Source organism: Centroberyx gerrardi, chromosome 17 (genome assembly GCF_048128805.1).
Source record: "Centroberyx gerrardi isolate f3 chromosome 17, fCenGer3.hap1.cur.20231027, whole genome shotgun sequence".
Classification (NCBI taxonomy): domain Eukaryota; kingdom Metazoa; phylum Chordata; class Actinopteri; order Beryciformes; family Berycidae; genus Centroberyx; species Centroberyx gerrardi.
In genome coordinates this window covers 24,861,367-25,005,545 of record NC_136013.1, presented here as the reverse complement: position 1 = coordinate 25,005,545, position 144,179 = coordinate 24,861,367, and the positions used below count along the sequence as shown (strand labels likewise).

General features: G+C 41.6%; 3 protein-coding genes across 3 annotated transcripts; all 3 read right to left on the bottom strand.

The window, feature by feature from the left end:
* Positions 1-3,695: 3,695 nt before the first annotated feature.
* gsc (goosecoid) lies at positions 3,696-7,088 on the bottom strand. Its single transcript, XM_071917397.1, has 3 exons — positions 6,779-7,088; positions 5,361-5,620; positions 3,696-3,845 (listed from the first exon to the last, which is right to left on the bottom strand). Exons 1-3 carry the CDS (start codon positions 7,086-7,088, stop codon positions 3,696-3,698), a joined length of 720 nt encoding a protein of 239 aa, XP_071773498.1.
* Positions 7,089-68,004: 60,916 nt separating this feature from the next.
* Positions 68,005-87,484, bottom strand: dicer1 (dicer 1, ribonuclease type III). Its single transcript, XM_071917393.2, has 27 exons — positions 87,371-87,484; positions 87,110-87,272; positions 86,669-86,799; positions 86,271-86,405; positions 85,059-85,219; positions 84,657-84,825; positions 83,838-84,310; positions 83,024-83,156; positions 82,406-82,648; positions 82,097-82,251; positions 81,566-81,698; positions 81,220-81,295; positions 80,920-81,059; positions 80,397-80,576; positions 80,055-80,268; positions 79,494-79,647; positions 78,476-78,658; positions 77,461-77,566; positions 76,670-76,845; positions 75,503-76,268; positions 74,057-74,209; positions 72,357-72,995; positions 71,347-71,602; positions 69,957-70,225; positions 69,169-69,331; positions 68,886-68,961; positions 68,005-68,277 (listed from the first exon to the last, which is right to left on the bottom strand). Exons 1-27 carry the CDS (start codon positions 87,482-87,484, stop codon positions 68,112-68,114), a joined length of 5,727 nt encoding a protein of 1,908 aa, XP_071773494.1. The 3' UTR covers positions 68,005-68,111.
* Positions 87,485-96,763: 9,279 nt separating this feature from the next.
* On the bottom strand, positions 96,764-134,453 carry clmna (calmin a). The gene is made up of 13 exons (XM_071917392.2): positions 134,024-134,453; positions 114,792-114,853; positions 112,293-112,388; positions 111,325-111,408; positions 111,141-111,233; positions 109,580-109,776; positions 108,184-108,377; positions 107,266-107,348; positions 104,937-107,078; positions 103,653-103,831; positions 103,032-103,122; positions 102,844-102,899; positions 96,764-99,263 (listed from the first exon to the last, which is right to left on the bottom strand). The coding sequence occupies exons 1-13, from the start codon at positions 134,106-134,108 to the stop codon at positions 99,140-99,142; spliced, it is 3,486 nt and encodes a 1,161-aa protein (XP_071773493.2). The 5' UTR covers positions 134,109-134,453; the 3' UTR covers positions 96,764-99,139.
* Positions 134,454-144,179: the final 9,726 nt, after the last annotated feature.

The window sequence follows — 144,179 nt, the reverse complement described above, 5'->3', positions numbered from 1 at the left end:
TTTTATTTTCTGATTTCCAAACGGTAATAAAAGGTGTGATGGGCCTGTAGCATTGCTTTGTGCGTCATGAGAGCCCTAAAAAACTATTGTAATCCTATAATACATTTTACAGGATAGGCTGCTATACGAATATTACACCACAAGGTCACTATAAACTCACTATTGAGCACCACAGTCACACTACAAATTCCTAGACGAAAACTGTAGGAATATTATAGCAATAATGCCATAAAGTACCATAAGGTCACTATAAAGTCACTATTGAGAACCACAGACACACTATTAGTTCCTATAGGAGTATTATAGGAATATTACAGGGATACTGTAATGATACCATAGGAGATAAAAAAAAACCATCAAGTATAATAACGTCACTATAAATCTACAATTGAGTACCCCAGACACACTATAAGCCCCTATAGGAATACTGTAGGAATATTATAGGTTGGTGTGGTTACATCTTTGGTCCTTTGGTCAAAAATGCTCGCTGGATTAAAAACTGTCACACGTCTATAGTAAAATTAATACTGCAGCTATAGGAAACATTCAAGACTGTTGAATTAAACCTTGAAAAGAAAAAGAAGACCCTCCTTTTGTATCCTAATACAGAGGCTAGTATTTTTAGAATGTGCAACAAAATTAGAATTGCTATTCCCCTCTTAAAAGAACATTTGGCTCGGTTATAGGTTCCATACAGTTTTCACAATTTTGTATTAAACATATGGTTCTAATATGGCAAAAACCGTCCTGATTGGAAGGATTTCAGTCATTCTTTAGGGAGGGGACCCAATCAGGACCGAGTCCAGTTGTGAGGCGTTCAAAAATCTTGAAAATGCGATAACTTTACATTTAACCTCTCAAACAATTGTACATCTTTGATCATACAGTACTGTGCAAAAGTCTTTTGCACCCTAGATTTTTAATATAAATTTTGTCTTAGATGTTCATTTGTTTTCTGCATTAGTGTGTCAGCAGACTGCTCTTTATAGTACATTTTTGGATATTTAGAAACTTTTCATTTCATTATTTTTGAAAGCACTTTCACTTTAAGGAAAATTTGAATTCTTGCAATAGTTCCCCTTTAAATGCAGCAAATACAAGCAACATGTTTAACAATCTTTGTTGGAATTTGGAAAAAGTTTCATTTCCAAACCAGCTCTTCAGCCTCGATGAACCATAAATTCCATGTTAATAGCTCAGCCTATAGAGCGGCCTGATATGACAGGAGCCATACTGCGTTCTGGTTTCTTTTATAGCCGTATAAAAATCACCACTTCTGAAATAGCGTGTTTGTTGTGTCCACTCCTGGTTAGCTGTGTGGGCTGTGGAGGCCGGCCTGCAGTCAGCTCTCATTAGAATGAACCAGAGATCACAGAGCCGCTGTCATGCTGTGATATTAAAACAGCATTTGTCATTAAGTGCAAATGGATCAGAGAGTAATTACATTGCCTCAACTTATTTATAAGTTATTGCATCCGTCATCAGTCACATCCCATGATGGATCCAAGTTTACCCACTGTTTTATTTGCAGAAAAGACTTTATCGCCTGTTTATTTAGGCTGATAGAAATCGTTATCATGTCAATTCATAGGGTAAGACCAATATATCCTGTTGCTGATATTGTCCTTTTATTAAATATCAGATATCAGCCATGTCTATGTCTCCACCTCTGATATGATGGAGGTTCCTCCTGACCACAGCTACAAAAAAAGAGACTGGAAAACCTGACATGACGTTTGATTTTCTGTACTCATTTTATTTGTACATTCAATTGTTCGATAATGCTTTTTGTGAATTAATTCTTCATTTAAAGGCAGTAATGTATCCAGAGTTTCTCTACCATTGAATAGGTGTGGTGGGTGACTCTGCCTTAAAGAGCTGCTGATACTAAAAGAGTTTCATTAGTCTGGTTTCAGTGGAGAGTTTTAGTGTCCCATGACGGTCTAAATGCTGTTTCAGAGGCTTTTCCACCATGACAATTGAAAGTTACTGAATATTGGCACAAAATATCGGCCGTAGGCAATGCAAAAATATCATTATCAGCTTTCAAAAACTCATATCAGTCAATTGTTCATTATAGTGAGCAGTATCAACTGATGTTATAATAGGATACAGTCTTTTATGGAACACAAATGGCTAAATTAATGCCTTTTTGAAAGTATAATCAATTGTTATTTGTATTATTTGCCTTATGTAAGTCATAGTTTGCCTCCTTTTTATTTACCACTACATCGCTGGATATAAGCCAGGCTTTTTCATATTGTCCGAACCTGGGGAAATTATCATCATTTTAAATCAATGTTAGTGAAACCATTCTCAGTATATGATAATTCCCAGTTTCCACATATTTAATTTGAGATTACAGGCTGTAACAGAGGCAAATCTGTTGTATTTACTCCCTACTTACTTGACTATAAAGGATTTTATATATTGGAATATACTACTGTAAAGTATAATAGCTAGTAAGCAGACTGAGAGCATAAACAGGCCCAGTGGTTATGGATGATTCCAGTGGTGGTGGAAAAATATCAGGCACAATAGGTTTAATAGGCAGAGAAATCATCCTAAAAACAGTGGAAAGAATTAAGGACAATAAAGTGTGTGTTCCAGATCCTCCTATTAAAAACTATATTGGCATTTCACACAGGGATTTTAAGGTATTTTTAAGGGGTAAATTAAGGGTTTTGTAGTGAAGCCTGCAGATCAGAAAATAACGCTAATGAAGAGAAAATAAATCCTGGTGAGCCTAATATTTAAAAATGATCACTGACAGATTTAGACTAATGACTAATGTCTAATATGCAATTATCAAATGGTGAATTCAAAACTTGAAGTGAAATAAATATTTTAGGCTAATGATTTTTATCTTTGTTCTGATGCAAAGTCCTCTTGTATTTAAATTATTTGTCATAATGCCTTTTGCAAAATCGTAGGCCTACGTAATTTATCAGATTTTATTTTATTATATATTTTTAAAATAGTATTTTTAATAGTCCATCTTATATTGTTTGATTCAGCCACTCAGAAAACGACGGAATCTATTTTTCCCATCTCACACCCTCAATTCTCAGATTTTTAATCCCGTTGACTCCAAATAACAATAAAGCTTTATATTACATCTCTCCATAGCAAGAAAATTAATGAAATCAAATCAGACAGTGTTGATGTTTCATTTATGTTTTTAATGTATATTCATTGTTCTTTTAAGTAGGTTTTCTTAAATTGCAAAATAAAATAAAAAATACCGGCATATTCCCCGTGATAATGTGAACAGCCTATAAATGTTTTTTTTTTTTTTTTACTGAATTCAGCTCATATAGGCTTATTATATTTTCCCTGTGGCTGCTGGAGCGCAACGAATAGTCGACACCATTATAGGATGGAGAAAAAAATATATATATACCAGAATTACAACATTTAATATCCATAAAAATGTCACATAACATCGCGATATATTCAGACATATCCATAAAATCCACCGGGCGTCACATCCACCTGGCGTGCGTAACATTTTAAAAAAAGAAAAATTAAATTAAATATAAATAGCGGACACATAATCAATTAATAAAATGTTAATATTTACTGTACAACTGTGCAACATGGCAACACGGTTTCATCACACCAGCATGTCGTCGAGTCCACGTGACTTTCGAGTTTTGACTGGCGGAGGGTTTTGTTGTTGTTTTTTGTGAGTATCAGCTGTCCGAGTCCACCTCGCTTTTACTCTCCTCGGTTTTCTCCGCGGACGCTTTCGTCGATTTGTTCCATTTCTGCGAGTTTTCCGACTCCTCCGACGAGGAGCGCTTCTGCCGCCTCCACTTCGCGCGTCTGTTTTTGAACCACACCTACACATGCGAGGATGAAAAGCACAGTTTTAATATCGATGTCTAGAGATGTATTTGGGTTTTTTTTTTATAACAAGGTGATAGGTAGAAATGAGTAGATCCTAATCGAATTTATTGCTGTTTCTTCTATACTGGAAAGAGGAATCTCCACCAATTTTGATGCTATTCTTGGATCAAATATCAGATTTTTTACCATTAGAGATTAACTGTAGAAATAAATAATCATATTATATTTTATATAATGTATATTTTTCAAGAATTTTGGTACTACTCATTATTTTCTTACTTTGAAAATCTCTCTAGAGGTGATCAATAATACTTTGATGCATGCACATGTGTATGTAGACTACGTGTGTGTGTGTGTGTGTGTGTGTGTGTGTGTGTGTGTGTGTGTGTGTGTGTGTAATCTTTTTTCTAAGGAAAACAAACCCTACCTTACATATTTCCTAAGCTTTTATGTATGTACACCACAAATCATGGGAATATATATATATTTGATTTCCGTTATAGCCTACATTTCCTGTGTGTGTGTTTGTGTGTGTGTGCGTATAAGAGGAGGGGTGGTAGGGATGGGGGACATGAGGATACGAGGTGTACTATAATGTTTGTATGTTTATTCATTGGTGCTGCTTGTTGGACACTTAAGAAAAGATGTAAATAAGAATGTGTTTCTTGGGCTGGAATAATCTGTGAATAGGTGTGAAATAGTGTGTGCGTATGGAGTCTAATGTTATATGGTGAGTTTTGGTGCGTCATTTTTTATCCAGCTGGTGTTTACGTCTAGTTTTAGTTAAAACCAGTTAAAGTCTAGTTTTGCCAGCTAGCAGTTAATTCGCATAGGAAGAAGTTGAACTACAGCAAAGCTTCCCTCAAGGTAAATATAGTTATGTTAATTAGTTATTACTACGTATTAAAAGCAGTTCAAACAGGTTACATCTGCAATGTCGTAAAAAACAAAATCACCCTAACTCTAACCCTAACAAAATCACGACTGCAAAAATAACAGAAATAGTAGGTTATTTTATTTTAAAGTGAAATTATAGTGACTGTTTATAAAGAGGGGAGCTTGAAAGGAGGTTGAATTAAGAGGAGCAGCAATAAAAAAAATACTAAAAATAATGATGAAAGGATAAAAAAATAGAATTCCCTTCTTTTCTTAAAGACAAAAATGGCAGTTGCAATACTAAACTACAAAAAATATTATGCAAATTTTAATTTTGTTTGAATTACCAACAAGCTGTAGTCACTGCATTAGTTTAATTACTGTGGAGCTGAAAGTATGGATAGAGTCCAGTTTGGGAAATAATAATAACAATAATAATAATAATGATAATAATAATAATAATAATGTCACCCACCATGACTTAAGCATGCTTCTTTTCCTGCCTTATAAAAACAGACATATCAGAATACTAGTTTTAGCCTGATTTGGAACCAAGAAATTAGAAATTTGTCAAATTAATCGATAGAAACAGGAAGAAAGTATAATATCTAATAAGTCAAACCGGCTCTGACCTCGACCTTCTCCTCCCGGAGATGGACCTTGCGGGCCAGCTGCTCCCGGGTCCCGACGTCCGGGTACTTGGTCTCCTGGAAGAGGCCCTCCAGAGCCTCCAGCTGCTCGTCCGTGAAGATGGTCCGGTGTCTCCGCTTCCTGCGGCAGTGCAGCTGGTTGAGGAGCTGCAGCTCGGTCCGGGACAGGCTGCCCATGTTCATGTAGGACATCATCTGGTGGGGGACCGGGGAGATCAGCACCGAGCCCGGGCTGTCGTAGCCTGCAGAGACGGAGGGGGTAGAAACATCAGATATGGGTGAGTTCAAGTTTTTGGAGAAAGTTTTCGCTGTGTAGACTTTAATTCATGCGTAAAACAGCAAAATGGAAAGTTTGGGATTGCCTTTCAAGAGTTTAGCTCACGCGTAAAAACAGCAAATTGGAAACGTTGAAACAATCTTTCTATGTATATGCAGATTTTAGTTCGTGCGTAAAACGGCAAAACTTTGGGATTGTCTTTCAAGATTTTAGTTCATGCGTAAAACAGCAAATTGGGCATTTTGGAACAAGCTTTCACTGTGTTTACAGCCTACATGCAGATTTTAGTCAATGCGTAAAACGGCAAATTGGAAACGCTGGAACAATCTTTCACATGCAGATTTTAGTTCATGCGTAAAACAACAATTTGGACATAAAAGAGAAGATTGACTATATTGTCCCTGCAGGGAAGTTTGTCTTGGATATTTGAAGCCACAGCTGCACCAAGGACATAAAACCAGTCAACATTAGGATAAAAACATCATCATACGCCTAGTATCAGATATGACGGCGATGATGGTTTTTAAGTGTTTGGAACGGGTTTTCACTGCGTCTAGACATGCAGATTTGAGTTCATGCGTAAAAGGACGAATTGGAAATATGATCAAAAATGAGATAGTTGTTTTCTTTTTATCCCTGCAGGGAAATTTGAAGAAGAACCAAGGACATGAAACCAGTCAGCATCAGAGAGAAACATCATATGTCAAGCACCATGCGCCATGGGTTAAAAAATACAATATGTACCAATATTTAGCCTTTAGATGACACATTATACACACATTAAGGGGGTAAATAAAGCCTGGTTTCATTACAGAGTGTCTGCAAAGTCCATCAAGTTAAATTAGAGACTTTTTAAAGCCTTGCTAATGCCACTTAGAATTGAATATAAGTCAAATTTAGCAACTGAAATAAATAGGAGAATGAAAACAGCTTTGGACCCATGTGACGGGCCATTTTAAGACTGAATTTTAAGACTTTAACTGTTTTATTTAGCTGTGTTCAAGAGCTTTTAAGGCCTTGACTTCATGTAATATAATTCAAGACGTTTCAATAGTTTTCCAGGACCAGCAGACACGCTGTAAAAAACTCTCCAGAGATGCCGAGGGAGTTGTGGCTGTCCTACCTGCCGGGATGCAGGGGCACTGCTGCGGGCTGAGGCTGGGCACCGAGCCGCAGCACGGCGGCCCTCCGGGGCCCTGGACGTGCAGCTGTCCGTAGTAGTAGCCGTTATATCCTATCCGGGTCCCGTTCACCGACTGAACCCCGGCGGGAGAGGGCCCGGTTGTGGCCGAGTACAGTCCGTTGTAGTCGGTGTAGAGAGAGTCCGTGAGGCCGGACAGCACCACCGGGCCGCTCCGGTGCAGCAGCAGCGGCTCCTTGCAGCTCGGCCGGCCGGACAGGATGCTGTCTATGCTGAACATCCCGGCGGGCATCACCCCGGTGCGGCGGCGGATAAAGAGGGGAAACGGCTTTGGGGGGGAAAAAATGCTCGGTAAAAAAAAGTCCTAAAAGTCGGAGAAGCAGCGTGACAGATTTCCAGCTCTGTGGAAAGTTTCCTAAAAGTGCGTCATGGCGCTGGTGGGGTGTGTGTGTGTGTGTGTGTGTGTGTGTGTGTTTTTTTTTTTGGTTCGTCCTGCGCGGCTCGTCCCGAGGCTGCAGACTGGGTTTTAATGGGACCAGCGGAGAGAGCCGGGCTGCTTTTATACGCTGCTGACGTCACGGCGGAGTGGGCTGCTCTGGGATCAGCGCTGCAGCGGCGTGAATGGCACCGATCTGTGTATTGAGAATTAATTCAATTAAGATAATCCGTACTGTTTGCAGACTTTGGGAAGCCGTTGCTGGGTCAGAGAGGCTCTTCCTTACACAGTAATCAGATTAATTTGCTTGTCAGCGAAGGGATTATAATTTAAGGAATACATTTACAGCATCTTTTACCTGTGAGTATAGATAGGGCCCGTTTCTATCATCTATCTATCATCAATTCATATATGTAACCTACACACCTATAAAGTTACACAAAAAAATATTATTATAGGTTATTTATCCACCAATTCATAGATTACAGGCAATTTTGAACATTAAAGGTTAAAGGAAAAAAGTTATTAGGCTATATGTTATTTTTTATCAGTTCATATACAGTATAGACCTAGAGAATGACAGCCAAAACATGTTTTATTATAGCTTTTTTGTTTGTTTATCAATTCATTTACAACCTATAGACCAAGGGTTAGAGGAAAAAAGGCCATTATTAGTAATTTATCCATTACAACTATCCTGTATGCAACTTTGTGCCTATAGGATAATAGGAAAAAGCTATACAGGTTATTTATTGATCAATACATGTACAACCTATAGACCAATAGGCTTAGAGTAAAAAAAGTTATTATTATAGGTGATTTATGTACAAAATCATAACCTACAGGCAACTTTAGACCTATATAGCTGCAGGAATGAGTTAGTATTCTAGGTTATTTATTGCCGATAGTGTTACTGGAAAAAAGTTATTATTTTAGGTGATTTAGCTCTGAAATCATAATCTTCAGGCAACCTTTAGGTGTATATTATTATTATTACTAATTTCTCTGTTTATATAGAAGACCTATAGGCCTGTAGAGTTACTGGAAACAGTTATTATTATGGGTTATTAATACATATGAGGAAAAAAAGATGTGTCTGTGGGCGTAAAAGAGATAAAGATGCTGTAAAACTCCAATCAAGACCTCTTAATCTCTGTTTTTCTCTGTCGCACTCACCTTTTCCTACACGGAAAAATTAATATTACACATATTTCCGTGTCAGACAGGAGGGGCCGAGCGTTATCTCGCAGCTCTTCTTCTTATCCAACCGACCGCTCGGTTCTCCGCGGGGAGCAGATCAGGCGCGTCCCCCCCACCCCCACCCCCCGGCGGCAGCTCCCTCTCCGCGGGGTCCGAACCGCTGAACATTTGCCCCCCCGACTGGGATAAGATAACGGGCCATTATCGCCTCCATTCAGCCCGGAAAAAGAAAACTTATTGCAATTTACACCGCTAATCAGCCGGGGTGAGTGGAGGGGAAATGGTGCTGCTGGCTGTGGAGGAACGTGGATTCCCAGTTCAGACCTTAATGGGGACTCGCTGATTGCATTTAGCGCTGAATGGGTCTTAACACATGCTTATGTCAGGTTGACAGATAACAGTTTGTGATTTGAAAATGTGTCATTTAGATAGAAATGGGTAATGATTACCCCTATACAGACAAAGGCTACAGGTATTAATAGGTGGCGAGCTGGCAACACATTTTATTGTCCTCTAATGCATTAAAACAAATTATTTAAATCATTTCTAAAGGGGATTCCGCTCTGTGTATTGCTGTTTAAGCATCTAAAATATAATTTGTGTAATATTTTTAGTCCTGCAACAAGACCAGCCTGCTATATTGAATTCAAAGGTAAAACTGTGATTTACATCGGATTTCAGAATTAAACAAAATTCTTACTTTTAGTTCAGAATTATCAACATGACAGCAAATATTTTAGGAAACAATGGTTATTCCAATAGCAAACAATGTTTTAGGCCTGGACTAATTATTTTATATTTTCATGGCCAGCTGATAAAATGGATAAAATATTTTTTTTTTAAAGGGGAAACTAAGCCTGAAAAAGTGTTGTAGGTTTTGTTTAATGTTTTACTTTTAAAATGGAGCCATATCCAATTCACTGATACAAACACTGAGAAAAATATAATCCACTATCATTCTTGCAATCCTGTATTTTCCATGCATGTTGTCTTATGGCCTATCCGTGGAAAAATATTTACCACTTACCTATTCTATTACCCGATCTAAATTCCAGCTTAAATTATTTGCAGGCGGACATAATGTGAATTTTACACTGTTATTTATTTGTGCGTAATAGAATACGGAAAGATCAGCCAATATTGGGAGTTTTTCTGTGTTTATATGCATGCTTCATGCTTTAGTACTCATTACATGCATGAATCTGATAGAAACTGGACTGCTGCCTTTTGATGTGGAAACATCTCCTCCTTGCTGAAAAGCCTTTCTGTAATACAGTCACAGGCGGCGGAGAGAGGGAGGGGAGAAAAAAAGTGTCATATGCTGTTATTATTTTCACATTTTTTTCTATATTTCTACCTCCAAGTGGCAGTGAAAGGACAGAGTCAAAAGGATTGCTAAAACGAAACGTCCATTTGAAATTAAAAGCCGTGGAAGCGCCGTGAAGGCAGCACTTAGGCTACGTATAGTTGAATAGAAGCGTCAATCAGGCCGCAGATGGAGGTCCAGGACTCACAAAGCTACAATAGCTGCTGCATCTTTATATATATCAGAGCCCTGATCTGTAAAACCTGGTTAAATACAGCAAATAAAACATGGAGACTTGGTAATGCATCCTCCGAGAAAGGATAAATACATGGTGACGGCTCTCCAGGCTTTCACTGGGGAGGAATGATGTCCTTTTATATTGTCGCCTACTGGAAGAGAAAGTAGCATCAGCATAGTTTAAATGCCATCGGGAAAAAACACACAGACAGACAGATAGACATATAGACATAGGCAGAGATAGATAGATAGATAGGTCGATAGATAGATAGATAGATAATTTTGGGTAGGCCTGTAGACTACATGAAGGGTTCAATTTGTAGGCTATATGGAATATTTATTGCCTATTTTACATTTTTTGAGGTAGCGAGGTAGCTAGCTCAGTAGCTCGATAGCTAGCTAGCTTGATAGATAGATATTTGCTCATGAAATTTTGGATATATTCACATGAAGGGTTGAATTTCTAGAGAAAAAATGTATATGCTAGCGTATTAGGCTACGTTTTTTAACCCAGCTAGCAAGGTAGCTAGTTCGATAGGTAGCTCGATAGATAGGCTAGATAGATAGATAGATAGATAGATAGATAGATAGATAGATATTCACATGAAATGTTAACTTAAAAATATGGGCTATTAGGCTTTTTTTTAACCCATCATATAACTAAGTAGATACATATGCATACATAGGACATGTGAAATACACTATCAAAGACACATTCAAATGTCAGAGATATCAAATCAGTGGTAGGCTACACATAGGCTACTATTTGCATTCAATAATCCAATTAAGCTTGTCTATCTCTTTGTAGGTAGCCTAACCCGCAAAGTGAAACTGGTGAGCAGTGCGGGGGGAAAATAAAGACTGGCACTTCTCAACCATTTCCTCTCAGCAGTCAGAGTCCAGTTTCCCCAGTTAAATAAACAGAGGCAGCCGTCACTCCTGTACACTGGGCCTGATAACCAGCTAATCCCCTCACCGCTGGATGTGGACTGTGGGTGTGTGTGTGTGTGTGTGTGTGTGTGTGTGTGTGTGTGTGTGTGTGGGTGGGTGGGGGGGGGGGGGGGGGGGGGGGATTGTGTGGAAATGTCTGGGGGAGGAGGGGAGGGGTAGTGAACTGAAGATGGTTGTCTATTGTCCCACATGTAGATCTGATAGTGTGTATCAGTGTAGCCTATACATGTGTGTGAGAAGGGATGTAGCGGAGGGCAAAACCACAAAAACCCTTTTATTTATTATATTATTCATTTATTATGGAATTTACCACTTTTTTTAGGCTGACATGGATTATTTTATGAGGTAAATTCCTAGTTCACATCATAGTAAATAGCATCAAACTGATGTCAATTATATGCCGATCGTCTTTTAAGGGAGAAAGATCATCAATTAATACTTTTTTTCTGAAATATAAAATCTTTATAAGCAGATTTATAGAATACATGATATTAAGTAGGATCAAACCGATGTAAGTTATGAGAAAAGGAGCTTTTAAAGTGAAGAAAGCATAAATTGATCAACTGATTTTTGATGGTATTGGTGGTTGTTAGGGTTATGCAGGTCAGAGTTGACCTTTTTATTTATCACTATCACTGGGTGTGAGTTGTGTGTGTGTGTGTGTGTGTGTGTGTGTGTATTTGAAGTCTAGTCAAAGTGTGTCTGCATGTGTGTGTGTGTGTGCGCGCGCAAGTGAGTGCTAGACGCATATACAGAGCTATACAGGCTGGTGCGGTGCCAGACTGGCCTGTGTGTGTGTGTGTGTGTGGGTGTGTGTGTGTTTACTTCCTGTGTATTTGAAAGGAGACACACAGAGAGCTCGATTAAGAGACCTCTTTCAATCCCATCTATCATTTCAAACGCACACACATGTACACACACCACACACATACACACACACATTGCAGAAATCCATATTTATTGTACATGTCAGAGCTGTCATGTGGAGGCTGCAGCAGCGCTTTACACTGGTGCCTTTTGTTGGATCGGGCCGGGGCTGCGTTCAATGTCCGCGATGAAACCCATGTGTTGCTGAGAGCCGTTGCAACAGTTCAAGGACGCTCCCCCCCCCCCCCACCCCCCCCCCCCCCCCCCCCCCCCCCCCCCCCCCCCCCCCCCCCCCCCCCCCCCCCCCCTCCCCCGACCATCCCCACCACCACCGCCACCCCATGAAAAACGTCTGGTTCTCAAACAAAACCACAAAGTGCCTGTAACCCGACCACAAATTTAATATCTGCCTAACACATCAAACGGCATGAGTCACAAAATGTAGTTTTTGTTCTCCTTTGCGCAAAAAGGCCTCTCTCTGCCTACTGGAAAATAACTGGCAGTGATGAATGACGCTTCCCCCGATTCATAACATGCCTCTCCTACCGAGACAGAGGGGATCGACAATGTGGAAGAGATCGCCGAGACAAAGTCTGAATCAATCGCATGATTTGTGCTCTTTTAAAGCTACGCCGGGCCGGAGTTTTTTATGTCACAATCCTGCCATCTTATCGGCCAAAATCACAAAGTGGGGCTGCAACAGAGACGAGCGTCCCATCCCCGCTAATTGAGATGTTGTAGATTCTCCCGGGGTGGATGGAAGTATACATCTGCCTTCAACTCTGGCAACCCGGGTTCAATTCACAACTCATGCGAAGACGTTTTCTACTGCGAGTGAAGCCTTTGTTTTTAGCAAAAGTGGTTCTTATTTAAGCACGGTCAAAACCTTAACCCTAACCTGGACCAAATTACTTTAGTTTCCTATCCTTAACCAAAGTTGTATACTTGCTAACTCTTTACCGTTAGCTAACTTTTTTATGTGACAAACAAGTGAAACTGGCGTGTCCGATTCATGCTTCAATTTGTGGTGGAGGAACGTAATCTTTACATAATTTGTGTCCACAACATGTAATCTACGCTTCAGAGTTTGTGCTCATTTCACAAAAATTTATGAGGGATTTCCTTTTTATGTGACAAACAAGTGAAAATGGCGTGTCCCGATTCGTGCTACAGTCACACAATTAAATTTGCAGTGGAGGAACGTAATCTTCGTATAATTTGTGTCCACTACATGTAATGTACGTTTCAGAGTTTGTGCTCATTTCACAAAATATTATGAGACTGGGATTTCAAACAGTTACCTCTTGCTGCCATTTGGAGCTGCCAACGTGCTATATATAATATATATATATATATATAATATATATATACTGTATATATAATGGCTTGCCACATATCAATACCTTAAAATGTGCTTATTTTTCAAGCACACACCCTCTAGCAGTTCACCATACTTGAGTCCTTAAAATCGACACATCTGAAATTCATAAATCCATCTGGCACTGTGTTTATATATCACTTCTGCTAATATATGGTGGGATCTTCAAAGGAAAGAATCATATTTTGGGTCCAGAATATCATACAAAGTGCAAGTATTTGTTTTCCATAAAATCAAACTCAAAAATCTCATCTACGATACAAGGACGGAGTCATCAAGCCCTTCTGTCCAGAACCACAATGGAAACAAGTGTTTTGCAGTAACTGACACTTTCTTATGCTATCCTCTTGGGTCAAACAAACATTGTATTTTTTCTTTTAGTTGATCCCATATTTTTCTATTTCCCAAATCAAAATCAGGGTTTGACCCCTAATACACCTACATCATCCACTCTACCAGTTGGATGGAGGCAAAGTATGTCTTGGTATGAGAATGCCTCGAACGAAACCAAGATATGTAGATATGCGTAACCCACAAAAGATAGCACATACTCCAAAAACAAAACAGTTTACTCCGTTTTCCAACATTTCTGTCAATGAAATTCAATTTAGAAGGATTTAAGTCTGTGTACTATTTGGGTTGATTTTCCCAAGAACAGCCCCTGAGCTTTTGGCAGAAGCGCAAGTTCAGATTTCAGGGGTTGCATGAATATACAGGCTATTCAAAGAGGGGCAAATGCAAACGTGTCCATTTTCAAAATGGCAGTGTAGTACCTGCTATTGAGCCCTCGTCTGCATCCAGTCATTTTCTACTTAAATGGTTTCAATTCAGTGCGAACGTCATGCTGTCAGAGGACAGAAATGGCCTGGCTGCTTTCTTTCAGAGGTCATCAATCATTCATTATAACGAGAATCCATCAGGCAATCCTAGTAATTACTGATTACAGGCAGCTAGTCATGTGGCGGGATCAAGGAAACACACACACACACACACACACACACATACGCACACTGCTGTCTGACTGTGTGTCATGTCAGGAATCAGAAACACATTTACACATTAGAAGGTTTGAAACATGCTCTCTTACTCCCCCCCGTCCTTTCACAGAGGTGCTACTTAACACACTTTGGAATTACAAGAAATTCAAATCAGCTCGGCAGGCTGTGGCAGGAACATAATAAAACCTAGAATTATTCTATCAAAACAAGCCCGGGCACAGACGCGGCCGGGATGGATTGAACACATTAGAATTTAAACCTCAGCCCTGTCTTAACACAAGACTGCAATGCACTTTCAAATTTTTTTTTTTTAACATATCCTCATGTGATTGTCATGTCAGCGTGTAAAAGAGGGCGTCCAATTACATTCAAATATTATACATCCGGCTCAATCGCTTCAACCTTGTTACACCTTTCGCTTCATTAGGCTTTTTCCTCATTTTGTTAAAATCTGCTCCTGACATGATATAGTCATACGTGAGATTTTCAGGATGAATTTCCTGTGCAAGAGTTGGGTCTTTTGGGATTGAGTGTGAATTGTGAATGTCTATTATGAAAACCAAAGTTAAGACCCATCTCTACCTGACTTGCCATTGGAGGGCGCTCACAGCAATGATACTCCAGAGGCTCCAGAGAGGCAGTAAAATGTCCATCATCTCAGCAATAAGTCTGCATTATATGGTGTTTAGGAGACACATGCAGGGATGTAATGGAGGGTAAAACTACTCCAACTCAGTATATGCACTGCTTTATTTGCACTACCACCTTTAATGCCGGTATAAATCTTTATGAGGTAAATTCATGGCATACGTCATGGTAAAAACAACTGATGTCAGTCCTATGGTGACAGGGTCTTGTAAGGGGGAAAAAAGCATGCATTAATGATTTTCTGAAAATATAAATGATTTCTGTTATATTGGTGCTTGTGTCTCATGATGATCATGTCATAGTTTAGCTTCCTTTTTATTTACCACAACATAACTGGATATATGGCATAAAATGTAAGAGCTTCTGCATGTGTTTTCCTATAAAGTAATACAGCCATTGCATCTACTTATTAAATCTCCATTGGTTTTTATTTCTACATAATTTATCAATAAACCAGTAAGTCTAAAGAAGACAAAGCTAAGACAATCTTTAATGTGCAAAAGCTGAAAAATCGAAACATGTATAATATAGATAAATTAAAAAATATTTTTACCTCAAAATGGACTCTACTCTTGACTCCTGAGCTGTGTTTTTGCAAGCAATTTTGAAAAATTGTTACTGGGAGATAAAACAAGAACACACTCCAGTATCCTCTCTCAACTCGCAAGTTTATGATCTATTTTAAAAATATTTTATGCAGTATTGGACACTAGAAATACAGCCAGAAAATGAATAAAGTGAGAGGTGATATGATGACATGAACTTGCTCACGGGCAACAACATTTCACCATGTGTTTCTCCTTCCAGTAGCTTTGTTAAATGGCCCAGACATGGACAGTGTCCAGGGCTGGTAGTGATCAATTATAGTACTGATCTAGGATCTGTTTTTCCATTGCAATGCAATTACAACATCAAATCGGACATGGTCAACATCAGAAGAGCCTGACTTGGGCCTTAAAAATTGAAGCCTGCCTGACCTGAACACAAAAAAAAATTATTAGGAAAAGCCTGAAATTGCAATTAATTTTCCAATGATGAATTGGAAATACACTTTTCAGTTTTTTTTCTGCATTTTGAACAGGATAAACATGTTGGAAGTTTTATTTTACCATCGGCCTTTCACTCCTTCCACCATCTGCCATTGCCAGAAACTCTGAAAGCTTTAGCTCCTTTAACAGCACCCTCTTCCTGTTTTGTGCCGTAAAGCAATCCAGTAGATTTCCTGCCAAATCTGACCCAGTGGCACACAATGTAAAATACAGTGTAGAGGCCGGTAGAGGTTGCCAGTCTTCTCTGTGATGGTCTTGTTTATGGTAATTAATGTCTCAGAATTAATGTGGTAATGATTTATTGATGTCAAAATGATTCCTGTAGCACTTTAAAAATAAAATCCATAGTAATTAAATGCAAATTTCACCCCCAATGAACTTAAGCTGATTAAAATGCTACCAACCTTCGAAGAAATAAAAGAAGTAAAGAAGAATTTCATTAGTCTGGGTTTCAATGGAACGTTTTAGCGTCAAAAAGTCTAAATGTTGTTTCAGAGGCTTTTCCACCATGACATGAATAAAACTCTGGGGGAAACTCTGAATACTTGTCGACACAAAGATTTAGCTATCGACATCAGTATTAGCCTTCAAAAATCCATATTGGTCAAACCCTAGCTGGAGTTCTGCTCTAGGCTCCTTAGCTAGACCCTCTTCTTCACGACCAGCTGCGAGGCCGGTATACCGATCGCAGATTGCCTCGTCCACTTCGAGAGTCTAGATAAATACCAAGTGTGATGGCACGCCACCAAGACCCGGGGCGAGAGGGGAAGGAGAGCGCGGCGCGGCCCTGAAACAGAACCAGATTGTTGAGATCTGGGAGGTATTACCCAGCCAGCACCTGGCCTGCATGGGTCCCGCCCCTCTGCGTAACCCAATCTAAAAGCTTAAGTCTGTCTAGCTACTGGCAGTGGTCCCCCCCCCTCCAACCCACCCCATTAATCCAGCACAGGTGCCAAACAGCCCAGTCTACCCACTGCAATGAGACCGGCGGAGGGGTGGAGAAACGTTAGCTTCAGATCCTGTCTGGGTGAACGAGGCGATTTTTGTTTTTCGATGTCTGTTTATTGTTTGCATGTGGTTCCTATATGCAGCAGGTCCTGTTCAGGCACACCCATGAATATTATTAGAAAATAGCGCCATATCTCTGGAAATCAGGGAAGTCAGGCACCAGAAAAGAGGTAGCTTCACTTCCACAAAAGGATCTAAATCCTTTAAAAACCTTGAGGTCTTATGAGGGCTTGATATGGGACAATACCCCACTAAAACTCCCTGGTCACTTCGAGCCCCTGGAAATTAAGGATGATTTTTAACAGTGCCACCATTGTGATTTACAAATAATTTGACGTAGCGGCTAATAATCTTTAATATCCACCGATGACAGAATGGAATTAGCCGCATATTTCCCTCCAAACTTTCAATTTTCTTCCTTGTTGTGTAAGCCCGGAGCCTAATCCCGTCTTTATATGGCTGGAGTATTAACCCCCCGTCAAAAACACTCACACAGAGGTTGCCAGCCTGGCTCTGGGGGGGGGAACCCCCCGCAGGCGAGGTGCGCTTGTGCGCCCGCCTCAACGTGGCCTTTGTTGGGCCGTGCCGGGGGGGGGGGGGGTGCCAGTATGAGGGTTATTCAGGAGCCTGAGAATCAATCCAGTATTACAGTTAAGCCATGTAATAATTACCATCATTAGGGGTAACTGGAGCACGGAGAGGACCGGCCCCTGTTTATGAACCTGAAGCTAATACTGTACGTTCTTAGGGAAGTTTATCATATACATAATTCAATAATCCTGGAAATACATATTAACATTCCCCCGTAGCTGCAAACTGTCAAAGGTTCGCCCTCCGGCGCTCTGGATCTGCAGTCGCTCCCCAGAGGTTTGCAAGGTCAACTTCCACATTTCCCCCCTTCCCTTCCAACCACACTTTTCAGAGAGGAAGAGAGAGGCTTTTACCGAAAGAATCTGTGTAAAATTGAATTACAGAGTTTGCATTCGACTAATTCAAATAATCAGCACAATGTATTTTAATTGCAAAGACAAATGTTGTTCCTAGCAGGAAAAACACACGCCAGATATGGCGCTGTGCAGATATTTATTTACTCATTTTGGGATGAGGGCATTTGCCATATCCTATTAGCGGGCCAGGCTGTCCCTGTCTAATGGCTGGAATTCACTCAGTGCATTTCCCTGTCTAAGACACTTCATGCCTAAAATAGACAGAACATTTCATTACGGCAAGCGTATCTGTTGCAATAAACAATGCCTGGTAATGCTTTAAAACCTTTACTCAACCTCAAACTGCACCCTCTCAAATTAGACCCCTCTCAGTGTGTTGTTATTGGCACGTAAGAACTCTAGATTTTTATCGAAGGTTGGGTAATTCAATAAGAATGAGGGCATTCTAGTCACAGCCTCAAATAGATTCACTGGGTTATATTATGCTTAATGTAATACTGATTTAATATGCATTTATGGGAAAAATCTGTGAGATATGCAGATAATAAAACTCGGACAGCGGAACAAGATATAGCTCCAAACGCAAGCTGGTTTCACAAATGAAACAGACTCCTGCGCTGTTGGTAAACCGCAAATTAAATAGCAAATGATTTCATCTGTCATGATCGAATATCATCATGCAGGACAATGTAAGCAAATGCAAAAATAGAGTTCTGTACAGACGGGGACAGAGTAAACATTTATGCCTTCAGAAAATGATTTCAAAGATTATCTCCTCGCCTGAAAGAAGCATTGTTGCTCTCATTTAATAGCACTTATGTTTTGTTTTTTTAAGGGAAGAAATCTAAACCCTCATCCTGACCTTTGACCTTTAAAACACACACAAAACTTGAATTTGTCAGGCAGTATGGGTTGAATCTGCACATACAATAATGTAGCAGATGCTTGGTTTTCAGTATTATATAGGGACAGCCTCTGGTAGTTCAACCCCTCCAGTGATGTTTACACCTGCAGCAGAATACACATCCACCCAGTCGGCGGGATCAGCCGGGAATTTGGCCGACTAATTGGGTCTTAACTTTCCTGAGAGAGAGAGAATAGTCACTGGCAAGCCTTAGCCCGACTGAGGAGGGAAGGCGGGGGGGGGGGGGGGGGAAACAGTTTTGAACTCTATTCGCTTTAATTTCCTCTGCAATGAAAGGGAAGGAAGATTAATGAAATATCCCCAAATCCATCCTGTTTCATTTCTATTAAATCAGCAGTGAAATTCAAGCATCTTGCCCAGGCGGAGGAGGAGGGAGGGAACTCCGGGATAAAGTTTCTCCGCGTTGCTAAAGAGACTCGGTCCCGCTTTCTGGTGGTGAGGGATGATATTTTGAAAATTCAATTGTTGCTGAAGTCGGTGTATCAGATTGCGCGTTGATTCCCCCTCAGACTCAAACTTATTTAATTACGTTGGAGTTCATACAATGTTTGGGATAAATAAGACGTATTCCATGAGCCTCCAGATCCTAAACATGGCTCTTAGCACCCATTTTTCTCTTACTGGGACTTGCAATTGCGGAAAAATAGAATGTATGCATTGCTAATACCAAAGTTTCCCTGTTGGATCAACAAATAGCAATTTCACTAACTGTAATACTGCTTTTAGTTTCAGTCGGTGCAGTCAATCAGTGTGAGGCTGTACTGAGAATAGTGTAGTGTCAATAGAAATGCTAACACCAGCCTCCTTAGTTGAGTCCATTGAGAGACACTGGGACGAGCCAATTGACTTAAACCCCATGGAGTCGCCTAATCCCATCTCAATTAGAATGGACTAATAAATACCGCCGTAATTAATCTGACAATGGAGTAGGCTGGGGAACAAACGGCTTAAAGCGCTAAATCCATTTAGACCTGCAGCTGTGTGTGTGTGTGTTTGGGGTGGTGTTGCGGGGGGACTAGTCTTGGGGCATGCTGGGAAGACGTGTATGATACAATTTTGGGAGCAGATTGTAAAATGTGCCGTTAACAGTCTTGTATGTGGGGATGTAGTGGAAGGGGAAACTCACTTTTCCCACCTTTTTAATTGCGAAAGTAAGAGTTTAGTCGCCTTTCTAGGCTAAAAAAAATCCTAATGAGGTAAATTCATAGTATACAGCATAGTAAGTAGGGATGGGACGATATGCTTATCTCACGATACGATTCCATACACGATATGAGATTCACGATTCGATACAACCACGATACGATGTAATAAATAAAAGTTCAGCGACAACAAAGTCTGACTCTGCAGAATTCTGTTTATTTTTGAGACACAAATCTTTCTAGAAATAGCATTGGCTGCTAGAATGTAAACAACAATTTAAAAATGTCATTACAAAGTGTAAATAATATAATTTGGATGGAGAGCTTGTGAAATTGTGATGGGGAAGCTGTCTCATTTGTGATCACTACAGCAGAATAAAATGGAGCTAATATCACGATTAATTTTTCTGCCCCACGATACGTATTGTCACATTTTTGTATCGCAATGTATTGAATTTCGATATATCGTCCCATCCCTAATAGTAAGTAGTATCAAAGTGATATGAGGATGGGTTTTCTAAGGAGAAAAAAAACTGTGAAAATATTATTCATTTTTGTTGATTTTGATAGGGTTAGGGTTCTTTGCCTTTTGATGATCATAGTTGACCTTCCGTTTTATTTGCCACGACATCTCTGCTTGTAGGTCAGCTCTGTAGGGAACACCACACATACACAACATTTAAACACAAGCTGAGCAGAAGGGGAGGATGATGACCACGGGGATCTCGATGCTGCGGCAGTAGACAGGGAATTACAGCGCTTATTATGGGGTCTGGTAGCTATAGTGTAAAGGGCCATGGAGCGATACACAAGGAGAGCTGCTGATGACCCCCTTTTCACCCTTCCTCGCCAATAAAGAAACCTATTCTTAACACCGCGGCTGTGTTTAGAGATGTTTTTAAAGGTGGGGGCAGAGGGGGGTCTGAGGGGGTCGCCGTCGTCTTCGGTAGCAAATTGCCCGTCAGGCTTGAGGACGGTTAAGCGAACGGACGGACGGCGGCTTCAGGATATGTGGCTTTTAAAACCCCATAAACCTCCTGAGCCGCCGGACTAAAACTCAGCCTTTCTCTGTGCGGAGTGACAGTTGGCGTACTCTGCTTTGATGATGATTGTTTTCAGTCTAAACCGCCCCCCCAGCCCCATCACACACACACACACACACATATATACGTTTGTATTGCTATACTTCTGAGGACCTTCCATTGACTACATTCCTAACCTGAACCTAATCCTAATTCTAAACTAGCCCCTTAAAGAAGTGAGGACCGGGCCAAAATGTCCTCACCTTGGAGGATTTTCCTCATCTTTCTATGCTTGTGAGGATATTTGGCACTCGTGAGTATAGAAACACACACACACACACACACACACACACACACACCACCACCACCACCAGTGCTACTCCTCCACCCTAAACTCTGCACTCTGTCATTTGGAACAATAATAAACAAGCGCAGAGGAGAGCAAAAAACCTGCTGAAATCTATTACAAGAGAACAGTGTGGTTATATAGCTGGGGAGGATGGAGGGAGGAGTGTGGGGGAGGAGCGGGGGGGCAAACATCAGTGTAATTTCAAGTGCCATGCTGATCCGGGCCAGGCTCGCCACACACACTTATCTGATCCTTACGGGTGGTCCGACCAGCGCCGCCATGTTGGACTCTAAACCTCGGAGATCTAGATGTCTTCTCTAGCACTGGCTGGGATTTCGACTGAGCTCCGAGGAACGATCGGAATTATTTTGAAGGGGGGAAAGGGAATATGTGTGGTTGTGGATTGGGAACCGTGAACAGGCCTATTCCTCCCTTTTTAAAAATGCTGCTGTTTTCTATTTGCTTGATTTGGAGACCAAGACGTTTTTTTTGTAAGATAACACAAAACATGAAATGTCAGGAGTTTTTTTTTTCCTGGCGTGGGTTCTTCACCAGGTACACAGCCAATATTAAATGGAACCGCATAGGACTGGGTTTAGCCAAAGCACCTCAGTGGAAGTAGATGGACTCTGATGGCAAAGCGGGACGTAGAGCCTGTCCCAAATTATTATTCGGGAAGAAACCTGAAAAAAAGTCAGAAACACGCACGTACACACATCTATAAATCTATATCTATATCCAGGCATGTCGAGGAGGGTAAAAAGACCTAAACCAGTTTATCTGCAGAAGAGTTTTTAGACTGACATTAATCCTTATGACAAAAAATCATATCATATAGCCTGTCACATAAAGTGGTATTAAAATGATGTAAGTTAGAAGAGAATAGGGTGTGAAAAAAGTGAAAATATAGCTAATTGATTTTTTGGCATATTTGTGGTTGTTTGCCTCAAGATGATCACCAAGTGGAGGTTACCCTCCTTTTTATTTACAACTACATTCTGTATCAATATCGACCTATGGCAATATCTACATTTATGCTAATATTTAGGCTATATCTATATCGAAGCTAAGATCAAATAGCTATATCTATATCTAAGCTAATATCTATATCTAAGCTAATATCGATTTATCTTTATCTAAGCTAATATCTAAGCTAATGCTAATATTGCTAATCTAAATTGGTCTTTATCTTAACCTAAGCTATACAATCTATATCTAAGCTAATATCTTCAGCTAATCGATATCAAGCTAATATCTATATCTAAGCTATCTTTATCATGAGCTAATATATCAACTGTGGGCTATATCAAAGTGAATATCTACATCAATATCTTTATCTAAGCTAATATCTATATCTGTAAACTAATATCAATATCTTTATCTTAAGCTAATATCTATACCTTTAGCTAATATAAACTGTATATCTATATCTAAGAGAATATCTACATCTGTAGCCTATATATCTAAGCTAATATATCAATATTATCTACATCTGTATCTCTATATTTAAGCTAACAGGCTATCTATATGTCTAAGCAAATATCTATATCTATATATCTATGTCAATATCTACATCTATATCTAAGCTCATATCTATATCTCAAAAATAGTGAGAGGGAGAGATATTTTACATATAAACAAAAACATATGGTGTTTCATCATTGCCTGTAAAACACTCACTAAACTGGGCTGTAACATAAAGTGTTCCACTAAATTCATCATTACTTACTCGCCACCAGAATTAAGGCATTTTGACACTTTTTCAGCAGCTGGCGGACTGCGTTACCCGTTAAAAATCAAAGAGGTGAATCTGATCTCAGGCTGCAGGAAACCAGCGTAGCCTTTGCAGTGAACCCAGGTAGCTTAATGTATGGGTTTCTGTAGCCCATGTAGAAATGTACATGCATATGAACAACTCCCCCATTTGTCTTCCTTTAGGTGACAGACGAGAGCGGCTGATGAAACCTGCGTTTTCGGGCCCTCGTCCATATGAAAGTAATTACAGAGCACGCGATGACTGGCTTTGATGAGAAGGGAAAAAGGGGGGGGGGGAAGAGAGCTAATACATAATCAATACAAATATTAACATTCATAACATTCACAGTCTTTTGGTTTTTTCCTGTGTTATTCAAGCCATTTTTGTGGAATTCTCATTCTTTCTCATGGGTTTTTTTGACATTAGATTGTGCAATGAATATGAGAAATAATCATCTCCAAGTCAATACAGTTTCATTACATTATAAGATTCCAAATTCACCTCCTCTCCCATAACCACAACTGAAAATAATGTGGCTGCGTGCGTGCGCGCACAGCACACACACACACGCACAACACAAATACAAATTTATAAAGGTAACAGACTGTCAAACCACCTGGAATAGTTATTTTTTCTTTCTATACGGTATCCCTTGGAGATGAAAAGTCACACAGGATCCATAACACGACAGCAAATACATTTTCTCGCGGCTAAAAAATCTCTGACAAGGCAAATGGCTTTACAATGGCAGGCCATTTTAACACTCCCATATGTCAAAACAAGCAATATGAAAGTTTCTTATCCCTACGTGAGGCTTGGGAAATCTCCGTCTCCTACCGAGAAATGAAAGTTGGAGGTGCATATCAAGCACAGGCTATCTGTTATGCAGAGTAATGGCAAGGGCTGTCCGCCGTAATTCCGCAAATGCATTTTAGCCCTCGTATCATGTCAGCTTCACGTTGCAAACATAAGAATTTAATAACAGCATGTCAGTGATGAATAAAAAAACCCTTCCAAATCAATTCATTTGTCCGCCGTACCTTATGAATACACCATCGGCCCCGAACACGCAATTCTCCGTTTAGCGAATGTTGCTCTTGGCTCGGCCTCCGCGGATTAGATTGTATTGATAGAGAAGATGTATTGGAGATACGGAGATGGAGAATAAGAAGGGCATACCTCGTGCCATAATGCTTAATTTGTTTCATACTCATTACATGTGGTCCGAGTTACTCTATTTGCTGTTATTTTTCCTTGCGGCAGACCTTGTTATTTAGTTGTGAGAGACGTTTTTTAAGTATTATAGCTGCATTTTAATCGAGAATTCTTCCATTTCAGGAGAGAAGGAATGCGATCATGGCAATTGTAGATGCTGGAAATTGTGGAATTCAATGCTTGATGGTCATCTTATAAGGTAGCATTCTGTAGAAATGATGACAGGGGTGCAAACAATTGAGTAAGATGCAGAAACTCCCTATAATTTCAAGTGAAGACACCGGGTAATTGTATTGCTTTTCTGCCCCAGCTTATGAGTCTTTGCATCTTGCAAAACATGAAGAGAAAAGAGTGAAGATACATGCAAGCAAAAAGGAGTTAATTAGATCTGAATACACTGCAGAGAAACTGAATTTCCAAAGCGCGTTAGTCAGCAGTTGGAGGAAACGGAGCGGCATGGAGGCCTATTGAGTTTCCGTCTCAGGTTTGAGCATTTACAATCAAACCTGAAAGCGGGAGGAGATCACCTCTCCAGCTGTGCAGTGATCTCACCACAGGGACACCCTGGTTGATCTCATCAGTTCCATCTCAGGCATTTTACAACCCGATAAACAGGAGTGTATCGTCATAATACCCGCGTATCTGTTACCGTCTCCGTGCGCTCCGAGAAACCATGTCAGACGCTGAGCTAAACCGAGCTTGAAATTTGGACCTGATTGCGTGGCTGTGCGCCGACTGCAATTCGCCACACCGAGAGTTGATGGTAGACTGAACCATAGCATCCCGCCCGGCTAAATGCAGTAGACATCATTTAGCTATACTCGTCGTCCACTCCCATCGTGGAGGCCGTGTTTTTTTGCACGTGAAGTCTAAAGCGAGGCTGCTGAAAAAGAAGAAGAAAAGTGGAGTCTAAATGAATGCCGGCCTGGCTCATCCCAACCGTCCTCCCTTCAGCGGCCTTTAGAGGCTTTCTTAAGTTTCCAGTGATGCTCGCGAGCCGAGCGGAGGCACTGGGAAAGGGAGACGGACCGAAAGAGTAGAGTTTCCATCCCACCTACCATGTGGTGCCCTCACCGGGCCCGGGCCCACTCCATAGCTGCATTTATCCTATTACACCAATCTGCCGGGATCCACTTCATACGCTTACAAACAGTCGGAAAATATGTGATACGATGGAATTGACAAGAAGCCGCAGTTGTGGTGCATATCATGTCCATGAATATAATTCCCATCGATTTGGGCTGCCAAACATCTCAGACCAGCTTAATACCTTTATATCAAATCCCTCTAAAAGCGTATAATTTCCAGTGATTGCTCACACTTGCGGCCTACTTACATTCACGTTGACAACCAAGCCGTGGCACGAGTCCAGAGAACACACTCTCTGTCTCTCCAGTGTTTCCTTGTGTTGCCAGCTTATTTATTCTGCACAGCTTTAAGTGGTGGCTGTGGAAAAGGGAGGAAACAAAGAGTCATTCTCAGACCATGTGTAAAGTTAATATAGAGTTTTTTTCATGCTGTTCCGCTGCAGAGTGGGAAAATCGACCCGGTCCTAAGCCTTTTTCAGCTTGCACATAATTCACAGAGTCAGAGTTGAGAAACTGCAGAGCATTTTACATCATCCACTGAAAATGACCAAGCAACACCAAAGCAGTCAGCAATATTTTGGATGGACTTATACTAGCCTACATGAAGGCGCGACTAAATAAGATTGATCTCCATTTCCTCAAAGACCCAATGTGTGACTGCAGTATGGCACCCTCTGCTGAAACGGTCGCTGCACTATTTGCTGTTTTTCTACTGTACATAGTGATATATATAGATTTTCTCAATGAGATTTACAGCCTATAAAAGGGTGGTTTACCTTTACCAAGTTTGGCAACCCTGAAATACCTTTTGAGATACAGTGGGTTAAGAAAGTTTAAAAAAATATATATATTTTTTTTAAACAAACTGATGATGGTGATCGTATCTTGAAAGATAAAGACACATGGTCCAATCTAAGCTGATAATTATTTATTTTTTTTTGGTTAAGACAGATGTTTTTTTTTTTATATATTTCTATGGTCTCGGTCAAATAAACCATAACTACTGAGTACTTGCTCTTCTTTCCCACTGTGATTCCTACTGACCGTTCAGTGACCAGGCAAACGTAACCAGATATGTTTATATTTGGACGTCGCTCAGCACAATATGCAATTTAGAATACATTTGAGCGGACGTCCTCTCCAAGAGGCCATGTTCCAGTACCACAGGGCTTCTGTGTTGTGTGATCGCATCCACCAGCTGGAAAATATACAACCCCCCCCACCCTCCCTCCACCCAGCATCACATCATAAGTCAAAGCTCAAGTGGAGAAAAGGGTCAGCAGCCATCCCTGACCACATGCCCTGGCGTCCTCCCACCAGAACCACCCTGGAAAGGACAGCATGGAGGACAGCTGATAAAATGTCCACAGTCCACAGCTGTAACAGACCATAATGTCCAGTAACTGGGGTGGCTGTCCCCCATACAGCAGAATCAGGCTCTGTCACTGTGTTTAGGTCAGGTATGATGTCTTCAAATGTACTGGCCAGTATTTGACAAAACGTAGGTAAAGGATGTGTCTTGCCATTTTGGTTGAGTGTTCATTTACTTAACAGGGATGTTTGGCAGTTAAGATCAACTCCCCCAGACTCAGATTCAGATTAATCTAAAAGTTCATATATAATAATAATAAACACAGTTAAATAATATAATAGTATACCCACGTTGAAAGAAAGGGGAAAGACCATTAGCTGGGGTTTGAGGAATATGTAGTCATTGGTAGATTGGTCAATTTAGCTGTCAAGTGATGAGAGAGAGAAAAAAATCATCCATGTGTCCCCGGTAGATCGTTTTGTGGTTTCTCCATGCTAGTGGGGCAAGATTCTGTACACCAAGGTTATTATCATAACCGAAAACTAATAGGTGTTAAAAAAATTTGGTTGTGAACTGAAATAAAAATAAAAATTTAACTTTGTGGAACAATGAAAACTATCTTGTCTACTTGTAATACTTAATGTAGTACTTAATATACATGAAAAAAAATGTTTTTTTTTGTTTTGTTTTTGTTTCTAGTCTTTTTATGTGCAGGTTAAAAAAGAGAATGCATTTTGGGTGGTCCCAACTTTAAGTTAGTTGAGGATATATTAAAAAATTAATGTAAATATATTTGAAAAATGATTTATTTATTTACATAATACCTGTTGCAAACATATACAAAATACCTGTTATAAAATTCTATCATTATACCTTTAAATAACAAACCATTGAACACAACTAAAACAAAATAAAAATGAAACCCTCACTGAAAACTACAACAAAAATGAAAATAGAAATAGAAAAATTGAAATTATATAAAATAAAAACTACTGAAAAATCCCAAACCATTATAACCCTTCTGTACACAAGCAAACATCCTGCAATGAAAAATTCCCATTGCCACTGTGTGGATGCTTCCACACCAGCTCCAGCTCACCATGAGGCTGAGGAGAGACTGTCAGGCTTATATGCAGGTAAGGTGCTTAACAAGGAATGAGAGGCAGGTTTTTCAGGTTCATCTCCAAACCTGAAACAGCTGTGGGTGATAATACTGATTACCAATGACCTTAGCTCTCTGTGAGGAAACCAATGCTGTTATATTAACTCATTTGATGACGACTACAGCAGGGCTTCTTTCAACTGGGATGGTCTTGACTACAACATTGACAGTGACTCAAGTGAAATGAGTCAACATGTCGTCCCCCACAAATAATGCAGACACTCCTTGGGCCAATCAGTAACAGATGCATCATCCCTCCAAGTTTCATCAAAATTGGACTGGTGGTGTAGCACTTATGGCCTTTCAAAGTTTGAAATTTTGATTTAATTTGATTATAGCGCCATTAGGCCAATCAGTATAATATTTTAAACACCAGAACACAGTGCTAAAATGCATCATCCCGCCAAGTTTTGTCAAAATCGCCCCAGTGGTGTCTGAGAGATCACGTTTGAGTTAAAATTTTTGACCTTTAGTGCTCTTGTTAGGCCAGTCACTGTAACTACTAAGAAAAGCTTCAGTTGTTAGTAATTTTGATGTTTAGTGAGCGCCCCCACCAGGCCAATCAGTGTAATGTTATTAACAAAGTGCTAAAATGGATCATCTCTCCAAGTTTTGTCAAAATTGGAGTGGTGGATGAGATATTACGTTTGAGTTTAAAATTTTGACTTAATTGCAGCGCCCTCATTAGGCGATAAATGTAACTTGTAAGGAAGCTTTGTGTCAATCGGACTTAATGGTGTAGCAGTTAGGGCCTCTCAAAGTTAGAAATTCTGACTTTAAATTATAGCGCCCCCATTGGGCGCTATAATTTAAAGTCAGAGTCAACAGTGCCAATGTTGTATTATTACTCCAAATTTTGTCAAAATCGGAACAGTGGTGTATGAGATATCATCTGAGAAATCATGTTTAACAGACGACCGGTCAAAGCAGATTTTCCAGTCTTAGTAAGTCTTTATTTTTCACTGCCAATTATTTGGAGTTGACAAGTGTTGATTGGAGAGCTGTTTGTCTGCTCAGAGCTGATATGGCTCTGGGGCGGATGTTAAAACAGCAGTGTTAAATTAACTCTGATGGGTGTCGACTGTAGAAACACTGGCATAGTGTTGATTTTTACGCCAGTTTAATTAAACTGAGGATTTCACTCTGTAGAAGGACACTGTATGACTGGCAGGGCTGAGATGTAGGATTATGAATATATGGACTTTGATAAAAAGGAAAGAGAGGAACGTGTCCACAAATATCCATTAACTTACTTCTATCAACAGCTTTGTTTTACCTGAGAAAGACAGAGGACAGGCCCTATATTGATTCCAAGTTGAAGTCCTGTGTGTTTACAGCTAACAAGAGATTATGCAAAGAGCTCCCAGTTCCCCGCCCTCCCACTTCCTTGTGGATTAATGTCTGTTTGCTCACCATTATGTTAAGCAGCCACATTAAGAGGAGCCCTTGTTATGCCATCACAACTGTTTTTTCCTATGTCTAACAGTCTTAGTTAAAGGCTAGCTTTTCTGCACTAATGAACGTATGATTAATTAAAAAATGACTCCCCAAGCACGGCAATGGCTGGGTATACGACTGGGTAAGGAGTTGCAGGAGGGGGGTAATAGCTGTTCAAGGTTAAAGAAGTCAATGGCAGGCAAGCTGCTCCAACTCCCATTACATCATTCTACCCACATGCTGAGCTGGGACTCGGTGATGTCACTCAGTTTACTTAGCTTCCAAGCCATTTGTTTTCCTATGAGTAGCCCTTTTGTTTATTTTCTTAATTTTGAATATCGCTCTTTGCCAGTTTTACATCGACTCTAAAACTCAATTAGCTTAATGTCTCTCGCATTCTATCGGGCCTGGTGCAAGCCCCTGAAAAGTGGCCATTAAAATGCCGTTTCTGACGCTTTGTTTGCTTTGCAGGGCTTAATTATCAATGCACCAGCACCTTTTACAGGACCCCTGACTGTACGTTTTTAAGAGCTCCAACAGAGGTTAGATCTGTGATTTTTCTAGGGCTTTCCAGGAGGAACCTTGGGGGGCGCTAAACGCCTCCGCTGCCGCCAATCCATAACTCCAAAAACAAAAACACTCTTTTTTTCCTTTTTGGACCCCAGAGACATAATTTCACAGGAAGACAACCTCGCTTTCTCCCTGATAACCGTTACCCTCCGGACGATCCATAGTGAAATTATACAGCTCAGATGTATTCCAAGAGCATTAAATGAGAATGCAGATACAGTATCGCGGCCTGCCTCCAGGGCTACTCCAATAACAGATGGATTGCGCTTGCATTATCTGGCTGTCTTGGTGACTTAGGATGTCAAACTGATAAGATACTGTGACTCAGGAAGAGATATCCGCACGATACACAGTAATGCAATATAATCAAGCGAAGGGGGGAAAAAAAATTACACTTCCTCATACCAAGCCTTTTACTTATTACCTCACCCGGGGTAATTGTACAAATTCTGCAGGGACGTATTTTGAGTGAAGGCATCAGCATCATGCTATAAATTCTACCTACGAAGTGGGGGTGGGGGGTGGGAGATTGAAAGTCCAAGTTCAGTGAGAGTGCAGGCTAAACCAGGGGCCTGCAGTCTCTGGGTTTCATCTGATTTGCGGTGGCAATAAAAAAAAAAAAATTTAAAAAAATATCAGCGGCCCACATGCCGGTCGTCTCAGATGTGTTTTGGATTGAAAATAGGATTAATGTGCTAAAGTGTGATTAGAATGGTTAAACACGATTAATTGGAACGGACTCCGGTCGCCAGGGGAGCTGTGTGTGTGTGTGTGTTTGTGTGTGTGTGTGTGTGTGTGTGTGTGTGTGTGTGTCGGGGGTGTTTCTGGACGGATTCCAGCTGAACCAAGTGAACAAAAGCGCACTAACTGTCCAGGATTTTCCATGTCTCTCCTCCCGTATATGTGTGTGTGTGTGTGCATGTGCGCAAGTGCCTTTTCCCTTTGCATTTTCTCATAGCCAGCTTGTCTCAGAGCAGATTGAACACAGCTGAGAATGTTGGTCTAGGCCTGCAGCGCACCATCCTGGGGGAATAGGCAGGAACCGCGAGGCTGGACTTGGCTCGCCCCGCGACGGCTGAAAACTGCCATGCACCCAGGGCAGGGGTCCAGGTGGATCGGCTGGGGAGAGGGGAGTAATTTGGGGGTTATTTAAAATGATCTATTAAACCCCTGAACTTTAATCAGGGTTGCTACTATACTGACAGCCATGATTTACCTACAAATCAGTAGGACGGGGATGGGAGGGGATGGATAGGCTCAAAATGGGACCACTTCATCTGAATTATTTTCTAGGGCAGCGGGGTTTCGGGGCGTGTCGCATTGATGAGGGCCGAGGAAAAGAACGATGGCTCTTAGGAAATCCGCGTTCCTTTCCAAACAGCTCGACGTCGTCCGCGCCTCGCTGTTGACAAAGAAATTGCTTTATTATCCGTTCCCCATCAGCGCAGCCCCTTGGTATTAGCATGACTGGGCTGCAGAGGAGGCAAACAGGCGACCTTGGCCTTGTCACTGCGAGCCAGAGCACCTCACACAGGGAGCAGGCCCCACTTGTTTGAGTTATGTGTAAATACAGGCCGGCTCTGACAGACACCCAAAGTCAAACTGGTTTACGGAGGGCCGATGTAGTCAAAAAGCAGAACCGAGCGCTCACAGGTCATTACCGCTGCCTGGCCTGTCACTGGGGTAATTGGTAAACCACAGGGGTGTGATGTAATCCACCGCTAGATTACGGAGACGTAGACACAAAAATACACAGATAATCATCGTGCTATGACCCGGGACAAACTGATAAACACATAATCATGAGCATAGCGAATCTGCGGCGAGTCGGGTTTATGAATAGGTATTGTCTAGTTAACGTTTTTGATGATGAAACATATGGCTTACACTTAGCCTGAACTCCAGATTATACATATTATTCATAGCACATGGAAAAGAGGTTCATAACCGCTACATTGCACATGCATAAACACTAGAAAGGTTTGAATTTTCTGTTTTGAATTTTAGAACTGAAATATCTCAGAATATTACTTTTCCTAGGCCCATTTTCTGTACAAATCAGATATTGACTAGATGTTAAAACTGCATTGTTTGATGAATTTGGAACCCAAATACCTTTCTATCAGTTCAAAACAGTTTCCAAAGCTGTTGAATCTGAATTTTTAATATCATCTTGAGAAAATGTTGTGCTCTTTTTGGTCGACATTGAGCTTGGCCACCCACTGCACCTCCCCGTCCGTCAAACACTTGCTGGTTTATGTCATTTTGGCGTGGCAGTGGAGCGATGTGTTTTTTTGAACGAGAATTTCTAAATAATTGCGTTGGCAACAGCATTGTAAGAAAGCGAACATGTTGAATCAGTATTCAGAAATGTGTCACATAGCTGATATGAAGCTCTTGCTGAGGCGTTATGAATTACAAATCAGAATTCACGTAGTGTTTTACCAGCAAATATTTATCAAAATCAACATATTTAATATCTCTTTTTATTGTTTGAACTTTACTTCAGGTTCTAAAATCATATTTGTAATCTTACTCGTGGGTTGAGTCATTTTCACTTTACTGTAACACTGGTATGACAATAAATGTAACAGTTCTTAGAAATTAGTCCTCCAGTTCTCACTGTTTAAATGTAATTCTGACAATAATGTATACAAACAAAATAATATTTAGTTAATAATTTAAATAATTTAATTTTTTCTGTCTTTTTTCAAGAGCTAATTAAGTCTTTTGTCAATGATTAAAACGTTGAACCTGCTGACCACGTCTCTCCGGCCAATCAACCCTTTAACGAGGCTACGCCGAGAAAAGCGAAACCGCATTAACAGCGTTGTAACTGCTAGTACTGAACATTGTTTCTCCCACTTGCGATCGATGGGACGTCCCGTTTTATACGGCCTCTCTTGATTGGCTTCTAGATCAGAGAAAGGATTACGACTGCTCTTACTTGTTACATAACCAGGCCCAGACACTTCCAATGCTGAACCACTGCTTTGTAATAAGGAGACCTGAGGATGAAGATCCTTACTATCCCATAAAAGTATATGGAGTCAGGCAGCTGGAGCCAATAAACGGCTGCTGAACCCTGTAAAACCTTTATGAGTTCCTGCATAAGGGTGAACAGGAGAATGGGGAGTAAAAAAAAAAAAAAAAAAAACACAGGATGAACAGGGGGAAGGCACCGATAAATCTGCGAGGATTAGTATTGAAAACAGGGATCATACGTTTACTGTCGGAGCGAGTCGGCTGCGTCTTCTGTCATGCTCGCTGGGTGGGTGGATGGGGACGATGTATACTGTAAGCTGACCACACATACGGACAGCTCCATGTGGATTGGCAGCAAAAAAATAGATTTTTGGATGGATTGAAAAATGGAAAATTATGGATTTGGATCAGCATCACGTGGACGCACCATTTTCACGTGTTCGTCAGATGAAAAGCTTAGCTACCGGTTACGTTTAGGCTAATAAAAGAACTTAGGTTAAGGTTGGGTTAGGGTTTCCCAGTACAAAACGTCATGTTGAGACACCCTTACTTTCCACCGTGCTGTTTCGATGTCGATTTCCCTCACTTTTCGTGCACGAAATATTCAGTGTACACTGTACAAGCCGGCCACACAGATGCGGACAGCTCTGCGGATTTTCAAAAAAGCCCTTTTTTAACCTTTATCTGAAGCTAAAAGTGCTCCCATCAGAAAATAAGTAGATGTAATGGCAAGAAAAAAAAAAACACGAACCCGCACTCATTTGAGCGTTCCAACCCAAATACCCACCATCGACTTGGCAAACACCTTCTCAGTGAAAGAGCCATGCTTTATGAGAGTGTTAGCTGAATTAACAAATTGAAACGCAAACGAGAAACATGCCTGCGAGTAAAAACAACTCGAAATGTCTGTCAGATTTCCAGCGGACCCCACCGGCCCCTTCCGTCTCCCTGGAGTTTTTTACCCCTGACTCTTGCCTACAAGTCCAGTAAGGGAGAGCGGGTTTGCGACATGCCCCGGTTTCTTTTATTTTTTTGGAAAAGCTTGAGGTGTTTCTCCCGATTAGATTTATAATGTTCCGCAGTTTCCGAGAGGGCCAAACATTAGCGAGTTACAGGCTTCTGGCCCAAAAAAAACGCTGCGGTCGCTGCGCCCTGACAGCAGAGTAATATGCACTGTCAGGAGAATTCAGACACAACGGGACTTAAAGGGAGGCTCCGCTGATGCCTGTCTGTAATTGCCCCAGGTCACGGCCGCCGCTTCACTGCAGATGACCCAGGCAGGCATTATATATTATTACACGACGAGGGACTTCAAAACCCCTCATAAAATGAACTATCAAGGGTATTTCTCCCAAACTTTCAGCTTAGGAGGCCTGGATTTTGTAAAAATCAAGATCTGGTTCCCCCCTATATATTCGTTTTTTTCTACCCCCTGTCTTTTTTTTTTTTAACATTAATTCCCAACAATGGTACTTTTCATTTGAGTGAGAGCAGAGCAAGGCAAGGCTCTCCCTCTCTCTCGGCACATGGTGAAGAGTGAGGGGCCGGAGCATTGAGAGTGACTCGGGCTTAAGTATTTTTTCTGAGCGCGATCCAAAGATGACCTGGCTAATGGACGTGCGTTTGGTAGGGGGAAACGTCTTCGCCCCGAAACGCTACAAGCCCGCGGCGGTTTCACTCCTCTGGTGACTGAGTTATGTAAGTGTCAAAAAATATCCCAGACTTGGCTTATTGAGTCGTGGGGGCCGTGGCGTTTGGGCACTAAGCCTGAAAGCGTTGTTTGCTTTTTCACAGACCTGTAGTGCGTTAACACTCGCCGCCCCGTTCTGCCTGTTTTCTCATTTTGAAGACAATCAGATCTTAAAAACCGGGGACCCAAAGCTGCGGTTTGAAGGGAAAAGCGAACCTCACAAGTCGCATGGAAGCTAATTCCTAAAACACATGTGAACAAGTCAAAATGTCCTAAAGACTGAGGAATCTTGATGAGGTATTTGGAAACAGCCATCAGGCGCAAGTCAGCCTTCATTTGATTAATGCTCCCTTTAAATGACCCACTCCCACCGTGTTCACAATCCAACAGTGTATGAGTATGATATGTGGACTATTACTGATAACTTTGCTTGTTGTAAAGCTTTGGTTAAGTGGATAGAAAAATCCCAGGGAGAGCTATCGTGTATCTGTTGGAAACCAGACCTTGTTTTTTTTCATTCAACACTTAATCCCTGTTTTTCCATTATGAAGCGATTTCATGAGCTTTTTTTTTTATTGTTGAGCAATGTGTTTCCATAAGAACGAAAGTGATTTGTGACTAAAGACATCAGAGTGCGAAGGGGAGATTGGTGGAAATTACTTCTTGTTACAGGGTGTATTTTCAGGGCTTATTTTCACATTTAGAGTTAATTTAACCCCCATTAATACCAGAAATAACACACTCCCAGCATTTCGTGAAATGAGCACGAACTCTGAAATGCAGATTATGAGTTGTGGGCATGAATTATGCCCCACAACTAACACACTAACACTACGTTCCCCCACTATGAAAGGATTATGTGACAATAACACAAATTGGGATTATGTAACAACAGCATGACTTGGACGTGCGTGGATTTTCATGTGTTTGTCAGATGAAAAGGTTAGCTAACGGTTAAATTTAGGCTAGTATAACAACTGGTTAAGGTTAGGTTAGGGTTCCCCAGTAGAAAACATCTTCTCACGAGTCTACTTACTGTGTCTCCTTCACCTCCTTTCCCGGAGATGAAAATGAAATGGATTTCTCCCACTTTTCATGCACAAATTATTCGGCGAGACCAAGGCTGATCGGAAAGCCTTGGTGCATTGTGTGTATTTTGACTCAATGATTGCAAACCAAAGTCATCTCCTCCATAGCATTATCAAAGTTGGAATACATAAGCTTCAGATAAACAGTCCTGTGCTGTAATGCATTTGATGCTAGGTTGCCTTAATGTTTCGCAGCTCTTTTGAAGCATCCTGAGCTGTAAGGCCCTTATCATCTATCCTAATGCATAGGTAATCACATGTGGTGTCAGTTCTCACCACTTCCCCCGCTGACAGGCCAATCGGTCGGCCACTCCAAACATGAAAAACATCCTTTTTACAACATGGCTTTTTTTTCTCGGGCTTTTTTTTTTTTTTTTATTCCTCCGAGCCTGTGATGGACACCCAGGGAGACTCTGTGACACTGATGGCTGGGTGAGGGCATCATTTCCATGAGTAAAATATCAAGCCCCTGTCAGACCTGTCAACTCTGACACACACACACACACACACACACACACGCGCGCACACAAACTCAAGGCATGCTGGGAAGCCTCTGTGACCGCCCATGTCTCCAGATATGTTTTTTTTTTTTTTCTTTTTCCCCGAGTTTTCCTTTTGAGTGCCATTGCCTCTTGCTCAAATGGATGCGACGGCGGTGGTCTCCGGGGGGGAAGGAAGAAAGGAAGAAAGAAAGAAAGCATTCGTATTCACATGTGTGACACATGGGGGGGGGGGCAGCGGCGGGACGCTCATCTTCGCTCGGTGTCAGGTGGTTTACTGTTTGGCCCAGCCGGCCGCGAGCAGACGGAGAGAAATGGCAGCACTTAGCCACAGTGCAAGTCATTTTGTTTTCAGTTGGCACCATTTACAGACACTCTCTGGCGTGGGTTAAAGAGGTTTGGGGAAGGAAAGTAATTTGTCTCGTCTGTTTGTTTTCCTTCGTTCCTGTTGATTCGTAGACTTTTTTTTTTTTTTTGATTTGTTTATTTTTTGATGTATGCATGGCATGTGATTATTCAGATTTTAAGCACAGTTTATAGGGCCCTTGAGGTTCAGAATAGATCTCACAATTTATGCTTCATTTTAATGACTGTAATTCACAACCCACTGCATGGTGGCGGCTGCTAGTAAGTGCTAACAGATCATGATGTGTTCTCTCAGTGTGTGTGTGTTACTGGGTTATGGGGTCATATACCTGACACCTTGAACAGAAATCAAATATTTTAAGACTTTGGATAACAAATTGTTTAACTCCCTTATGACGACATTTCACAATCTGTGTATTGTTCCATTATAATCAGGATGCTATGTTTATGTTTATATGTGCGTATGTTTATAACCCCCTTTTTGCTCTAGTACTATCCAATTCTTCTTTGCTGTATCCTATTACTACAATTTCCCCACAGTCATCATTAAAGTATCTAATCAACTCTAATATTTGACATCGGGAAATCCATAAAAATATTGGTAACACTTGAAATGCATTATGGTGCATTACAAAGAGATTATTCCCAATATCATCATCGGACATCTAAGGAAATTTTATCAGTCATGTTATTTGAGGAGTCTGAGTCAGTGGCTTTTATCAGTGAGCTTTACTGTATCATAGCCATGTATTAAGATATATTATTTAAAATATTTGTCTTGAAAGTCTTAATTTTAAAGGTTTTATCATCCTTTTGTTTCACGTTTCTAACTAAACTGCTCTGGGTTCTCCGACACGATGCTCACTGAACTGCGAGAAATACAAAAAAGGAAATATTACAAACACAAGGTTTTGCTGCAAAAAAAAAACGCTTGTTTTGATCCCCTGAAAACCCGACATTGTTAATCCGGACACTTGAGAATCATCCGGCTTTTATCAGAGCAGACACTGCGTATCGTAACTGATTCTGAGGCTTTGCTTTCCCAACCTCCTCCATTGTTGTGACGGAGAGAAAAAGGCCCACGGTTAATTCGTCTGCTTCGGATGACATTGCCTTGCATATCAATCCAACAATTAGCGGGGGGAGCGCAGATCTGCTTTCTGGGCCTCTGTTAGACCCCCTTCCCTCCCTCCGTCCCTCCACCCGTCCGTCCGCCCTTCCCTCACAGCTCCGTTCCCCCCCTGCTGTTGGGTCGAAGGAATCCACTGTAAACTGTGGATGGAGGAGATTAATTCAGATTATCAGGTGCCGGGGCCCCTCGACTCTCCGCCCTGATATGTTTTCTCTGCGTTTGGGGGCCTAATAAGGAAAGCAAACAGATATCGCCGCTTCTTATTTGAGGACAATTGTTGCTGATGAGTTGGAGGGATAAGGGAGCGGAGGACGCGGAGGAAATTGGGCTCCGGGGTTCTTTCTCCGGCCCGGCGGGAGGCTGCCGGGTAAAGCTTGAATAACAAATGAGTTTTGCTGAGGATTTGGCTAATCATCTCAGGTCCGGCTGCCCCGGGACAACTGGACTTATCAGAGAGAGAGAGAGAGAGAGGGGGAGAGAGAGAGAGGGGGGGAGAGAGAGAGAGAGAGAGAGAGAGAGAGAGAGAGACCCAGCACTTGAACTGCGGACCCCGGGCCCTAATTAACGGCGACCGCAAATGAAAAGCAGCTGGCAATAATTACATAATTAAAGTGCCTTTGGGGGGAAGAAAAGCATAATTTCTGCAGCCATCGCCATAAATCTTGTGCTGTCCGAGCCCATACTTTTAACATGAACTTTTCCTGAGCAGGTTAATGCATTACTCATATAAAAAACACAGTATCCCTTTGTGTTTTGCTTGGACCTGCTTAATAACAAAGAGTAGGCCGGGCCGGGCGGCGGATCGCTCTCCCCGTGAACGTCTCAGAGAGTTTCTGGAGCATGAAGAGCCGACACCTCCACTTACCTCCATGTGTGAACTTTCTCTCCTTTTTTTCCCCCTCCCCCCCCCCCCTTCCACTATTCCTCCACAAACGGTGGGCAAGCTGCGCCGGAGCTATTACTTACTGTACCATAATACCGTGTTGCCGTGGATAAGGCATGTTCAGGAAATCGATCTTGCGCGTTGCGTTGCAGAATGCGAAAGAGATTACCAGCCCCCGCCGCTCCGATCCAGGAACTTTGATTGTGAATTAGTTTTATTCCCTTTGATGTTTTCTTCTCTTTGTTTTGTTCTTCTCTATTTTTTACACATTTCCTTGGAGGACGGCCACCTCGGGCTTGAACGATACCCTGTGTGCAGCGTGAAAAATGTCCCGAAAGTCTTCACATTTTCAAATTAGTAACAAAAACCTCAAAGTGAACATTTGGTTTTACTTTGGATAATTCGGCTGAAACTCAAGTCAGAGGGTAACTTTTACCCCGAAAACACTGCAGCCACCAACAGATGAGCAATTAAGCAATTACACCCATTTCACAAAGTAAGCCATAAACACCTCTAAGTGTATTGTGAATGGGCCCAGCACGTTCCACTGGGCCCTCGGCGTGATCTTTTGTCAGACGCTCTCCGGGATGATTAATAGTTTAATTTTTCAAAATTATTTAGACACACAAATAATTTGATACAACGAGGGGCTATTACCACATCTTGTAATAGACATGTTACCATGATGAAAGCTTTAATTTGTTTTTAGAGCACTTACAGGGGTTAGAAAAGCCACCTCACTCCCCATCATCAATCATGTGTCACTTAACAGAAGTGTTATATTATGGGAGAAATGCAAATATGCCGGCTTAAATGGATGCTGTTGGACAGCTGGCTTTCCCCTCGCCGCTTTGGATCTCCGCTTACTGTTTTCACTGTAAAGAAAATTACAAGTAGTCGTCTGGTAGAGGATTTGTCCTCGGCCGAGTGAAGGATGGCACTGGCAGCAAGCACAACACTGTGCTCAGGCAGGGTGTAATTGAAAAGGACAATGTCACTTTAAAGGACACGTGTTCTGGCCCCGAGTCAGATGTCTGACGATTTAGAGATTTATGGACATATATTACAGAACGACAGGAAGACTTTGGTAAAGAATTGCTCACTTGGTCTCAGAATTGGATTGGATGACATTTGGACATTTTTCTTTTCAAAAAGATTTCAACATTTTTCTCGAATGGTATTACAAATCACAGTGCTGTAGATACTCTAATATCATCCAGTGGTAATTTTATGGCAAAGCTGAACATAATTAGGCACCTGTGTCCAAAGTTAAACAAAAAATTGAGAAAGCGCTTTTCTCGAACTTGCACAGAAGTACAGTAGCCTGCTTTAATGGAATATTCTATGTTCCCAGGTTAGCAGTAATACTAAACTATGCATGCACGTGCGTGTGTGTGTGTGTATATGTATGTTACGTCTGTGGAGCAGAGGCCTAGGATTACAGAACATTAAAAAAAAGTGCAAATTATTTCGCAAATTCAAACCTTCACTGTAAAGAAAAGCGTTCCTTCGCGGAAGCCTAAGTGCCGCATGTGCAGTTCAAGAGGATTACAAAGCTCCGTGCTGTTCAAGGTCCCGGACTCTCCTCCGCCGAAGGTCAGCGGCGTTTCCGGCGTTCCCCGGGCTCCTCCGTTTCAACTCGACTTTTGTGTGTTTTCTTTTCTCGAACCAAAGATGATGTTTTGTTGTATCGCAGGGGAGTTCAAAAGGTGGCGCGCGAGTACGGAGCTACAAGACGGTTCCTGCATTAAAGGTAATCATTGTGGCAGGGGCCAAAATCTGAAGCAGATTTCTCAGTATTTACGTTATATTCTTTTTTTTTTTATGTGTGTGTGTGTGTGTGTTGGGGGAGGATTTAAACAGCGCTGGGCCGGCGCACATTCTCCCGCACTGAACCCATCCGGCTCTGTACTGTAAATGAGTTTTCTATGCCTGTTTTTCTAACTGGGCTTGTTGACACATCAGCGTGCTGCCACACAAACGCAGACCTGATTGGGACCATGAGTGTTCCAGTGCATTTCAAGCGTCTTGACAGACTTCAGGGTTAAGATGTTCTGAATTAGATTTGAATTACAACCACTAAATGCCCCTGTCAAAGCTAATTACGGCTGACACTGCCCATGTGCGTTTAGCTGAGTCGGTCTTATAGGAGAGGCACAGAGCTTAAACAAAGAAATACTCCAAAGGCATCGCCCCTGAAATTGTCACAGTGTAAAAGGGTAATAGGGAGGTATTTCTCGGCTAAGAATGCTAATCCACGCTCAGTCCGCCTGGCCTTAGCTTGGCAAATAAAAAGCCCTGCGGAAAATATTCAGGGGAGGTGTTGTTCTGCAGATAAAAGCCAAACTGAATTATTTGGGAGGTAAGAAGATTGTTTTTTTCTTTTGATTTGAAGAAAGTGTAGAAGAACACCGTTTATGAAGTGTTGTTGAAATATTCAGCTACTGTTTGAGACACAATAATGCAACAGGATTTGCAGTATATTCACATTTTCAGCATTTTGAGTATTTTACCAGGTTAAAGTAAATGTACAAACCCCCTCTACATTACCATCACTCCATCAACAGGCCAAGTCACATCTCCCCTGATCTGATGACAGAGATGAGTGGCTGGGATATAACTCTATACAGAGCACTCGTTCAGATGGAGGACCTTTCAAGATGAGGCTAAATCTCTCTCAGTGGCTGCAGATGTTTAAGCTCACTCTTCCTGACACAGTAATTGCCCGGGGAACCCGAGGTATCCTTAAACAACGGCCGACGTCTCGGGGAGAAATGAAAGGACGATGAAATAAATTAAAATTCTTGTGTGAAACGGTGAAAATAAACAGTGTGCCTGAAATGGCACCAACAATCCACAGAGAGGAATCTGCAATTTCTCAGGCGTCCGGACTACCGGCAGGGAAGTCGTATGCACTCTGGTGCTCGCTTGCCCGCTCTCTCTCTCTCTCTGTAGTGACAGCTCAGGTGTGAAAGTTTCACCCTCAGTGACCTTCTGTTCCACCCTTCTGCCTTCCTTCAGCTTAAATCAGGCCTGTTTACCTTAATCAGGCCTTTTACCTTAAATCAGGCCTTTTACCTTGAATCAGGTCTTTTAGCTTTAATCAAGTCTATTAGCTTAAATCGTGTCTTTTACATGAAATCAGGCTTTTTACCCTGAATCAGGCCCTTTACCTTGAATCAGGTCTTTTGCATATTATGAGGCTTTTTACCTTAAATCAGGTCTTTTGCCTTAAATCAAGTCTTGTACCTTAAAGACGAGATGAAATGAAAAATGCCTTTTTAACCCTTTTAGATCACATCCCCGGTCATACTGTGCACCTATTTAACAATATATGCCAAAAAAAATACCAAAAATCAATTTCATTGTATTCTTATATCAAAATTCAATCATGTTTTCTTCCTGTAAAACAAAATATGCCGTGTGCTTACGTAAGCATGCCCGTAACTAATTTCAACCAATAATATCATGACATCCACCCATCAATCAATCTTCAACTTTTAGCGCACAGAGCTAAGAGGCTAAGATTCATTAGTTAGCTAGCTAGCAACAGCACACCCACTTTTCAACGTTCAAATCAAATTCCTCCCAACGTTATGTCCCGCCTGTCTTTCCTGTTTCACTCGGAAATACGTCACGATACGGAAGTTAGATACTCTCGAAATGCCGTTTCATCTCGACTTTAAATCAGGCCTTTTACCCCGAATCAGGTCTTAAATCGGGTCTTTTACCTTAAATTGGTAAAATTGACCTAAAACCTTAAATTTTTACTTCTTTTTTTTTTTTTTTTACTTAATCAGGTTTTTTGCCTTAAATCAGGTCTTTTGGCTTAATTTTACCTTAATTCAGGCATTTTACCTTGAATCAGGTCTTTTGGCTTAAACAAAACCCTTTACAACATCCTTTACCTTAAACCAGGCGTTTTGCACAAGATGAGGCTTTTTACCTTAAATCAGGCCTTTTACCTTAAATCAGGTGTCTTACCCTCAAATCCCACAGCTATCTGAAACTCTTACGCATCGTATCAGCGATGTGAGCGCTGACTGAGCAGCGACACGTTTATGTCCATTCCTTTTTTGTTTATAGCGCAGAGTAAAATGTTAAATTACCCCTATCTGTGCCAATAGAAATTTCAGAATGATTCTCAAAACACAGCATTAATGCATTTACGTCATTTTGTACAGGCGGATTATTGTTTTCTCTCAAATATCGGTTTGGAGACCAGCGTGTTTTATTCGTGTTTACAATGGCTCTCATGAGCTCTGATGTAATTCGACTCTAAAAAACAGGTCCAGCAACACCTCGTTACTAGCTAAGGTAACCCTGCTGTTGCCCTTGCCCCCTCAACCCCTCAAGGTGCCCATTTCATGACGCAAACAGGACCCCCTTCTTTCTGAGCGACCCCCCCCAATGCAGCAGCCTGCCACTGACCTGTGCGGCTACCTCCCCTCCCTCTTTATATTGGTGTGCATTACATACAGCAAGTGCAAATTAGGTTACGGAGTAATATCCACAGAGCCAGGGCCCGTGGGTCTCTGGCCAGCGCTCATGAAGCATGTTTAAGGAAAACAGTTACTGAGCCGTTATTATCAGGGGTAGGATTAGAGCGGGATTTGGCCGGCCATAAATATATCACAGCTTCATTAAACATGGACAGCACTGGAGGGGAAAAATGAAGGGGGGGGGGGGCGTTGAGACGGGTGGTTTGGGTGCCTCTAAGTTTGGTGTTTAGGATGGGGTGGTGAGGGTGGGGGGTTGGACAAGGCTTAGCTAATGCTCTTATTCTGGGAGGGAAGGGGGTGGGGGTGGGGGGTGGGGGGGGCAACAGGGTTGCTGTGAGGCCTGAAAAGCCTTTCCATCTGAAAGCACTTCATTAGGGCCTCCCTACGCTGCAGCTTTGCCCCCGCTGCTCCAAAGAGGCATTAAACAGCTGAGGGCGAAAGCTGAGAGGCCTGAGCGAATTCAGCCCAGAATGGAGCCTTGATTTGGTCCGTTTATGCCTCATCATCGGCCGGCGAGGGCTCAGCTTACATTGTTGTCGGAGAGTCACCGTCGGCCAAATTAGCTTTGATGCAGTTTAGGGATATTGCATAAACAACCAGTTGCGAGTTTAGAGGGATTACTTTGTCTGAAGCAATTCGGCTTGATATCCTCCAAAAAGGGAGAGCGCAAAAAAGCAATCACCAAAAAAAGCAGAAAAGCCAAACCAGGCCAGCTGTTTCTGAAAATTAAAAACCGGTTTGAGCTGCGAGGAAGAAGAGATATTACATTTTGTCCAAACAATTTCTTTCGGGTTTTGTATGAATTTGAGCCATTGTTGATCTACTCATAAACTATGTCTATCATTACAATTATTATTTAATACTGTAACTTATTCATATTTTCAAATTTCCATATACTGAAAATTGCTGGTGTCCTGAGGAAATGTCACAATTCAGCAAAAATATTTCAGCCAACATCAAGGAAGGAAAGGAACGTTTTGCCACCCTGAATAAGGTTATAACCTGCATGCCATCTGTCAAGGGCCTCACGCAAATATACCCACTGCAAATCAACTCAACGCTAAAGCTGTATGGGGCCAATATCGAGGTCTTTACAGCAGGGAAAAAGCCACCCTAATAACACTGTAATATTATACTTACTCGACTTATTTTTCTTTCAAAAAGCGCATGTGTCATATTGGGCTCCCTCCTACAAATAGGAATTGAGGGTATTCCACCGCGGCATTTCTGTCTGGCTCGCAAACAGACAGTCCAAATCGAACCCAGGTCCCATCTCTCGGCCCCAAAATGCATGGTTGTTAAGAAGGAAAATACATGAGACGAGAGGCTTGGATATCAGATTATCATCAAGTAGCACCAGATCCCCCGGTATTTTGTCGAAGATTTTGGTATTAAATCTCCGCTTCAAAGTGGCTAATTATGCTAAGTCCTGATTTCATGGTCACAGCTGCACTGTATTACCAATCACAACAGCTCGACATCAACTGCTGCGGTTTTTCTCCTCGACGAGAGGCTGCGGCTTATCTCTGGCAGTATCGATGTCGCGGAGACGCTCGGCAGAACCATCTGGACTGATAACTCCTTCATCTCCAGTCAGACGAGGCCTTAGCGCTCACCACAGAGCATGGCAAGAGTCACATTCGAGGGGTATTACCTTCATGCTTTTCCCCTCGGAGGTGGACAATCACTGGCTCTTGTTCATCCTCATCCTCGGCTATCACCCTACTCCCTGCACCTCTTTCTTTTCACAGTCTATTTGATGACTCGCCGTTTGTTCACACTGTAAGCATCACGATCAACCAGAAGTCCATTCATTTCCTATAGAGCTGAGCGACCAGGGAAATTCGGTCGATGTGCAGACGGTCAACAAGCGTGTCGGCCAAGAAAAGTTGACACAGTTGAACTTTTCGCAGTCATCTTCCATCAACAGCCAATCAGATTTCTGCACTTCCTTGTTTGCTTACCAATGTGATTTAGTTTCACAGACAATAGTTCTGCAAGTTGATTCCAGCAATTCAAAGCTTCCCAGTTCTCTGCAACTTTTATTTGAAAAACTATAGGCATGAACATCTCAAAACGATGCTTGGAGAACGGTTGCATCCATTGTTGAGGTCAATGGTAAGCTCTGATTAATACTACCTAATTAGCGCTTGCTACCTAGTTACGTCAACTCATCAAAACAATGTAATTTTATGGAATTGACTTCCATAAAAAAAAGATTGGGGGTGGGGGTTGGCGGGGAACTTCAGCAACTTGGGTTCAGTTCCTAACTGTTACGTTTTTATTAATGCTACCAAATTAGCGCTTGCTAGCTAGCTATGTCAACTCATCAAAACAATGTACTTTTATGGAATTGACTTCCATAAAAAAGACTGGGGGGGTGCGAATACAGTTAACTTCAACTTCGGCAACCCGGGTTCAATTCTCAACTCATGAGAAGAAGTTTTCTACTGGGAGTGTTTTCATTTTCAGAATTTTTCTATTATGACAAAAACCTTAACCCTAACCTGAACCAAATTTTTAGTTGCCTAACCTTAACCTTAACCAAAGCCTTAACTTAGCTAACCTTTTCACACGAAGAACACGTGAAAATGGCATGTCCAATTCATGCTATTGTCACATAATTATTTCAGGGTGGTGGAATGTAATCTTCACATTATTCATGTGCACAGCACAAATTTGGGGATTTCAGAGTTCATGCTTATTTCACCAAATTTTGTGAGCCTGTTGTCAACCAAGATGCTCGCAGTGTGCGCTGGCAGTCATACACGCACACACACATGCAAATCCTCCAAACATCACCGCCAAGCCCTCTGTCCTGTGGTGCTTCATGATTTGCAGTGAAAACATGATACTCAGACAGCAGAGCTTGAAGTGATCAGCCTCTAATTCAAACCGACACGCCAATTGCTGCGGTCCAACGCTCAAAGCACACAACAATCATTCGACTTAGTTTCTATTCTAATAATGCATGTCTGCTGGTAGCGTGCTAGCGTGCCTCCAGAATACCAGGCACAATCAAGCTAATATTTTCGTCTTGAGTTACTAATGACTAATAATCATAGGCTAACATAATGGAAATAATAAGGTCAGCTCAACTCAACTGGGATGGGCTGTGCTCCTCAAAAGAGGCAGGATGCCATCTTGGCATAAGACGGTTAATGTAATAAACTACAGTATGTGTCTTTTAGTATTTGGGAGACTAGAAATTGTCAGTCATGGAGCTCAACAAGCAAGATACAACTGCCAGCTCAACTTTGGCCATTTCTGGTGTCACGAATAATACAAATTAGTCACTGCATATGACAAAAAAATCTTTTTGTAGCCTTTATTTATCCAGGGAAAGTCGACGGAGTTCCAAGGTCAAAGTCTGATTTATTTTTAGGGCAGATTTCACACAATGATGCAACTCAAAGTGCTTTGCAAACATGGTTTGAGACGTAAAAACTGTGAAACTATAAATGTAAAAGTATAAACATATTAGAAAGTACAAGTGTGGTTTAAGATTTTCATCAGACTTAATAAAATGCAGCAGTAAAAAGATGCATTTTGACCTGACCTGTACAACCAGTCTTCTACCACTGAGCACGGTAGTGGGTTGTCTAGTATTTGATGATGTATCTGTGGATGGAATTGCAGGGGGTGAGGTGGTCAAACACACTTGTACACCGGTCTGACATAGAGAGATGAAACACAGAGCCCTCCTTTTTACACACACAGACACACACACACACACACACACACACACACATACACACACACACAGCTGTCTGAAGTCAGGCACATCACTTCTGAACAAATCCACTGTTGCTGTTTGTTTGGGGGGTCCAGGATCAGGATTTTGGGCCAATTATCCCTTTCCCTTCAATTACCCCTGAAATAGTAAAAAAAAAAAAGTTATTTTAATTTGGTTTCCCCTTCAATTTCATCATATTTGTGAAACTCACCGCTTTAAAATTCATTGTATCCACTATGACATCACAAATACATTACTAATTTTATTTTATTTTTTTTGGTGCAGTTTTGCAATTTTTTTTAGTTCTTAAAGTTCTAGATGAACACTTTGAATTAAAAGGGTGCAACTCGGCACCCGAAGGGGTTCTCCAGCTTGTGCATGTGGGACAAACCGGATGGCCGAGTTGTGACGTATTCCCGACGTACGACCCGACATTACTTGAATTTAGGGAGGATTATGCCGAATGCTAGCTAACGTTAACTAACATTTTAAGAACGTCACATCTAAAAAGTCTTGGACATAAAGCCTTCTCAGTAGAACCATGCATGCAAGATCTTTGAAAAATGTATAGTTTATATAAAAAAAGTATATGCTCCACTTAACATCGCGTTCACCTGCTTTATGGTCGGAAAATTGGAGAACGTTTCCTCAACTACATTGCCAGCCTTCTAGGTTAACGTTAGCAATAGAGTTCGTGATAGCTTAGCTTCGGCTATTTCAGAGCATTATGAATGTAAATATCACAGGAAATTGAATGCCATAGCACTATAGTTATCAAGGAATGCCCATGTGTTTTAAATTTGTACGTGTGGTTCATTTTCGGCTTTATTTTATACAATTTCTTACCGTTCACGTACTACTCTGTTCTGTTCAGCCATGTTGGAAAGAGCGATTATGTCACAACTCGGCTAATTCCTGCTGCATCTACGATCCCGATTGCTCTGACTTGATCATAATAAGGTGTTCATGTGACACTTCCTGGTCAGAAAATCGTTCAAACTGTAAATCCAACACCACTTGAGTGCAGGGTAAGCAGCCTTTGCTATGCACCAAGAATATTCATTGAAAGCCAAGGTAAACTAAAGAGGTTCAGGCCTGGAAAAATGAAATATTCCTTAAACACAGGTTGACTAAGATATGTTACGATGTGCATTGTTAGATATTCACCTTGTCACATTTACAGATGGAGGTAGCCTGTATACAGAAATGTTTCCAGATGTGCAAGTGTATACTGTTAGCTGTTCTCATTGCCAGATCATATTTACAGATGAAGTAACATATTCATGTGGAAGCTCACAGATCAGAATTGTGCAAACTGTCGGCCTACAGAGTAGGGCAAATAAGACAACAGAAATATGGAAATATTAGACCCACATTGCCAATTCATGTTTTTATTAGCCAACTATCAATCAATTATTATCAATCATAGCAACAGAGTAGATTATACAGGATATTTGGCTGAGGAAATCCAGTCCTGATGTCACTGAAGAAGGTCGCAGTTGATCGGTGTTGAAGAGTGTCCATAGTAGTGAAGATGGTTTGTCATCCAGAGGTTTCAGATGATATTGTCAGGCGACTGAAATCTCAGGAACGGGTGGAGGTGTTCGGTGGCAGAGCAAAACAGTTGAGGTGTGCAAATATTTGAGGGATGGCGCAGTGGCAGGAACCTGCCCAGTGTTTGAAACCGCATAGCACTCACAGTATGTTTCCACTGTATAGTATGTGTTGATTTTGTGTACGTGAAAAGTGCCCAGATGAATACTACAGTGGCAAGAATGGCCCAGTCTCAGCGTCCACCCTCACAGACTCCCCGACTTGGCGGCGTGCTCCCGCCAAGTCCACGAAGGTCGAGGGCGGTCCCGCTGCAAAAAGTTGAACGAGGGCTCTTTTGACGTTTTGCACCTTCTATCCGCCCTTACTGTACGTCTGCATTTCAGTAGAGTTATGCCGATGGAATTCCCCGGAATTCAGATCGCAGTGACGTGTTTTGGTGACGAGCACCCCGGACACGCCAATACACGTGGGGTCACCAGCTGCTTCTTTCCTCCCGATGGCGAGGAGGTTTTCCGGGAGAGCGTAACTCACGTGGACGTAACAGAACCGCCCGAGTCAGCATCGGTGGCCGTCTTTACAGTCCTCTCTCTCACCCGTTCTTTTACGTTACGATGTTCTCCAAAATCCGTCGGCCATGGGCTAAGACTCTCTGAACCACAAGCTCTCCTCAGGATGCTACAATGTACTGTGCCATTCCATAAAAGGAGGCTATTTTTGTTTTCTTTCTTCAGTAGCGGGGCCTGGTCATGTGGTGTACTAGTAGTGGTACGAGTACACTGAATCATCACTTGAGTATACAGCATGCAGTACACACTGATTACTATGTAGTATGTAGTATATTCGTATGCGGTTCCAAACACAGGGCTGGTTAATGAAGAGGTGGGGCAAATTAGTCATTTCTTCTCCTTTCCTTCCGTTTTCACCTCAACTTTCTTTAGCGCCTTCTCCCTCATCTTTGCTCTTCACTCATCCTCCTCCTCCTGTCTTTTATTTTTTCACCAGTTCCTTCCTCTTTTCCAGCCCTGCCAGGACTACCTCTGCTAGATGTTCACAAAATATGTCTAAAAAAAAAAGAATGAGTACAAGAGGTTAAGTCACATCTTAGTGAAAGTTATGTATGTTGTAGGCTAGTTATAGAATACATGTTGTCTGTCTGTTTCAGCTGCACATTCAGCTCTGTTCTTAAAGGATAAGGCTGGTGTTTTTTAATGCATTGCTTACCGTCAACAAATCCTATGAAAATAACAAAATCAGCAATGATTTTGTTTTGCCAACAAGTCTCGTCCATGTAGCCGGTGCCCAATGAAGCCATGTCCCAGCAGCCATAGAACTCCATTGTATTAAAAAAACGGTTAAAAACACGTCAAAGAGCCATGCTGTTACTCTGGGCAGCATATTTCATCATCACGATGCACCGGGCCAGCCAAATTTTTCCTCAAACTACTTAATAAGCCGGCTGTAAACACTTTGCGATCTCAGGAAAGTAGTTCCGTAGCACCGAAAATAGTCCCCGGCGTAATGAAGAATTTGTTCCCATTTGAATTTGATTTGGTAATAACTACAACAGCCTGACTTTTCGTGGTAACAGTTAGCGAATTTTAAAATTGAAACTATGTCTTTGTGAGCTGTATTTCAAGGTTTTTAGCTTACAATTGGAGCCAATGACTTCCGGGTTGACGGCTAAAAGCGGTACGTGGGAAGTCAGAAAGTAACGGGAGTAGAGCAAACACATTGTTGATTTTGTTATTTTCATAGGATTTGTTGACGGTAAGCAATGCATTAAAAAACACCAGCCTTATCCTTTAATGCTTCATTTGGATCTTGGGAAGACCTTAGTGTCGAAACGTTGCTTTGCTGCATTAAATACAGCATTATGAATGGAGCTCTAATCCAGTGTGCGGATAATCCTTTGCTGAACCACGTTTCATGGCTATTTTATCCAGCATCTGGCCTTAATGTAGGTTGGATGTGCATACCACTACCCTTTTTGTAACTAATAAAACATACCTATGAGGCTTTAAATACAAGTAAAAAAAAAAGAAACCATGTATCTACAGCAGACAGCGCTGACATAGTGTACTTCTATGAAATATATTATAAAAGTAAGTAAACTGAAGTGTCTGCATTTGCTTTCAGGTTTTCCTGTTTCTTCCTGTTGAAGTTCCACCTCTTGATTTTTGTGATGAAACCTTTCCTTTCAAGCTTTTGCAACTTTTGCTCTCTTTGTTCCTCCTCCTTCGCTTCCCTCTCTTTCCCCTGTCTTTCTCTCTCTGGTCTTTCCTCCTCCTCCCTCTCTCTCTCCTGTCTTTCCTCCTCCCTCTCTCTCCTGCCTTTCTCTCTCCTGCTTCTCCCTCTCCTCTTCTCTCTCCTGTCTTTCTATCTCCTCCCTCTTCTTTTTCCATCCTCCTCACCACCAGCAAGGCCTTTCTCGCTCTTCTTTCCTCTTCAGCAAACTTTCTGTCTTGTTGCTCCTTTGCCCTCCTCTCCTCCAGCTCTCTTTGCATCTCCTCTTCCTTCAGTTTCAGCTTCTCCTCTTCTTCCTTCCGCTGCTGTTCCTTCCTCCTCTCCTCCAGCGCCCTCTGAATGTGAGGAGGAGGCTCCAGCCCGATCTTCCTCTGCTTCTCCAGCTTCACTTTAATTATTTTTTTCCTTGCAGCATCACCACCTTCCTCTCTGGCTCGGGGTTCAGGGCCTTCTCCTCTTCCTCAGTCTTCTGCTGTTGACTGGCCTTCTGATGGCTGCTGATCTTCTCCTCCTCCTCCTCACTCTCGCAGCTTTCCATCCGTCCTCTTTTGCTTCTCTCCTCTTCTCTCTGCTCCTCCCTCTCCTTCCGTTCTCTCTCCTCGCTTGCCTCGCTTCCTCTTTCCTCCTCTCTCTTTCCTTCTCCTCTTTCCCATTCCTCCCTCTTCATCTCCTTTCTCTCTCCTCTTTTTCTCCTCCATCTCCCTCTCCTCTTTCTCTCTCCTCCCTCTTCCTCTCCTCGTTTTCTCTCCTCCCTCTTCCTCTCCTTGTTTTCTCTCTCCTCCCTCTTCCTCTCCTCATTTCTCTTTTCTTTCTCTCTTCACCCTCTTCCTCTCTTCTCTTTCATTCTCCCTCCCTCTCCTCTCTTTCGTTCTCCTCCCTCTCCCTCTCCTCTTTCCTCTCTCCTCCCTCTTCCTCTCCTCGTTTTCTCTCTTCTCCCTCTTCCTCTCTTTTAAATTCATATGTCTATATACAGTGTTGAACATCAGGAGGAAGAGCCACAACCAAGCACCTGAGACGTAGCAGCTCTCCCTAGTACATCTACGTCTTCATCTTCAGCACCTAGTAGGGGAAGAGGCAGCCCTAAAAGAAGATCAATCCCCCCCACACGCACAGCTGAGGAGACAGGGACAAGGGGCCAGGTCTTCATCTGTATGACCAACGTCTCCAGCAGCCCAGCCAACACAGCTGGTCCCAAGCGCAGAACGAGCGCCCTGGAAAAAAGAGTGACCCCAATGTTGCCCCTACAACAAGTCGCTTCCAGCCGCGCAGACCGCCCGGAGTCCAGCTACACCCCACTGGACCTGTTTCAACTATGTTTTTTCAAATAACAATGTGCAGACACTCTGCACAAATTCTTTGGCCTCATCATCTACACAGCAATGCTCCCACTGAAACACATTGCCCAGCCCACAGACCCAAGCCTGAGGGCCACACAGGGACGCAGCACCTGTGAACGCTGCCGGACTGTTGAGAAGAAGAAAATGTAGACACTTTGGAAGTGTAAGGCCTGTGATGTGGCACAGTGTATCATACTGGACAGAAACTGTTTTGAAAAATGGCACAGATAAGAGGACACAGACAAAGACTGACCACTCACAGACTGACCATTCACAAAACACCTGCGTGAAAGACCTTTTTTATTTGTAAATAGTTTTTCACTGGTCCATTGTTTTTTATTTATAAAGTTTCTCTCAACAAGTGTGGAACAATAATTTTTATGTACAGAAAACATTTAATTTGGTCTTTGTTTGCATTTCTGAATACAAAATATGTGATTTTCTATAGGCAAGTTTGTCTTTATTGTGTGTTTTTGGATCTGTTGCATCTATACACTATCTGAAAGTGAAAATTTGATATATTGATATATTCAAAAAGTTGAGGTTGTGCTGAAAAAAATGACACCAAGCACTTCAGTTAAAAACATTTTTAAGGTGGTAAAATAGAGTTAAATAAAAACTTTAGAAAAATGTTAAAAAAAAAATGGCTTAGACTTCTAAAGGTTAAGGTCAGTTAGTTTTGTGTAGCCATCAAGGTTATATTTGGAACACTTGTGAAGCGGAGTGATACATATAGGTAAAAGTCCCAGTGCTGTTATACTGTATATCAGCACTCATGGAATGCCTCTTGTCCAATCAAATTACTCGACCGGAACCTACTGTTGTATAAGCAAGCTTTATAGTTGTAAATGGCACAATGCCACGTGGTGGCCTCGTGGTGTCTGTTGTTGGGCAAGACTCGTTGGAACCATCTTTGTAGCATGTTGTTCACACTGCTGAGCACATCGATGGTTCGATCCTGCTCCTCCATGGTCGCCTTTTGCTTTCCCGCTATTTCCTTGGCCCCCCCCTGCTGTGTCCTCAGAGCAGCGTTGTCAGCGCGGACCTCCTCCATGGGTTGATCTTGCTCCTCGAGAGTTGTTTTTTGCCCGCGCATGACGTCCTTGTCCCTCTTCTTATAGGCCCCAGCCCTCTCTTGAAATCTCCTCAGAGTATCATTGTCAGTGCGGAGCTCCTCGCTCGTTTCGTTTTGCTCCTCGATGGTGTCCTTGAGCTCAGCAATCTGTTGGTCGCTGTGCTCTTTTTGGAATTTCAGCTTCTCCGACAAGATCTGAATCCTCTGCTCTCTCACCCTGTCTCTCTTTGTCAGCCTGGCAAGGGATAAAGTCACAGTATACAGTCATTAGCCACACTTTTCAAACCAGAGCAACAGCAATTTTGTTGGAAAAAAACAGTCTGTATTTTCTTAAAATGATTTTTTTTCACTTAACAGTACGCAAAATAGACAGAACCACAGCTATCCATTGTATCTTAGTAGACAGCTACACAACACTTGGTCTAAGGCTGGTGGTGCTAGGTTATGTAAAATAGGTACGCTGTTACTTCTTGCTAAAATCTGCTTTTGTGTGTTTTGTGCTCTTCCTGATGTTCGTCCAATATCATTCTGTTCTATGGTTGATTGTTGATCAGTTAGATCTAGTTAGGCTCATTCTCTGTAAAGTCCTTTGAGATGCATGTGATAAAGGGCTGTAGAAATAAACAAAGTTGAACTTGAACTTGTACTTACCAACAGTTCTCAACAGGAGCAGGTTGAGCAGGGAGTGGTTGGGGTTGAGGGCTGTTGAAATGAGCTGGTTTGCCATTAGACATGACATGGAAGTGTTAGCCAGCTGTGTCGAGACTTCGTGGATCCCTAGGCATGGTTGTAGTTGTACGAGGTACCTGGTCCAGGAGGCGGGGCTCGGCCCACAACGACGGAGGTACCTGGTCCAGGAGGAGGGGCTCGGGCCACAGGGGGGACCCCACCTGGAGACAGAGGCATCCCACTCATTGCTCTTGTCTCCTGAGCTGGGTTATAGGTCGATGAGGACGGGGACTTCTCAGTAGAGCCCACAATTCACCTTTGGAATTTTTCGTTGCACGTCGATATCCTTTATCTGCAGTTACAAATACATGAGCATTTGAACAGCATTTGATCATCTGACAAATTATTACCATTCATAGTATATTCCTATCCTTTGAAATAAGCATAATAGAGCAAATTCTTTCACTTTGGTTAATCAAACTGAACTGTGTTTCTATAATCAATACTCTTGTTAGAACTGTGCATCCTGAGTAAGAATTTCCTGGGCCATTTGTAGCATGGGTGCAGTTTACTAAAAATAACACCCTGTTAAGTGTATATATAATTTGAATATTGTTTGGCCAAATGCAGTATGGTGTGGTTATACCTCACACACTACACGACTCAAAAAACAAACATAATTCCCTTCATTCACTATAAGGCTTCTAAAAGATTTACAGCTGAATGACATTATACTGAATTACCCAGTTACACATCTAATATATTCACTTGAATGCTACTGCTACTACTACTACAACTCCCACTACTACTCTGATTACTACTGCTATTACTACTACCACTAATAATAATAAACAAAGAAAAACAACACCAACAACAACAATAATAAACTTGGAAACACAGCAGTAAGGTGTTCAACTAACTACAATGCAGATAATGCTGTTTTACAGGAACCCTAAGAGCAGGGTTTGTTATGTTTTCAGCCTGTGTCACAAACAAGAAATGAAGACATATTTGTACTCAGACTGATCTCACAGAAAAACGTGAAATGAATACGACATGTTAACAGCAAATTATGTGTTGGTGGAACATAAAGTGTTAAATTTACGTTTCCCAAGCATGAAACGTTATGTGAAGGAGACACGACTATAAACAGGAAGTAGTGTGACATTGAAGTAGCACGGCGGCCAGTAAGTGCATGGAGGTCGGGGTGGTGGACGGGCGTATACGTTTACCTTCAATGCCGGCAACTGCGGTTCGATTCCCAGCGTTTTCAAAGCACATTTCAACCATAAGTCACATTTTAATTTTTAACCAACACTTTTCTTATTTAACCATGACCAAACCATTTCCCTAACCTTAACCAAGTTGTTTTACTTGCTTAAACTTAAACTTAACCATAACCTTAACCAAACTTGTTTTACTTGCCTAAATTTAACCATTTTAACCTTTGGGACATAATTCAATTTGTGGTGGAGGAACGTATTTCAATTCGTTGCAGGGGAACGTAATTTAGTTTGTGGTGGAGAAAAGTTATTTTCCCATAATACATGTCCACAGCACGTAAATCGCCGTTTTAGAGTTCTTGTTCATTTCACGTATTTGTGTGAGATCATGTTGTTTGTACTCTTGCCACGAGGACCCAGAAAAACTAGGCTTGTAGTACATTTTGGGTCCAACCCATAGTTTAAGAAACCAGAATGCACAATTGTACCACTCAGTTGAACCTGCATCTCTTGGTTGCATTTAAGATTACTCCATCTCAGGCTCATAATTTTAATGCCAAATGACAAGAAAAGTATTTTCCTATTATGTATTTGATGGAATAACACAGTGAAAATAGTTTTCTTCACTTTCCTTCTTTTTCTCAAAAGAAATAGCTAACTTAGCCTGCGTTCACACACTGTTTTTTCCCCAACTGCCAGCGCCCTTTTCTCATTAAAAGTAAAGGGAAGCGGCCGCAAGGCGCATAAAAGGGGGCCACTCCCAAAAAGCGCTGCAGCTCTTTCAAAATTGAGAAATGTTCAAATTTTCAGAAAAATGCTGGGTATACTGTTTTGTTTTTTTGTTTTTTACTGTGTTTTATCGTTTTGTACAGCATGACCTGTGATTGTGCATGTTGTTTGTATTCCTGCCCAGGGACAACAGATGCAAATTAGCTGGAAGCTGCAATTTCTTTTAAATTGTGCATTGTCCCTGTAAAAATAAACAATAAAATAAAATGTTTGATCGTGTTCCCAACAGCGCATTAATGGATTATTCCAAAATCATCTCTCTACTACAGCACAACCAGAGTAATAACAAGTACAGATCCTGTACAGGCCCACGGCGCGTGTTGAATTCAATGAATTTCTGGTCAGCACTGATTCGGGGAAGCCCCACCCCCACCATCACCCCTAGCAAAAGATGAATACATTTTATTTTGATATTCATGTGCTGCATCTTATAACTGGTAACAAACAAAAAGCATTAAACACTACATTTTACTCAGTCTTTATTGCATGATGGTGAGTAGGATTTGTCTTAAAAGGGGGCCTCCACAAAAATTTTGCCTGAGGCCTCCAGCAGTTTAGAGCCGGCCCTGCTAACAAGTCAAGTTTTATTCCCCATGATGGATTGCTGGTTAATGGAAGATAGACATCAGAAAGTCTAGTCTCAGTCCATAAAATGTGTTTTTGGCCCTCTCAAATGAATACTTCTTGTGGGAGGGGATCAAATCTCGGTGTCTCTCGTGTCAGAATGAAGTAGACAATTAGAGTTTGCGACGCACTGAGAGTGAAATGAAGTGAAAACCTGCGGTCGATGATAACGAGAACACTGAAACTGATATACATATGTATTATCTGTATAATAAGGTTTTTCTAGGTGGGTTGACATGACTCAAGCGGCAGGCTCTCTCTCTCTCACACACACACACACACACACACCTCTGATGTCTGAATATCCCTCTCCATCAGCCAACCTAATATCATACTTTTACACTGTGATTCACCCCCTCCAGTTCAGCTGGGCTCATATCATATTTAAAGTCCCTATGATTGAGTCCCCCCTGTTGATGGCATATTTCTCATTTAGGTTAAATCAAAGAGACGTGATGTCAGGCCTAAACACCGCTCATTACCATCATCGCGGGAGCAGAGGGAGCAATTTACCTGCGGCGCCGGTGGCGGTAGCACCGGATGGAAATAGGCCGCGCAGGAGCCGAAATGATATTTTTAATTACACCGCACCTCTCCCTCTATCTCTCCCAATAGTTCCCATGCTGTTCCCGAGCCTCCGATGCCCGAACCTCATTTCAATATTTCACAGATTGCATTTGCGTCTCATCAGAAAACGGGGGGGGGGGGGGGGGGGGGGAGCGAGTGTCGAGGGGAACCTGGCCGCGCGGCGACCGTCGCTACGAACCGACCGGCCTCGCGAGCAAATCAGCCGCAGCGGCCGCAACATCACGGAAAGTTGACATTACGTTGATTATCTCCCTAAACAGGGGCCGTCAACTCGTCTTCCTATTCACTAACACTCTCTAAGGCTTCAATCAACAGCTTGATTCTCATTAGGGTTGCGATATTTGCTTCTGGTTCGCACTGGTTTTCATTACAGAGGCCAAAGCTGCAGTTGTATATCAGGTGCTACTAAGGGGCAATTAAACAAAGAATGAAAAATACTGTCTTTGGATACAAAAGGGATCTTAGTTAGCTTACTGCCTTTATTTACACTGCCCATCACCTGACACCAGGGGACACCTGATTGAATGTACTATCTTTTTCATAGAGCTCAACAGTGACCGCCCACTTTTGAACCAACTACGAGATGAATCGTGACCATAAAACATTTGATTCGGAGCAAAAAAAATTGGAAAACAGAAAAAAAGGCAAAGTTTTTTTTTTTTTTTTTTCCATTTTCCTTTTTTTTTTTTTTTTGCTCCGAATCAAATGTTTTATGGTCACGATTCATCTCGTAGTTGGTTGGCTTGGTTACAGGCTTAAAACGATTTTCTGAAACATCAATGGAGGAATGAATGGGAAATTCACTTCCTGGAACTGGAGCCGTTCAAAAGTGGGCGGTCACTGTTGAGCTCTATTATCTTAAAACCATTTTGATCTAAAGGCTTACGCTTAAATGCTTGAAATTTGTTTCTTAGACAAATATAAATAGTGAAGTTGATCCTATGTATGAATTTCTTTCCAAAGCCTTTGCCTTTCCATCAAGGGAAAGGGCGGCTACTTTAAAGAATCTAAAATATAAGATAGTTTTGATTTGTTTAACACTTTTTTGGTCACTGCATAATTCCATTTGTGTTATTTCATAGTTTTGATGTCTTTACTGTTATTCTAAAATGTGGAAAATAGTAAAAATAAAGAAAAATGTGGTGTGTCCAAACTTTTGACGGGCATGATGGGTGGTATTCCCCTTAAAATGCATTCAAGCTGCATTAGGCAACTTCGCACATTGGTGGTCCCAAATGACATAGAGAGGTAACCGTCTGACTTTTGAGGACTTTGCTACCCAGAAATCCTGCCATAAAAATCGTGCCTACAACAGATTGGAAATGTCTGTGGTCACAAAGGGCTTTGAGAAATAGAAAAAAATGTTTAGCATTAGCTTATTGCTTTTATTTACATTTGAAAATCCTACCTCTGTTTTTATACCTACTGTATTTGATGGGTGGTATTTCCCTTAAAAAACATTAAGAATCATAGAAATAACTCTTCACCCTATGTCTGACTAAGCCCAAAGTAGGGAACACACACACATACACACACACACACACACACACACCTGGATGTGGTTAGGCCTGAGGAAGACCAGGCCCATCAGTAAGCCTCAGTATTAACAAGCCACCGCTGTGCATTGTAATTGTCAGACTGTAATTTAGTGTCGTCCTCCAAAACAACAAAACGAAGACGGAATAATCAACATGAGCCGAGCCGCTTGCGTATATCCGCGAGTAAATGACGCATGACAATGAATTTTTAGGTCTGCTTTTACATTTGCGTCTGTGTGTGTGTGTGTGTGTGTGTGTGCGGGTACGCCGGCTCCGCTCAATTTCAATCGTCCCGCAATGCCAAGGGGCTTTAAAAAAAAAAAAGGTGGAGAATAACAAGATGCAGTGAGGTCGAGAGGGCGAGTCGTGCGCGCTGAGTGACGGACGGTTTAGCGCTAGCTGGGGAGTTCAGCTCCGCAGGTCAAAGCACAAAACTTTTTTTTTTTTTTTTTTGGCAAAGGGCCGAGTGGGAAACAATGCAAGCGACCCCCCCACCCCCTTTCTATTCGCATATTTATTCATGGTCTCCTTTGTTTTTACAGCACGCAGAATAAATGGTTCAAATGACGCGGCGAGAGCCTGCACATTGTCAACACAGGCAATAAGTCACCATTAAGCCCGCTCATTCCCACACTTTGGACCTTTGGCAAATCCCTCCGCCCTCGTCGACGACCGCCGCAGTGCTTGACCTTATTTGCATTGAACTTACAGTATAAATGGGAAAGCAAGATATTTAATCCGCACACTGTAAAAACAATATTCAGCCGCTTCAACTTAAAAACAAGTTTCTTTGCTGCCTTTAAAAGTTAAAGTCGACTGAAATAGTAGTGAAGTTATGTCCGTTTATTGCTTGTTCTACTGTAGTAAAACTAAAGATAAGTTCAATGGAAGGAAGGAAGTGCCTGGTCTTGTTAACAAGCATTTGTTAGTTCAGCCCACGAACCACATTCCAATTTTACTTAGTTAATTAGTGAGGAGGAGTATCAATTAGTTAATTTTGTGGTTTCACGGTTATTATTTTAAAAATAATAACAATAATAATAACTAGAAGGAAGTTTTTCTGGAGAGTTAACGCCAATGCAATGCATGCTGGGAAGTCTGCAAGTAAGCTAGCAATATTTCAATATTTATTTATTAGACGATGATATGATCAGTTTAGTGAGCGCTGGGTAAGACGTTCTTTCAACCCGTCATTGTAAGCCACAAGTCACGAACACGTGATTCTGAAGAAGTTCTGAGGCGGATAACTAGCAATTGTAAGTTGAAACTGACAAACTTTGACATCCATTGAGTTAGCAATTAAAGATGAGTTAGTTTCACTATATTGCACTGTGAAACGTTATTCTCCCATAACACGTGTCCACAGCAGTAAATCGAAGTTTTAGAGTTCGTGTTCATTTCACGTTATTTGTGTGAGATCATGTTGCCCTGAAGACCGTCCTTGTTCACCTCATCAAACAAGGCGTACAGTTCATTCTTTTTACCCAGGTCCTGCAGGCCCAACCACACAGGCTTCACTACAGTATGAGGGGATTAGCAAATACCTGGTGGCCTCCCAGTCAGGCTGCGGTTCAATTCACTTGCAATCAGAAAAGATTTCATTTACATTTTTTCCCCCTAAAAGACCCTATTCTCATATGACCTACATGAGTTTGATACTACTTAGTGTAATGTAGCCGACTATATATTTATGTCATAAAGATTTATGTCAGCCTAAAAAGCTGGATAAACTGTTCTGCAAATAAAAAGGCTGATAAACTGAGTCACTACATCTCTGCTTTCAATTCAATTAATTCAGAAAGTAGACGCTCTTTAGAATTTGAAATATCGAAAACTTCTTGGATTGAGAAATACCAATTTTCATCATGAACTGCAGTTTATGTTTTGAATTGATCGAACTGTGAGTTGACTGTAAACCTATTCAGTCCTGGAAGTATTACCCAAACCCAGGATGAAGACTGATCCTATAGGCGCCGCTTATGAGAAGGAACCCGGACTTTGACTGATCCGTCTGTTTGGTCCCGAGGGCCTGGTACAGCAGCTGTCCCGCTTGTTCCCGGTTCCTGCAGCGCAGTAGTATGGTGTATTGTCAGCAGGCACCTCGGACCGAGCCAATATAGTGGGTGCTTGCTGACGAGCCTCAGACCCAGAGACACCGAGGGAGATCAGCAGACGATCTGTGGACGTACGGGACTGGAAGGAGTGAAAACACAGCTATTTCTGAATGGCATGTCAATGGGGGGGACAGGTTTGAATAAGGTCTGTCATAAAAAAAAAAAGGGGAATTTAAGTTCAAATCCTTAACTTCATCAGCATATGTTAAAGGTAACCTATTTAATCCCATTGGCAACTATGGTTTTACAGTCATTTTCCTTCTCTATATATTGTTTTGGATGGGTATTAAATGTTAATCGAATGCAAGAAAACAACCAAATAAAAGATTTCAAGAAAAGAAATCAAAGTTCTACCTCTTTCTGGACACTGTCAAGATTCTTGAAAGCATGGCAAAGCCAATGATAAAAGGTGATTTTCATATAACCATGATGTATTTTTTTTAAATATTTTTATATTTCATTAGCCATTTTTAAAGAGGTTTTATAGTGAGAATAAGGCAGAGGCATCTTTTGGTGTCAATGAATGCCCTTGTGCTTTTTTTGTTTTACACAATCTAGTTTTTGAATAAAAAGTTATTCAAGTTATTCAAAGCAGTTCATATGAATGACATTTTTGTCCTGTTACAATTTGAATAAAAAGTAAGGATTTCTAGTATAAAAACCTGCAGAAAACAAATGAAGAACTTGTGTGTATGGGACACGTAACATATGCATGAAACCTTTGAAAAAAAATTGCAGCACATATGAGTTTAAAACGGTGTCCAACATAATTTGTCCACATTACATTTAGCAGCTGCCATATCCTGGTGGAAGCCATTCAAAGTGATTTAGGCAGTGTTCACCATTTTAATAGGATCAGCCAATAGCATAAAGCCTTTTCAAAGTAATTTGGACGGCTTTGGAGTTAGATTTTTTCCAGCTTTCACTTTTTTTCTAAAGAGAGTCCAACCCCTGCATTTTAAACATGAACTAAAACTCATTGTAAGTCTCTTTGGATAAGAGCATCAACTAAATGCCTAAAACTTAAAAACGTACATCTTCTGTAGAAAATGTGTGTGAGCTAAATGAAAGCAACTGTTGAGTCTGCTTGCTTCAGCTTTTTAAGGTTTAACAGCTGAACTCACTGGAAAGAGTTCATCTTTTAAAAGTGTTTACAATTTGACCACCAGATGTCACTACTAATTTTCTGCCAATTGTTTCTATGGGCAAAAAAAACTAAGAAAAAAGTGAAGTGTCGCAAAACATATGACGATTGACGATTAAAAGCTGAAGATTTCTTGGTCAAAACTTGATTTGCCAGTTCAAAATTTGTAGCTGTAGACTTTAACCAAACTTGTTTTACTTGCCTAAACTTAAGCGTTAACCAACCTTTGGGATGCAATTCAATTTGTGGTGGAGGAAAGTCTTTAAATTCGTGGTGGAGCAACGTATTTCAATTCGTTGCGGGGGAACGTAATTCAGTTTGTGGTAGAGAAACGTTATTTTCCCATAATACATGTCCACAGCACGTAAATTTAGATTTCGTGTTCATTTCACGTATTTGTGTGAGATCATGTTGGCTACATAGATGCAATCGGAGCCGCTGGCCCCGCCCACAATCAGTCAGAATAGAGTGACACATCAAGTAGCTGCTTAGATGTTTGTTCAGCTGAGATCAGGAGGGAATTCCTTATGTCACATACGAAACCCAGCCAAACCAGTCAGTTCTCTCTGATTCTACGTGTAGTCCCTCTAAAAAGTCCCTGGAGAGTTAAAAAAAAAAAAAAAAAGGTACACTCACCAAAATAATTCTTTATACATACCTCATCTGCTCCTAGTGTGTTGTAATAAAAATGACAAAGAGCTGTGGTTGCAGAACAGTGACAGGCTGAACCCTCAGATGGCTCATAAAGCGGGCAAAGCTGCTTTTCCACAGTCGAGACCGGCGCTGAGGTCACTATCTGCACCACAAACAAAAAAAACCCACAGGACCAAAAGTGAACGACCATACCATTACTTTTATTGTAGATATACTCGGCTACAATTATTACAAAAGAAAAAACAAAAACAAAAAATTAAAGGTATTTGTGATCCATAAGGTGCAGACCGCAAACCACTGCAGCACGGTATTACAGTATGAGTGAGGAGTTCAATTTTTTTATTCCGATGTCCCTTAAAATTTTGCTGCAGGTTGTGATGGCCCATAATTCCCCATACTGATAAAGAGTTCATCCGTCGTTCCGTTTCGTTCCGCTCTGCTGGTGTTCTGCTGTTCGGCGGCGGCAGCGGCGGCTTCGTCCTCCGCGGGTCGCCGCCGTCGCTCCGTGCTGGCTTTGTGCGCCCAATGTCATGCTGCGTGAAGAGCGCGCTCCACACCCCGCTTTCATACCATCATTTATCAAAAGGCATTTTCTCTTTTTAACTTTTAACACTTTCCCAGTGGACCTTAAAGGAAAAATCCATCCTAAAACACTTTAGCACCGTTAAAAAAAACAGCTATTGGCGATGCACCTTGCATTTCTGGGCCCGTTTTGTTGTTTGGTGGTGTATTTTTCATCAGGTTTTGGTGTCAGTCCCTCAGAATCAAAGAGCGAGGGCTTCTTTCTAGAGCCGCCATTTTGCACCGACATTCAAAAATCATACAGGGGGAAATCCATCGAAGAAGAGGAGAGACCAATTTCTCCACCAACAGCAGCCTCAACAGACCAGAATGCAATGCACATGTATCACCCACCGCTAAATGATCACACTTGCAAGCCATTTATGTCCCTATATGCCCACTTTTGATTGAAAGCAACAAGTTCACACCTCGTCTCTGGGGTTTGTCGAAAGGCATTCTGGGAAATTTAGGAGGCAGGTTGAGGGAAAGTGGGTACACCAAAAAAATAAAAGTAAATTACAACACTTTCACCACAAAACAACTCGTGGAATGCATTGAACATCGCAGATTGATGATGGCAGTGTAAGAGTATCTGAGGGTGGATTTTTCCTTTAAGTTGCCAATAAAGGGCTGGGGGAGGTTTGTCTCACGAGACCAAACTAACACACCACAGGAGAAATACAAAATAGACCGGGTGCATCGCTTGGAGGACATGCAATATTTCCATATGAAAGTAGTCAAAACAGAATTGAACCAAGAGGGACAGTTCACTTCGCGTGATTCAAGTCATGCTTGGACATGGTAGTTTGAGGGTTACAATTCAATATATTTCAAAAAGTCGTTTAAGGCGGGACATCTATGTACACGACGTCCATACATTTTAGCCCCAAATTGCGGAGATCTCTTTACTACAGTGTATTCATCAGATGATAACCTGCAGGCACATTTGTCTCCCCTCCCGTAGCCCCTTATTTCTTCTTTAAATAGAATTGTATAATACCAGCAATTGAAACAGCAGCAAAAGCCCGAACCACAAGTTAGTCCTCTTTAACATAACGGCATCATATATACACTTTTTTTTTTCTCTCCCATCTTTCACTCCCTTTCACACTCTGACATGAGGTAAAGTATGGCGCCCAAGTGCAATGCTCAATTGTGCTACATGTACAAAAGGAAAAAGAAAAAACAAAAAAATAACAAAGATGCCAGTAAGAGAACACAGTCCGCCGCGAATAACGCAGGACCACCTTAACTTCAACAGTCGCAAAAATAGACCTCCCTCTGAAAAAAAAAAAAAAATTTACATACGAGGTTGTAGGAATTGGATGCCACGTCTGGCTTAAATGATTATTTGTGAGAATGTCCTTATTTTTCATCAGTCACAGACAAAAATAAAGAATGGGCGTGGCACCGTATGAGTGATTTCACATTCTTTTTTTTTAGTAATCCGTCCCCCCCTCCCTCCCAGATTTCGAGTCTCACGTGGAAAATTAGTGTCTGGCTGTACGAATTCAGCGGCCCAAAAGCAAAATCAAAAATTTTGTTTTACATGAATGTAAAAATGGCTGTAGGTACACTGCAGACTGAAGTGTTGGAGATGGTGTGACTGGCAGGGGCTGGAAGTCCAGTTACACTCCAAAGCCTCAAGTCTGACACTGATCCATTTCTCTTTCTAAAGGGGAAAACAAAAGCCAGATTTAAGGTTTTATGTAAGTACAGGGTCAGACACTTGCTTGAGAAATAATTACAGATTGCACTCCGTCTGATAGTGAGATTAAAAGGTACTTTAACCCCCAAAAAGTTAGATGATGCAACTGAATTTCCACTACTATAGTTCACATTCCTTTTTTCACATAACAACTGAAGGATTTCACAATGAATTCACACTTCACTATTTATATGGCTATTTGTGGAACCCAAACAAAAAGCCAAATGAAATGTATGGCACCCAACGTCGGTACTGCGTTCACACGGATCTGCTAGAAATCAAGCTGTCGGCTGACAAAGCTGCGGCATTAGATACTTGTCTAGGATTGTTGAAGTCGAAAGGTATGGAAGGTGATTAGTGCCAGCAGAGATTGTATTTGAATTGCATAAATTTGAATTTGCCATGCTCATATTGAACGATTACATTTCAAAAAATAAATGTGTTGAATTAATGAATTCAAATGTTGAATTTGTAAGGCACACTGTGATGTGATCATTGTTGAATTTAACTTTTAACTGTAATTTCAAATTCAGTATTCTCAAGTCAGAATCACAGAACACATTTGGGTGGAATTAAGATACGCAAACAAGCAAAGATTCAATCCAACAACATTGGAGAGCGTACTGGTACAATGACAGTTATTTTTCACAATTCTGGACATGCACTCTCAGTGGTTTCCGGTCTTTTGGCGCAATTTTTTATTTCCTGGTGGAAAGGTAGCTAGTGAAAAGGCAGACACGAGACTAGGACAAAACTTCTACTAGCTAGTGAAAATTACTACTAGTAGCAGTAGGCAGTCTGATGTTGGATTGAATCTTTGCTCATTTGCATTTCCTAAATCCCTGGATGTGCGTCTCAGAGAGCTCAATCTGAGTTGAGAAAACTGGATGTGAAATTATAGTTTTGAGTTAAATTCAATAATAATAACACTGAATTTCAAGCCATTGCATGCAACTTCAAATTTTGGCTTACAAATTAAATTTTTGAACTCATTTATTCAACAAATACATTTTTTGAATTCAAGTGTTCAATATGACCATGACAGAATTCAATTTATTTAATTCAAATAAAGTCTCTACTGGCACTAATCTCTTTCCATAGAAGGCACTGGGATTAACTTTTGTGTTGTTGTTGTTGTTGTTGTTCAAGACATATGACAGATACAAATTACTCTGAGGGAATGTAGACTCAGTGCAAAGCATTATCTGTGTTTGTATGTGTGTGTGTGTATATATATATATATATATATATATATATATATATATATATATATATATATATACATATATAAGTGACTTAGACAAGACCTCATTTTTCAAGGTACAGATATCACAGTAAAAATACTACAGTATGTGTCACTGCCATAGATAGTTGTTAAATTGCAGTCTTGTCCAGGAATAAACATTGCTGATTTTTTTTTTTTGATGTACATATATAAAGACAAGTGCCTGGCAGAGAGCAGAGTGCAGTGTCTTTTGAGGTAGTAGCACCTATGGGTGGGATTATTTGACTTTACATTAGATTTCAGCTAGCCACAGTAATACAGTTTAGGAAACATGCAGGCAAATGTCTCTTCCGACACTTATTTGTGAAGATAGTTTTGAAGAAATAAGTCAAGTATCTTTCCCTCTGCCCGTCTTTAGGGATACAATTCTAACCATTTAGCATAAATGAGTGCAAGGAGTGGAACTTGAAGAGCAAAGAGAAATCCAGAAAAGCTTATGATTTAGAGTGCAATCTGATTACCTCTACAAGCATTTATACCCATCTGATCGATCCTTTATGTTTGCTTTTCCCAGCATTCATAAGTAGCTTCTCCATTGATCAAAATTAATGAAACTGAGAGCTAATCAATGAGGAAAAATTAGTTCGGCTTATGTGCAGAGAATACACTTCCGGTCCCCCCCAAAATCATCAAGCGTCAACCTCAAGTAGGGGAGGGGGAAAAAAACGACAACAATGCAGCTCTCTACAGCTTGATGGCTGATAGAATAGGACAACCAAACCAAACAGATTTCAAAATAAAAGGTCAAATAAAGAGGTATTATAGTTACAGTGCAAAAAGATGAGAAATTCAAGCTTAATACAAAAACATAGCACCAAAAAAAAAAGAAAAAAAGAAAATGCATGCAATTAACTGAGGTATTCAAGTGAAAAGGGCTTATTGATAAGAAAAAAAACAAAAAAACAAAAAATGACATTTAGGCAAGAAGCAAAATTTGTCGGAACTGAAAAGATGACAAAAACAAAAGGCTGGTATCCTTTATCCCTAGGAACTGACTTCAACCTCATAGTGTCACATCTGCTATAGCTTTGGTAAGTAAGGGATGTGAGGACCACTAGTGTGTTGAAATAAATTGAACTTTTTTTTCCTAAAGACTGTACTTTAAAAGATTCTGTGTGTGTGTCTTGCACGAGTATCCAATTCGTAGAAAAGTCTGCAGCATATTGTACGTGTGATATGTCTTTCTCATAGATCTGCTGTTATATCAAAACTCGACAATTCACCCGATGGAAAGACATTTTAGTGCTCAAGAATTCATTCTTGGTATCAAAAACACGTGAAACCGAAACCAAGATGTTCACTAATGCCATAAACATCTAATCGCTCTCTCTCACACTCTAGATATATTGATAGATTTATAACATTTATATAAGCCATCCAGTTGTCATGGTTAATACATAAGCTACACGAACATGCAACCTCAAGTGCGGTTAAAAACTATTTTAAATTACAGTAACTGGGAATGTTGAAATTCCTATCCATTTTGCAGGATATGAGGGTTGGGCCTTAGCATCTAAGGCAAAGAATATCATAAATGTATTTTATATTTTTTTATATATATATATACTTTGCTACGTATATGATTTTGGTGTCAATCTGACCACACAATTCTCAAAATAACAGACCCTAATGGAATAAGTGCAATAATGATTAAGAATACCATTTCAAGACAGATTTCAGACAGAAACGCCACTGGGTTTTTGCTTCAGCGGTCTCTGTTAGCCATGTCCGCCATTAGCGTTTTAAAAACCGCTTTAAAACTGGCACTAGTGCACAGGCTGAGGAGTTTAGCGTTTGTTTGTTTTTTTTTCTTCCTACATACTTTGATTTACACCTTTGATTGAACTATGTACAATCTAATACTACACAATAAGCATAAGCCTCATCTCACTGACACAGAGGTTAAAAAAAAACAACAAAAAAAAACATAAAAAAGAAAACAGTGAGGAATAGACATTGCGACCTGACCTTTTTTTTTTTTTCTTTTAACACTTTGCTAAATGTTAATAAAGCACTCGTGTGATTACACAAAGCAGAGAGGGAAAGTAAAGATTGTGTTTGCGCAAAAAAAATAAAGAAATAAAATAAAATAAAATTAAAAAAAAATCAAACATCCAATGTGAAATCTGTTCTGAGATCAGTCTGCTTCTTGTGTTGCGTCTCCACACAGTGTTCCCTGGCTGCCTTGGTTGTGCCATCGACGGCTGAAGATACAGGGCTAGCATCGTGCTGCGTTGGGAAGTGAGCGTCGCCTTTTTTTTGTTTTTTTTCCCGTTAGCGTCAATAGCTTAGGTGCTAACGTTGGGGAGCTAGCGGGAGAAGCTCAGTTGTTTTGGACCTGAGGTTGATTGGCTTTGAGGCTGCGCAGAGCCCGTCGCGCCGCCGCCGACTTGGCGATCCGGTAGCTGCGGCCGACTCCTTTGAACTTGCCCTTGCCGACGACCTCCACCGTCACCCGGACCTTGCCGTCGTACGTTCTCTCTGCGGGGCTGCAGGGGGAGCATGGGTTACAGTACACAGTCTCTGATAGGCGATTCAATTAGGGATGCACCGATCAGGGGATTTGGGGCTGATTTTGATTACTAATTTTGCACCACTGCGATCGGCTGTTCACTGCGATCACCGAGTGAAACGTTTTTGCTAGACTTTTTTTTTATCAACAATGGCATGTCATGCAAAAGTGCACTTTAACTTTCTTATGGCCGTATGAGTTAATGTGTGTTTGATGAAAAAGGTTTTCATGCTGTGTTTCTAATCATATACGCTATGAAATTCATGACACCACGTCAGAAATTAATATGCAAGCTGTCAATTTGATGAAAATAGTACATGAATACCATAATCAAACAGGTATGGTTTCTCTCTGTGATTAAAAACAGCGAGGCCACTGAAAGAACGGCTTCTCTAGTAAGAAATAAAAACCCTGTATTCAATCAACATCTATCAGCTGATTATAGTCAGTGGCCCGTTGATCGGTGCATCACTAGATTCAACTAGTTTAAATCAACACAATGACCAATTGAGAAAAACAGAATATCAAAATCTGACTATTACAAATGTTAAATGTAACAATAAATAATAAAATTTGATCCCCTACCTGAACTTGGCAGTTTCTGGTTCCATCTCTAGCAGCTCCCTCACAGGAGAGCGGGGCACATTCGCAGAGAATTTCTCTGTATGGGCATAGCGGAGGGAGTAATGAAATAAAAAAAACAAGCAAAAAAAACCTGCATAATATACCTCCTCAACTCTCCCATCACATGTCATCACAACTGGCAAATATAAAGAATGTTTGCAATCACTTAAGTTCCCTGCGTGAACCGCTACACAATCATGACACAAACATGAAAATAAATCAGTTTCCTTTCGCTCCTCCTCACCTATAAGTGGCCTCATCATTGGATAATACACTTGCCACACCGTCTCCAATGACATCCTGCTGTCCATGTAAATTGCTCCGGCGAGCGACTCGAAGATATCCCCCATGGCCTTGGGGACCTCGATGTCCTCCTCCTTCTCCTCGTCTTCTTCGGAGCGCCGCAGCTGAGAAGAAAATCACACAAAGCTGGGATGTTATACCATCATAACACACTCCATCTCAAGTGTATTGAATATGCATACTTGGCTTGTAAAATGTCAAATGTGAGACTAGACGCCTAGACATTTTCAATTGATCATCCACTGACACAGCACCTAACTATAAATGTACACATAACCGTTCAAAACATGCTACGTTACCAGCTTTATAATGTTATCATTACTCTTATTAAATCAATACTGAGTAGTTGAGTGGTACCACATTACCGGAGCCATTTCTTTCAGCTGATTTTTTTTGGGGGAATATGTTTTTCCTCTTTGTGTATCCCATGTTGTCCCTAAGGCATAAAAGTACCTCTCCAGCAGAAGAGATTTGGTGCCAAGATAGCCATTTCCAGGCAAATTAAATCCAACTGCATTTTCCCTTCAATACTCAAATCATTGGAATATGAAACAGATTCATAGAAACTGACAGCCTGTGCTTTTCAGACAGGACATTTTTGAATGTTAACTATTATTTAAGAAAAAAAAAAAAAAAGACTAAAATAGTAAAGATTAGGTTTCTTCCTGCGAGGCTTTGTTGGTCAATGCCGATCGAGCCGCAGCAGCGTCGGAAGAGAACGGGACCCACCTCGGAGTCCATGCCTTGCATCTCGTTCTTCTCCAGCTGGAACTGCACAAAGTCATCGATGACGTGGAAAAGCTCGGGCGAGATGGCCTTGAAGTACTTGTGGTAGTCGTACTTGACGGCCAGAGAGGCGAAGATGGTGTTGTTGACGAGTGCCGAGCGCAGGTCGGTCAGCACGCCGGGAGAGTGCTGCCGCGGGTCTTCATAAAGGTGCTTCGTTATGAGGTAGTCTAGAATTGCATCACCAAGGAACTCCAGCCGCTGGTAACAATCTAAGAGAGAAATAACGCGAGAGAAAAGGATTGACAGTCAGATATAAAAGTAGATTGACAGTAGGGATGAGATGATATATTGAAATTCAATATAACGCAATACAAAAATGTGACAATACGTATCGTGGGTCAGAAAAATGAATGGTGATATTAGCTCCATTTTATTCTGCTGTAGTAATCACAAATGAGATGCATGACCATCACAATTTAACAAGCTCTCCATCCAAATTATATTATTTGCACTTTGTAATGACATTTTTAAATTGTTGTTTACATTCTAGCAGTTTCTTATTGTAATTGCTAATCTAAAAATTAGCAATGCTGAAAAATCATTACAATTTTATATTATGGATATACTGGATATCGGAAGAGATTGAGAACAGAACCACACATCACTCCTCCTCTTTATTTTTATTTACATAGCATGTCAAACAATAACTAATACATAACCAGTGCGCCCACATTTAATCACCAAGTGGCACAGGTAAAATTTTGGTCGCATTTGTGATCGTACTGTAACACTTCTGTACACATGTATGTGTGGTCCTGTTCTAGACAGATTCTTTTAGAAAAAATCTCAATCTTTTCATAATGCACAAATCTCAGTCTTTCTGTCTCAGTATATTCTACTGCTACTGATACTACTGCTGCTATTTTACACATCCTGTTCATGCTGACTTTTTTCACAGTTTCATTCGCATGTTCGAGTGTTGGAACTGTTGGTTGTGTATGTTTATATAACCCCCTTTGCTCTATTCTTATTTATATCATATTATTCTTCTAGATCATATTATTCTTATTTATATCATATTATTCTTCTTTCTACTATTTCCTGCTGCAACAGTCCAATTCAGTACAGCTCCACCTGATCTAATCAAATTATTTGATGTGGCGGTGACAATTCAAAACATAATAAAAAGGGAAAAGAAACTGACACACCAGCCAGTTTAGGCAATTAAGTCACATTAAAGAGGCTGAAATACTTTAATTAATTAATGCCTTAGTCGCCAAAGTTGTCGTGAGAATTTAACCACCGAAACTAATCAAGTTTTGAACATAGATGGAAATGAGAATGCCGTGAGGTTCAGATACCCCAGTGTTGTCGGGGGGGAAGGTCTCACCTGTAATGGTATTGTAATGGTAGGAAGCGTGAGTGAAGGCCTGCAGGAGGTAAGCCTTGTTCTGGAAAGTGTAGTTGATCTTCCTCTCAAAGTTCTCGAAGCCGGAGATGAGGTGGTTGAGAGTTCGCGCTGCGTCTGGATGGTCCAGCATGCAGCGGGGCGGGATCTTCAGCCAGCCGTAGCGGAGGTCGAGGGTCGTGGCCTGTGGACTCACCACTGTCAGGTCCGTCAGGGTCCTTCTCTCCACCGGTAACACCTGTTTTAATGACCATATCCAAAGTATAAGGAACTGGCATAAGTAAATCAATTGAATAACCTCTTAAAAAGCCGTTGTGTGCAAAAAGTAGCCAAGAGACTTTGGATGCTAAATCTGACAGAACTGACTGTGTTTACTAGTGTGGATTTAAGTTCAACTCACACCCAATAGTGGATTTTCAGTGTGTTTGTTAACATGTTAGTGCAAGTTATTTCAGTTTACTACAGCAAATTCTGCATTGTTCACATTTAATGTGCCTAATAAAGAGGAATACAGAAATTAAAATCAGCTTTGTCTCATTTTGTCACTTAATTCATATCAATAATGGACATAATCACATATCTAAAAACTAAACAGAGGCACTGTATAGTTTGTATCAATTCACTGCCAACTGTTCGTCAAGTCAGATCTTGACCCATAGTATTGCACACCACTGTTGTAAAGAGCTGTTATTGGAGCATTTGTGGCCTTTCTGTTAGCATGAACAAGTCTGTGAATTGTATCGGAAGGTGCTTATACTATTGAAATTAAATTGTATCCTAAGGTGACTTATAGTATTCATATTGAATCGTATCGTGATTTGTATTATCGATACTGAATCGTATCGTATCAATATTGAATCATATGGTATGGTGACCCATAGTATTGGTATGAGTGTATGGTATGGTGACCCATAGTCTTGTATGAGTGTATGGTATGGTGACCCATAGTACTGATACTTGTATGAGGAGTAAGCAGTGCAGGAACTGCTAACCTTGAGGCCCAGAGAGCAGAGGAACATCTGGGCAGCTCTCTCTCCACAGCTGGTCAGGTAGCAGCCCAGCAGGGCCTCCACACAGTCGGCGATGCTCTTGTCGGCGATGCACTGCTCGGTGTGCAGGTCGTAGGAGATGGACTGCTTGCCGAGCTCGGCGCCGCAGTTCTCCTCCGACGGGTTCCAGAAGCCCACCACGAAGTCGTCCTCCTCGCCGGCCTTGCTGGGGTCCAGGTAGCACATGGCGTCCCACGAGCTGTAGTCGAACTCCTCGGCCGAGGGCCCGCCGGGTGGCGCCTCCGGGGTGTAGTGGGCCGCGGGGTGGTGGGCGGGCTTCTTGGGGGCCTTCCATTCATAAGGCGACTCCGGGGCGGGGGAGGAGCCGGAGACCGGGGTAGGGGAGGGGGGGAAGGTGCCGAGGGATATCTTCTTGCAGAAGGCGCCAGAGCCCATCAGCATGTTGTCGATGAACTTGATGTGCTCCTGGTAGTACTCTAGGTCGTCCTCCATGTTGACCTCATCTTTCGGCTCGTCCTTCAGCATCAGCTCCCCGTCGTCATCCCCATCCTCGCCTTCCTCCTCCTCATCCTCCTCATAGTCCTCTCCCGATCGCCCATTGGCTAAGAGCTCCTCTTTGGCCTGAGTGAAGAGGAGGAGGGGACGGGAATGGTGAGAGAGATGAGCAATCAAAGGAATGAGAGGTAGTTGGGGTAAGTTTGGGTTTAATGTATGTGATGGAAGACAAAGGAGGAGCTTCTGTGGCCAGGTGCCAGGTTTCTCCTACTATTATTAACATGCATATTAAAACATCTTATTTGAATAGAGAAATAAAGAAATATTTCACACACAGCCCTCCAGCCTGTGGGAAACACTGTACACAACCTGAAATGTATTAATGTGTGTTGATCAAAATAAGCCTTCCTGTTGAAGGGCCTCCAAGACAAGTTGAGTCTGATGTGGTCAAGAGGCTGAGCAGGATTTGAGGAGATTACAGGGTTTCAGATTGACTCGCAGTACTAGGTCTGCTAAACAGGCCTTTGGGATGTGTAAGGAGATGTTGCCTAGCCAACTCCATGACTCATAGACATGTTATTCTTTTATTGTGGTGAGGAGAGTTCAATCGTGTTATAGCTGTAGTAAAAATACAGAGATTGTGAATCCATTACTTGCTCGTTTGTAGAAATACTGAACTTGCCAATACCCTTGCCATAAATGACAGTAAAACAATAATTACGCAGTCGTTTATAGCCTCCTGCTGACTCTTTCAAGATGTCTTCAATAGATACTACATATATAACTTGGAACAAGACCGATAGAAGAGAACTCATCCAAAGTAAGTGTACTGCATGATAATTTTAAATTGTAACACTATTTAACAAAAAAACACTAGCTTTTCTTCTCACAAGAAAGTGTTATGGGCCCAAAACCAAAAATTTTAATCAAAATACTTCAGGTAATTAAGGTTGTGATGTGTGGGGTGTGTGTCTGCCATGCTGATAAGAGTCTGTTATAGTCCTACTGTGAATGGCAAACACAGAGTAAAGGCAGGACAGCAAGGTGGAACCCCGCCCTCTAGTGGCTTGGCAACATCATGACACACACATAACAAGATCTGGGCATGCACACACACACACGGGAGAGAAAGAGAGTTGGACAGGATGTGCACAATGAATTGAGGAGGCAAAAGGAGAGCCGCTGACCTCATCTGAATCCCATTTGTCTGTGCTGCTCTTGTCCTGGTTGACCACGTAGCCGGGGGGCAGCCAGTTGACCGGCGGGTCGAAGATGGACACCACCATCCTGCTGGGGAGCCCCTTCTTCTTCCCCAGGCGGTACAGGTTACAGTTGCTCACCTGGACAAGAGAGGATGAGTCGAGGCCGGCGCACATGATCACCAGGCAAAATGGCTTCGCACTGACTGAGCCGCTGTTCTCCTAAATGCCTGGTTCTTGCTTTCTGTGTGGTCAGATGTGCGTGAGGTAGGGAAAATTCAGCTCTTCCGCGGCGTTTCAAATTTCACGTGGTGCGCGACAACGCACGCAACTCCCAACTCCTAACACGGCTAGTTGTTTTGGTCACAATTACATCATTTTGACTCTGGGTGAAACAAGACTGAGCCTTAAGAAGGGAGCTCAGAGGCAGTGCTACCTTTGGCATTGTGCACTGATACAAATTTCCACTGAGTTGCTACACTGAAACTTACATTTATTTGAACTTACACTAGGTTTGCAGCAATGTTCCCTATAAGCCAGTGGTGTCCAGTCCTGTACCATTAGAGAGTCTGCAGGTTGTTATTCCAACCAAACACTACAGCAGCTCATTTCACTGATTAATTCCTCCTCTCTGGTTGAAGGTGAGTTAATCAGTGAAATCAGCTGCTGTAGCGTTTGGTTGGAATGAAAACCTACACATTCGTCCATGGTACAGGACTGGACACCACTGCCTTAGGGGCTATTAGTATGCAGCTGATCTTTCAAAGCGCTTCCAATTAGATTACAGTATTGTGTGACGTATGCACTGATGTACAAAGATGGAGGAGATGTGTGTACAACATCAAAACGTTTCCACAATCCGTCTTCTGTGACCAATACTAAGAGCAAATGGCAAGGCTTTCTGATGAAAGCTCAGGTAAATTGTACAAATGTTTATATAATCCGCAAGTGGTGGCGATTTGGTATAACCGGATGTTTTCTATCCCTCACCTTGCTACCTGTAAACCATACAATAGTGATTCAAGCTATAGCCAGTGCATCAAAGCTTTTACATTTGCTGTTCTAAACACCTCCGGTGCACAGGAAGTGATGCATTTTCCGGTTTGTTTGGAATAAACAGAAGAAGTACTGGGTAGTTAGCATGAGCAGCGATAGCAACCATGGCTGAACAGACAAAGAAAAAAAGAGCGCCACCTAAAGAAACTCAAATTTCATCAACAGAAAATTTAAGGAGAAACAAACAGAGGAAGAAGCTGTCAGTCCAGTGATGTTTTTTTAAGCTAATTTTGTGCTTGGTGTACTTGACACAGTGGGTATAAAAACCATAAATTAACTATGTAAAGTTGTTTTTGATTACTGTTTTGTGTATTTTATGAAACTACAGTAGTTATAGAAGCCTTGCCTTAACACAAGTAAGTCTAATAGCTGTCTCACCTTCTTGCTGCGCATGTAGGAGAGCCGGCCTTCATGGGCGTCAGGGTAGGTGCAGAACAGGTATGTGGTGATGGCATGCTTAAGGAAGGAGTCACCCAGCATCTCCAGCCGCTCCAGGTTGAAGCCATCGCTGGCATTGGATAGGGTCAAGGCCTGCAGAATGAGGCCCGGGTTGGGCCCCAGGCTCTTGGGGGAGTCCCCCGCCTCGGCGCCGGGCTGTCGATCGCCCGCCGGGTCAGGGGAAGGTGCTGTGGGAGCGTCGGGACCCATGGCTGCCAGGCTGCAGACTGAGGTAGCTTTATTCACGTGGTCTGAGGTCCTCCCTGGTGTACATTCATGACTAGGCTGGGGAGGGCTTGAGTTGGGCTTCTTGATGCTGGGAGAGGGCTGCACAGGAACTGAGGTAGTGGTTTGTATTGATTCGGGGCTCTCCGGCCGAGGTGAGCCGGGCCGGGAGCGTTGGCAATTGTCGCGTTGGTGAAGGTGCTCTTCTTGGTGGCCGTTGTCGTCGCAGTCGGCGACTAGGGCAGTGCCGTTAGTTAGGTTCCTGGTGCAGGCGGCGTCTCCGGGCCGAAGGGCCGCGTGGGGCCCCTGTTCAGACGGGGAGGAGTGGTGGCTGCGGGGTGGCGTGAGGGCATCGGGTTCGGGGGATACAGTCGCTTGGTGTTTACAGTGACCCTCGCCATCCTCGGTGCACGACTCGGGACAGGAGATGAAAGTTTTGCTGTCAATGGACCTCTTCCACCCAAAGTCCAGGTTTGGATACCTGTGAGACACAAAGAGAACCATGGCAAACATCCAAAAACAAGTAGTGTAGAAATGCCTCTTGGGGAGAGTTCAAACTTTTCCACCTTTTTACCATGGCTTATTCGCATGGTCTTCAAGAGCCAAACTCAGAACAGTCATGGTTTATTATTTAGTAGTGAATTGTGTAACCGTTTACTGATAATACTGGTTTAGTGAAACCTAGGATTAGAAACCTACAAAGCCTAACCTAGAAACCTAGGATTAGATAACAGTGGTTTAGTGAAACCTAGGATTAGAATAATCATTCTTACATATTCGCTAAATGCGATAATCTCTAATGAATTAATTTATGATGAAAATAAACCACCGCACTAGATGAACTCGAGGTGCTTTGGCTTGTGCTGTGTATTTTATTGGGACCTGAAGTCGGGGGGGAGGGTCTGGGCTCCCACTCCGGCGTCGCCGGCCGTCTGGGCTCTCAGCTCCTCAGCGGTCAGGAGGCAGTGGAGGCGGTAGAGGATGCTGGGTAGACACACAGCTTTCCTCCACAGGGAGGCAGGGATGGGGTGGATGGCACACAGCTCTGGAACCAGGATCTGAAGAACACCACAGGGTAATAATAGCAGGAGTGTTGAATCAAAGCTGAAAACATGTTATTTGGTCTCAACAGGAGATGAACAGATTCATCTAAAGGATAAAAAAAAGGCAACAGTAAACATGCCGTCCAAGTGAATGATGTAGTCCCCCTCATGGCCAATCAGTCATAAGTATTCATTTCATTCATTCGTTTTCTCTACCAGCTTCTCTACCAGCTTAGGCCCTTTCAGGGTAACAGGGGCCTGGAGCCTATCCCAGCATGCACTGGGTAGAAGGCAGTTTCCAATCCACCTGACTTGCAAGAAGAAACCCAGGAGAAAACAGGGGAGAACATGCAAACTCCACACAGAAAGGACAAGGAATCAAACCTGCGACCTTCTTGCTGTGAGGTAACAGTGCTAACCACTGAGACACTTGGTAAGAAATATGTCACTTTGTTTGACAAAAAGGTGATGTAGCTAATATTGTAATTTCTGAGGTGGAATTCACACCTTTTGCACAGATACACTGATATCAGCTTTGTACCAGCATCATGTTTAGTATGAGGTAAACCCAGGAGTTGTTGACAGTTAATCAGCTACTTGACCTGCATGTCTAATGGAAGCAGCTGTTACCTGTTTGTTCTGCAGACTCTCCCACTTGGCCTTCCTCTTCTCTGCACTGCTGAGTGGCAGGGCTTTGCCCTTCTGGTTCAGGTGCCGAGGCGTTAACAGGTTCAGTCTGCACGTACAAGAAAAAAAGAGCCCCAACTTAACCCCTGTCCAAAAAGCAATATACAATACTAAGTACAGACATTACTTTGCGACTTAATGACTCATTGTGCTTTAAATTTGGTGCTGTTCATATTATAAGATACCAAGTTTGTGGTTGATTTAAACTTCTTTGAAAAACAGGTATGAGAATGTGTTTATTTGCAAAAGATTTTCAATTTTCAAATTTAGGAGGAAAAAAAACCCAATCAAAATCCACTAAGGTTAAACTTATATATTTCTTTGCCGATGTTGGACTTTTATTAAATATTGGATATTGGCCAGTCATATTGTCCACCTCTGATATGATGGAAGTTCCTCCCTGACCACAGCTACATAAAGTCTATAAAACCTGCATTGACATTTTATTTCCTTTTCATAATGTAATTTTCCATGTAATTGTTCAATAATTTTTCATTTAAAGGGCTAATGCATCCCAGAGGTTCCACTACCATTGAACAGGTAGGAATGGGGTCACCCTGTCTTAAAGAGCTGCTAACTTGCCTAAAAGTTTCATTAGTTTGGGTTTCAATGGAGTTTTAGTGCTCCATTGTGTAAATGCTGTTTAAAAAAAATTTCCACCCTGGCAAGCATAACATTCTGGGGGAAACACTGAATACTTGTCATTTTTGGGAATAAAAAAAAGTTAACTTTAATGATATTGAATATTAGCACAAAATATCAGCTAGCTAGCTTTGCTCACACGCTAGTTTTAACGCAAAAATATTGGTATCAGCCTTCAAAAACCTGCATCAGTTGAACCCTAAAATCCACTTCCGAATTGACTAACGCGAGTTGACCGCACTACTAGATACATTTAGTAAATTACCAGCAACTTCATAGAGCTACATAAGATTGTCATGATCTCCATGGTTCTGACCTAGAGGAGGTGTGGTCTACGTCCAGGAGCGGCTGGTTCAGGTTGGACAAGTCCAGGTTGTACTTGGTTTTGTAGTATTCAGCAAATGTCTCGTATTCTGGCGAGGGGAACTTGCTGAGCGGCGTGAGGTCTGTGTAGACGTCGGCCACGTAGAATCGATGAGGCTGGTCGAAGTTACGATACCTGGAAAAAAACATACCCAGTGGAAGTCAGGACGGCAGTTGGCAGTTAGAAATGACATGCATTACACAGAATTTGATGTGGAGACCCTCAGGCTAAAGTGGAACACTGCCAACATGTTTTATTGTGCATTTACAATTGCTTGTGGAAGCATTTGGCTAGCTAGTCAAATGCTACTAGCTAAGATTCATTTCAAGTTCCCTGGTTTCCTGATAAGGTCAGTTGTTTCATTTTACAACATTAGATTGTTTGATTTAGGTTTTGCAAATAATTTATTAGAAAAAAAATGTCATTGGGCCTAATCCTTTGTTGAGGACATAGTGTTAGCATAAGTGTATGTTAGCTGCAACATTAGTTGTTATAGTGAATTACTATTGGTGACTTGATTTTATTTTTCACCATTATATCTTCAGGTTACTTTTCCCAACTTGAAAATGTGGTAACTATTATTTTGTGTAAAAACTCCAGCAACACTTGTATACTAGTATATAGAACAACTTTATTGTTAGACCAACGCGTTTCGGCTTGTGGCCTTCATCAGGGTCATCCAACTATTATTTTGTGCACTTTTGTTTGTAAGTGTTCAGCTTGGTTACCATCAGTTGCTAGTGTGGCTGTCTTGGCTTTGTAGTAATCTAGACGGTTTGTTAGCCTAGATATTCATTATCTAGGTCTGGCTAATTTTCACTTGTTTTAATATAATTACATTTATAATATACACGTGACTGCAACGTTTTATACAATTTATATATAACAGAAATGGTTCTTAAAACATCTCGTAGAGACCCATTTCTCAATACCAAGTTAACTCCAGTATTGGCATATTGTGCAATACTACCTTGGAATGATGACAGCATCCTGGTAGTCCTCCAGCTTGAAGGTGAAGGGGTTCTGCTTGGTGTACTGAGTGGTAGGAATGCCAGTGCGGGCCTCAGACTTCTCAATGTCCTCCATGAACTTAAAGTCCAAATCTAGTGTGTTGGAATCCCCAACTGAAAGAGGCAATTAATTAACATGAAATGGAAAATTTCACAAAAAACTTTGCCCTAAAATTTACACATTTTTAAAAGTTCTTTGATGACATACGGCTTCAGGAAAAGACTACTAAAATTCAGTCCCTGGACATCAGTAAATTTCATTGCCTGAGATGGTTGAAAGTCATGTTCATGTACCTATAGGAAACAACTCTGTTTTTTTGTATTTCAAGATACTTAGTAAAAAGGGTGGGAAAATTACCATAACCTTTTCTTTCCCGCAATAGACCAAGAAAATGAGCATGGAAAATGTGGTGGCAACATTTTTTGGATTAGCCACAATACATTTATTAGGCAAGCACAAGTCACATGCGTCTCCAGTGTTGTAAAGCTCAGCCTCAAAACTTCGGCGTGATTCTCCTCACCAACATTCAGAGGTAGAACGCAGTAAGCTGAGTCGGCCAGCGTGGGCTTGAACTCCAGTGCAGGTTTCTCCAGGCGGAGGATATGGGAGAAGATGTACTGGTGCAGGCGAGTGATGAGGTCTAGCTGGGCGGCGGTGAGCACGAAGCCCGACTTCTGCAGCTCAATGGAGATGGTCACCTCACCTGAGCGAGTGTACACCGGGAAGTGGGGGATCTGGAGAGGAGAAAAGCAAAGACTTGCGGTTTTTAGTCCAAGGAAATGGAGATTTAATTAAATCTCTAATTAAACCATAAGTTTGTTGGAACAGAGAACACTTAACATAACATAACCAGCTGACATACTCGAGGTATCGGTTTGGCAGTCAGGATGCCGAAGCACCTGGTGGTGTCCTCTGGCGGGTAGAGCTTCCTCCTGCGGAAGTTGAGTTCATCAGGGAGAGGTGTGGTGAGGACCATCCCAATCACGTATAGGTAGTAGGACTGCTCCGGTACAGCGTAACTGTCCCGTAGACACTCTGGTATCTGGACATGACAGACAGTGGAAAAAAAGAAACAAAAAGAGACAAGACTTTTGAACACGTCAAAAAGCAATGTATAAACGCTCAGAAGTGGATTCATGGATTGTGGATTCATGGTTTCCATAAAATCGGTGTCCAAAAAGCCAGTCTGACACACTCATTGGAGATCCTTCAGTATTTGTCTCAGTCATATGACAGCTATATATCACTTCTTTCAAATTTTTTCTAATTTAATTCTAAACAATCTTTTCTAAATTAATTTTTGGTTTCATATTTGAGTTGCCCCTCCACTAAACTCTGGCTATATTGGAGGAGAATAGAGAAGTTTGGCAGGACAGCTCCCTTACGGCTTTAGGATAGCACTGCCTCCTCTTGGTGGAGCCGGGCCGGCCAGGGACGCTGGTCTCCTCCTCATCATGAAGGTCCAGCTCCTCCTCATACTTCACCGTCTCCTTCCCCACCGGCATCAGGTGGTCATCCAGCTCACCTAGGAAGGAAGGAAGTACAAAGAACATGGATGGAAGGAAGGAAGGAAGGAAGGAAGAAGATACACAAGAGCGATGTCAGGGAAAAGTTATATAGAGGTCGAAAATGAATGTTCCTATTTTGAAGGCACATCTTGTTATATTCTCAATTCAGGTTTTTACCTATTTTGTGAAGTTTCTCACAACATACTAGTGCAACTGCTTTCTCTGCCAGCCTGGCACAACTCATTATAGGACCCTGTAAAGACAGAAACACATTAACACAAGGACCTGAATTAGTTGCAATCTGATGGTCCATTAATAATAAACTGCAGTGAGGCTGGAATTAAAAGGGGGAGGACAAAATAAACCAAACACCACATGAAAAAGAACTAACTTTGAACTACCTGTATCACAATTTTTAAGTTTGAATTGAATGGCTTTTAATATCTTTTAAATACCTCTTTTTAGTGGCATTACCTAAACACTTAAAACGGTGACATACACTTTTTTTGGCTTTCATCCTCACCTTAACAGGAACTCGAAGTGGGGAGTTGATAGGCAGGTAGAGTGTGGACTGGTAGCGTCCGTCTTGTGTCTCCGCAGTCTTACACTTGGGTGCCAAGTGGGTGAATGGGTCACTGGGCAGCCGAGCACAGTACCTGGAACCAGAGTAAAAAAAAAGACATTAAGCAAAACAGCTGGTTATCAGTATAATACCAAGTCTACTAGGAGTTTCTTAATAAAGAGGAATCATTTTGCACATACACACAAAAAATCTCTTGGCAACTTCTTGAACAATGGCTTCTGATTTTCAATGATATTAGAGATATTACACTGTTACAGGGTTAGTGAATTTGAATACGAAAAATACACCATCAAACAAAATGAGCCCAGAAATGCAAGATACATCGCCAATAGCTTTTTTTAAAAACAGTGTTTAAGTGTTTTAGAGTGTTTTTTTCCTTTCCGAATTCAAGATTCAGGACTTAGTCAAATCTCAATTGTAAGAGATTCATTGGAGAAATCTAACTGTACAGACTGGAACCAGGCAGGATACCTGTTAATGTGTCCAATGGCTGTGTTGATGGTGACCCGGGGTCCTCCGTCCTCAGATCTAAGCACATAGGGTGGGAGGATGTTGTCGTCGTCCAGCACCTGTTCCACCTCAAACTCGCTCACCTCTGCTGACTTGGAGCACTTATTCCTTAGGATCTGGTCAAAATAAAAATGCAGGATAATCACAACTAGTTCTATCTTCCCCACTTTCCAGTATCCAGACAATCTCTAATCTTTAACCATTTGATTAATTTCATGAGATCAGTTAATCAATTCAACCAAATCAAACGGGACAAAGAGAAAATATTACCTTCTCTATGGCCTTGTAAGTCGTGAGATCCTCCTCAAAGGCTTTGGTCCTCTCGCTGTCAGCCAACATGATGTAGTTGGAGACAGGTGCCCGGGCTCTGCCTTTGGACTGGACATAGGACCTGTATTCTGTGGGCAGGTCGAAGCGCACCACTAGGTTACACTTTGGAATATCCACGCCTTCCTCCACAATACTGGTGGCGATGAGCAGGTTGGTTTCATGAGCCCGGAATTTGCGGAGAACCTGTGAGAGGAAGAGGGGGGTTTTGTTTAATGTGGACAGATGACTCTTATGGAGTGATGATAACAAAACATCTCATAAAGAAATACCTGGGTGTCTAGTATGATATTCACAGGGGTTCTACATCATTTCATTTTCAAAAATCCATATTTTCCCAGGCCTTAATTTCTTTTGATTTAAAGATTTTTGTTGGTGTTCAGTATGATTTATTCTGATAGTAATCTTGTCACTACTAACTATGCATACATATCACTCTATAAATTAAGATTATTCTTCACAGCAACCAATAAGTATATGTGAGATGGCTGGATACTGAGTGTTTGTGATACATGACCATTCAAGCAAATGTCCGTAAAAATAAGAGGCCCGTGTCTGTACCTCTTCTTGTTTCCTGAACTCCACCTCCATCTGCTTGTTTCGCGGCTGGTTCTTGCCAATGCTGTGGCCTGTAATGAAGTTGCTGCTGATGTAAGCTAGCTCTTGGTCCTGCTTCCCTGCCTCTTTGATTAGACTGAGGAAGAAACCCGAGAGACACAGAGAGTCATGGATAACATGCTGGGAAAATTTCACCATCAAGCTAATCTAATGAGACAACTAGTGACCCAAATGCAGAGACATTTCAGGGTGATACTTTGTCTTCCCTGATGTCATCCTTCATTCGCCATTCCAAGACTAGGTGAAAGACAAGTTAGGATTATATTTGACTATAAGCTAGCACATATGAAGTCCATTCATATAGTGTAATAAGCCTGTAATAAACTAGTAATAAACTATGTAATGTAGTTGTAGTTCACCAACATGCTTTCATTGCTTGATAGCAGCAAATCTTTTTTTGTAAACTGTAATGACCATAATTCATTGCACCTATGACACAGTGCATGTCAAGTCCTCCCTCCCCCAAGAACCTAGATGAGATGAAACTAAGCTTAAATAACACATGAATTATGTGTATATCTAAATATTGGATGTTCAAAAGGATCTCAAAGTTGTACTTATAATCTGCCTAGGGGCTTTTATAATTTACTACATATGAGACAAAAAATGCTCACAGGGCCACATTTAAGCAGCAGGAGCCATGTAATGAAGTACCATAAATACAGAGCATGGGTGTTTTGTGCCATGTCTAGTATACATAGTATAGTATACCTCACACCCCAAAGGAGAAACAGCCATGAAGAAGACATAGCCCTACCGATTGAGGACGACAGCCGTGTAACGCCTCTCCACAAAGATGATCCCGCAGAGAATGTTAGTGAACGGCGAGGGAAAGTTGGCTTCCGGCTTCTCTTTGGCCTCCACCTCCTCGTCCTCGTCTTCGTCCTCGGAGTCGCTCCAGGACACGTAGTTGTCCTGGTTGCGGTTGTTGTACCACTCCACGCTCTCAAACTGCTGCCGCTCGAAGGGCTTGTACTCGTGCAGGATCTCCAGCAGCCGGAGGACCTTGGGTGTGACGAACTTGAGGTCCAGTGAGGCGGGCGAGAAGTGCTCCTCGCAGAGGGCGTGCACCTTGCGCAGGATGGTGTCGGTGAAGAGCAGGAACTTGCGGTTGAGCTCCTCCTGCTCGTGCTTGATGTACTTCTGGAGCTCGCGCACCATGATGCCCGCCACCTTGTCGGCACACCAGGGCCCCAGCACCAGCAGCACTGCCCGGCAGTCACTCAGGACCTACACAGGACAGAGAGGGCTAGTTTGAACTAGTTGTTCTAAGGGTGTGCTCACATCTTTCCACTTTTTTGTAGAAAACGTGCTGCGATACGCACTTTGTTTCCATAACCACCAGCTGCCACAGCACACAGTACTTATGTCCAAATGTCAAACACTTAGTAGTGGGGATGCAGATCCGATATCCAATACTAGAATCGGAGCTGATCCGGGTGTATTTTGAGGTATTGGCATCGGCTACAGGTTGTTCGATCTACTTCCGATCCATTTATAAATGTATTTATTTAACCTGAATTTAAGCCAGTACTAAGTCCATAAACTAGAACTATGCTTTCTAGCCAATCCTGACCTGTTTGGATATGAAGGTGGGATCGCGGTCTTCTCTGGCCACAGATATGTTGCAGTCATTCAAGAAGTGGAGAGCTTCGTCCAGCTCAGCCTGCAGACGGGAGGAGAGGCCACTCTTGTCCAGGTAGGGGCCACAGTCTAGCACCACTTCTCTGGGCTGAGAGGCATATCTGCAATGGGTGGACATACACAGGTTACACTTCAGCATACGGCCAAGTTACCATTCAAACTAGCATTACTGCCTTCAACATATTGCTGTCATCCATTTGGATTTGTTTGCATCTTAAGTCAAAACACGACCCATCCAAAACCTTGAACCTTCAATCATGCATACTCTTGGCCCTCCATGGCACATGGTTGCCTATCCCTGGTATAGGTGATATAGTATAGTGGCTTGCACTACCTGTCGAGGACCACAAGGTCAGTGGCAGTCTCGGCGTTGCTCCTCAGGATTTGCTCCAGGTTCTGGATCTTCTGCTCCAGTTCTGACGGGTCACACTTTCCATTTAGAATGGAGGCAGTGAGACCCAGAATCCGAGGACCGCACGGACAACCCTCAAACAGCTGAACAGACAGAAAATGCATCACTTAGGCTGAGTCTTGTATGAGAGACAGTTTCCCCATTATACCCCAGCAAACTGAAACCAAGTGACTAATTTCCCCTCTTAAGCAGTCTGTCCAGTGTTTTTGGCTTTGGACTGACCATATGGAATTAAGCTTGGCTAATGGGAAGTTGGCAGTGATTCCCTCATTTCCCTCATTTAATTGCAACTAAGTCGATTAACTGTGCATTCACACTGTGAGCAACTTGGTTAATGAGTCTCTCTATTCTGACCGATTGTGGGTGGTGTGAGAGGCTCTCATTTTATCTATGTAATCATCTCCAGCTACAAAGTTTTGAACCGGCAAATAATGTATTTTTTGCTGCTTTGGTATTGCCTCTCATAACATTGCATAGTTTTTATGAGTTAACATTGCTAGTATCACTAGGCTTTAAAGAATTTATTCTGAATTGGACAAAATAAAGTTGTCATGCATCAGAAAACCATAGCATTAATCAAATAATAAACAGAACATTTACTTCAGAGCTTACTATCAACCCCAATGATGGATGCAACGGTTCTCCAAGTATGATTTTTGCAATGTTTATTACTGATTATTACTGTTTATTACAAATAACAGTTGTAGAGAACTGGGAAACTTTTAATGGCTATAATCAACTTCTCCATTTTGCACTTGACAGGTAGAACTATTATTCATGGAAAATTTTCCTGGTCGCTCAGCTCAATAAGGAAATTAATGGACTTCTGGTTGTTGTTGATCGTGCCGCTCGCAGTGTGAATGCACGGTAAAACCCACGGTAACTCAAAAACACATCCAGGTTTAAATCCCATTCACATCGATACGCTGCAGTCCTGACTTCATGGAGAAAAACCACAAAGAAGCTGCCCCAGTGAAGTTCAATCAAAGGCATTTCATGTAAAGGGGCAATTCTAATTTTCAAGATAACGGATATAATGGCTACTTATCCATCAGTACTCATCTTTCATGCAGCAGAGGGGTATGCAGCCTTTCAGCAGGCAGGTGACAGGGGCATTAAGGACTGTAATCTCACCTTCATTATCTCCCGGTAGGGGTGGTCTGTGATGGCCAGATGACACTCATCAAACACCACCAGGTTGATTTTAGACAACGGCAAGACTCCATTCCTCAGAACATGCAGGAATATGTGGCAAGTCATGACCAGCACCTGTATGATGGAAAACAGAATGAGGAAGGAGGGGAAAGTAGGAATATTATTGTCGACAAAGATTACAGTTTGATTCAATCCAACCGTGGAATGGGACCCTTGATGAAGGTGCAAATAACACATGGGGCTATTTCATTTTATATCAGGTTTTTGGGAAAGTATCTCCATGTGCTGAGAGGCAAGCATGGAACTAGCGCTAAGCTAGTTTTCACTTATCAAAACAGAGCAAATATTTTAGATGTCAACGAGAATGATCAGCACACCTGATTCTCGATCATCTCTCGACTCCACTGTTGGTCCGTCCATGCTGAGGTCTCCTCTAAGCTGGTGTACTCTCCCACCTGGAGGTCAGAGTGAGTCCTGACTGCAGCTGCTTGCTGAACCACAGACGAAGCTGGACAAAGATACAGTAAACCTTAGTCCAAGGCAGACATTGGTCTCTGCTCAAACGCGCAATCGCTTGCAAGATCCAAAGATGCATTTGAAGTTTGAATAAACAAATACTCAAGAATGTCATACATGCCAACTACCAATGTGGGGTGGAATGTGAGAATGAACACTGCCATTTTGAATATTACTCTGATAAAAGGAGGGGGATCTGGACACTTAGTTCCCAAGTATTAACACACTTATTCATAAACACATGGAAAACTCCAAACTATTGCAGGCATTGTGTACAGACACCAAGCTCCTAGTGCAGATACCTGTATTGACCAGAAAAACAGTCCTCTTCGCATTTTCTTGGAAGTCTCCACGGATTTGGTGGGAGAGCTCTTTTGTTAGGAGTACTGCAATAAAGGTCTTCCCTGAGCCAGTATTCAAGCAGACAATAGTATTGTGTTCAAGAGCTGCTTCAAGAAGTTCTACCTGTAAAGGCAGATTCAGTGTTACTGACAAGGCACTCATACATATACCATATACATACATAGTAGATGCCTGAAACAAATGCATGCCCTCGTCCTTGCCTGATATTTCCTAGGTGTGTAGATGTTATCGTGGATGGCCTCCTGCTGCCATGGCAGACCGAAGAAAGGCCCCATGGGTGAAGAGGCGGGGGTGACAAGCTGTAGGCCTGCCATGCTTCAAAAAGGGGGCGGAGGTGGGGGGGCTGGGCTCCTCCAGTCGTCCACCTTATCTCATTTCATCCTCCTCCTTCTCTTTTTAAAGTTCACTGGCGGGGGGAGACGAGGATACTGTGTTACTGTGCTTCATACTGCAACTCACATTAGTCAGTTAAAGTGGTTCGCACTTTGCCACACTCTGTGTTCAGAAAGGTGGCAAGCGCATCACCGTACCCAGGGTCGGGAACAGAGACCCAGTTCTAAATTTCTTAGAAAAAACAGACTGATTTAAATAAAATGCAAGCTGTTGCAGCAGTCTTTGGGCATAGTTGCAAGGGAAAAGAAGTTTCAGTTTCAGCAGACAGGATGTTTGCCCACAAACCGATCCTTTGTGCTGTATAACATCCACCAAACCAGATCCTTCCTCAGCAGGAACAAGATCTAGTCTTCTCCCATCTGGATTCATCTAACTCCCCCCTGGCTTGCACATTATTGTCTTCAGCCCTGCAACTCATCCAGAGTGCTTGAGCCCACCTGATCTTCATCCTCCCCTAATTCTCATGTGACCACTCCTACCCCCCATGCAGATATTACTGAAATAAAGAAGGGACTTGGCGATAGTTGGGAAACTCCATAAGTGTAGAATTGACTGAGATGTTTTAACAGAATTCACACATTAACAAATCTTTGACAACTAAGGCATTTAGAACAGGGTTCCCATCATGGCCCTAATGTTATATTCCACAACTTTTCCATAACTTCCAAAGAAGCACTGTTATTCTTTGTTATTCTGTTTTCAATGTTGTTTTTCTAATGGGGTCTACGGTTTGATTTCCACTACAGTTGAGCTGAAAACCACAAACAAGTTGGAAAATATTCCCTGACTTCCCCAGAGAATTTATCAAATTCCCTAACATTCCCTATCTTGAATAAACCTCTCAAAATCCCATGATATTCCAGAAATTCCATAGCCAGTGGGACCGCTGTTAGAATGAATGATTAGGCCTACATTTAATATTACTACTGTGAGCAATTGAACAAGAAACATAAAAAATAAACTCTACACATTTTAGATGTTTTAACTGGCTGATAATAGGGATGGGTCGATACATCAAAATTCAATATATCGCAATACAAACATGTAACAATACGTATCGTGGGGCAGAAAAATGAATCGCAATAATAGCTCCATTTTATTCTGCTGTAGTAATCACAAATGAGATGCTTGACCATCACAATTTCACAAGCTCTCCATTGAAATTAGATTATTTACACTTTGTAATGACATTTTTAAATTGTTGTTCACATTCTAGCAAGCCAATGCCATCGCTAGAAACATTTGTGGCTCATAAATAAACATAATTCTGCACAGTCAGACGTTGGTGTCATTGAACTTTTATTTATTACATCGTATCGTGGTTGTATTGAATCGTGAACCGCATATCACGTATCGAATCGTATGGTGAGATAAACATAGCATCCCATCCCTAGCTTATGAGTACAGAAAAAAACATTGGGTTGCTTTTATTCTGCATGGTAATCTTTTAGTGAAACAGTTGCAGGCTAGTCCTGTGTTGTTGTGCCCTGGTGTACTTAACTGTGCAAATGACCACTTGCTATAACACTACTGTTAATGTTTCCATGCACAACTGGGAGTCTGCCACTTCAACCGGACATTCCAAAACGTATACCAACATTTACAGAATTGATCAGGGAGTAAATGGAAGTAGCAAACAATGCGAAAAAAGAGAAAAAGTTGGCAATCCTCTAAAATCTCAACAAATGTATAAGTGGTAGAGTTTAGGGCGTGACAGAAGAAGAGCTAAAACGGAAGAGGATGGACTGGAATAATGCCAGACGGAATTGAAGTTTCTTAAGAAATGTAACGTCTACTTACAGGTAATGTCAGAGACTTTCTGGGTAAGCAGATAGTACTTAATCTGGGCTTCATGATAGGTATCTCTCAATCAACTCCTGATGCTCCCCCACATCTCTGAGTGGGGACTGACCTGAGAAACAAAAAAACATTTCATTGTTACAATAGCATAAACATGCAGACATTTTTGAAGAGGGCTTCCAACCGTGCAAAATCATAGCAAATCAGCAGCAATAACTGCGGCTGTGATAAATATGCTTTGTGCCTGCGCTCAAATTACTACAGAATCTACATCAGAATCACTTTATTCAGCATGTGCATCAAATTTACAGGATACATTCAAGTTTGACAACATGCCAAGATTTTCCAATGTGCTTAACAGTAATAAAAACAACACCGCAGCCCGAGGGACTATATAGCCATTCTCCTGCTTCCCAAATATTGATTACCATAATATAATAGCACAGTAATAGTAAACAGTGAAACAAATCTCACCTTTACACAAATGGGAAGTGGCAGGGACTGTGACTGGGTACTCCAGCTCTGCAAAAACGAAAAAGCAGAGAGGAAAATGAGAACGCTAACATTTTGCTGGGGGTGACGGATGCTGATGGGAGGCGAACGGAGCGGAGGGAAGGAGCATTCAAACGCTAGACAACGACAGGCTTTTCAACACATCGTTTGACGCGGGCCCAGAAATCAAGACCACACGACTCCGCGACGACCACCGCTGAGCCGCACAGCTGCAACCAATCCCGCCAGTCAGCTCGGTTCAGCCAACACAAGCCTTCATTTTAATGGAGTGGCTCACATTTGCTGGCGGTTAGAAAACGCGACCCAACCTGGAGCCCGAGCGTGGAGCTACATCCGAGCATTAAATCAATTCCGACCTGATTATTCATTGGCCTGTGCCAAGAATGAAGTGAAACGGCTCTGAAGTGACTCCTCTTAAATATTCAAGGCCAAAGACCCGTTTCAAACCGGGACGGAACCACACAAGCTCAACACTGGCAGTGTCAACATTTCAGATGGAGAAAGTGACAACAGCTTCACTAGGGAATTCAGAGGCTGAATGAATGTTATCCTGAATGGGCCTGGGTGGAAGTCCACCTCCAGGGCTTTCTCTCTTTAGGGTAGCATTTTCCACAACATTATTGTCAGCTAAAGTCAGCTAAAGATATAAAGGTCTGCTCCAGTATTATCAATAGAATTTGTACATTTCGTTAAACAAGACTAAGAGTCTAACAGCCCCGTGATGTTTAATTTTGTGGAAGCGTTGCTGCTGGGAATCGAACTCAGGTCTCCAGATTAAGAGTCTGCAATCTAACTCCCAGCGGCACACTTTCACCCACATTAATATTTTGCACCTAATGATTATTTTGTTGAGGGCATTTCTTCAACTTATCAATCAACTCTTATTTTCTCAGTTCGATTAATCATAACACTAAGAAAAATGAACTAAGCAGCTTAAGATTTAAAGCTTTCTTGGATTCTCATGTCTTTGAGGAGTGGGTACAGAAGGAGAAGTCATTCATACGCCTTTGTTCATAACTAGGAAGAAGAATATAGAAGCCAACACGAAAAATCATCAAGCAATGTCACAAAACCACTGTGCTCCATTCCAACAAAAAGTACCATGGAGAGCACCATAACAGACAGACACAGACTGGTAGTGTACCCTATTTATTTATTGTTATTTTAATGTCAAAAAAGTTGCATATTGCAGCTTTATAAACAAATGTTCTCTCGAAAACACAAGGGTAAAAATCTCTCTTGATACTAAATCTAAACGTTGATTTTATATTCAATAATTTCATGCCTGTAAATGCCATGGATTCTCTGTGTGTAAAGGTGTCTTCTATTTTGACATTGTGCATTTTAGAGATTTTCCTTGATTAAAAATTACAAAATACAATTCACATAATTATCCATTTTATGGCAAAGAAAAGCACAGATGGTTTTATGGAAAAGGTTTGTGTGGTGGAGGAGCTCTCAATTATTGTTGTGCTCTAATCTTGGAAGTTTATTAAGTATATTAACTAAGTATATATGCAGTTAACTAAGTATATTCATATTCAGGTCTGTAGTTAAGCTACTCCATCATTGATAGCCGGGTACCATAAACACCAACTCCTATCTGGTTCAGACATGGCTGCAGCATACTTTTGTTTTAAATGTTGGTGTAGCGCTGCTGTGGCAGGCCAGGTTACACTCTACTGTGTTCCTGGGTTTACATTTTAAATATTCCAACTGTTTTGAATGTCTCATGAGTTTGGTTAAATGTCAATGTAAGAAACGTCCTTGCCTCCTGCTGTATGTCGGCGAGCCAGACATGTCAAACAGAGCTGCCACCCAGCATCTCCTTGGCACACTGCATTGTTGACCGTTTATAAGATGTAGCCTATTTTTCATGCATACAGACTGAAAATGTATGAATAATTCGACATGTTGAACACAGAAAAAAACATCACTACGTTTGCATTTTTGATTTAGTCGGTTATGTTGAGTAATTGTTGTGGCCCTTGACTGAAGAGGTAAGTCTATGATACAAATGCTTGAACAAAAATAAATAGGTCATAATCACAGTCTTATCAGAGAGAAGACCAGCTATAATACAGTCTAGTTCAACACCAATTCTAGACATGCCATGGCTATACTCTGTTACAGTAATTCACTTAATCACTGCTACAAGCAATAGACATCATTCCTTGGTACACAGGCTCCACAGCAACAGGCAGTGATGAAACTTGAAATCAGACGTTTCTCCACTGACAGTGACCAAAAACTACTACATTACATTATTAGTTAACCCAGACCCTGCTCTTACTCATCCCCAAATTAGTATGCTATTCAGAGCAGTAAATCCATAGTCACAAATACTAACACATCTGCTACTGTCCCGCAGTTTTGGACAAGGAAACTTTTGCAAGCTGCCAGACAGCAAAGTGTACACTGCCACTGTGTCAAGCAATACATACACAACACTCACATACAGCAAACTTTAGAATGACATTGACAATGAATTTCCATTGCCTCTACATTACTCATATCCAGCAGTTGTGATAAACTACTTGTCTGACCTATTAATTTTCATGATTCTCCTTCAGTCATGAATGCAGCCATGTGGTAATCTAAAATCTAATCTAAAATGTAACCTGTATATCAACACACGTTCTTCTCTCATTTCTATACTAGATAAACAGCTTACTTTTCTTGTGCAAGCATTAAATATTAATTACCGTATGGCAGTATAAAGCTGTTATCTAGCTAGCTGGAAGCTTGACTGTAACGTTACCAGCAGGGACCATGCTGAGTAACGTTAGCTAGCTAGCTAGCAACCAAATATATTCCTGCCTAGCATATTTAGTGGGGTTCATCAACATATATGAAACACCCTTTCATTTAAAATCTCTCAGAAGTCTTTAACACATAATCAAAAACTCAAACAGCACAGCCTTTAAGTGTTCTGGGCCTTTTTTGACGGAGAAGGGAGAACCGTTACTCAGCTGGCTAACTAAACACTAGGGCTGCCATATGTCAAGTTAGCTTATCTCGCTTAGCTACTATGTTGTTGCGCCATGAAAATGGATAGGGGGTACAAATGGAGTAAACAAAAACCGGATATCTTATCGGATAGCTTATTAGCCTGCAACACAACGTTCTCTACTGAGCAAAGAGTCACAACAGAAATGGAGACCCTCATGCAGCGTTAAACAGGCTAGTTAGCATGGCTACCTAGATCAAACGGGTCGCGCCTGTCTGGAGCCAGTAATGACTTCGACCGCGTCACTGACCAACAGCACATAGCCATTAATTTGCTTGCCTGACACAGACCTCATGCTTTATGTAGCTTTACTGAATCAGGACTTTAGCCAGAATTTACAGCGTGTAATACAACATAACAATGTTAGGACAGTAACTGGAGCCATCATGCACCATCACCCCATGTCAGCCAGCTAGCTAGCTAGCTAACGTTAGGCTATGTGTGGAAGGCCGACACCTCCAAATAAGTATCCCAGAATGAATAATCACACAATCCGATAACTCATCTCACCTGGTGTATGTTATTTAATTGGCCTTCTTGAGTAAAAAGAGTTGTAACCATTCGTTTGATATCCTCTCTGCCATTCACTCTTGCTGTCCCGATTAGCTGTCTAGTCGTCCACCGTGGGACCACTTCCTTTCACCTGGGCCTCTGCTACGCTAAAACATTTGCGTAATCTGCGTAACTGAAGCTCACAGTCTAGCCGGTACGTTTACTATGGCGATGGAGAATCCCAGTCCCCCGTAACGTGGTTTCACCATTCTGAGTCTGCTGGAGGTCTAGCATTCAGTTACGGAGTGTCACCGGCCTGGTTAAATACTGAGACGTACAGAGAAGGCCTGTTTCCTTCTGGATTTTGTGACTTGCTTAGTCTTTACAACAAGAGGTGAGATAGTCAGAAGCAAAAATATGGTCTATGTCTTCTAAATATTCATACGCCAGACAATACATTTAAGAATGGAAAAACATATATTCAAGACAATGTACATTGCACCAGTAAGTAAACAAAGCCATTTATAGAATGACTGTATTCAAGCAGGTTTCAACGGAGTTGCCTATAAAGCCTATAAATCCCAGAATACTGGTCTATTATCCAAGGTTAAGAAAAACATGGTTCCACAGCTTTCTCTGACACTGTTGTGGAATCATCTGACTGCCAAGATTAGGGAAGTGGAAACAGTCTCTACTTTCAAAACTCACTAGCTATTCAGCGTCGTTGCACATCTTTTATGCTAATCGTTCACTTGTCATATTCTCATATACCTTTCATTGTTATACATCAAATTGATTTTTTTTCATAATTAATCTTCATAATTCACAAATCTCATATTGCCTTTCTGTCTCACTACAGCTGCTATTTTACACATCCTGTTATGCTTGAATCAACACTTTTTTCACACTTTTCATTCATACTTTTCTCCTAAGTATGCCTGAGTGTTGGAATTGTCAGGTGTGTATGTTTATATAATCTCCATTTGCTCTATTCTTATTCATATCCTGTTCGTCCTATCCTATTACTTTGCTGCTGTAACAGCCCAGTTTCCTCACTGGGAGCATTAAAGTTTAGTCTAATCTGACAGCTACTTGCCAGAAACGAGATGTGACACCTCTGTGTAAAATGCACTTTAGATACATTTGATTTGATATGATTCTAGTCAAACCCTACTACGTTTTTAATATCATACATTTGGCTGGCCTTCTTCCAAGAAGCATCTCCATATGCTGATGTGTCTGAGAGCCTGTAGTATTTTCATTAGGTCCTTGTTGAACTGCCATGTCTGGAATACCTGTGGTAGTAACTGTTATAGGTCAGTTGATGCTAATGCTAGTTTTCACTGCAGTTGCATTTGAAAAGGAGTAAGCAGGTAAAGGAAAGGTATTATTTGTTGGACTTCTTCATTGTAAGCGGGCTTAATCCTTCGTTGAGGATGTAATGTTAGCATGGTAGGCCATGAGAAGTGCTAGCATATTAGCATGTCTGTAACCATTAAAGCTGCACTAGGAGAGGTAACTGTTTGGTTAGGGTTAGAGTTAAATCTGAACTCCAATACCCAGAAGTACTGTAAGGTAATGACAGTAAACCAGTCTGTGCAGCTTTATATCAAAGGATACCAAATAGTGCAGGGAAGACTTTAACTAACTCGATTCTTTCGGGCTGTCCAACAGTAGTGAATCGATTCAGGACTGGTTCCCTAGCTCCAAGCTAGTTTTTGCTTGTTTTTTTTAATAGTAAAACGAGTCAAAAAAACAACACTGGTTGTGATGTAGTAGCTCTTTAAGCCGTTTGCATGGTTGAAATAGGAATCATTGAGGTCCTTGTATGACCTGGTGGACTACTGCCAGGTGAATGGAAGGCAAACATGCGCTTGTTTGACCAACCAGCACAATCCTGGAGATTCAAAGAGCAAACACACCTCCGCCCAGAGAAACGGGTAGGTTGTGGGAAAGATACATTTTGAAAGGAATTTTGGGGCACTTCAATTGCTGTAGCGTACAGTGTAGTTTTGTATTTGTTTCATCACATCTCCCACTGAAGCTCAGCTGGTTTCCCTGGAATTCATGTAGTAAAATATAATAAAACGGCTCTCTAAATGAGTCAAGAGAACTGATATATTTTTTCCTGACAATGTAATACATCATTACACAACCAGTAATCATTGCATTATAAGGGGTCATAACCTTTTAAATCACCATAGTCTGAAAATGTATTACATCAACTGGTATTAATTTTTTTTGCTCATTTAGAGGGACAATTTATTACATTTTGACAAGTTATTAGCCTACATTATCCAACAGTTATTACATCATCAGTTGCTACAAGGCTCTTAGCAGAGTAGCAAAGTTACAGCCCAAACCTGCCATGCTATCCCCCATCAGATCTGATTATTCTATATAGTGAAGTGTGAGATATAATATCCATTCTCTGTGTATGATGCAGTAGTCCTTTTTTCCATTTTCCAACCAATGCCTCTCAGGGTGTAGAGCAGCAGCAGTAGCACTTTTCACTGCCTTTGAGTGCAGTAAAAAATGGGATTTGTGTCCCACACTATGGAAGTTGGTGACTGTGTAATGTGTTGTCCCCTAGATGGCAGTATCACCACACTGCCAATGCATGAAGTGGCGAGAGTCAGAGATGTCAGTACTGAAGTCAAAACCTGAGATACTGTGTGAAAATCTATATACTTTTAACAAACAACTCTTATATTGAATTTGCTCAAGCAAACATTCCATATTTTATAGAAAAGACAAAGTAGTGTAATGGCAGGGTATCTGCAGACTTTTGAAGACCTTTTCCATGCTACCTGCAATTGAATTTAACACAACTTACAAACCAAAATATAGAACAAAGCTGGCAAAAGCAGAATATTTCTGATTGAATATAGCTAATAAAAGTTCTAAAGGTGCTTTCTAAGAACAAGCACACCGGGGAGTTAATTGTTTAGGGTCATGAACAGAAGCGATGACAACATATAGGCCTGTTTAGCATACTGTACTGACCCTGTTCTGTATTAATGTAAGAATGGACATGCAAAATGTGATCAACTGGCAGTGCAAGTAGTCTAATACAACACAAGAAAATCAAACCAACACTACTGCCTTAGTTTACATGTCTTTGTCTAAATATAACCAAATGTATAGAATCTGTCAATACAACTAATTTTATCCTAGATGAATTGAATGTAATTAAAAAATAAACCTGCATTTCATGGTTTACTGTGGCCGTACATTTAGATAATTTAAGACTTTTCCAGACATGTTAAGGATCCATGGATGGATCCAGCGGTGAACATATCAGAGCAGTCAGCTTATCAACAATGCATCATGGTTGAATTAATTTCGATTGCCTGAGGAATAAACCACAACAAGGGACAAAGGGTTAAAACATGTCATTTATTGCACTTGACTGGTGCTGTTGAAACAATTAGAACAGACTGAAGTTCCAATACAAAAGCAAGGAGGCTTTACTAGGTCAGTCCTTTCAATGTCAGATTGGGGGGGAAGGGGGGGGTTGGGTTATGTCCTGTGGGCATATCCACTGGACACACACACACACACAGTCGCGTCTGTCTTACTACTATCCTTGTAAGGACTTTCCATTGACTACATTTATTCCATAACCCCTAAGCCTAACTTTAAAGGACTACACCAACTTCTTTTTGGGAGTTTGGCCCATTGGTCTCCTTACCCAATATGTGATGACACATTTGGCACCAAAATCATCTCTGGTAGATAGCTCTGTCTGGTGCACATGCGAACACTTTAGCATACAGTACGTTATCGTAGGCGATTAGCATTATCCAAAGTATGAAGATAAACCTTTTAGTAATCCAAAGTCGGTATTGGTTTGCATTTTATGGCTTGTACATACATAGTTTTTGAAAATCATGACGAATCGACAGCGCAAAAAACTTCGCTAAAGTTTGCCAGGAAGAGAGATCTTCTGCTGTTGAAAGTGCCGTCTTTTTGTTGAATTTGATGTCGGTTTTACCAATCCCTAAACAAGCCTGGCAGGTTTAGATCTTAGATGCATCGTTAAAATGAACTAATCATCCAGCATTAGAGCTGCTTTTGGGATAACGCTAGTCACCTACGATTACCTAGCATACTGTATGCTAACATGTTAGCATGCACACCAGACAGAGCTATCTGTTGGACACAGTAGATAGCTCTGTGTCTAATCCTCAAACAGATACATACTGGGTAAAGTGACCAATGGGCCAAGTCCATTAACATGTACCCAAACCTAAACCTAGCCTAATCCTAATTCGATTTTTAACCATAAAACCAAGTCCTAAACTAAATTTAGCCTAATCCTAACCCTACACCCAAATCGTAATCCTAAATTATTAAATTAATTTTAACCCTTACTCTAACCTAATCCTAACTCTAATCTCAAAACCAAACCCAAATCCTAATTTAGCCCTTGAAGAAGTGAGGAACGGCCAAACGATCCTCACTCTGAAAGTCTAAAACTAAAACTGGTTCTCACAAGGATAGAAGTACACACACACACACACACACACACTCTCTCTCTCTCTCTCACACACACACACACACACATACACTTGAGATCTCATTAAGATGTGCTGTGCTATAGGGGTGACCTATTTTGTACTGAATTGGTATGCATGGCTTTTGTTTGCCCCCCTAGAGGAGCTATAGTTTGTATTCATAGTAAACAGTGAAATCACCCACTGGTCGGCCAGTGTGGAACAAAGTTTGTGCTTGTTGGATGGGTGGATACGTCAACGACTGACTAGACGGTAAACAGGGATGTTTAAATAAATGAAGAATGTTCAAAATCACTTTTTCATAGTGCTTCATTACAGACATTGTTCAAAAATAACATAAGATTAGACATAAGATATTTTATCGTAAAGCATTTTGTTTTCATCGACAGGCTCGGACAAGCTCAAGCATAGCTGAATCACATACAAACATTTGTTTGAATTTATCATAAAACATTTTAAAAATCCATTCATATATCTTATGACCCATAAAATATTACAAATATTTATTTCTGCCTCAACTATTATACAATATAGAGCTCAGGTGATGGATTAGTAGAACAGTTACTATGCTTGCTATATGTTAAAAATTATATTCCATAATCACTGGGCTTGTGGTAAATTGTGTACTTTCTGTATTAACACTTCTAACGCTGTATCTTTGGCAGTTTGCATACTTTGTTTCAAAAGTGCAATGGACTCTAAAATCACCCTTCATTCAGGCCGCTTAGCTTTCTTCAAAATAGTACAAGTTCATAGTTAAGTGGCATAATCATATATTCTCGTTTTCATATTCCTGAATCAGCTCCACTGACTCCAGTTTTCATCAACAAAAGGCCTTAATCTTCAACCGGCTAAATGGCAATTCAAATAGGCAACTGTGCATCCATATATCTCTATCTACATACCAATGTGTGCTGTACAATCCTGTCTATTCAGGTTGTCTCTGTCTGCTTTGCACAGCAACAAACAAACTTCTATAGTATCTTTACAACAGGAGCAGATCACTTCAAGCCACATCAAAAGCAAAAAGCAAAAACCTAAAAAAAAAAACTCTATTATTTTGAAATATACATCTTATAAATGCCTTCACTTGCTCTTGATATAAAGTGTGGAAATGGAAAGAGGTGTGGCAGTAAAGCTGTATGTGTGTTTGCTTGTGTACATTTTGTAGTGATAACTAAACTATAACTGACTAATTTCTCTCTCCTTTACTGTATGCGTGTGTGTATGCGCGTGTGTGTTCAGTGGTCCAGGTTGAGTAGCAGGCTGGGCAGTGCTGTAACATCCATCTGCGGCAGCAGCCACAGACAGTAGAGCAGTAGCCACAGCAGCAGCAGCAAATACAGCTCTGAGCCCTCCCTCTGCCTACACAGAAAAAGAGAAGAGAGGTCCTAATGAGGTCAGTAGAGACAGAACAAAAATAAAGAGCTTGGTGGGAACAATTTGCTGAATGCAGTCACACTAAACTGAAAGAAAGAGATGTTTTGATTAGTCTAGTCTGAAAAGTTATAATCTTTACGACCCCATTTACATCTGGTCGCTGGATATCTTATCTGGATAAGGAAAGATGCACGTTAATGCCAGGTGTGAATGCACACAGCATGCAGTGCTATGGGCATTTGATGGGATCTGCCAGTCAGCCAGGTGGAAATGCAGTTTGTTCGCATTAGTGAGAAAGTATCCGCCCCCCAGGGTAGAAATAATAACTTTATTTATATAGCACTTTTAAAACAAAATTACAAAGTGCAACAGTAACTCAAAAATAAGACAAACAGAACAGAATAAAGCAGAGACAATACAACAGAAAATAAATGAGAGTAATAAAAAAACAAGTAAAAAACTGAATAAAATAAAACAATTATGAAAAGGTTTTTCTATAAAAGAAGCTTTTAAGCAGGGATTTAAAAGAGGACAGACTCTGCTAGCCTGAGTTCCTCAGGCTGGCGGTTCCACAGCAAGGTGCTCTGACTGCAAAAGCCCAGTCACCTTTAAGCTTGGATCTGGGGACAGCTAGAAAGGCACTGCCTAAGTATCTCAGGCTATAAGGGAACAGAAGGTCCGAGATGTAACTTGGGGCTAGACTTCGTTGAGCCTTAAAAACAGTAAGATCTTAAAGTCATTTCTAAAACTGACAGGAAGCCAGTGCAGGGAAGCTAGAATGGGGGTAATATGGTCGTGTCTCCTGGTCCTGGTTTAAAGTTTGGCTGCAGCATTTTGCACCAGTTGCAGATGGTTGAGGGAGCTCTTACTTAGACAGGAGTAGAGGGAGTTACAGTAATCCAGGCATGATGAAATAAAGGCATGGATTACTTTTTCCAGATCAGCAGAGGAGAGGCGGGATCTGATTTTAGAGATGTTTTTTAACTGGATGAAATATGACTGAACAGCCCTCTGCTACAGTCAAAGCATAGCTCCAAATCAACTACTACTCCAAGATTTCTAGCTGTAGGCTTAACAAAGGCTGAGAAGATACAAATGACTGATTGATGGAGTTGAGGGGGCCAGAAAGGAGGTTTGGGACATCCAGCTATTAATATCGGATAGATAATCCTTAAGGCTATTTAGGCTATATGAGTTACCTGGCTTTATGGCTACATACAGTCGCGTGTCATCCGCATTGCAATGAAAAATCATTGTGTTTGCGGATCACCCAGATGGAGCATGTAAATGGACAAACAAGAACGGGCCTAAGATCGGTCCTTGGGCAATGTCACAACTGAGATGTGCACGGGCACTTCCAATCACTACAGAAGATTTTCTATTGGCAAGATATTATTTAAAGAAATTGAGAGCAGTACCAGTGAGCCCGACCCAATTTTCTAAGCGATTGAGAGGATCATGTGATCAGCAGTGTCAAAGGTATTAGGACAGAGCAGTAACCTCTGTCAGCGGCAACGAGCAGGTCGTTTGCCACCCTCAGTAAAGCAGTCTCAGTACTGTGATGAGCTCTGAAACCTGATTGAAATTTTTCAAAAATGTTATTAGAATTCATGAAGTAGCTGTAATGACAAGAGGGCAGTTTGGAGATAGGTCTATAGTTATTGCGATCAAGGGGTTTGAGATTTGGTTTCTTCTGGAGGGGCTGGACCATGGCATGTTTAAAGAGTTACAGAACCACAAGAAGACAGCAACCTATTTATTATGCGTAAAATGTATGGGCCGTCCAAGGGGTAAGATGAGGAGTTCATATTATTAATGTTATCTGTTAAAGTGGCAAGGGAAATAGACTCAAAGCTGCTGGGAGAGGAAAGGCAAACTGGTGAGACTGATAGAACACAGCCAAGGGGTGAAATCTGGTTCCTGATGAGCTTTTTTTTTTTATTGTTCATTTCATCATTGCAGCGGGTAGAAACGTCATAACCAAGGGTAGAAATATCATTGCCATGGGTAGAAAGTAGAAACGTAATCTCCACAGGTATCAATGTCATTACCATGGGTAGAAACATCATCACTGCTGGTAGAAACGCGTAGAAACATCATAGAAATGCAGTGGGTATAAACATCACAACCAAGAGTAGAAATATTATCATGGGTAGAAATGTCATCGCAGTGGATAGAAATGTCATTGCCGTGGGTAGAAATGTCACTGCAGCGGGTAGAAACGTTATCACTGCAGGTGTAAACATTATCGCCACAGGTAGAAACATCATCACACCATGGGTATAAACGCCATCTCTGCAGCCTCTGCTCTGACCAGCCAGCCAAGATCAAAATAGAGATGTGGACCAAATGTAGACAATGACAACACATATAAATACCAGGTGTAAATTAAACTGATCATATTGTTCTTTATTATTACCATTATACTAGGTTTAAATGAGGTGTAACACTATGCATATTTTTCCCATGGCGCAGCCGGGGGCATCAAGAGGCATATTTAGGTCAGGCAGGGAGGCAGTCAGTCAGTCTGTCAGCAACGCTTCATGAGATGGCCTCTAGAGGGCGTCTTTGGCTGCTCGCCTATCAGCTAAATTCCACAGTGACTCCCCACACAGAGTCCCTCTCTCTGCCGTTAATTTACGAACACCCACTTCTTCTGCTGCCCTATGAACTTTAACGTTATTTATAATAACGTCATTACCTTGTGGTATTTAAGTAACGTTAGTGGGATGAGCGATAATCATACGATACAATTGGTATTTTGGTAAGGTTAGCTAATGCTAGTATATCATTAGCTAACCTATGATCATCCTATAACTGTTAGCTAGCTAGCTAACTACTGATGTGATTGCCTATATACTACATAGCACTGATAATTATCTGTTAAATTGTAGTTACGGTCGGTTTTGTTTTATTTTCAGGTATTCTAAATGCCAATTGTTTTTTATACTTGATTGCACTGTACTCTTGGGAGCTCGCAAGTCCACGTTTCGTACCTGTAGTTGTGCATTGTACAATGACAATAAAATTGAATTGAACACACGCGCCATGGGCCTGTACTGGATCTGTGCTTGTTATGATTCAATAAGCTCAACAACTGTCTTCAGTTGCTGATATCCAGGCACCTCTTTCATCTTTTGTCTGCTGTGCCCTTCCCCAGGGCAGATCAATGATGTAACCATTACATTGGATTACTAGACTAGCCCAACTATGCCCACAGGGACACACACACACAAGTCCAGGGAAGCCTTGCCTTAACATGCATACACACACACAGAGGAAAGAGGCTTAATTACAGGCACTCCTGCAAGACTGTTTAAATCAAGGGCAGTTCAGACTAAATGACCGGCCTTGAGTAAATCATTACCTTGCCATTGGAAAGGTGTTCACTTGTTGACGAAAGAAAGATGGGGCGTCACACACATTAACACAACCCAAGTCTCTCAGTGTCTTAAAAATTCGCAAATCTCGTAAAAATACGACCAGCATAAAAATCGTCTAGTGTGACCTAGCTTTAAATGTGAAAAGCTTACTGACTCTGAGACAGACAGTGAATGATTCTTACCCAAGATCGGAGTTGTCACCGGGAGTTTTGCTGGTGGACACTGTCGTCTGATTGTCCTGTGAACAGAAAAAAGAGCAGGCACAGTAATACACCACACTAACTTTACCCCCATCTCAGTATATCTGGGACAATATGTATACTGGGTCAGTGATATCTCCATAGAGACTGAAATGCAATGTGAAACCAACCATGGACTCAGTGGAGCTAGCCATCTTTCTATGACGGAGAGCTGTAGGGATCAGGATTTCGTCCTGTCTTCTGGAACTTTTAGCTTCACTCCTGAAAAAACAAAGTCTGTTAGCTTAGGTCTCAACAAGAGACCAGACCCAGGACAACATAGTAGTCAAATGCATTCTGAATACTTGTAAATAGGGACCTCTTTTATCATTTCACATTCAAAATAATAAGACTATGCAGCCAAAACAAAAATTACTGTCTAATTACTCAAGTCTGCAAAAGTCTCCTTTAGTCCGTCCCCCTCCCCACCACTTTCTTTAATACTTCACTTCAGTTTTCAACAGCTGTTGTTTTTCCCCTTACAGTCAACATAAAAAACAATTTAATTCCACTGTTAAACATGGATAGGAAAAAAAATGTCTCATGTCATAGCCTCTTAGCTCTAATAGGGGATAATTTCCACCAACAGCCTGATTTTGTAGATAGCTTTGCTTACTACATTTAAGGCAATATCCCAGCAAACTTGGAGGCCAGGTCAGAGCAGTCCCATCCATTGCCATAACATTGCTTTCCCCTTGGGTAATGTGTGTTTCTCAGTGTACCAGGGAGCTGACTAAGAATAGAAAGCCTACCTCATAGGCTCCATGTTTTCCCTGGCAGAGCCTTGGCTCTGTTCCTGAGTCTCACTGAGATCACTGCCTTCTGCTGGCCTATCAATGCCCCTGCCTCCTACCATCTTCTCCCCAGGCAACAAGTGCTGTTCTTGGGGTTCAGATGGTGTGTCGATTCCCTGGTGGGTCTCTGTGATCTCCTAATGAGAGAGAGAGAGAGAGAGGGGAAGAGAAAGGGAGAAGGAGAATACAGAAAAATACAGAGAGGAAAATTAATTAGGGGATGAAATGACGGAAAGGTAGAGGCTGGGCATATGAGTGAAGGTTTTAATGTTTTTTGTGGGTAAAAATAAGTAGAATACACTTAAGTATTGATAGCTGCACAAGGTTTGTGTATGACAGCGTAGCTAGCTAGTTGACTCTGATACACAGAGCCACTATGAACTACTTAGTTTTACTTCAACTCCTCTGAAGCCGAAACGTCACAATCACATCTAACTTTCTGTTTAAATGAAATATATATCCCTGTTTGTTTCAACTGTAAAACTGTCTTTATGATACCTTGCCAGGGCTTATTAATGGCAGTTTTATATTCAGGGCGCATGATGTGGTTATGCAGAGCTTCACTGCTGGTTTCTCTCTAAATATATCTTCTTGGTGATAAATAATTCATTATAATAGAGAACATTAGCATGAGAACATCACACTGGCCAGCTCAGAGCCTTCAGAAAGCATTGGTGGAACAAAATGTTGTGATTATGGATGATGAATGCTAACAGGTCATCTGGTGAGGCTGCTGTAAACGGGTGTGACGTTGTGGAAGTGTCAAATGTCACATCGCTCCGTGTTCCTTGTCGTTTGGGCAATTTGACCATTGACACACACAGACAGCCTGAATGCAATGTTGGGTAAGTTATTTGGAAGTCTAGTTTTACAAGCTACTAGTTACTTCACATTGGAAGAAGTTGAACTACAGCAAAGCTACCCTAAAGAGAAATATAGTTTAATTACATGTAGGGAAACTACTAACCAACGCTGCTTGAAAGTTAGAGTGGGCATGTGACCAAATGGTTGATAACTCAAATTCCCAGATAGGCTGAGAAAATCTAGGCAGGAAAGTAATTCTTTTCCCTCCCTAAATAACTAATATCAAGGTGCCCTCATTTCTCACTGGTTATACTGGGCATATCCCAGGTGTGGAAACACTATATGCATGAGTAACTGTGAAGTAGGACGTTGCTGAAAAGGAGCATGATGCTTAGTCACCCCTCACTGGGTAAATAAATCTTTCAAACACAAGATTACCTTGTCCTGCTCTTGTATTGCAAAATTCACTCCGTCCATGAAGTCTTCACCTAGCTGGCTGGGTGGTGGTATTTCTGGCAGTGTCTCTGAAGCTGGTGCTGGCTGGAGAGCAGATACACTCAGAACAGATGACTGACTCTCTATTTCCCTATCAGGTAGCTCTGTAAACATGGGTTCCTCTTTGTCTGGGTAGAACAGATCCATGGGGTCGATCCGGTCACCAACTAGGTCCTCTAAGGGAGAACTTCTGTCAATGTCTCTATAAAACAAGTCCATGTCTCTGGCTTCACTACCTGGTTTATAGCAAATAGGTCCTCTTTCGCCATTTGACCATGAGTTGATCAGATCCGATCTGTTTTCCTGTGCGATGGCTGTTTCATCGACAGGAGAGGAGGTGCCCAGTTTGTCTTGGTGTCCATTGAGCTGATCAGTTGAATTCCTCTCTATGTCCTGGTCAGAATGAACAGGGTGAGTTTCAGCATCAGTGGAAGGAGGCTGAGCAAGTGAGTCCAGTAAGTGGTCGTCATGAAGAGACCCACATTTCTGTTGTGTTTTGCTTATTTCCTCAGACCCAGATGAAATTGCATTTGACGATTTCATGATATCATGTTGGTTCATATCATCCAAATGCCCGTTTTCTATGTCTCTCGTTTGTTCTGAAGGTACAGGCTGAACCTTTTCAGATAATAGATCTCCCAAGTTTTCAGGACTGTCAAAGCCCTGACTTCCAGAGGACCCTGTCAGGCCTAGATCTTCATCCCCAGCCTGACCTTCTCTTTCTGGGCCACATGTCCTCTCTTTGTCCTCCTCTGTTGAGTCACTGGAAATGGAGATCTGAGGAATATTTAGGTCCATGCTTGCCTCATCTTGTGTTTTTGAATTTTCTATGGCCTCTTCACCCCTTTCCTTTAAAATCCCCGTCTCCTCTCTTCCCTCTTCTGAAGACGAATCTTTTCTCTGACATACAGTTTCCACTTCAAACTCCTCAGAACTATTTCTCCCACTCGCACATTTTGTGTCAACATTCAACTGTCCTTCATGGTCCTGTAAATCTCCACGGAAGTCCACAGCTTCTTTTGCACATTCTGATTCCCTGTGGGTGTTCGCCTCCACACTGTCCTGTTCCATGAGTTCTTCAAAAAGGTCAGGGGTTCGATGGTTAGGGTTAGAGCTGGGTTGTGATTGGTTAGTTTCATTAGGTTCCAGCGAGTGTGTCTGTTCTGTTGCATCAGAGAGTGTCAAAGAAGGTTGCTGCTCACTGGATATTTGGTCCTTTTGAAGTAGACTTGTATCCATCTGTTTATAGTCTCCTGCTTTGTTCTCAGTTTCGCTCTGACTAGGCACGTGTTTGGATGCCCAATCCTGGTTGAGGTCCAGGAGACTGGCCTTCTTCTCCTCTTCTTGCTTCTTCTTGTCCTCCTCTTTCTCAGACTGTGCTTGGATTCTCTCCTGGGTGCTCTCCAATGAACTCAACGAGTAAATCCCTTCATCGATAAACAACTCAGGACCCGACTGCTCATCAGGGGGTCTATCCACTATGGAGGGCATTAATCCTTCATCGAGGGTGGTGACCTCCTCGGGGGTGGCGGGGGGCACATTGACGTCCCAGGCTGTCCCGCTGTCACACAGCGAACTGTCACTTTGGCTCTCACCCAACCTCTCTGGCATCACCTCCACCTCGCTCTCCACCCAGGAGTCTGGTGAGCCGATTGCCGAATCACTGATCACTGACTCGGTGTTCACTGACTCAATCACTGAAGAGCCAATGGGCGAGTCAACGTAAGACAGCTGTGGGGAGTTAGAGTTTGAGATGGTAAAGCCCTTCTTCCCAGGGTCCTTAGGATCTCCTGCCACACTGGTGGATCTGTCTTCCACAGGGGTGGGCCCTGCCAAAGAGTCTTCACTTGCCCAGGAGCGAGCCCCGGCCGGCGGGGAGGTGGGTGACATGACCCCCCTGTCCTCCGACACAGAGGAGATAAAGATTTTGGGTGGGGGCTGGACCCAGTCCTTGCGGACTATGTACGGCCTCTCCTTTAGGCGGCTGCGGTGGACGCCATTCCTCAACAGGTCGGAGTCACTGTTGCGGGAGCTGAGCCGGCCCATAGAGACGCTCCGCTCAATCACCTGGGAGGGCTCCTCTGGCTGAGAGAGAGACAGAGGAGTTGGCAAAACAGACAGAAACAAAGAAAAAAATAAGGCAACAGTAAACATGTCGTTCCCCAAGTTTAATCAAAATCCAATCACCCTTGGGCAAATCAGTGGAATTCTGTCAAAATCTGACATCTGAGATATCATGCATGCAGTGAATTTATTGTGCAGGCATTCTCACCTCCTCTATGCCAGGGAAGTGCTCCAGAAACTGTGATACGTAGGTCATGATGGACTGGTCATCTGGTGAATTGATACTCACATCTGGGGAGAAGAAGAAGAACAATTTCAACAACACCCTTACAGTGGGATTTGATATAAAGGGTTCCAGGTCAAATATTAGTCTTCCTCCTTACAGTCATATATCTTGAGTACAGTGTGGAGGTGTGGCATGACTGGAATTGTTATTACATCTATTATTGCGTTTGTGTTCTTTTGTGTTTTCATCCTTTTCTTTTTCTTCACCACCCACTCGCCATCATAAAAAAACAATACCACACTTCAGATTACTTAAAAGCGGCTTCTTAGCCTTGTTAGCCTTCCTCATTGTGCCTATATTACATTCCAGACTTGTATTTTTTATGCTTGCCAGAAGGGTCTCTTAGACACTGATGTATCTAAGAGACTGTAGTATTTTCATTAGGATCTTATTGAACTGCGATGTCTGAAATGCCTGTGGTAGTAACCTTTATAGGCCAGCTGATGGACCGTAAGTTACTGCTCCTGCTGACGCTAGGTTTCACTGCAGTTGTGCTGGAAGATTGCTTTTCCCATTTCCCATTTCTCTACAATTCAGACAACTTGTGAAAGTGTTTGGCTAGTAGAAGATTCATTTCGAGTTCCTTGGTTTCCTGATGAGGGAACTTGTTTCATTTTACAGCATTAGATTGTTTGAGTTAGGTTTTGCATATTGTTTGTTGGACTAATTCATTGTGCGTGTGCTTAATCCTTTGCTGAGGATGTAACGTTAGGGAGGCCTTGCTAAGTGTATGTTAGCAGTGATGTTAGCTAAGTTGTAGCAGTGAGCTGTCATTGGTGATTTGATTTTGTTACATTATTTGCCAAATACTCTCAGTTACTCTATCCTTTCTCATCTTACCCTCTGGCTCCAGTAGGCGTGGAATGCCCAGGCTGTAGTGTGCTGTCCTGAAGGCGTCCTCCAGGTTCTCTCTGGCAGTCCTCAGCAAGGCCCTCCTCATGTCTACCAGGCTGGGGTCAATGGACTTTATGACGGCCAGGAATGCCAGACCGCTGGTCCAGCTCTTCCCAAAGTCCTGCACCGCCACACCGTACCTTTGACATGACGCACACTCAGAGTCAGGACAGATCCAGAAAGAGAACCAAACATACCCCAGCAGTGGCTCTAAAAATTAGGAAAATTCAGAAACCATTCCATTGAAAATATACTATTGCTAATATCACACGGGAATTGGGAACCTGCAATCTAAGTTGGGTCCTGTCAAATACACTATTGTACTACAGATTATGGAGTCGCTTTTATGCCTCAATTCATATAACTGAGCATAATTGCTGTTTTATTTGTTATCTTCCACTGTCACCACATCTGATACCTGTAGCCCCACTGGGCACTTTTGATGATAGCACCAGTAAATTAGTACATCTCCCTTCTTACTCTCTCAGTGTGCCTTAGCCTGTATTCATAAAATACATTGGAAAGGGATTCTTGATCTGAGATGTTTGCCTTTTAAGTAATAGGGACATTCATATGGTGTGCCCTGACTACTGATCCTGGATCATTACTGCTGTTCTGAGATAGACTTTGGATACAGTCACTAATTTGCAATCCAAATCTAATGCAGATTCTATCAGATATTTAATTCAAATTCCATTCATGTTCTGATTAGTGAGTGACCTTAGCACATCTATGCAGGAACAACACAACTGTTGAAACAATAATCAACAGCCCTCTTGCTCTTTCCCTCTCTGCTATTCTTCCTGTCTAAAACAGGGAAGCTTTGTAAAGACGGCAAATGTTGCGGTAGATTCATTGTTAATTGAGAATAGTGACATTCAGCTACCTAGATACCAGGAAGTGATTCTATATCATATCTTGGCATAGTAGCAATTTCCAATTTTGGAATTTCAAAAAAGAAACAATAAATTGATTTGAATTGATCCATGCTTGACAGAACAGAGTTTGAACACAAAGCAGCACAGTCTAAATTTATTTTTTTTACAATGGGAAAGGTAGAAATATACTGCGCTACAGCCAACTGAATAGGGTGTCTGCAACTTTCATCAATATAATTTTAATACTTTATTAGACATTTTTAGTGCCAGTTACAATTAAATATACAACCAATAAACATCACATTGAAAACAATTATCAGAATATGGATCTGCATGTCTGAGCTGATTTGTCACCAGAAACACAGCACACCGAAGAAATGGCAATATTTTTAAGACCTCTAAGAGTGAATTTAAGACATAAAATGTAATCTTGAAATTGGTAATCCTCAATCAACCACACTCACTTGCGTGTTCGCTTCTGCACCCACTGCAGCAGTTTCTTGATGGCCTTGCCGTGGTCACGCATGGCCACCGTGGACGGCCGTCTCTCCTCCGAGGGCGTGCTGGAGTAGGAGGTGTCAGAGTCCGAGCTGGTGAGGATGGACGACAGGCTGGAGGAGGATGGGAACTGGCTCCTGATGTTTCCAGTCAGCTCTTTAATCTGGGAGGAGAGAGAGAGAGAGAGAGAGAGAGAGGAATACAGTTGAGTTTTTAGTAGATTGTCCTGTTGGTCAAGCCGTTAAGTGATGAGAACATCAACGCCAAAATCCATCCATGTGTCCCCAATAGATTGTTGGCTCTGGTGCTCGACGCTAACACTTTAGCATACACTATGTTGAGTGGCAGTAGGCTCCATGCTAACACTTTAGCATACACTATGTTGAGTGACAATAGGTTCCATGATAACACTTTAGCAAACACAATGTTGAGTGACAGTAGTTTTCATGCTAACACTTTAGCATACACTATATTTAGTGACAGTAAGCTCCATGCTAACACTTACCCATACACTATGTTAAGTGATAGTAGGCTCCATGATAACACTTTTCAGCATACACTATGTTGAGTGATAGGAGGCTCATAACACTTTAGCATACACTATGTTGAGAGTAGGCTCCATGCTAACACTTTAGCATATTGAGTGATGGTAGGCTCCATGCTAACACTTAAGCAAAGTTGACCAACATGCCAATCTCCCAAAACCTCTGTGTTTATATTCTAATTAATTAACTAACTGACTAACTAACAAATCAAATATTATCACGAGAGTTGGGGTTAACAAAAATGATTCAACCAAGTAATTAATTAGTTTTGTTGTTTTTCTCTGACAGTTTCTACACGGCTCCTTCTTGGAACTAATTGGCTCAGCAAAACAAGCAGAACTTCCCCACATAGACACACACACAAGCAGCACTTCCAGGTCGCCTATACACAATCTGTTCCAACAGTCGGCTATAAAAATATAACCAAACGGATTCCGATTGTGCTTTCCAAAGCCCAAATAAGCCGATACTGATTGTCTACAGATATAATCTTAAAAAGTAAAGTCATCTGCAAGCCAAAAACTGCTTGGTGAAGTAGTTTCATCTTCTCCACATCCAGTGCTATGTATAGTTTCCTACTGTATCTCTGGAATTGGCCCAGACGAATATAGCAGAGTATAATACAGTGGAACACCTCCGGAATGAGGGGACAGTCTGTGTGACCGAGGTAATTGTTTCCTCACGGTGACTGTCCAAGGCATTCAGCTGGAGTGTGGATTACATAAGCGGATCTGCTCTACTGGAATAGCCGGGAAGCTGCACTTTCACAGGGCTTTGTGAATGGAAAGTGCATAGGCCGTAAATTAGGCAGTTCATTCTTACGCCTGATCTCATATTGGGATGAAGAAGAGAGGCAGAGTCAGTTGGAAACTGAAAGTTAGGGGTGAGACAGAAATGAAATGAAAGAGAAAGAGGAAAAATGAAATAAGAAGAGAGATAAGGAGAGTGACAGAGAGGATGAAAACAGAGAGGGAGATATTACCTGGAAGAAGAGGATGATGTTCCAAATGAGTCCCAGGATAATGGAGGAGTTTCCATCGGCAACGTCTGAAGCATCGATACTGACCAGCTTTACCTGAGTAATAAACATACAGGTGTGCAACAATTCAGCCAATCAACAAGTGGCAGGAAGACGTTTCTTCATGCTAACCAGCTGTGATACTCACATTTCTCTCCTCCAGGAAAGTCAGGACCTTGGCAATGTTGTTGAGTCTGAAGATTCGATGGGAAGACTTCTTGAACCCATGAAGCTAGAAGACCATTCAGAATGAGAAAAAAACATTATTAAATGATATCAATGCTAGTTCTACTACTGCCGCCCCTACTACTACTGCTACTACTACTACTATTACTGCTACTACTACTATTACTACTACTGCTGCTACTACTACTACTACTACTGCGACTACTACTACTACTACTGCTACTACTGCTACTATTACTGCTACTATTACTACTACTACTGCTACTACTACTACTGCTACTATTACTGCTACTACTACTATTACTACTACTACTGCTACTACTACTGCTACTACTGCTACTATTACTGCTACTATTACTACTACTACTGCTACTACTACTACTGCTACTATTACTGCTACTATTACTATTACTACTACTACTGCTACTACTACTGCTACTATTACTGCTACTACTACTATTACTACTACTACTGCTACTACTACTACTGCTACTACTACTACTGCTACTATTACTGCTACTACTACTATTACTACTGCTACTACTACTACTACTACTACTGCTACTATTACTGCTACTACTACTATTACTACTACTACTACTACTACTACTACTACTATTACTGCTACTATTACTACTGCTACTATTACTGCTACTACTACTATTACTACTACTACTGTTACTACTACTACTACTACTACTATTACTATTACTACTGCTACTACTACTGCCTCTACTGCTACTACTACTACTGCTACTACTACTACTGCTTCTACTAATACTACTACTAATGCTATTTCTACTACTAGTACTACTGCAAGTGTTACCGCTACTACCACTATGACACTGTAAAGTTACTATTCTGTCAATGAAAATATCTGCCACTAAAAGCACTTGGTTATGTGTAACACTTGTGAGAAGGGAGTCTGACCAGCTTGCAGCCAGAGAGCTCCTCCAGCAGGGCCATGAGGATCCGTCCATCCTGGATGTCCCGGAAAAGGTCTTGGACCTCCATGGGCGGGTCGCACTGAGAATAGAGGGATGATGGGAGAGAGAGAGGAGAGGAGGGAGATTACCCAGGTCACTTAGGAGAATCACATGTTTCACGGCACTGCGGTTGATTTCATGGATTCCATGACAGAGAGAAGAATTACAGCCATATCTTCTCTCACTATTTTGTTTACAAAATTGCGAATGTGGTGGAACTGCAGAACTTTCAAAGAAGTTTTGAACATCAGCTTTTTGTGTAATTTAAGTGGAAAGAAAGACAGAAATATACTATACAGGTTAAGCCTTTTAAAATAGAAATAGAGAAATAAACTCAATCACCTACAGCATGCACTGACTGATCAAGCATTTACTGATGTTATTATGACAAGCCATTACTAACTCAAGCATTCATGAACTTGTCTGTACACGGCGAGCGGTGGCAGGAGGGGGGGTAAAGTGACTGGAACTTTCCGATATAACAGAAGACAAATGTGTGATTGTCAATTAGTGGGTCAGGGATTTGATGGTGCGCCAAACAGTGAGTAAGAGAAGAGAGGCTCATTGTGCGAGTCAAAACAAAAGGTTTCATCACACTCTTGGACTCCCAGCTCGCCCTGCGTCGCCCTGGTTGGGTGACTGGGAGAAGATAATGGAGGCCAGGGGGGTGAAACTGAACAGAGACAACACACGCAGCACTGCCAATGCAAACACTATGATGTAAGGCTGTGGTGGAGGAACAAGCCTGTCTGTGGATTTGCATGTGTGTGTGAATGCAAAGGTGAAACTAAGGCAGGCATGGGTTGGACTGCACAAGCGTGTGTGTTTGACAGACAAGAGCAGTGAAACAAGCAAGAATCCATTACTTTCATTTCATTGTGCATTTGATATGAGTGGAGATGAATGCAGAGGCATGGAAACGAAAAAGAATCCACAAAGGTGAGGAAAGGAAAGAAAAGATATCACTTGAGCAATTTCTTTTAGTGATGCACCAGTCTGTTTTTTAATTATCAATTTAGTTACCAGTGTAATCAGCTGATCACCGGTCCAATTGCTGACTGAAATAATGCATTTTGGCCGGACTTTGTACTAACAACAGCACATCATGTAAAAGTGCCCAGCAAGCAAAACGGTCATATTTCAATCGAGCACACACTGTGTTTAACAGCTGCCTATCCATGTGAAGTTATTCCATGTTAGTGTGTGTTTGATGAAAAGGGTTTTCATTGCAGCAGCATAGGCTCTGCCTTCTGTCCAATACATAAACCACTTCTAATCATTCAAATTCAGAACACGTCAGAAATGAATATATGAGCTGTCAATATTAACAATTGCAAATAATGAATGAATATAATAATCAAACTGTTCAGAAATGAGGCTAAAGTCTTTCCCTGAAATAAAAAACATCAAGGCCACTTAAAGAACAGATAGGCCTGTTCTCTATTAAAAAAATAAAAAAGCATATATTCAATTATTGTTAAATGGCACATAAGCATAATTAAAGTAATGTTGAACTTTGGTAGTATCTTGGGTTGTGTATCTTCCTCCATGATAAAACCCCAAAATCTGAGATTCTCTGTTATCTGTTGCTCCAATAAAGGAGATTGGAGATTGGACTGCTTTGTTTGTGTTTACATGCTAGAAGTGTGATTTTCAGACTGTTCCTCCATAAAATGGCTCTGAATGGAGAGAGAAACACAATTCTCTAATCTCCTCTAGCGGAGCAACAGATAACAGAGAATCTGGGGTTCTGGGGATTTTGGGGTTTTATCATGGCCAGGAAGCTACGCAACCCAAGATACTACCAAAGCTCAACATCACTTTAACAAATGTAGACTCATAATGTGATCAGCAGACTATGATCGGTCGCCGATTGATCGGTGCATCCCTGTTGTTGACAGGCATGAGTGTCAGTCGTCATAATGAAGCACTTCTCCTGCACTTGGAGAGAAAGTGAAAGAAGAGGCGAAAAGGAGGCTACTTATCCTCCCAGCCCCAGCCATCATGCTAGCCGGGCTGTACTGAGGGGAAAGTGACCACCCCGGGGGAGCTAGACAGATAGCGTCTCCACTGTTCTCTCAGATTAGCGTTTTACAGCCTAATCAAACTTTAATGCCGCACACAGGCAATTCCACACAACCGCATCTATAATTCAGAGACCAAGATGGAGAGACTGCAACTGTACAGTACATGGCTGACGCTACAGGGCGTTGGACTGCTGTAGGAACTGTAAAACACACACAGGCGTAATGATTTGGACTGTGGTCGAGAAGTAGTCGTTTGTTTTTTTAGTGGAGGGAATAAAATAAATTGTCTTTTTCCACGTATTCAACTCCCGGTGAGCAGCCCCATAATAACGGAGTAATGTGGAAACCATGATTACGGTTTTCTCCTTTTTGAAATCGTGTGTGTTTATGTGCGATTCTCGGAGCTGCGAACGAACCTTTTCTAAATGTAGATTCATCCATCGGGTGAAGGTCCTCTTCTGAACAAGCTCTCGTTCAACTGCAAGAGAGAAACAGAGAGAAAGAAGTCGGTCATCGGGGCTCTGAAGCCTGGATGGGAACGCAGAGGCACAGGAGACACAACATGTGAGTCATCAGGAGAGACTGAAGCAGGAGCAGAGCATGAATCACCTCCTGCCAAAGGCTAGGACAAATCAACAAAGCATAGCAACGGCATGGGATACAGTGGGCACTCACACACACACACACACACACACCTACCTACAATCTCTCTCTCTCTCTCTGTTGTCTATCCATTTCACATAAACACACATTATCTGAGATCACATCTTCACAGTAGGAACCAATTTCTGTCCCCCATGAAGAAAACACACTGGAACTTGTAATCTAGATCCTCCCTATGAAGGTGATTTAACCATGTATTGATTGTTCCATGTGGGAAGGGGGGTTGCTATGGATCAGACTCTGTCCATTTATTAATTTGTTCATCCCTCCAATCACATCCGTCATGTCAATATCTGACACCACTGATTGATTTTGACACTTAAGGAAATGATGCATCTCACCACTGCATTTTTGCGTTTTTAACAAGACGCACTTGATATATTAAACATAATCAGTTATGCTAACGAGGTCATTTATAGCAAATATTTCAATGTCAACAATACTTGTCTTCACATAACACAGGGGCGGTATTGACATGAACTCTGTATCTTAAAGTATTAAGGAGTTATAGTAGTTTCAAGAAAATCAGTTTTTCCTCATTAATATGCAAAATTATGCAGCAAAGGGCTCCGTCATTCGTTCATTAAGCCATGTGTCATGCACAATATCTTAGAAGCAACAGCAACTGATTGGATTTGGACAAAACTTGGGGTTAATGATGCATCTCACCACCACACTCCAGTATATTTATAATTACATTGATTTTGTAGTGTGTGTGTGTGTGTGTGTGTGTGGGGGGGTGGGGGGGTGGGGGGTGGGGGGGGGTGGGGGGTAACTGCAGGTCAAAACAAGGCAACATGTTTTTTTTATTGACTGGGAGGGGCACTGCGTCATTGGAGGGGGTCGACATGTTTACTGTTGACTTGCTTCTATTCAAATATTCTATCCTTTATTTACAGCCCTGAAGGAGCCTCAGCCTCCTCCGTCCAGATTGCCTTGGTTGCAGCAGACTAAAGAAAGCAGACGTATGGGGAGGATGGCAACTAGGAAGAGTGGGGAGGGGCTCTGGAGAGGTAACCATGGTAGCAACGTCAGCTGCTATTCATCTTTATGTCCGGTGTGGCTCACCAGAGGCACGGGGGTTAACACCGCTTTGTATACGGCATGGGAACTGTGAGCTTTGGCGTCTGGTAAGAAGTGTGATAATATTCATTGTTTGCTCCTATGGAATCATGACTTGCTAAACTGCGGCATTAATATGAGAAACGCCTGGCTCTACTGGGGAACGACAGCTCTCCATTCCAGTGAAAACCATAGAAACCACATAGGAAGTGGTGGTCTAGGTGATGGCAGAAAACCTCCCACTTTCTCATGCAGGGGTCAAGGTTGGAGGAGACCCTGTCTAGATCCAGCGATAGGTGTTTGGAGTCCATATTTGCCTCTCAATGGAAGAGCAGCGGCATCTGGACCTGACACATGTTGGAGGGCCGAGCCATTCCCTTGCGTATGCGCCCTCGTAAATCGAATGGCAGTCTGTCCAGTCGAGGGAAACACCTCAACGGAGAGAATCTACCCCCAACTGTTCTCAAGCGAACGCCGGTGTCGGGGTTGGTATTCAAGAGGTGTAGCTGAGGCTTTAATGCATGAATCTTTGTCAGAGCACCGACAAGGGAGGTGGCAGAGGACAGAGGGAGTGCCGATGAAAGAGAGGCGAGAAAAGAGAGAAAGGGAGATGACAAGAAGAGGAGATGACGGGGGAAGGAGTGAGACACAGAGCCTGAGGGGAGATGAAAATGATGAGATTGAAAATGAATAGCAGAGTCAAGAACTTTTATGAAGCAACCATCACTGCAAATTAGAGGAAAAATCTAACCTAAAACATTTTAATACTGTTAAAAACAGCTATGGGTGATGTATCTTGCATTTCTGGGTCCATTTTGTTGTTTGGTGGTGTATTTTTATTTTTCCCATGGAAAAATGAACATCACGTTGAGATATTTCCACCACAGCTACAATGGAGTTTGATAGCAGAGAACTTTTCAGCTATCAAAAACATCATTATGGTAAACTTCAGGTTTTGTGTCAGTCCCACAGAATCAAAGAGCGAGGGCTTCTTTCAAGAGCCGCCATTTTTCACCAAGAGACGTTCAACAATCATACAGGGAGAAATCCATTGTAGAAGAGGAGAGAGACCAATTTCTCCACCGACAGTAGCCTCAATAGACCAGAATGCAATGCAGCTACAAGACGTGTTGCAGTTTGAGTAAGGGATATAACCCACAGCTGAGTGATCACCCTTTCAAGCTATTTATATGCCCATATGGCCACCTTTGATTGAAAGCAACAAGTTCAGCCCCCTTCTCTGGGGGTTCTCAAAAGGCATTCTGGGAAATGTAGCAAATCACTAACTGAAATAGAAGTAGACAAATCAGGTTGGAGGGAAAGTGGGTTCACCAAGTAAATTACAACACTTCATCACAAAGTAACTGAACTGGAACATCACAGATTGATGATATCTAACAGTGCAAGAGGGTGGATTTTTCCTTTAAGACTCTTTCTTTAAAAACAAACATACAATACGTGATAGTTGCACTTTTTCTCCAGCCATCTTCATATGCCAAAAAGTGAGGTATCACTGGCTGGAACAGCGCGCCCTCTGTGAGAACGGAACAGGCAACCGGCAGTAAGAGAAGTAAAAGGACTAGGCTCTTGGCCACTCGCAAACAGTAAATCACCAGCACTCACAATGTGGCACATTCATAAGGATACGCACTGAGGTATCCGAGCGAGTCCGGATGCTGTGACCTAATCTTTCATAAAAGCGTCAAACACTCTGCAGCCACTTGCTTGCTTCAGACGCCACATACCCAACGCTGGACGTCCCGATCTGGCTGAGGTGATTCCGTAACAGAAACCAGAGCTCCGCTTTGGATAATATACCTGGAAAAATGACATCAACAGTCGCCAATTGACGGAATTACTTTTAATGAGTATAATAGGCTTCTTTTAAAGTTATGGCTAGTTTTATTTTACAAGGCTGACTGGGTGTGTTTTCTCACGATGAGTAATGAACTAATTACTCACAAACTGGGCGTTGTTCACCTAATGTGGAAAGTGACAGCTTTGCAAAAACACAGAAATGAGGCTAACACTTAAGACTGTATTGTAGTGGATCTGTGATCATCATTTCTTGAGCTAGACCTACAAAATGAGGCCTGTAAGAGGCAATGTTAGCATTTATTTGTGATCATTTATTCTCAGGCACAACAACATGAAGGGAAGACTCCCAATTATACTTCTCTATGTTTAATCTCCTCATGTCTGCTGCTTTGGAAGTTTGCTGCACTGCATGATTGGTTTGTGTGTGTGTGTGCGTGTGTGGGTATGACTTAAGTCACTTTAAGGGACACACACCAGACTTAAGACCAGTTGATTGGGGACGGCTTGTGCAATTGGGGACAAAAGCTGTGTCCCCAATTGGTAAAAAGCTGATTATTGGGTCAGTGGTTAAGGTTAGGGTTAGGGTAAGGGTTAGGTTTAGGCAAGTAGTGGTTATGGTTAGGGTTAGGGTAAGTCTCCAGGAAATTAATGTAAGTCTATGTAAATACCCCAAAAGTGACTTAAGTAAGACTGTGTGTGTGTGTGTTTGTGTGTGTGTGCATATATGCATGCTATATTCAAATTCAACTTACCACCAGTCTCGCCTGGTTCTTTCCTGGTTAGTTTACATCTAGTATGTTTCAGTCTGTCCAGCTAAATGATGATTACTCAGGACATTTTTCAATTTTCTTGGATTTTTTGGCATTAATGCCTTTATTAGACAGATTAAAGTGGAGAGAGACAGGAAAGACTGGAAGAGAGAGGGAATGACATGTGACGAAGGCCACAGGTCAGATTCAAACCCAGGACGTCGTGGTTACATGGTATGCACCTCAGACCACTGAGCCACCAGGACGCCCCGACTCGGAACATTCTTAAATCAAGAATGGAGGCCCTCAAGGTTCAATGCTCGGGCCACTTTTTTTTGTATTTTACTCAAGCATTTACAAGCAATACAAACCTTTTAAAAAGCAACTGTTGAATGTATTTTTTGTGTGTGTATGTACATCTGTTCGACCATGGACTTTTGAAAGGGGGGGATCAGTGGCCCATGAAATCCCTGAGAGTCTGGGCTGTAAAGCTGGATCTGGTCATAGCCTGGGGACCAGCCAGGCGATTGCTTTGACCACTCAGTTGTGAAAGAAAAGGGAGGAAGACTGAGAGATGCGGAGAGAGATCTGGTGTAGGAAATGTAGAAAAGGGGTGAGAGAGCGAAAACACGTGAACGCTATCTTAGCGCTAGTTCCATGCTTGCTAGCTGTGAGAGTCTTGGCTAACAAGCCATCAAGTTTTGAAAAGTGACCTGAAAATATTACAATGAAAAATAAATCACCATTAATAGCTCACTAGTAGAAGTCCTAGTACTAGTCCTTAACAACTAACATTACTACTAACATTCACTTAGCAAGGCCTGCTATGCTAACGTTACATCCTCATTCCTCAACAGGGGTTTAAGCCCATTTACAATGAAGTCCAACAAACAATATGCAAAACCTACATCAAACAAATGTAAAATATATGACACGACTTACATCCTGGAAACCAGGGAATTTGACATGAATTCTACAAGCTAGCCAAACGCTTCCACAAGCAATTTGAATTGTACAGAAATGTGAAATAGAAAAATCAATCTTACAATGCAGCTGCAATGTAAAGGTTACTCTCACATTTCATGGAGGACCTAATGAAAATACTACAGTCTCTTAAACACATCAGAACATGGAGATGCTGGCCCTTCTGGCCCTGGTCAAGCTTCACTGTGTCAGGATGGAAGCAAAGAACAGCCGTCCCGAACAAACTGTCCTCCAGAGAAATCTTTGCTAAGATAGCAAAGATTTAAACCCTCCTACCTTCGGTTAGCACTTCATTCCTTTACCCAGCGGGGTTTATGGTGCTATTCCAGATGTAAATTATGTGTTACATTATAAACATGTGTGGCTGAGGGCAAATAAGAGTATTAGAAATGGTAGTACTGTTGCATTTACTTGTACTATGTACAATGGATATGGTATGGCTTAGGCCTTGGGTGTAGACTAAAAATATTCTTGCTAATCCCCCAGGTTGAAGGAAGTAAAGAAGGACATTTGAGTAGAAGAGGTGTCCTGTCACGCACCTCTGACAGGTTACTAATAGAAAACAAATGCCAAAGCTGCACTGACTGCAGAACATACAACCTCCAGTTTTGTTTATGAAAATGAACTTGCTTTTGTCTGAAGGTTACGTAGGCTGAGTCTCTCTCTCTCTGTGTCTCTCTCATAGTTATGTTTACATGAACATGATTGTTCATATTATTAGGTCTTATTCAGGTTAAGCTGTTTATATGAACCTTTGATACCCTGTGATTAAGTCTCCCTGTTGCCATGAATAAACCAGTTAACAGAATATTCCCCTTCCCTCTTTGACTGACCAATTAGTTCTGTATTAGAATTACTTCTAATACAGGTGAATGACTCTGGAAGTCCAAACTGAACAGTCAACTCTCTTTATCTGTCAGTTCAATTTTTTTGGACCAATGGTTTTTTGTCTGTGCAAGTTGATCAAGAGGCATACCACTTGACCAGTTGCTTTAACATGAAGGCAGAACTTCTCCCTTTACTTGCAAAGGACTGACAGATAGCAGCATATGAGAATACAATGTTGTTCATTATTGTTTTTTTCCCTCTCATAATCCATATTTGCTCTAAGCTTCTCAAATGTCACTTCCTGAGTTTCGGGTGCATCCAGACTGGCAACATTATTTCTGCTGCTGAAGATGAGGTCAGCGTGCTGAGGTGGCTGCTAACCCTGCAACATGTTCAACACAAACCCCCTGTTGTTCAAAGACAAGTGTGGATGTATTGACATGAATGGCATGACAGGCTAATAACAGGCTGCAAGAACCTAGACCAGAGAGTGGATTTGTCCCATCTCTTGAATGGGTTTCAGTGGAACATGAAACAAAATCAAAATACCCTACTTCATCAGATAGGCTGATGAAAAAGATGAAAAATGAGATAGGGAATCACCTGATTACAGTCATATAAGTCAATCACATGATAGTATTCTTTGCCCCCTTTGCTTCTTTTTTTTTCTTGTCTCTTAGATTGTCTGATATAAGAACTCTCTGACTTAGACTACTCTGGCTGGTCTCATTTGCTTGCCATGCAAACAGAGGAGGCTCAGTTCAGTATGACAAATCCATATGGCTGCGAAAGCCTTTTGACTGGTACATGAATGATCTGTTTAACATGACAACTCTTTTATTACACTTCCGGGCGTCAAACAGGGGGAGGGCAGGGCACAGAGGGAGCGAGCAAACATAATTAAGTGGCAATTAGCTCTTTGGGGGCTGTAAGTGAACACGCATCTGTAAAAACTAGACATAATGACTGATCTTTTTGTGGGGCTTTTGGCGTCAGTGTCTCTTTGCTTTGTGAGTCCCACCCAGCGTATACAAGATAACTGTCTTGCTTTCTTTCAGAGGGAGGATTAATGGATATCAGAGGCAACAGCAAACTATGCATCTGCCCTGATAATAGAATTAGAAGATGCAAATGCAGTATGTCTATCCAATACAGCTGTTTTTGGGGTGTGCCCACCTTCTTAATATCAAAGAAAATCAAAGATACAGACTTACCGTGTGTACAAATGTGTCTCAAAGCTGCACAATTTTTTTGTATGATTAACTTCAGTGTAATCCAATTTGAGAAATTAACTCTTAAATTTCATACTTTTGATGAACAGTCAGTTTAAGGCATCCTCCCATAATATTGCCACTGTGTGTCAGACTGAATTCAAAGATAAAAAAGTAATATTAACAAGCATTACACTGTCGGAATAAAATTATATGGGAAGTAGCCGGCACCCTGCTGTGTACCCCAACGTTTAGCTGAGGGTGACCCAGCGCTAACTTCTGTCTTACTGGATGCCAATTACAGCGATGAAGAAGAGCAGACGGGGTTCTTCCTCTCTGGTGAAAGACTAAAGCAGGAACGCCTGCAGATGTCCTGGAACCACCTACGCAAATCCCAAAGTCTGAGCAGAAAGTCTTTGAACATAGGCTCAGGAGATGAAACACACTCTGTGATGGATGTTTCCTGAGAAATGCTTTTAATGATTTTGGTTGTTTTGCGTTTCGAAGATTCTCGGTCCCGTTGTACATAATATTCAGTCTGGGAGTGCAAATGTAAGTTTGCGTCTGCTCGCAGCATAAGGAAACTGTTAAAATATGAATAATAAAGGAGAGCTTTTCATTGAAATATTCATACAGCAGACATGATAGGGGCATCCCTTAAGACTCCTGTGATGCATCATCCAGAGGTATTACATAATTCCAAAGAGTTCAGGGGAAAGCTCTTTTTCCTCTTGGCTTTTGTACAACTGTAACCAACGCCTCCTACCTGTTTGGGATCACTTTAAGGAGGTGTATATTTCAGGTCCCTGTAGGGGTATAATGGAATGCAAATGCGCATTTGCAGCAGCCAGTTGCCATAGAAACAATCCCTTTTGTCAATAAAAAAGTCTCGCACCTTTAAAATATAGTTAGAGGGGTGCAATGTCTGACAAAGTATGCTTATATAACCAGACACCAAAGGAACTGTAGTTTCTAGGATGGCAGAGCTCCGCTGGGGGAACGCGACTGGCTAACAACAAAGGCGAATGATTGTTGATTTCATTTGCAGGCAGTGGACAGCTAATCAATAATTTACAGAGGAGTCGTGAAATCAGTTTCCTCATCCTTCCATCAGAAAACTGTTGCTTCTCTTTCTCACTCACCAGTACACATGTACATGCACACAACTACAGGAATGCCACCCTAGCTAGTATAAGTACCTGCATATCAATTAGTTGTACACTATTTTCATTATGTATGAACAAACAAACTAAAATTAGCCCACTCAGAACCTAATTTTTCAAATAACGGTTTGTGCAACGGTTTGGGAAACAGTTGTTCTCAAGTCTAGTCATTTCTTAGTGGACAATGATTGATGTTGGCCCATGACTAACTTCATGCTGAGCTGTTAAACCTGGTTCTAAACACTTATATAGCTATAAAGAAAGAATTTTAGTGGCTAATGTCGAGCTTAACTGTGTGTGGCACGTCCCTGATTGAATGGAAAGTAAACTGATAGATAAGATGTGGACCAATCGCAATCTCTGCAGCTGAGGTTACACTCTCAGACTTATCTGTAGGAAATGTTAATAAGTAATGGAACACGAGGAGAGAGATAAAGAGTTATTTGAGTTTCAAAAAAGACTGGGGAAGTCTTCAAAACTTCAAGTAACGCTTTTGGAATCCAAACAGCCTGCTTTATTTTCTCACTCAAACCACAAACTTAGACAAGCAGCAGATACTAACACAAATGGCAGAGAGTATGCCACTGATTGTTTTTGCTTTAGTAGGAAGACAGGATCCTACATTGACATTTACTCTCCTACATACAGATCTGGTAAGGCTGGCTAGACATAGTGACAAGCTGGAATCTAGACCCAGATATGACCAGTAATCTAGGCTCAATCAAATGGGTCAAGAGGGTCCTATGGGAGGCAAGACCTCTGGAAGGGGATAGAGCTGGACCAATAGATATCCTCCTGTGGAGTAAGCAGCAGCATCCCCTTGGGACATCACTGTTGACCACATCCATCATGACTGCTGGCCTATCTCAGGGAAAGATTTCTCCGAGGGCATGGTAGAAACTACTACAGACAAAGTGGGTCATCTGGCATGGACTGATCCAGGGCCAAATTCTTTCAAAGGGCCTCTTTTCCTTGTATCGTCCTTTTATGGTTGCACAAGAGAAAAAAGTTCTTATCCATACAAAGTAGTCAGCATGTGTGTGTATTCAGTGGTCAGTGGCCAATGGCAAGTGCTTTGTGTTCAGCGCTTGCCCTTGGCCTAGCTTGAACCACAAACTCTCAATCTACAATCTACAAGCCACCGTTTGAAAAAGATGCATTTCAAGTGTTGAAACGCTGGGTTGTCAATTTAGGAGCGAGTTTAGCTAAATTCACTAAAAGCCAACAAGTCTATTAACAGCCATAGCAAATGTTACACCTGTTGAAGTGTCATTGAGCAAGACACTGAATTCCTAAGATCTGCTAACAACTTGGTTCTTTGTATTAACACAAGAACATCATGATTAAATACTTTGAAAAAGGTTTAAAGGTCAGCAAGTGGATGACCTTTTCAAAATGACAGTTGAATAACATTTTGCACCAACCAGCTGCAGCTACCACTACAAAATGAAAGCTTCTGCTACAGCAGAGGAATCTCTCAGAATGATTTTTCTATGAGGAAATAATTGAATGCTTTATTGCATTCCATTAGCGTGGGTGGTGTGTAGCTCCATCAAAACATATAATGCTTTAATGTTGCTTTAGAACAAACACATTTCTTCAAACATGAAGAAATGCGGAAAATGCGAGTCAAATGAACCAACTACAGGAAACGACCCCAAAACGCAAGTGTTTATGGGTATAAGGAGATAGATGTTGACATCTGATAGTGAGCAGTTCCTCATGCTTGGAAAGCCTAGGTTGAACAAAATGAAGCGAGCGCAAACCGCAGTCTGGACTGCTGCTCATATTCAGCTATTCCTTCATATGTTCTTAACTGAGAAGAGGAGAAGGGGATTTACAGCAAAGAGCACAGACAAGTCCATCATGCCTAGCTGAAGTTACAGGAACTGGGACTGAATTTGTTTTGACTCTCCCCATTGCCAAAATCTCTGTCCAATAAACAAGCTACTTGTGAGTCATATGACTTTTGTTTACAAGCCCTGGTTCCCTTGTAATTAGGCAGTGTGAACCCTAACAAAACAAATACAGAAATGCAACAAAGTAAACCTTTCCATTATGTTCAGACCAAAGAAAATAAACTGTAGGAGTGATCACACACTCACAAGCATGACAAAACCTAGGAGAATTCAACCATGTCTGTGTTTGTGTGAGGGTAAAGAAAATGTTTAACGGTCTTTTGACTCTAATCATTGAGCTCCTTCTCCCTGACTGGAGAGACAGCACACTGAAAAACGGGAGAACAAAACACAAGGGGACAATGGCTGATTGATCCCTCAGATCAAATCAGAGAGAGCGTCTTTGAGGAAGCCCTGTTTGAATCATTTGAAGAGCCAAACACTAGGCGCGTCGGCTGATGTCGGTCCGCATCAAACATCTCCCACATTCCAACAGATCAGAGAAACAAGCAGCTTCTCGAAGGAAGCTCGCGGGTATGATTAAACTGATAAGCTTCCACAATGCCGGAGGATAAAAAGCAATCGCAGCTCCTGTGAGAGCAAAGCAATAAATCTTGCTTACTTACTTACTTCAAGGAATGAGACTGCATTTATCATTCATTAAGTGCTATGGTAATGTTAAGCATTTTCTTGGCTCATTTTAAACTGCTGCTCTTTCCTTGAACTTCCATAATAGATTGAAATATATGACTAAAGGGAGAAAAGGGGTCAAAGCAGGAGAGAAAGCAATAACACATCAGGCCGAAGCGTTGGGAAACCGAAAGCAATCCCTTGTGGGTGGGTGTTTTTCTTGTAGCAGTCATACCTGCTCAGCGAATGCCCTGGGGGTTGCAGGTCAAAGTGAAAGTATCATCTCTTGGAAACAACATTGCTTTTAATAACAGTCTGCGGTGAGGCACGGCTCTGTGTTGTCATTGCCGTTATCCCTTAAGAAGGCGACTCCCCCTTCAGCGGGCCGTTTGTGCCGCGCCATTTCTCGCCAAGCAGTAGAAGCACCTGTATCTAATAAAAAGCAGGCCTTTCAGACCAGTTATAGACCTCAAGACAAAGAGTGAGCTCACCCAGGCTTACATCACCTCTCAGTAGAGGTTTATCTGACAATATAACCACTGACCTTTTAAAAAGAGCTGTGGTATTTTTAGAGGAGGGAAATGGGCATGGCTTCATAAAAGGAGAACTTTTCAAGACGTGTTTTAGCTCTTTCTGAGCACTTACCAAGCAATTACTTGGAACAGTAAAGCCAGTGGGAGTGGGTTAAAGATGCACTATAGGCAAGAGCTACAGTAGTTACGTAAAAATGCACCAGCCTAAATCACCATGTGGGGCTGCAAGAGAGAAGAACGTCCCAACCCTACTAATTGAGACACTGTAGATTTGCCATATTTGCCTGCATAAAAATCTGATGTCGAGTATGTACACTTCTCCATCCACAGGAATTGACGAATTGAAACTTAAGAGTGAAGCACAAACTGTCTCCTAAATAGCAGTGAGTGAGCGCTCCATCCAGAGAAAGCTGGACTCACCAACCTTACATCTTTGGCATCCTTCGGTATAAGGCATCACATTGTTGTGTGCAGTTTACTGACGTCATGTTGAAGTTCAAACAGTTCTCAAACAGTTACCTCTTGCTGCCATTTGGAGCCGTCAATGCGCAAAATTGCCAAGTGCAGCTTTGATGGAGTGGATACACTTCATCTTCAAATGAAAAGTGTAGACAAAGATGCAGAACTCTTGACATTGTACTTATAAGCACAGTTACATGAAGAGTACCGAGTGTAGGTGTGCTTCAGTGTGGGCTGAATTGGATCCAGAACAGTTCCAGATGATGAAAGAGGAATGTCCTTGCAAGCACCTGGTTTCTGTGGAGGAGGTGATGTGAGTTGAATAGTGTCACCCCACAGCCAGGCATTTGCAGATGAAACCTTTTAAGGAATTATGCTATACAGATTCTGCTGCAGTTATTCTTACTCTATGAAGTCATTTCAGCAGTTCCAAGGTAGTCTGAAACATGATCTTGGCACACATATTCTTGAATGCTATAGTGTCACTGCCCACATCTTAAACTGGCAGATCAGTTACAGGGTATTTTCAACTTCAACTCAAACATTGCAACAATTAACTGGTTTTAATGTGCACATAATGCATACATGACCAGAATCTTCTAGGAATCCATAAGAGAGCATTCTTTTATATATATCATAACATATGTACAACAGGGATACACAGGTCTATGGGCCAATTCTGTATTCTGCAGGTAGGCAGCCACTGAAAGCATCCAAGATAAGGTGCAGATCTGGCAACAACATTAGATTACATTTATCTTACGTAACAGCTATGCCAAACAACTGCTAGCTCTTACCAGCCTTCGCCTTATTTACATGGTGGAAACAGCATGCAGAAGACAGCAAAGCAACTATATTAGAACATACACCAAAATTATCCTTTGATATCGTCAACATAGGCAGAGCTGGAGAAGGTCCAAATCAAAGACTAGAGCAACTGGACTGAAGGGAATCCGTAACATTAGCTAAAGTTAGCAGTCTACTTCATTTATCTTGACACCAACAAGGTCTAATTGTGTTCTAAAACTTGTAGCCAACAACTAGCTTTAACAGTAGCAGTTAACCAGCTAATCACCTTACACTAACATTAGCTAGCAAACACAGCTAGCATAAACAATTTAACTGTAAAAGAAGCACCAGTGAATATGAAGCATAATTAAAACAACTAGTACCGGCAAAGACGTCGGGGCGTCTGTCGGCCATCTTTGATTTCGTTACAATAGAGATTTTGGGTATACTTGTCTTTAACTACATTTTAAAGATAATTTGTGCATAAAAATGTAGCACGTGCCAGCACAGTTAAAGTAGACAAGTGAAGGATTACATACTGTTTGGCTAAGTGAATTTCAACAGTTTTTTCGTTATAGACGTCTCCGACTTTTGTTGGGAGAATTCTTAATGGAGCAGCACAGGACCCTTGGGAGAGACAACAACCAATATGACCAAAAGGTCCTGTATCAGGGCTAATCCCGAGTACATAATGGTGGTAATCAAATAGGCCATCATATAAATGAGGCAAATTCCCACACAACCACCCACCCACATGGACTGAGAGGAGTCATGCATGCACCTTAGAGAACAGGGCCGATGGACAGAAATAGATTTTAAACAATACTAAAGCTCCACAGAGCCATACTCTCAACCTGTGGGAAGGCAATCCTCTGCTAATGAGGGAGGTGGAGCAGAGGATGAAAGAAGAAGCCCTCCATCTCTTGCACATGTCATATATCTGCAAGAAATGTACTGTAAGTGGTGAGTTCACGTGACTTTAATTCTGCTTCTCGTGAGAGAGAAAGAGAGTGAGGGAGAGAGAGGCAGCTGCTTTGTCTAAGCAAATTAATATTGCATGTAAAGTCTGAAGTTGGGATGTAAAAACCCGGTGCAGGCAGATTACTGAAGTACTCTGTTGCATGAAATCCTCTGATTTTATTGGAAGAGATAGCCTCTCTTTACAGCTTTGTAAGAACGGATACTGTAATAACTGCTAGATAATGTAATAACAGGTCAAAATGTAATAAGAATTTCCCCTTTAAATGGGTTGAAATTGTAATAAAATCTGTTAATGTAATGAATTACATCACATTATTACCGTATTTCCTCTAATAGTGGCCTGTAGTCAATTAAAAGCCGGGTCTCCGATAATGGCCGGGGCCGTCGTCGACACGAACAAATAAAGGCCGGTCTCAAATACAGGCCGGGGGAAAAAACAAAGGAAACAAGACTAGGTCAAAACCTAGTATATGGCTGCACCGTGTCCGTCTCCTCTCTCCGCCGCTGCCTCTCCACCGCGCCCACGGCCCGCATTGATCCTCCCAATCCGAGCCCCGGACCCCCGCCGAAATCTCGGCCGGATCACCGGGAACACATCGGCGCCCAGGTTCAGTTAGCTTCAGTTAGCTTCAGCTTACATGCAAACAACGGTGGATACCGGTAAACTCCTGGTGCCTGTTTGTAACTGTAGTTTGTAGTAACGTACAAGTGCCACAAGATGGCTCGGCCGGCGGAAGTCTCTGGAGCATGCCGTCGTCGATTACCGTAATTATCATAATGCATTGCAATAACAAAAAAACGGCTACCTAACGTACCCCAACAGAAGCAGATCAGAAAACAAGGAGGCTTCGTACTAAAATATGAGCAAATACTTATCAGAGGGAATTAGAAATAAAGGCCTGTCTCTAATATAAGCCTGCTTCCAATAAAGGCCTGGTACCCTCTGCAGTTGAGGTAAATAAAGGCCCGGGCCACTATTAGAGGAAATACGGTACATGAATTGGCGATTATTACTTCAAAATATATTTCAACTTCAACTCAAGTTGTCATTATTACATCATTTTTCAGTATTATTATTTCATCATCTGTTAAAGATAGGTTACACCCCTTATGAAGTAATAATCTCTGGTTAATGTAATAATGTGATGTTATTTCATTATCTGGGAATTTATTGAATTACCAGTAGGGCTTGGTGCTATAATCATTTATCGTCTTTCAGTGGATTCATATTGTGATGATATGGTGATTTGGGGATATTGTGACACACAATTGTGCTGTCTAATTTGATAACAAGCACATTTTGTTTTGTTTATGAACATTAATTTGATTATTTTATGTGATTTTGCATATGTGAGCCATATCGTGATATACAGTATATCGATATAAAAAATCCTTGTGATTATTGTGACATTGATTTCAACCACATCGCCCAGCCCTAATTACCGGGTTTCATTATGTTTTCAACCCATTTAGAGGGTAGTTTTTATGTATTGACAAGTTATTGACACATCCAGCAGTTATTACATTATCAGTTGCAACAAGCTTTTTATAGAATATCTGTGATAGCCTTTCTCTGCAACAGTCTTGGAGTGTGTATTGCTCGGTTACTAGTCTAAATTACTAGTCTTGCGTGCCTCGCCAAAAATTCTGCTGTTACTGAGTGAACATCAGCCCGAGGGTTCTGTGCCAAAGAGAAAGCGTATTTGCTGCAAATCAAGCGGACATCTGAAATAGGTTAGACGCCTTGCCCCGGGAGTGACTGACAATATGAAAGGGGGAAATTCAAAAAGAAGAAGGGGACGGAGTAAAGAGAAGGGACCTTTGTTGTTTCCAACCCCCTCCTCTAACATACTCTAACCTCCAGAAAACTCATACCACAGAGTTTGTGAAGGCTTTGGGATGTAGGGGGGGAACTGGGCACACGTTCAAGAACGGCACATTCAAACAAGTGTGAGCGACGGGGGCAGTTTCTCTCTTTCCCCGTGTGTGCTGTCACTGCTGTTTGCAGGCAGTCTCGCTCAGACAAAAGCACAGTAGTAGAACCCTTTTCCACGGCTTGTTTCAGCTCTCCTTGACACGCCACAGTTTGCTGCTCAGCACCGTGCTTTATGGGGAATACCTCACAGATGTTTTTTTGCCTCTCGGAATAGATCCTGAAGTATGCTGCGCTTCTCTCTGCCGCGCAGGACTGGACACGTACGCACCGACAGATACACACACACACACACACACATGCCAAGGGAAAATGGGAATGAATTGTGCCAGTGACCTTTGGCTAAGGAGGGAATTTTGTCCTGACAATAGCTGCGTTTCCATCCAACTATGAAGCAAAATTTACATGATATTGAGGAAATGCTATCAAATTTCGCCACTTCCATTCAGCTTTTCAAATTTGCCGCATCACACTTCGCAAAAAAAATGGATGGAAGCTCAGCTAATATGTCTGATATTGACCAAGTCTCTGATGCTTCATGTGCTTCATGCGAGCTGAGCCTGTGTTCTCCCCCCAGCATCGATTTGACTGCAGTCCTCCTGGTTAAACTCTGTCCTCTGCGTGTGGGGGTGGAGGGGGCCGACGGGGTATAAAGTAACATAGGGGTATAAAGTAATGTGCTTGGGAATATGACAAGGCACTTCAGAGGGGTTGGGGGGGGGGGGGGGGGGGGCTATGCAAAACGCAACTGAGGTGATGTTGCAGTATGTTCGCGATCGGTTTGAGGCAAACATTCATTTGTATGTAAATGCTGAATATTGTCCCGGTGAGATGCTTGAGCTCAGACCAGCGCCGTTAACTGCACTCTCAGAGGGAAGCCTGCATCCCAATGAGGTGGGGGCCTCTGTGTGTGTGTGTGTGTGTGTGAGAGAGAGAGAGAGAGAGAGAGAGAGAGAGAGAGAGAGAGAGAGAGAGAGAGAGCGAGAAAGATGTGTGGGATGTGTGATGTGGGAATGTAAGACTCTGGGACTCCAGCAGCACTGTAATGCAGAGGGCATTGCTCTCTCTCTCTCTATCTCTCTCTCTCTCTCCCTCTCTCTCTCTCCCTCTCTCTCATGTGTTATGTAAGACCCTTCAGGCCATTGTTTTAAAGCTGCTCTTCCTGCTTTCATGCTGCGAATCACAGCCTCTCCAGCCGCTCATCAGACGGTGGCGCAGTGAATAAGGACCAGAGCGCTGAAGTTTGGCGTTTTTTCAAGAGGCCGGAAAGCGACTAACTTCATAGGGAAAGCTCAGTTTAGTGCCAAGAAAGAATGCAGAGCGCTTAGGAGAATCCACAGCCTACTCATTAGTGCACACTCAAGCACTACACCCAAACATGTACTTTTCATGAGGTTAAATATTTGATGTAATACTAATTAGGGATGGGACGATATAATGAATTTCAATACATCGCAATACAGAAATGTGACAATACGTATCGTGGGGCAGAAAACTGAATCGCGATATTAACTTTATTTTATTCTGCTGTAGTAATCACAAATGAGACGGCTTGACCATCACAATTTCACAAGATCTCCATCCAAATTATATTATTGTCACTTTGTAATGACATTTTTAAATTGTCATTTACATTCTAGCGAGCCAATGCCATCGCTAGAAAGATTTGTGTCTCAGAAATAAACATAATTCTGCACAGTCAGACTTTGTTGTCATTGAACTTTTATTTATTACATCGTAATGCAGTAAGTAGCATCAAACTGATGACAGTTATGTGAGGATAGGGTCTTTTAACCCTTGGGTTAAAAGTGTCTTATCATGAAGTCGGTACAAAAGGCTATATAGCTGCTCAGAAGCCCAAAAGACAAAAAACGGATTTAGAAATTCACAGAAATGTATTGAAAACACACCCAGAATAATGTCAACAAAGTGCTTGTCAACAACGAGGGTGTTTTTCTGTTTGTGTCTACGCTGTACAAGCAAAAAATTATTCATAAAAATATGACGATATGTTGTTTGTTATCGTATAACCGCAACTCCAAGAGGTTAAGGAAATAAGGCATAAATATTAATGTTTTCTTGAATAATTGATTTTTGTCTCTATTGGTGGTTGTTTGCCTTACGACAATAACTGACTGGAGGTTATACTTTGCCCTCCTTTTTATTTAACACTACATCACTGCCTACTGTTCTTCCAGCATTCTGGGCCAAATCCGAATATTAAACAGTGCTTTGAATGGAGTGAAAGAACAAGGCAGGCAGAGGCCCACTTGTTTATAGGCTTGTCTATATCGTGGGGATGAACTGAGTTAGACCCAAACAAAGCTGGCATTCTTACCACACTCATTAAATCAATTACTTCCAGTTTGCAGACCAGTTGTTGTTAGTCTGCTCTTTTATGCCTTGTGGAGCCCAGTTGGACCAATGGGTGACACTTATATACAGGTGACCTGCGATTCTGGATATTCCCACATGGTTTACAGGTTCAGTCCAGTTCAAAAAGCAGAGTAATGAGTTGGGAATGTGTAACTACACTACATTTTATTGGTACATTCTGAGGTCATATTTTCACCTTTAGGTATAGAAGTATAGGCTATAATGATGCTTCCCAAAGTGGGGGTGTTTTGAGTAAGACGCACCCCCAATGCCCAAATGCCCACCTTTGATTGAATGCAACAAGTTCATGCCTCATATGCGGGGGTTGTCGCAAGGCATTCTGGGAAATGTAGGAAAGAACTAAGTGAAGCAGAAGTAGAGGCAGGTTGAGGGAAAGTGAGATTCATCACAGAATAACTCCTGGAATGCATTGAACATCACAGACTGATGATATCTAACAGTGGAAGAGCATCACAGTAGCAGTAGTTGACTTTACCTTTGACGCAGGGAGAGAATGAGTAAGGATGACTGTTCTTTTCACAGGTTTCACTGTTACGTCTGCTGCAACAGGCAGTTACATAATTCTGCATGAGGTCATATCTAACAACAAACATCCTTCTACAGTGCAAATTTTGGGCTATGGTGCAATGAAGACCTGTCGGGGTCTTTGATGTGGAAAAGTTTGGGAACTGCTGGGCTACTATAGGCCTATATACTGGGAAACAACCAAGAAGCAAAGCAACAGTGGAATAGATAATAAATGTAATCTACAAAAAAAACCAAACCACTTTTTTGGCTACCAAAGGCATTATGCACTACATGCAATATACATGCACTTGATGCTAGGGCTGGGCGATAATTCAATATTATCATTTATCGTCTTTCAGTGGAATCAAAGGGTGATGATATGACGATTTTGCGATATTGTGATGATAATTCTGCTGTCTAAACTGATGATAAGCATATTTTATTTTAAAACTGACAAAATGAGGGCGGAATATTATTTGAAAATGTTCTGTTTTGTTTGACACTCTCAATCATTACCATTGGGGTCAATGGGATGAACATTAATTTGATTATCTAACATATCGTGATATATGGATCGATATCGGGAAAAAATGCTTATGATTGGTGATACTGATTTCAGCCGATGCACTATGTACCTCACAACAAGACAGCTATGTAAAGTCAAATCTAACAACAAAAATATTTATCTAATGTACAAAAATGAAAAGTTGGGGGGGGGGGGGTGATGTAATGCGGACCTGTTTGAGGACGTTGATAGGAAAAGTTTGGGAACCTCTTGGCTGCTGTATGCTGGAAAACGACCAAGCACAATCCCACAATCCCAAAGTTGGATTGTTTATAGTTGCTTTGCCAACCGAAACCACTTTTCGGTCACTAAAGACATTCTATACGCACTATACACACTACACACACACACACACACACACACACACACACACACACACACACACACACACACGGCTGTACGCCAGGCCACGCCGCTCTAACCCACTGTAATAAACAGCAGTAATATCACTTATATCAGCGCGTCGGGATGCTCCTACCTTGCAGGTTCTGCACTCGGATGTCGCTGATCTGTCCGATGAATTCCTCCCGTTCAAACCAGTCCTCCCACTCGTGTCCAGCCATCTGGACCCGCGGGGAAAAGTTGCAGGGGATCCTCGGTCACGAAGAGAGCGAGAGAAAACCTCCCGAAGCTGCTGCTGCTGCTGTTGCTGCTGCAGCGGGATGCCTATTGTCCGGCCGGCCGACCGGGAGCCATGCGAGCCCGCCCGGGCAAAAAAGAAGGGGCTGAGGTGGCGGTGGAGGTGGAGAACGGGACGGATGATGGGGAAAACAAGCCTTAAGACGGGTAGGTTTCACAGCCCGGGCATCGTTAACGCTTTCCCCCGGGGTTTTCTTCTTTCTTTCTCCCCCACACCCTGCAAAGCAAAGCGGCGCTGGCAGCGGCAGCGGGCTCGAGGCTGCAGGAAAGCCCGGCGGAGATGAGTGGGGGAACGGGGGAGGAAGGAGCCGCAGCACCTGGTTGGTATTTCCGAGGTGGGATGGAGCTGCTCCAGTCAGTGCCCGCCCACCGCACGCACACACACACACACGCACACACACACACTAGTAACCAGCAGGGATGTGGTGGCAAAGGAGGGAAAAAGCCCAGTATGACCAAAAAAAAATCTGTTATATTTGCATCACTCTTTTATGCTTTCCCCCACTAAAAGACCCCATCTTCCTATTACTTACACCAGTTTGATACCACTTACGTCCGTCTAAAACAGGGTTAAACTCTATTTCTGCAAACTAAAAGGTGTGCAGACTGAGTTTAGGTGGGTTTACCCTGCACTACATCCCTCCATCCATTGTGGATCTGCTGGAAGGTGAAGCAGTATGTGTCAATATATTCTAGATGAGGGGTTCTCAAACTTTTTAATGTGCAGGACCCCCAAACAGAGATGCATGAGACCACAGACCCCATCTGATGAAGGATATCAGGTAATGGTTAGGGATGGGACGAATATCGAATCGGTCACCCAGCGATGCTTATAAGCCATTTTATGCAAGTCAAGTACTGGTCTTAGAGTTGTAAGAGAGTCCAATTCACGTTTCAAGTCTTTGGTCATGAGTCTGAGTGAAGCTTCCGGTTCCTTTCAGCAATATATGTTTTTGTATCAAGACTGCTTCAACCACAAAATCATTATTTCTGCAGAATGTCCAGTGCGTTGATCATCTCCTATAAATTAGTATATTCTATAGGAAATTGGATGTATAAATAGTATCTCTGACCCTATGTTATAAAGAATGTGAATTATTAAAATACTACTTAGAATTCGAACTTGGCCCTGGTGTTCAAAAGTGGCCATTCAGCACATCATGATAAAAGGTTGGCTCGAGTTCACACCTCAATTTAGTTAATTACGAAAGCCAATCTAGGTTATTTAAGATCTTTTCTCGTAGTGAGGTGATATTTTCTCGTTATAACAAGGTCTTTTCTTGTTCTAATGAGATCGTAATGAGAAAAGGAGCACAAGGTTGAAGTTGGTATATGATTCATGATACAACTGATGTACTGTATAACCACAAGGTGGTTATACAGTACATCAGTTATACAGTACATCAGTATCATGAATGAAACTGAAACTGTTCGTAGCCTGGTATCCAAAGGGATTTTGACCTCAAAATAGTGGTCCAAATGTTAAATATTGGCGACAATGTGTCATAATAATGAGAAAATATATTGTTATTAGTAGGGATGCACCGATGCCACTTTTTCAATGCCGATACCGAATACGAGTATGAAAGTTTAAGTATCGGCCGATACTGAGTACCGATCCAATCCATTACTTTTACTGAACAGTGCAGGCTTACTTCCTGTCCAATGGACAAAATTATTGAGATAAAATCCTTGTTTTTCCCACTGTTTGAGAAATACAGGCTTCTATGTGCCACAAATGCATAAAATCAAGTTTGCTTTTATTTCTTACATGTTACTCTACACGTTAGGCTTTCGGTATCAGATTTAGTCTTGGGTAAAATCTCCGATACCGATATTCCATTTTAGCCTGGTATCGGCACCGATACTGATACCAGTATCGGTATCAGTGCATCCCTAGTTATTAGGAGAAAAACTGGCATTGTTTTTTCAAGATGAATGCAATATGCTTACATACAGTAATCATGCATCATTCACCCAAGTTTTATCAAAGTGGGCCAGTAGTTATGTGTGACTAACAAACGAGTGTACGGTTGGTGACAAATCCACTTTATCCAACATGTAAAAACATGAGCTCACGAACTGAAATAGTAGCAGTCCGGTTATAATCTCTTCTGACAGGAGACGGTGCCCGCATAGCCACATTGGCAAAGTTGCAGTGGGTAGAATATGCCAAACAAGTGCCCTGATTTGGGCTCCTTTGATTAAATTTAGGCCTGAATCTGAAAAATAGAAACACGTCGGAAACAAACAGCTTTCAGTCAAATTGTGTCTTTGCCCCCTTGAGGAACGAGCCTGTTTATAGTGACAGCTTTGATCAAAGACTAACTACCTCTCTTTTTCCTTATGTTTTCTGCTTGACCCTCTAAAATGGGTCTTTGTATAGAGTTTCTTCCTTTAGTTCAGGTCATTTGGGCTGGAGAGACACTTCGCCACCCTTCAGATGGAACTACTGTCTTTATGGCTTTTGATTGCCAACTTGGCCATATTGAAGACAACTTGAAAACCCATTTATTCAGTCTATTGATTATATGTCAGTTTGTGGTTTTAATGGAACGATACAATCTTGCTAGTGCATTCATTTAGAATGAGGATCCACCAGCTGCCTCAGAGCTGTCTGGTTACACTTCATTAAATGTACATTAAAGGTGCGACATGTAGCATTTTAACATCAATAAATCATTACCACATTCATTTTGAGACATTTGTATAATTACCATAAACAAACAAGACTATCGCTGAGAAGACTGGCAGCCTCTATCGGCCTCTACACTGCATTTACATTGTGTGCAACCAGGTCGGATTTGGAGGGAAATCTGCTGGATTGCTTTACAGCACAAAACAGGAAGAGGGCGCTGTTCTTCCAGACCAAACCGAGCTAAAGCTTTCAGAGTTTCTGACAATGGCAGATGGTGGAAGGAGTGAAAGGCTGATGGAAAAATCACTTCCAACATGATTACGAAGTGATGGGATTTATGGGAAATGTGGTCTTCATTTTGAGAAGCACTAGCACTAACAATACCCCTGGTGTGAGATAGAACAATCCTCTCCACCATGGTCTCATTTGTTTACAGTAATTATACCGAGGCATCACAATTAATTTGACAATGATATATTGATGGTTGAAAATGCTACACATAGCACCTTAAAGCAAATTTCCACCAGATGATCAGAACGAAGCCATGGAAGAATACATGATGTAAGATCTATTGCTACTTAACTGAGTAGAATTTAAAATGTAAACATATAATTCTACATAAAAGTGAAATAAAATGCCAGATTAAAAAGTTCCTTTGCACATTTTTATGTGCATTATTAATACTCCATTATTAAATATTTTTAATTAGTAGTTTTAATAAATGCGTAAATGTTTAATATTATTAATTGAATGTTGAATACTTTGTTAAAACGACTAAATAAGATAAAAATGACTAAAATTATACAGCTTTTATCATTATAAATGATATACTTACTTTTGAAACAGTGTAGTTTTTATAGGGTCAGATCTGTAATGAACAAGCTGATATGAGCAATTACCCAAATTCTGAATAATGAATAAGCAGAACTTTGTATGAGGTCAACAACTGCTGTGCACCTGTTCAGAGTATTATATAACAGATAAGTGACGTTTGCATAGTGAAAATACAATACTAAGTAAATACAGTGAAATAAATGTAGTTGTTTGCACAAAATGCATATCCAGCTGCCATTCTGAGGAAAACACTTTCACTCTGCAGCAAAGTGTAATATATAATAGTTGGTGCACTCTGCAGCTTTTCATCCATTTCCAGTTTTCCAGCTAATGGACTAGCACTCAAAAGTGGCCATGACATGACAGGGTCACAGACAAAAAACAACTTAGATATGCAATTCAAGCAATTACATCATGGGCAAGTTACACTGGCTACATTTACATGCACACAATAATGTGACTACTGCCAATACTGCTAGTAAGGCAGACCTATTAAGCCGTTTAAGTGATTCCATAATTTGACAATTCCTCATAATAATCGCATTTACTTGAGTGAAGTACTTATTTCGATTATTCAGAGAGAATTGTAGGAGTCTGAGTTTTTTTTACTTGAAAAAATAACTTATTTCTCACTTCTCCTTTAATTTTAGGTAAACACCAGCTGGGAAAGACTTCAAAATAAATGTGTAGCTGAGTAATTGGGACGTGCTTCTTCCTGCGCTGCGGTCATTAAGCCCGGAGTGTGGCTCGTCTGGTTTCTGTACCATGTCACTACACAGGAAATGGGAATCAGTTATTAGCGAAGCATGTTTATACGCTTTAGACGGACAGTGGTGGAGCCGGAACTTATGATAGGTGTGGACGGGTGCAGATTGAGACTGTGATTAAAAAGGATTTGACAGCATACGATATGCCAAGTAAATGTATTAGGGTTCGACTGATGTGGGTTTCAGTATTCAGTGTTCAGTGTATAAGTATTAAGCCCCATAAGTTTTCCCCAGAATTTGAGTCTTGTCAGGGTAGAAAAGCCTCTGAAACAGCATTTAGACCATCATGGGACACTAAAACTCTCCACTGAAACAAATAATAATAATAACATGCACACTTGTGTGGAATCCAATCAAAATGTCTCATTAGAATCTGTTCAGGTTAAGGTCTTCCCAAAGACAACCAGTGCAGTATTGAGCAATTCTACAATAAATATGTAATCAATCACTGCATCATATCCACCATATCAGAGGGAACGACACTGACTGGGCAAGATATGATGTTTAATAAAAAGACAATATTGGAAAAACAATAACAGGCTGCAGTCACACTGAGGTCACGCTCATCTTTAAAGGTTTTTTTTTTTTTAAGCCTAATGAGTGCAGCAGTTAAATGCACCTAGATTCAACTAGATTCTACATTCAATTAATGAAAAGAGCTCAATTCAATATTGCTGGCTCACCAACATTACAAGCAACCACTAATAATGAGGTGAAGGGTCAGAGCCACAGCATCCAAGCAATAGGTATAGCAAATGTCTCAGTCACCCTGGAATTATCATGCATGATGGAGAAGTTGTCGGTAAAGAAATTTCTAGGTTTCTAGGGTCAAAATGTACGGACCTAGAATTGGAAGTATGGTATGGAAGAGTTTGTGTTTGACTCTTGTTTTTGTACATTTTGCTCCTTTGGTGTTAATGCCATTGGCTGAAGTCTGTCTTGCAAGCTATAAACAAGCACACCCTTAGAGCATGGGCTCATATGTATTCAAACCAATTAGTGACAGATAGAGGAACAACAGCGCAGTCCACTGTCTGGTCATGCAACGCATCTGTCTGCCTGACGAACCTAGCGGGCAGAGTTTTATACTTACTAATGACCTTCCATGCTCCCTCTCTTTCCCTCTGTCTCTGATTCTATTTCTGGGTGACTCGTTGTTGAAAGCAAGTGATGTGTGTTTATGTGTGAACAGGGCATCTGCAGGTTTCACAAAGCCAAATTTAAGATAAGACTTTTTAATGCTGCCTGGAATTGAATGCAAGACAAAAGCTGTCAAAGCCAGCCTATTGCTGATTGAACATGGTGGTAAAACTAATAATAAATGGGCAGAATAAGAAAAAGGACAACAAGAAATTAATTGTTAAGGGACATGAAGTCCAACTGTGTTTAGTAAAGCAGATAGGATGCAGATTGTACCTTTAATAGGACCTTTAATAACTAAATTTAAGACATTTTAATACTTTTAAGGCTTTAAATTTAGCTAATTTATTTTAAGACTTTTTCAGTCTTTTCAAGGACCCGTTGATACCCTGGTAAACCCACATGTAGAAACCCACCCACACAAGCTGTTACACCAACTGGGAATCAAACATCAAACAGATTGAGAGAGATGGGAGAGAGAGAGAGAGTTTATGATATTCTGAGAAGAGCACATTTGTTGATTTTTCCCCATTGCAACAGTTAAGATAAGAGGTTATTTTTTTCCTCTAGGAGTCTTATCTTTCAAACAGCGCAGGTCATTGCACGCCAGCCCACATAGAGCAGAGCATGAGGCAGAGGCAGCTGTTGTGTAACCATTTGTGAGGAGGAAAGTGATCATCCTCCTACTAACAGGAACAGGCTTTTTTAAGGGAAAAAAGGTACCGGAGTGAAAGTATCAACCTTAATGCTCATCCTAATCTTCGGCGAGCTAAAAACGGCAAATTTCCGGCCAATGTCATCTGGAGTAATCTGTTTAAAAGCCATCTGGCATATTTGACTGCACCCGCTTGTCCTAAACAAATAATCAAATTACTCAGCAATAGTTCCATATGATCAATAGAATATATTATTATAGAATATATATTTCTTGTAATTAGTCCAGTTTGCAGTACTCAAAATTCTCTAGCATGTTATTGCATTGGTCTTATAGCTCTCTCATGGAGCCTCAAATGTAATCACACACTGCTGTTATTATAGTTGACCCTCTTGCTTTGCGCGAGTCCTATCTGCATCAGCCTTGTAATTGCCTGCAGGGAATGCGGAGAATGTCACAGATGAGGGGAAGCATGCATACAGAGCCCTCAATCTCATTAGGTGTGTCAGAAGGTGGAGGAAGCTGTTGTGGAGGGATGATCGCACGCTGTGAAATAATAAGCGAAAACTTGTTTAGTGCTAGTTACATGCTTGCCAGCTCTAAGAGTCTCGGCAAATAATGTAATCAAATCACCAATAATAGCTCACTACTACAACCTAACAAATCTTACTGCTAACATGCACTTAGCAAGGCCTACTATGTTAACGTTACATCCTCAACAAAGGATTAAGCCCACTGACAATGAAGAAATCCAACAACATGGAAACCCTAAATCAATCTAATGTAAAATGACACGATTCACCTTATTAGGAAGCCAGGGAACTTGAAATGAATCTTTTGCTAGCTAGCCAAACACTTCCACAAGCAATTTGAATTGTAGAGAAATTTCTTCCAATTCAACTACAGTGGAAACTAGCAGCATCAAGAGCAGTAACTAACTAACAAGGTAGTTCAACAAGGACCTAATGAAAATACTACAGGCTCTTAGACACATCAAGACACAGACACCATTTAAACCTGGTATGAAAATGTGATCTGATCTGTGGATATTTTATCTGGATAAGGAAAAACGCATGTTAATGCAAGGTGTAAATGCACACAGCACATACAGTATATGCTATGGGACTCTAACTGGATCTGCCAGTCAGCCAGGTAGAAATGCAACGCAGTTTGTACTGTCTCATTAGTGAGACAGTATCTACCCACTGGGCAGAAACGCCACCACTGCAGGTAAATACGTCATCACTGCGGGTAGAAACGCCGTCACAGCGAGTAGAAACATCGTCAAAGCTAGTAGAAACGTCAACAAAGCTAGTAGAAACGCCATCACAGGGAGTAGAAACGTCATCACAGTGAGTAGATACATCATCACAGTGAGTAGAAACGTAGTCACAGGGAGTAGAAAAGTCGTCACAGCAAGTAGAAACGTCATCACAGTGAGTAGATACATCATCACAGCTAGTAGAAACGCCATCACAGCGAGTAAAAATGTCATCAAAGCTAGTAGAAAAGTCATCACAGCTAGTAGAAACATCATCGCTGTGAAAAGTCATCACCAAGATTAGGAACACCATCACCATGACTAGAAACATTGTTGCTACAGGTAAAAACGTCATCACCATGGGCAGAAACGTCATCACCGTGAGGGGAAACATGATCGTCACAGGTAGAAATGTCATAGCTGTGGGTAGAAATGTCATCACCGTGGCCTCTGCTCTCTACCAGCCCAAAAATGGACGATTCTTATCCCTGGGGCCTACAAGAAACCCGATGTTTGATAGCAATGTGGGGTGAAAGCACTGTCTGGGTGAAAATGGACAGTTGCTATAGAAATAGACCAATACAGTCAACCCCTTCAACGGAGAAGTAAGTCCAGGCTGTACAGTAACAGCTGCCATGTTAGTTTTTGTTGCCTCCTCCCCACCTACTCACCTGCTTTGCCAAAAATGAGATATAGCCACAATGTGGACAGAATTCAGAGAGCCAGAACCTATATAAATACCAGGTATTGATGAGGATGTAGATGCTTGCTGGATTTGTGATTTTATGTACACATCAAGAAGCATAAAATAGTGAAAAGATGGAGGGAGGTGGAGTGAAACACAGGGTGACTTGTCGCTCCAGTTCACATTGAATCATCAGTACTGATATGAAACAGCAAAGGTGATGAGTGGACAAGCAAAGGTAGAGGTAGGTGCAAACTGTATCTCAGCTGTCTGTGACTCATGCAACAGTGTGTAGGCATCAAGTTGTCACAAGCCTCTTCAGGGGGAGTGTTTCCATGGGAGACAAGGTTAGTCCTTCGTTTTTTTTCTGGCTGAGAAACAGGCTAGCAGGACAAGAGGCGCAAGAAACGAGCTCAAAGTCGTCGCCTGCAGGACGTTCGGCCAATCAGGAACCAGATGACACATGGCAGGGTTGTCTATATTTAACCAGATCTGGGTCTGAGCCCAGGCGCACTTGCATATTTCTGGAGGACTTGACATCTCTGTTTTCTGTTTCTCGGAAAAAGCCGGGGGAGTCACAGCTGATGTGCTGCGTGGGTGTAATGGAGATGTTATAATATTCTGGTAGTGAGCAAAAACTCACTTCAGCCAAAAGACATTTATGTACTTAATCCTTAAAGTGGGAATACTTGTGATCCTCATTTTTCAAATTTTATTTTGTCTTCTTCTTCTTCTCTTTGGTGCGAAGTGCTCATTGCTGTGGTGTTTCTGCACTGCACTTCCCAGAGATCACCTGTCAATCAAACAGTGTGTCCAGCACTGTGACGTCTTTTTTCCTTGGATTTTCTGTTGATGCAGTTTGAGTTTCTCAGTTCAGCCATGGTGTCTATCACTGCTCATGCTAACTACCCAGTTCTTCTTCTGTTTATCCCAGGAATTTTCCCAGGAAAGATCTACCAGACACCCGGTGTTTAGAACAGCAAATGGAAAAGCTTTTATGAACTGGATATAGGTTGAATCACTGTTGTGTTATATCACCATGTGATAGAGAGCAGCAAAACATATTTATTTAAATGAAAATGTCATGTCACGGTAAAGAAAATTAGCCTAGTGCAAGGAGCCACAAACAAGCAGCTAAAGGACAGAAATAGGTTCCCACAGCCACAAACACCCCTTCCTTACACCCCCACCTACACAAACACACACACACACACACATAAATTCCTACCCTCCTTATCACAGCCACAGTGTCCATCTACCATCCATCTGTTGTGTGATTGCCTGGATACAGAAGCTTGAAGTCAGCCAGAGAACAGACTCACCACACACACACACACACACACACTGCTGTCAACAACACTTCCACTCATCCCCATGCGCTGAGATACATGCAGTTAGAGGAAGGGCAAATCAACACTTGACTGGGCAAACACAAAGTTGATTCAGTTTGTCTCGTCATGCAGATAACCACAGTCCAGTCTCAGTGAGTATGACTGTAAAGCAGAGTGAGCGTCTCCATCTGAACCTGGAACTGGATGAAACAGTGTGTGTGGGCGTGCAGGTGGCAGCATGGAAAATTAACAGTAATGATAAACTTTTATTATTACAGTAAATTGTAATGGTTAAAAAAGAAGCAAAGGAATTAAATGAAAGAATGAACAAAAAAATGACATGGCAATACAAGTTTAATAATGTGATGTAAAAGCGATTCCTGGGACTTGTTTGCAAGTTCTGACTTCTTGTAGTCTTTTCCCCACATCCCTGTTTAATTTTGCTGTAGATGTTCATTTGATATTCATATTCATTTCACTTTAAAATCAGCATCAGCTCAACTGGGATCCAAAAATTGAGACAGCTGGCTTTTAAATAGAGCATTAGATGACAATGCACAAAATATAGGCTACTACAGTTACTGTAAAGCTGTAAAAGGTTTTCATTCAATATGCATGAGTTTCCTTATTTGTTTGGGATTATAGTACACAGGCAGACGTGTGGATTATCAAAACAGATAGGCT

Excerpts from the sequence above, each read along its gene's own strand:
- dicer1 (XM_071917393.2), bottom strand. The coding sequence starts at position 87,484 with ATGGCAGGCCTACAGCTTGTCACCCCCGCCTCTTCACCCATGGGGCCT. Across the intron at positions 84,826-85,058 it reads GACCTTGTGGTCCTCGACAG|ATATGCCTCTCAGCCCAGAG; the intron begins GTAGTGCAAGCC and ends CACCCATTGCAG. Across the intron at positions 82,252-82,405 it reads CTTACAAGGCCATAGAGAAG|ATCCTAAGGAATAAGTGCTC; the intron begins GTAATATTTTCT and ends TATTTTGACCAG.
- clmna (XM_071917392.2), bottom strand. The coding sequence starts at position 134,108 with ATGGCTGGACACGAGTGGGAGGACTGGTTTGAACGGGAGGAATTCATC. Across the intron at positions 108,378-109,579 it reads GTGCAGAAGCGAACACGCAA|GTACGGTGTGGCGGTGCAGG; the intron begins GTGAGTGTGGTT and ends GTCATGTCAAAG. Across the intron at positions 107,079-107,265 it reads ACTTCCCTGGCATAGAGGAG|CCAGAGGAGCCCTCCCAGGT; the intron begins GTGAGAATGCCT and ends TCTCTCTCTCAG.
- gsc (XM_071917397.1), bottom strand. The coding sequence starts at position 7,088 with ATGCCCGCCGGGATGTTCAGCATAGACAGCATCCTGTCCGGCCGGCCG. Across the intron at positions 5,621-6,778 it reads GTGCCCCTGCATCCCGGCAG|GCTACGACAGCCCGGGCTCG; the intron begins GTAGGACAGCCA and ends CCGTCTCTGCAG. Across the intron at positions 3,846-5,360 it reads TCCGGGAGGAGAAGGTCGAG|GTGTGGTTCAAAAACAGACG; the intron begins GTCAGAGCCGGT and ends TCGCATGTGTAG.